Here is a 102,764-nt window from a genome sequence, read left to right as displayed (position 1 = left end):
TTAGGGTTTCCTAGGCTGCAATCTTTGCACGGAAACCCTGGTGGTGTAGTGTTAAGTGCTACCGTTGCTAACCAAGAGATTGGCAGTTCGAATCCCCCAGGTGTTCCTTGGAAACTGGTGCAGTTCTACTCTGTCCTATAGGGTGGCTACGAGTTGGAGTTGAGTCGACGGCAGTGGGTTGGGTGGGTTTTTTAATCTTTGCACACAGATCACAGGGTCTTTCTCCCACAGAGTCGCTGGGCGGCTTGAGCTGCCAACCTCTGCTTAACCATTGCCCCACCAGGCCTCTTAACATTTGTGTAACTAAGACTGAAAAGGGGAAAAGAGATGAGTTGATACTTCGAATAGCACCAGAAGGAGGTACAAGAATAGGGCGGGGAGACTTAGCCCGTTCACCCTTTTTGTATCGCAAAAGCTATTCTTGACAACGACCTAGAAGGGGAGAGGAAGCCTGGGGGTTACTAGAAGTCGTGGGGGGGGAGGGGGGAGAGGCACAGTTTGGGGAAAGTTGTCTGAGGGAGGGCTCAGCAGGTGGCTAGACCTCGAGGGGGGTTTCTGGGGGACAGTGGTCGTTCATGCACCAGTAGAGGGGCCAGGAGAGTGTTCAGAAGGTGCAGGATGGGCCCCCTCCCGGGAGTGAGGCCAAGAATGGGGGCGAGGCCCTGACTTCATTCTCTGGAATTCAGTCCCCTCCTGGTCCCTGTGCACTTCCTGGGCAGCTATTGTGATCCAAATCAGGAAACCTAACCGCTCTCACACCTCTGCCCACCCCCCCCCACAACTGCCAGAAGTCTCCTGTCTCCCTGTCTTCTGTCTCCCTCACTTTCTTTTGCCTTCCTTCACGTTCATATACATCAGGTCACACAGTATTGTTGTTTTGGGTCATTCAACAGTTCTTCCTTTTTTTCTCCTTGCTCTTTATTTGTTAAAGTGACCTGGTCATGTGTCCTGTACAATATCCACTAGGTTGGTGGGCTGCATCCCTGTGGTGTTAACTTGGTCCTTGGTTCCCCCACATTTCTTGAAGACTGAACAGTGGATCCAGAGTCTAGAGCAGCTTTAATTCTCTGCTCTAAAACCTTCTGTACCTCCCCACGGCCCTGGGCTAAAAACCGACCTGTCACCCCTTCACCTCCCTTTCCCCATTACCATGCTCGGTCCACTCTGGATGACATGGGGCTTTGGGCAGGCTGTTGCCTCTGCACTTGGAACCCCGTGACCACCCGGGTAGCCCCCCACTCTCTCCCCACCCTGCTTGTGGTCACTGCTGGGTTTCCAGCCCTAGCACTGGTGGAGGAAACAGTGGCCATTTGTTGTATAAATAAACCCTAAGGGGCATAGGGGGTGGGGTGGGCCTTGTCCTTTTTTAGAGATGAGTAAACTGAGGCTAAGAAGGGCTGTGCTCTGGGGGCTGCGCTGTAATGGAGGTCTGGGAGGGGGCTCCCCTCGTTGGTGATGGGTGGGGTATGTGTCATTCTATTCATTCCTCTGCCTCCGAAAAGGACGCGCTCCCCACCCCCAGCCTCAGTTTCCCCGTCTGCCCCCCGGGGGCTGGTTTCTTCCCTGCCCCCTGCCTCAGTTTCCCCGCGGGCCCAGCCGCGGGCTGGTCTCTGGGCCCGCCCGCAGCCCAAGTCCCGGCAGCACCGTCAGCGGTCCCGCCCCGCGCGTCCAGCCGCCAGGCTCCGCCCGGACCCGCCTCCGGGCGTCCGTCACTTCCTGCCCGGCCCGGCGAAGGCCCTGCCGGGCGGCCGCGGCCCCTGAACTATGGTGGCGCTGGAAAACCCGGAGGGCGGCTCGGAAGAGGCGGCGACGGTGGCGGGGGGCGCCCCCGGCAGGAGGCGGATGCTGTGAGCGCGGGCGGGCCGGGGGCGGGCGGGCGACACCGGGCTCCGAGCCCCTTCCCTGTGTCCCCTCCTGTCCGGATTTCTGGCTTCAGCCCCGGACCCCGCCCCGCCCCTCTTCCTCAGTTTACCACCCGCGAGGCCAGGGCGGGGATGGGGGGGAGACATTATTGTTAACCGAGTATTCACCGGGCGGGCGAGGACACCATCCCACACGTACCCGGGTATTTAATGGGGGGGGCACACCCTGGCTGCCTGGTCCTGGGTATTTACCCACCTGGAAGTCATTTACCTGCCTGGCGGCTGGGGTCCCTCGTCACCTGATCAGGTGTGATGGGGCCGCGGGCCAGGGTACCGGAGTCGAGCAGATGTGGGAATTTCTGCACGCGGTGGGGTACTGCTGGCGCCCCAGTCGGGTATTTCCGCGGCCACCGGCCTCTAGCTACCCATCTAGGGTCATCAGCCCGCCTTTCTGCGTAGACAGGGCTCTTTGTTTTTCCTGAGTAAACACCCAGATTAAAGGGGCGAGGGTCACACCGGGGCAAACAGGAGTCTGTCCTCCACCCGGAAGCAAGAGGAAGCAAGAGGCGACCGTCTGGGTATTTACTCCGAGAGCCACCAGGCCCTTTAACCTGGGTGCTGACGCGGAAACTCGGCTGTCCTCCGGGGGACTTACTCCTGCTTTGAGGGAGAAGGGAGGGGCCCTCATATCTGAGATTCCTGGGCCCCTTTCTGCCAGCATCCCCCCCGCCCCCACCAGCGGTGCGGCCTCAGCTTCCCCACCTGTTAAAGGAAATCATAGTGGTGTTTTCTTCTCCAAGTTGTTAGGGGTGAAAGACCCAGTGCTGGGAGGTGTTGGGTGAAAGGGAGCTTCCAATCTTTTATCTTTAATGATTATTTTAAACATCTTAGTATTTTGGTGGGAACCCTGGGGGCGTGGTGGTTAAGAGCTATGGCTGCTAACTAAAGGTCGGCAGTTCAAATCCACCAGGTGCTTCTTGGAAACCCTATGGGGCAGGTCTCCTCGGCCCTATGAGGTCACCGTGAGTTGGAATCAACTCCACCACGAAGAGACAAGGAGAGAGTATTTTAATTATTTTTAAAAGGATTTTATTTGATCGTTTAATGTTGTTAGGAGTTGTGGAGTTGATTCTGACTTAGCGACCCAGAGCAGAGCTGCCTCACAGGGTTTCTCGGCTGTAATCTTTACGGGAGCAGATTGCCAGGCCTTTCTTCTGTGGCACCACGGGGTGGGTGGGTTTGAGCCACCAACATTTAGGTTAGCAGCTGAGTGCTTAACTGTTGTGTCACCAGGGCTCCTCTGTTGTTATTAGTTTATTATTAATATCTCCACCTGGGCTTTTACCCAGAGGCGGTGGGGGTTTCCACAGACATGGGTGGTTGTGTGGAGGAAGGACAGATGTCTCTTTTAAAGGGAACGTTACCCACTCCATGGGGGTTTGTACACTGTGTGGATACTGCCCTCTCTCTTCTCCGTGACCTTTTAAAAACCCAGGCATAGGTAGGTGGCATGCAAACCAACCAAAACCAAACCCATCACTGTTGAGTCGGCTCCAACTCATAGTGACCCTGTAGGACAGAATAGAACCAACCCATAGGGTTTCCAATGAGCAGCTGGTGGATTCAAACTACTGACCTTTTGGTTAGTAGCCAAGTTCTTAACCACTGCGCCACCAGGGCTCCAGGTGGTGTGCAAACATGTAAATACATATGTGTTTATGGTGCTGCCTGGCCCTTTCTCACCTGGCATTTATCTACCTACCCCCACCCTTATTCCTCAGGCACCTTCATTGCAGCCCCTACTTGCTGGGTATTTACCTGCCAGGCAGGTGTACCTCTGATGGCCCCTTGGGCACCTCCCCTTGTACTGGGTGGGGTTGGTGACTCAGGGAGTCCCCCAGCCTGCCAAGCTGGGCTGAGTCACTTCCGCCCTGAGACTTCAGTTTCCTGCTCCAGGAAGTGGGTTCCCTCTTGCCCGCCCCCTGAGGGTGTGTGCCAGGGAAGGTATGTCCCTGCCCAGTGGGTTGGATGTCAAATGGCCCCAGGGCAAACCTACGGGAAACAGAGCTAAGGACCTCAAAGGACCTTTCTCCCAAAACCACCCCGCTGCGTGTGCTGGGTGCTGAAAAGACTCATCAACTGCACCCCACACTGGGTCTCTGGCCACAAACGGTCCCTGAGCTACCAGCTGTCCCTGGCCGGGCCTGCACCAGCTCTTAGCGCATCTCTGACTTAGCAGCAGCTGCTTCTACAGCCCAGCCCGTCTGCCCTCAGTGAACACTGGCAGTTTCCACCATGCAACTGTCTCCTGAGGCCTGCCTGGTCCGGGAAGCCTCAGACGCCCCCTCTGGGTCCTCAGTCTCTCCTTCCATAAAGTGTCTTGGTTTCTGGGGGGTGCGTGGGAAGCAGGTGAACAGGCACTTGGGTGGGTGTGTAAGCAGAAGGTTAGTTGTTTGTTCAGCAAGCACGTAAGGAACGCACACTGTCAGGTGCCTGACCCACCTGTTTTGTTCGAGTGGGGCTCAGCGTCTAGTGGAGAAGACGATGATGGAGTGAAGAAGTAAATGGACCAGCCACTTTCAGACACCAACTGGTGCTGGGGCGAGTCAGTGCTGGTGGGTTTTCTGGGGAGGCAGAATTTGGGCAGAGACCAGAATGAGCCAGGGAAAGGGTGCTCTGGACAGAGAGCTCAGCCTGTGCAAAGGCCCTAGGGTAGGACTGTTGCTGGTGAGTTTGAGGCGCAGTGAGGAGGCCTGTGTGGCTGGAGTGGAGAGAGGTGGGCGGTGGGGTCTGGCATAGATATTTTAACGTGTAAATGTATGTGTTTACACTGATGTCCAGTCACCTCATTACAAGCCTGACTTGCTGAAGGTTTATGAGTAGCTCTTCCGCCCTGCCCCTTCTGCCCATCCCCTCCAGGCCCCATGCTCTGCCCTGAGGCCTTATTTCCTGTTGGAATCCAGTTGAAATCACCAAGCTTGAATTGGTGGTGGCACTCCCTTTCCATTGCTCAGCTCAGCGTTGAAGACCCAGGAGGCGATGATGACCCCCCGAATACCTGTTGGGGTTCTGGGCACAGGAACAGGCAAAGCCACCAGCACCAGGCCGAGGAGGAGTTCAACCTTGCCCCAAGGGTGCTGGGGAGCCCTGGGTGGTGTTTGAGCAGGGGAGGGGCCAGTCCTGAGTTTGGTGGTCTGAGGGAGAAGCCAGGCTGGCCAAGGTTAAGAGTGGACCTCTGCTCTGGGCCCATGAGGGAAGCAGGCTGGCTCCGTAGCTCAGGGTGAGTGGTCCTGCTCAGACCTGGGTTCAAATCCTGGCTCTGCCCCTTGCATGCATAATGACAGAAAGAGCCCCAGTTCCCGGAGCCTCAGATCCCCGTCTGTAAAATGGGGCGGCCCCAGTTCCACATTGTGAGAGTTCCAGCTGTCCCTGTCATCAAGTCCCGCCCTACACTGATGTCAACAACTCCCTTTGACTCGACCTCTGTTATCGGCCCAGCCAGGCGGCCCTTTGGGCTGCATCCAGCTGTCAGGTGGAGAGTCAGGTGCTGGTGCTTCATGAAGGCCGCAGGCGAGTCTGAGCTGGAGTGGGACTCGGGCCTATGGAAGCCACCCTTATGCTGAGTCTGACTGTTGCCCTGTGTAACCGCTGGAGTTCAATGAGTGCTCATCAGATGCCATGCTGTGGGCTGAAGGGTTGATTCACCCTGTCCTGCCCCAACTGCCCTGTTCCTGCCACTCAGCAGCCATGTGATCTTGGGACAGTGACTTCTCTTTGTGCCTCGGTTTTCAAATCTGTAAAATGGGTTTCAAAATAATAGTCCCTGCCTCCTGGGGTGATGGTAAAGGAGATGTTGCTAAGATCAAGATTAAGAATGGTATTGCCAGGGGGTAAGCTCCCCGTCACAGGGCGAGACCAAGCAGGTGGCATTTGAGACAGAACGGGGATGTCTGTCCTGGCTCCTCTTGGCTCTTGGTACCCCTTTCAGGCCCACAGACACGTACAGGGACCATTCTTATCCCCACTTTGCAGAAAGTGAACGTGAGGCTCCAGGTGGCACAGTGAAGAAGTATTCTAGCTGGGATTTGAACCCAGGGCTGAGAATCCAGGGCTCATTGCAGCTGAGTGAGGAGTCGGTCTTGGCTGGCGAGTTCCCAGTGCCTGGTTCAGGGTCAAAGCCTGGCCTGGGCTTCTGCCTGCGTGTCCCCTATTAGTGCATACTTGTATATGCCTGACCTTATCTATCGGGTACTTTGCCAGAAGCTCAATTTTCATAGATTTGTGCCCAAAGTGCCACCCTTGGAGCCTGTAGCGTTTCTGTACCCGGCTCGACCTCCTGACAGCGCTGCGTCTCAGTATCCCTTGAGATATAACAGCCATTCTGTAAAGTGCACAGACCTGAGGCTCGCGGACTCTTTACATATGTGCAGACCCTGTGAGCACTGGCCTGACACCTAACCTCTGGCGTCTCGTCTCGACGGTCCTGGAGGGATATTCTGTTGTATGGATGAACCACATTTTATTTGGGTTGGCCATTTGGGTTGTTTACACCTTTTGGTGATTGTGAACGTTAGTGTACAGGCTTGTGTGGGCGTGTTTTCATTTCTCTTGGGTACATATCCAGGAGTAGAGTTGTGGGTTATATGGTAACTCTATGCTTAACTTTTTGAGGAAACCCACACTACTGAGGAGACTCCCTTGGCTAGAGCCAAGTGGGCAAGGGGGAGGGAGTTAGGAAGTGTGGTGGGGGGAACACTGGTCCCCCAGACCCTTTGGGGGTCAGACTCCACCACAGCCCTTGCTGTGTGAGGATCCTCGAGCCAGGTGGGAACTGTCCTCTGCAGCCCCTGGTCTAGGGGTTGGGGGGTGCTGACCAGGCAGGTGGGCGGCTTCTGTCCTTGCTGGGAAGTTGCTATCCAAGAGCCCCCCTCTCTGGCTCCCCATCCTGCCTGCCTGCCTGCTGAGTGGCCTGGCTCCTGGGTCCCTTGCAGGAGGTCTAGCCATGCCCTCTAATCCATCTCCACAATTAATGCCATTTACTCGGAGGAGGGCAGATTAGCTACAAGGGGGGCTGCTCTGGCCCTCTCCTGGCCCCAACCCCCTCCCCAGACTTCGAGGGGACTTGGGGGTGAGAGGCAAGTGGGTCCCAGCATCACCTTGAGCTTCTGAAGGCTCTTTCCTGGTGTTGCTGCCAGGGGCTGCGGCAGCTCAATAAAATTGAGTCTGCTAAGAAACTCCAAGAAGAGGCTGGGGTTTGAGCCCCCAAGGTTCTGAGCCTTACCGCATTGCAGCCAAAATCCAGAAGGCTGGGGAACAGCTCGTCTCAGCTGCCCCACAGCTGTGTGACTTTAGGCAAGTGTCTTCCCCTCTCTGTGCCTCAGTTTACTAATCTGCCATCACAATTATACCTGCCTGCCAGGTCATGTCAGGATGACACAAAATGAGGATTTTAAGTGTCTAGAACTTGGCACATGGGAGGAGGTGACTTTCCTGTTACTGGGGAAAACCAAGCAGGCAATAGCCATGATGCAGTTCTGGCCGGGGGTCCTGACTTGTCTTGGCCCTGAGGACCACACCCTCCCACCCCCGGCCCACAGGCCCCTGCCAGGCTGCCTGCCCTCTCTGGCTGGCTCCCAGGTGAAGAGGTTCTCAGCCTCCAAGCGGAAGCAACATTTCATCAACCAGGCAGTGCGGAACTCAGACCTTGTGCCCAAGGCCAAGGGGCGGAAGAGCCTCCAGCGCCTGGAGAACAGTGAGCAGGGGTTGGAGGCGCCTCCTGGGGGCTCCTAGGCCTCAGATAAGAATGGCGTGCTCGTTGGCATTATCTCTCATCCTTACCACGAACTCAGCCCTGAGCTGGGCAATGATGGGGACCCAGAGAGGCTTCAGCTCTGGGTCTGGGTGGGGTGGCAGGCAACAGAGTCAGATTTAGACACTCCGTGGAGCTAGCCCTGGGCCAGAGGGAGCTCTGGGCATTGAAGCTGGGGCTTTGAAGGATGTGTAGGAATTCAATAAGTCAGGGTGAGATAGAAGGAGTTCTAGAGGCTGAATGGTTTCTGTGCATTCTGGGAGGGGCAGCCAGTGCATGGGGCTGGAGAGGTAGGCATGAACCAGAGTGTGGAGGATCCCGATGCAGAAGCCTAGGGAGGCTGGGCGGCTAGAGGGGTTTGGGAGGGGAGAAGGATGATTGGTGGGTCCCTGTGCAGCCCAGGGGTCCTCGAATGACATACCCTGGCCCAGAGCTTATCTATTTCCACACAGCCCAGTACCTCCTGACCTTGTTGGAGTCCGACGGGGGCACACCTGGCCTGGAGGATGGGGACCTGGCTCCCCCTGCGGCACCCGGCATCTTCGCAGAGGCCTGCAATAATGCGACCTACGTCGAGGTACGATCCTGTACCCCTTGTTTGCACCGTTCGGGCCACACTGGCCTCCTCCCAGGTTCTTGAGCCCCCATCCTTACTCCCACCACCAGGAACACCCGGCCCCCTCTAATCCCTGACAAACACACCTGCAGTCACCCTCAGGGTCCCCAGGCCAGGCTAGACTCCCCCCTACCGAAACTTCCATGGTCATGGTTCATCTGCTCACCGCGATTTCGAATGAATGACTGGATGAAGAGATTACTGACCCCGCCCCAGAGGCGGGTCCGCCGAGGTCTCCCCCTCCAGTTTCCCGCGCACCGGCACACACATGTCCACAAGGAGGTTCTCCTGTACTTTGTGTCCTCTGTGTCCCTCTGCCAAAAGGGGAAACTGAGGCCCAGAGACTGGAGGCCATTAGCCCTGGGCCTCACAGCAGACCCCACCTGCCTGTCTTCAAGGTCTGGAACGACTTCATGAACCGCTCCGGGGAGGAGCAGGAGCGGGTGCTCCGCTACCTGGAGGATGAGGGCAAGAGCAAGGCGCGGAGGCGGGGGCCGGGCCGCTGTGAGGACCGCAGGCCAGGTGCGGGCGGGCGGGGCCAGGTGTCAATGGGGTGGGGCCTGGTGTGGGCAGAGCCCAGGGGTGGGTCCCATGGGGCCAGGGGGTGGAGCCTTGGGACCTGTGTGGGTTGGGCCTGGTGTGGGGAGAGCCCAGGGGTGGGTGCCATGGGGCCAGGGGGTGGAGCCTGGGGCCTAGTGTGGGTGGAGCCTTGGGGACCTCTGTGGGTGGGGCCTGGTATGGGCAGAGCCCAGGGGTGGGTGCCGAGGGGCCAGGGGATGGAGTCTGGGGCCTGGGGTCCTACCTAGTATGGGTGGAGCCTTGAGGACCTGCGTGGGTGGGGCCTAGCATGGGCGAGGCCTAGCGTGGGCAGGGCCTGGCCGCTGCCCCCAGCAGCCTGCCCGGTGCCCTCTTGCAGACGACCTGGCCTACACCCCACGCGACTGTTTCCAGCGCATCAGCCGGCGCATACGAGCCATCCTCAAGCGGAGCCGGATTCCCATGGTAAGTGCCGGGCGGAACCTGTTACTGAGCACCCAAGGGGCTCATCTGTAGCCACCTGCCTTATTCTTTTTGGTGTCTCTTTTCGCTCCTCAGGCTCTCATTTGGGGTTGGGGTGAATAGAGATCATGTTACCCACCTTGTGACATGAGAGACAGACCCGTGTGATCAGAGGGTGGGACCGGGTGCTTCACCCTGAGGATGGGAGGGCTGGGGACAATGAAGGTGGGTATTGTGAGATGTGTAGGAGTTCACCAGCAGCAGCACAGGCCACTCAAAGGTGCAGAGATGTCAAAGTGCCTGGCACTCTTGGAGACGGTTAAGTAGCTTCATGTAGTGGGTCAGAGCTTCAGGGGGTGCCCTGAGCATGGGGGGAGGGTCCCACCCACTGTCCAACCTGACTTCTAGGTGAATCTCTCTCACAGGAGACACTGGAGACCTGGGAGGAGCGGCTGCTGAGGTTCTTCTCTGTGTCCCCCCAGGCCGTCTACACGGCCATGCTGGACAACAGGTGACTGGGCAGGGCGGGCCCGTGAGTCCCCTGGGTGGCTGGCTGCAGCCTGCGCTCGCTCACCGCTCCGCTCCTCCGCAGCTTCGAGAGGCTCCTGCTTCATGCTGTCTGCCAGTACATGGATCTCATCTCAGCCAGTGAGTCCCCGCTGGCCCCGGGACCCCAGGGTCGCCTAGGATCTGGGTGCCCAGCTGGAGGTGTCTGGGGGAGGTGGGGGAAGCATCTCCCAGTGAGCAGAGATGAGGTAGCAGGACTCTGATTGCATTTAATTGGCCAAAGCTCCCTGTGAGCCTGACCCTGTGCTGGGTGACACTGGGGACAGACACCCCTTAGTCCATATCTTCAGGGCTGGGTGCTCAGGAGGACCTGGTGGGGGTGATGACGCCAGGCCTTGAGGTGCCTCACTGGACCCCGAGATGAGATGCAGGACCCCAGTGTCCAGAGAGTTCTTGTGTAGCCATAGCCCTGCCTGTTCTGTTCAGACTGGCTACATGCAAGCCCTCCCTTCTGGGCTTGAGCCCTGGTTTTTACATTTAGCTGCATGTTATGGTGGTCTCCACAGCTCCCCAGTGAGGTCCTCACAGGCCCTTGCTGCCCTGCCCCATCCGGTCCTCACTCCCCATGCCCTTCTCCTCTGCCTCCTGCCTGGAGTTGCCAAGGAGATGGTTTCCATGGCAACCCCAGGATAGCTCCTCCTGCGTTCCCCCTACAGGCAGTCGGCCCCCCACACTGGCCTTTGTTCCCTCAGACTCAGATTGAAGGGGCTTGGCTTGGGAGGCTTCTCTGTGGGGGCCAATCTGTAGTCTGAGCACAGAGCTGGAGTGGCCGGCGAGGGGGCGGGGGAGAGTCAGAGGTAGAGGGGAACAGTTGGGGTGGAGGCTCTGGGTGGGACTGAGCTTGGGTTAGCCCAGGCAGTTCAGTTTTTACAGGGGGAGGTGGGGAAGATGAGGCCGGCGGGGGCTGGGCCATCCAGGGTCTTGATGCTTCAGGGTCAACTCAGGCTGCCATGTGCAGGTAGGGGTGGAGGCTGGGAAACCAGGGCACTGGTTAAGGCCTGTATTTGAGTGTGGGCTTGACCTTGGACCTTGTGTGTCTTAGTGTTCCTATCTGCGTAATGGGATTAGTAACAGCAAAGTTGAAACCAGCCAACAGGGAAATGAACAGCACGAGGGAGCATTAATTGCTCTCCAGAGCTAGGCCCTGGGGCCTGACAGTGTCTGAAGTGGAACCAGACCCTGCCCAGAGGAGGGTTATAGTCGGCCGAACCCCCTAAAGCAGCAGCAGCAAAGACACGGGGAGGGTAGCCCTCCTGGCCCTTCTGGGCCCACAGCAACTGTTTGTGCCACGACTCTCACACTCCTGTAATTCTTGCCCCCTCACTCCCTCCCACAGGTGCTGACCTGGAGGGCAAGCGACAGATGAAAGTTAGCAATCGACACCTGGACTTCCTGCCGCCGGGGCTGCTTCTGTCTGCCTACCTGGAGCAGCGCAGCTGATGGCGGCCCCACGGTCCCCTGCCTGGCGCTGAGATCTCCAATACCATGCAAGGGAATAATATCTCTGATATTTTTAGAATTTGTCATGGAAATCTGCTCTTCCCCTTGGGGTGGCTCTCTCTCACCCTTGCCCCATCTCCGCCCAGCTCTCTCAGGCAAGGGCTGGTGGCTAGGGCCACCCCAGACCCTCCCTGCTCTGGAGCTCTCCACTCTGGGACTTGTATTTGGGCAGGGAGACCTGGTCTGGGTACTTCCATGTTCCTTCTTTGGCCCAGCCTGAAGCTCAAGCAGGGAGGGAGAGGCCGAGTTTTTATCACTTTTAATGAATTTGGCATGATTTGTTGTAGATTTTAAATTTCCCTCTCAGGGGAGAAAAACCAAAACTCACCCCTGCTGAGACACGGTGGGGCTTCATCCAGCCCCTGCCCCACCCAATCCCTGTTTCTTGCTTGGGTTGGGGGGGGTCTCTGGGGCCCCACCGTTGCCCCAGGAGCTTCGTGTCTTGTGTGTGTTTGTGCGTGTGCGTGCCCCACTACCCAGGCCAGGAACAGCGTTTTAAAGGCTGGATTAATCCTCTTTTTGGAACGTGTGTCCTGCCCTGGTGCCTTTTGGCTGATGTGTTTTTGCTTGTGTGACATGGGCAGCTCTACTGTCCCCTCATACCCCCACTTCCCTCTCCCTTCCTTGGTACTCTGGGGGCTCAGGACTTCCAGCCAGAAGCTCCTGTCCTCAGAAAGCCCTGTTCCCCCACCTCATGTCCCCTGTGTCCCCCAGCCTGGCTCTGGCCCATTGAGTCAGGGAGTCTCCGGCCTCTCTGCTGGTCACCCTACCCCAGGCTGTGAGAGCAGGGCTGGGGACCCCCCTTCCGAGTGTGTGGTTAGTTGTGTTTTTGGGAGAATGGAGGGTTCAATAAATTTCTGGTGCTCTGCCCTCGGGCTGGGCGGCTTTTTCTTTGGGTGTTGTGTGTGCTGGTCACTGAGGGCTGCAGGCCTGGCGGGATGAGATTCCCTGATAAGAATGCTATCCCTGTAGAAGGTACTCATGGGAACCCTGTTGGGTGCTGCCAGGCCGTTAATCTCTTGAGTACCCCCGGTTCGAATCCCACCTCTGCCTCTTTTCAGCTGTGTGACCTCGGATGCATCACTAACCGCTCTGTGCCTCAGTTTCCCCATGTGATAAACAGGGTCGGCAGGAGGATTATGTGAGATAATTGATGCAGGTAAAACCCTGGCTCAGGGCAAGTAATACCATGCTCAGAAATCTATTTAGCTGCACTTCCTGGCCTGGGGTATTTGTTTCCCACCAATGGTAATTTTGTATCCCCCTGCTCACAGTGTTTTTGTTTTGGAAACTCAGACGCCAGGGAGGTGGCAGGAGGGGCCTGTGAATGCCATTCCTCTGGTCACTGGATCCATTTCCCAATGACTATTTTCTGAGCCTTTTTTTTTTTTTTTATTGTGCTTTAAGTCAAAGCTTACAAATCAAGTCAGTCTCTCATACAAAAATTTGTGAACACCTTGCTATATACTCCTAGTTGCTCTCGCCCTAATAAGACAGCACACTCCTTCCCCCCACTCTGTATTTTCATGTCCAGTCAGTTTCTGACCCCCTCCGGCCTCTCATCTCCCCTCCACACAGGAGCTGCCCACATAGTCTCATGCGTCTACTCGATCCAAGAAGCTCACTCTTCACCAGTATCATTTTCTACCCCGTAGTCCAGTCCAATCCCTGTATGAAGAGTTGGCTTTGGGAATGCTTCCTGTCTTGGGCTAACAGAAGGTCTGGGGACCATAACCTCTGGGGTCCTTCTAGTCTCAGTCAGACCATTAAGTCTGGTCTTTTACGAGAATTTGGGGTCTGCATCTCCTGTTCTGAGCCATTTTGAGAGGGAGGTTCGGGCCTGGAGTCTGTCACCCTCAGTTCTTCGGCTCCGGGAATGGGGACTTTCTGCACAGTCATGGCACCACCCTCCCTTGAGGACTTTAATATTGATCCAGTGTGGCCTTCGGATATTCAGACCCTTAAAGAAAGATAGCCTTTTTACTTCAGAACAGCAACAGCGTCAGATTTACAGTCACCGGGAAGACAGTTCAGAGAGCCCCATCCACCACATGCCTGCTTTCCCCTTTTTGAACGTCTCACATCAGTGTGGCCATTTGTCACAATAATGAACAATATCAATACTGGGGAGTCTTTGGGTGACGGCTTGATGCCTAACTGACAGGTTGGCGGTTCAAACCCACTGTCTTAGCTATCTAGTGCTGCTGTAACAGAAATACAAGTGGATGGCTTCAACAAACAGGAAGTTTTGTTGTCTCACAGTCTAGGAGGGTAGAAGTCCAAATTCAGGGTATCAGCTCCAGGGGAAGCCTTCTCTGTCAGCTCTGGAGGAAGGTCCTGTCATCAATCTTCCCGCAGTCTTGGAGCTTCTCAGGCTCAGGGACCCTGGGTCCAAACGACGCTCTCTGCTCCCAGTGTTGCTCTCTTGGTGGTATGCAGTCCCCCTGTCTCTGTTCACTTCTCTTTTATATTTCAAAAGAGATTGGTTCAAGACACAACCCAATTCTGCAGATTGAGTCCTGCCTCATTAACGTAACCGTGCTAATCCCATTTCATCAACATCATAAAACCAAACCCATTACCGTGGAGTCTATTCTGACTCATAGTGACCCTATAGGACAGGGTAGAACTGCCCTGTGGAGTTTCCAAAGAGCGCCTAGTGGATTTGAACTGCCAACCTTTTGGTAAACATCCATAGCACTTAACCGCTATGCCACCAGGGTTTCCGTTATAGAGACAGGATTCACAACACATGGAAAATCACGTCAGACGACAAAATGGACAATCACACAATACTGGGAATCACGGCCCAGCCAAGTTGACAGACATTTTGGGGGCACGCAATTCAATCCATGGCACCCACCTAGAGGCCCCTAGGAAGAAAGGCCTGGTTATCTGCTTCTGAAAGGTCACACCCTTGAAAACCCTATTGACTCAGTTCTGCTCTGCACACATGGGAACTCCATGCTTTGAAATCGACTGGCTGGCAAACGACAACACTGATACATTATCATGAACTAAGGTCCACACTTTATTCAAATTTCTTTCGTTTTTCCCTGATTTCCTGTTTCTGGGACCCATGGGACCTTTAGTTCTCGCATCTCTTCAGGCTCCTCTAGGCAGCGACAGTTTCTCAGACTTTCCCTGTTTTTGAGACTTTGATAGTTTTAAAGGGTGTTACTGAGGAGTTTTGTGGGAGGCCCCTTGATTGGGGTTTGGCGCTTTTCTCATGAGAAGACTGAGGCTGTGGGTTTTGGGGAGGAAACCCCAGGGGTGAGGTGCCCTCCCCATCTCACCATATCAGGGTGCATACAGTCCACATGAACCGTCACTGTGACATTGACCTTGCTCACCTGGCTCAGGTGAGTTGTCAGGTGTCTGCACTGTGAAGTGAGCCCTTTCCCCCCTTTCCAAGCTGTGCCCTTTGGAAGGACATCACTATGCACCCACACTTAGGGGTGGGCGTGAGGCTGGAGAATCTACACAGAGTATTTTGAATTCTGCAGGGAGATCTCTGTTCTCCCTCTATTAATTTATCTGTCTTAGTCATCTAATGCTGCTGTAACAGAAATACCACAAGTGGATAGCTTTTAACAGAGAATTTTATTTTCTCACAGTCTAGTAGGTTACAAGTCCAAATTCAGGGCGTCGGCTCCAGAGGAAGGCCTTCTGTCTCTGTCAGCCCTGGAGGAAGGTCCTTTGTCCTCAATCTTCCCTGGTCCAGGAGCTTCTCAGGCACAGGGACCCCGTGTCCAAAGGACACGCTCTGCTCCTGGTGCAGCTTTCTTGGTGGTTTGAGGTCCCCAACTCTCTGCTTGCTTCCCTTTCTTTTTATCTCTTGAGAGATGAAAGGTGGTTCAGACCAGGGAAACTCCCTTTACATTGGATCTAGGTGGTGACCTGAGAGAGGGTGGTGTTGCAATTCCACCCTAATCCTCTTAACGTAAAATTACAATCACAAAAATGGAGGACAACCACACACGGCCTAACCAAGTTTATACACAGATTCTGGGGGGGACATAATTCTGTCGGTGACATTATCCAATCATCTATTTATAACACTATGAACTCAAGGGGGTTCACTTTAAATTTTGGATTATAATCCCATACTACTTTATTTTGTTGCTTAAGCGATTCCACTTCAGCCCTGGGGAGCTCTTCGGTTGTCTCCTGCGTCCTTTCGACCTACCCCATCATGTGGGGGGGTTATTTACCGAGTTATTTCCTTATTTTCTGGCACATTTTGTATACTTCTGCACCCTCCTAGAATCGGCCATTTCTCCAAGGAGCCCGGTGCTAACTACCGGAGCGTGATTTGGGGAACCAAGATCTGGGCGCTGGGCGTGCGCGATTCCATTTTAACACACGTTTAAAACGTTTTCAAGACAGATGTTGAAAATGGAAATCCAAACGTTGGGTAGAGGTGGTGCGTGCCCAGTGCGGGGTTCAAAAGACCCGGCTGGACTGACCGGCGCGAGGGTCACTATCCGGGAAGTGGTTCCCAGAGGGCAAGCCTTGGGGATTAAGGTACGGGCTGCGGAGTTGGGGTGCTCCCCAGAGTTGGGGTGCGCTAGAAGCGTTGCCTGCAACTTTAGAACGTTTTATTCGGTAGCCCAAGAGGGGCAGTGCTGGCGGGGGGAAGAGAATGAGATTTTGGAAAAGAAATCAGGTTTGGAACCGGCAGTTCCCCCCACGGGACAAGCCTTGGAGCTTCAGTTTACCCTCCAATGAAGATTGGAAATAAGAACCAAAATATGGAACGCTTCACGAATTTGCGTGTCATCCTTGCGCAGGGGCCATGCTAATCTTCTCTGTATCGTTCCAATTTTAGTATATGTGCTGCCGAAGCGAGCACAACCAGCAGGCTAGTCCGTCCCGTATTTATAGTATCTAAAGTTCATCTCTTTACAGTAAAGGTCACTCTTTTTTTAAGGTTAGGAATCTATAAATCCTTTATATGACATTAGTACAACACATGTAGTAATAACAAAAAATTTTAAGAATAACTGCAGTGGAGAAAGTCCCCTAGTTGTTCTACCAACTAGAACTGCGATGGCTGCTGGGAAGATTTCCATGTAAATAAGCCACCGCATGCAAATTATGGCGCTGGGGCGGGGCCGTCCCAGAAGTCTCTGCGAAGCTGCGACGCCGCGCAGGCGACTCTTTGGTCCCGGGGAATATGGCGGCGCCGGAGCCCGCGGGTTAACGCGAGCGCGGGCCGTGGCCGCCCGATCGGCTTGGCGCACGGGCTGGCCAGGTGAGCGCGGCGCTGCGCGGGCCCGGCGGGGGCGTCCGGCGTCCGGACGTTGCTCGCGGCCCCGGGGAGCGCGGCCCAGAGTAGGTGGAGCCGGCGGGGGCGGGGCCTCGAGGGCCACCGTTCCGGGGCCGGGGCCTGCAGGGCCGGGGGGCGGGGTCTGGGAGCAAAGGGTGCTGGGTACGCGGCCAGCGCGCCGGGGGCGGGCCCAGGGGCTGTTACGGGAATTTGGGGTGGAGCCTGAGGTCCTCGGGGGTCAGGGCCTGGGGGCTGTGGGGGAATCGGGACGAGGACTGCAGAGCAAATGCTGATGAGGGCGGGGCCTGCGGGTCAGAGGCGGGGCCCGCGGGTCAGGGGCGGGGCCCGCGGGTCAGGGGGCGGGGCCGGGGAGGACGGGGCTGGTGGGCGGCCTGGTCGGGGACACGTTGGGGTGGGGTCCCCGGGAGGAGCCTGGGGAGACTTTGGGGTGAGCCCGACTCCGCGGTGTCACCAATCAGGGTCCTCCGTGTGCTGCCCTCGCCTCCCGCGGGCTCCTGCGGACAGCCGTCGGGCTCCTGTTTTTTGATTTTTTCCAGCCACGGCCCTCCGGGGCCCCGGGGCGAGTCCTCCTCGTCCACAGCCTGCCTGTGGGCCCCCTGCCCTTCCCTCCTCCTCCCTCTTGCTCACTCCCTGCTCACTCGCTGTAGCCACAGCCATGCTGCTGGCTTTCTCCAACTCGCCAGGCTTGGTCCTGCCTCAGGGCCTTTGCACGTGCTGTTCCCTTCCCTGGAGGCTCTTCCTCCAGATGTCTCCTGCCTCCCTCCTTCACCCCTGTGCTCACATATCGCTTCCCCACTTAAAGTTGCAGATCCTCCCACCACACACAAACAGTGCCCATGGCAAGGATTTGATCTGCTTTGTTTACTCCTGCGGTATGTCTAGGGTCCAGAGTGCCACTTGGCACACTGCAGGCGCCAACATCAATGACAAGCCCTCCTCCCTGCTTCAGGAGCTAGCGACATCCGTGCTGTGTGGCAGGTGGCATAATGGACCTGGCTTACGTCTGCGAGTGGGAAAAATGGCCCAGGAGTACCCTCTGCCCTTCCGTGCCCCTGGCTTGCGCCTGGTCTTGCCGCAACCTCATTGCCTTCACCACGGACCTGCGGAACGATGATCAAGGTGCGCTGGCCGCACCACAGTAGTGCCCCTGGAGTCCTGGGGAGCCAGCACCGTGGGGCTCAGTCTCAGGCCTGTCTAGGACCCTGGTTCCACCCCTCACCCAGTGGGCAGCCTGGCCATTCACCCTGCCCCCTTGTCTATAACCTGGGGGCAGTGGGATCTCCAACCTCACAGGGATTCAGGGGGTGAACATGGAGACCTCTCATGCCTGGAACCTGCAAGGTGCTTGGGTTCACTCCCACGGGATTGAGTGGGGACGGGGGGTGGTGGGTCACTGAGGCGTATCTGGAGACTCACTCGCCCCATTTTCCATTCGGTCTTTGAGCATATGGGTCGCTGTTTGGCTTTTGAAAGTCTCTGAAGTACACAGTGCCCAGGTCTCTCTCTGCCATCGTCTGCATAATATGTGCTCGTTAGAGAGAATTAGAAAAGCACAGAAAACTAGAACTAGGAAAAAGAACCACCTGTTACCTTCCACGGACAAGTGCTTACTGTTAGCGTTTTGGGTTCATTTTCTCCCATTTTTGTTTTCTGTGCCTTTTGTGAGAACGTGGTTGTAATCACATTGGCAGTGGTGTGTTCCCTGCCTGCCTCTCTCCTCTGGCGGGGTCACACATGCGCCTCACTGTGTCACCGTTGTCCTCAACGTGATTGATGGCAGCTCCACAGCTTCCCTGTGAATGGGGTCTTTGGTGGGCTGCTCAGTTGAGCCTGCCTGGGGTCCTCAGGGTGCTCCTTCAGGGCCATGCTGACGGTGCTCCGTACCACTTCCGGGCCATGCTGACCGTGCTCCGTCCCACAGACCTGACCCGTATGATCCATATCCTGGACACGGAACACCCCTGGGAGGTGCACTCCATTGACTCGGAGCACCGTGAGGCCATCACCTGCCTCGAGTGGGACCAGTCAGGTGAGGGACGGGCCCCGGGTTGGGCTGCGACATGCTCACGTCTCCGACTGTAGAGTTGGGACTTGGACCTCCTGCCATCAGTCTCTCCTGCTCACTGTGTCCAGAGACGTTTCCTGAGCGCACCTCAGGCCTCCCGACTGCTGGGCCTTTGCCCAGGCCACGCCTTCCACTGGGCACTCTTCTTGTACCATCTGTACCCTCGAAACCTGTCCCCCCTTCCCAGGCCCCTTGGGAGTTTGCCCCTGCCTTCTGGGGAAGGTTTGTGATGCAGCTTTGTCCCCACAGGCTCCCGGCTCCTCTCGGCTGATGCTGACGGCCAGATCAAGTGCTGGGGCATGGCAGACCACCTGGCCAATAGCTGGGAGAGCCCAGTGGGCAGCCTGGTAGAGGGGGACCCCATCGTGGCCCTGTCCTGGCTACACAATGGAGTGAAGCTGGCCCTCCATGTGGAAAAGGTGAGTGGCCCACCTGAGTGAGTAGGTTGGTGGGTGAGATCTTGCCATCCTACCCATTCACCTGGCCACCCGTCTCCCCCTCTCCCACCACCACCATCGTCCCCTGATTTCTTGAGCCCTGGGCCTGGTTCACACCTGGGATGAGCACCTGGTTGTCAGTGGGGCTTGAAACGGGTTCTGCCTGGTTCAGTCATGGCCAAGGAAGCGTCACTGAAACAGTCCCAGATTTTTAAAGTTATGGCGTACCAGAAAGATAGCTGGAGCAGGAGCAGTTATTGGCCGAAGTCCTGTGTTTTGGTCATCTAGTGCTGATATAACAGAAATACCACAAGTGCATGGCTTTAACAAAGAGAAGTTTGTTTTCTTACAGTCCAGTAGACTGGAAGTCCGAACTCAGGGCACCGGCCCCGGGGGAAGGCTTTCTTTCTCTGTTGGCTTTGGAGGAAGAACCTTGCCATCAGTCTTCTCTTGGTCTGGGAGCGTGGCAGTGCGGGAATCTCAGGCCCAGAGGACATACTCTGCTCCCTGTGCTGCTTCCCTGGGGGTCCCCATGTCCCTCTGCTCGCTTCTCTCTTTTATATGTCAAAAAAGATTGGTGTAAGACACCATCTAATCTTGTGTTGTTGTCATCAGGTGCTGTTGAGTCAGTTCTAGCTCTTAGTGACGACAGAATGAAGTACTGCCTGGTCCTGCACCGTGCCCACTGTCGTTATGCTTGAGCCCATTGTTGCAGCCACTGTGTTCATCCATCTCGTTGAGGGTCTTCCTCTTTTTTGTTGACCCTGTGCTTTACCAAGCATGATGTTCTTCTCCAGGGATTGATCTCTCCTGACATCTAATCTTGTACATCTTATCAATATAATTGCTGCTAATCTATCTTATTATATCGTAGTGATTGGAGTTACAACACATGGCGACATGACATCAGATGATAAATCGTAGACAGTTATACAGTATTGGGAATCGTGACCTCGCTAAGTTGACAGATATTTTTGGGGGACACAATTCAATCCATGACACACTGCTAGAAACTTCATCTCCTTCTTAGAGAACAAGGGCAGAATACGTGTTGCATAGCAACCGGATCTCTTGCCCTGGATTTTGAGCACAGTCCGAAGCAGTGCTGCCCCACTTAAAGATGGCCACCAACTCTGCCACTTTGAATGTGTGTCACTGTTCTACGGTCCTGCCGGTAACCCAGTCTCATCCATCAGTCTCCTGAAGGGGCTCACTACGCCTCTTCTGAGTCTCCCGTTCCAGGGTTTCCGCCTATAATTTTTCCCGTTCTAGGTACCTTGCCCGATTTACCAAATCGTAAAACTTTGAGTCTGTCCCTGTTTTGCGTTGTCAGCCATGACTAAACCAGTTTTAACTGATTCGAAGCGCTGGTTTTCAGTGAGCTACTCATTTAACTGGTGGCTGCTGTTTTCAGAATCCAGCGCACCTTTTGATTCAGTAACATCCCATAATTCCTCTCTGTGTACCTCATGATTCGACCCAACATCACAGTTAAGAGTAGGAGCCACCAAGGTCAAGGGGCTCCTGAATTTGCATCCTGCCTTGACGCCCCTGTTTGGCCCTTCCCTCATTGTAACGTGAGGCTCGTACAGGTCGTGGAGAGGATTCGACGCGTGAAGGCTCGAGCACACTTGACTTGGGGCTGCAGTTGTCATTGCTCAGGAGACTTTACTACCTATGCGCGTTTGCTTAGCTGTGCCCCTCTCTGGTGTGTTCTTTGTGTCCCTCCCTGCCTGAGCCCCACTTGGCTGTCAAATGCCCCCTCCTGCAGGAAGTCCCCCTAGATTGATGCAGCAGAAGATGATCTTTTGTCCCTCCCCGTGTGTGTCTCTCTTGGTTCCCAGCAGAGGGCCTAGGGACAGCTGTTGTCACCAAGTGAATTGCGGGTGGCTGCAGTTCACTTAGCATCAGATTCAGGCCAGAGGGTGAGCTCTGGGAATGGGCCTCCCCCCATGCTGCGATCCCCTTTGGTCCCTTTTTTATCTTTTTTGTAAAAGCTTTGTTGAGAGATATTTTACATTTCACAAAACTCACCCATTTAAAGTAAACACCTTGGGTACTTACGTGTTCACTGAGCGTATAACCGTTACTGCTCTCTAATTCCAGAACATTCTCAGCACCCCAAAAAGACACCCCATACCCATTACCAGTCGTTTCCCAGTCCCCCTCCCCCAGCCCCTGGCAACCGCTAAGCCACTTTCTGTCTCTGGGTTTGCCTATTCTACATTTCATATGAATGGAATCTAACAACATGTGGGGTTTTGTGGCCGGTTTCTCTCACCAAGCATAACGTTTTCGAGGTTCATCTGCATTGTGGCATATATCAAAGCATCATTGTTTTTCTGTCCGAGTATGTTTGCTTTTGTGTCATGAAGGCACTTGTGCTCACTTAAAGCGCCGTTGAACCCGACGGAAGTGTGCAGTGTTGCCGTCAGGTGCGCATCTCCGTGGTAACCACTCTCACTGCCTGCCTTGCTGTGTCACTCTCTGAACCTTTTTCTCTCTGTAAAAAGTTTCTTTTTAAAAGCCTTTTAGTCTAAAACAAAGTCATACGATACACGCGTTTTCGTTACAATACAGCAAGGACACTTCTCTGCATCACAACCTGCAGGCTCACATCGTTGTTGTATGTCTTTTATTGACTCCAGAAATAAACAAACATGTTTGTCCTTGAGCACATCTCCAGCAGTTCAGGAAACCCGTGGGGTGTACGTATCGTTTACACACCGTCTGGTAGCTGGCTGCTGTCCTCAAAAAGCCACCCATTTAACTGGCGGCTGCTGTCCTCAGTGCGGCAGTGTCAGTACAGAGATGGTCAGGCCTGCAAAGCAGAAAATATTCACTCTCTGGCCCTTTACAGAAAGATTGCTGAGCCCCGTTGTACCTGTGTTCACTCTTTTCACCCTTACCATGGCCTCCGAAATAAAGACTGTCATTAGCTCAGTCTTACACGTGAGGAGACCGAGGGTCAGAGAGGTCTAGATCACACAGTGACTTCCGGAAGGGGGGTTGTTGGGTCACAAGGCAGACCCCTAAAGGCCGAGTAGGCTGCCTGTTTCTGACGCTCCCTAGTTTTCTAGCTGGGACCAGGTGGGCGGTGGGGAGGGTGACCCTCACCCTTGCCCTCTTCCTCCCTCCCTTCCTCCTCAGTCAGGCGCCTCCAGCTTCGGGGAGAAGTTCTCCCGTGTCAAGTTCTCGCCGTCGCTCACACTGTTCGGTGGCAAACCCATGGAGGGCTGGATTGCAGTGACAGTTAGCGGCCTGGTCACCGTGTCCCTGCTCAAACCCAGCGGGCAGGTGCTGACGTCGACTGAGAGTCTGTGCCGGCTGCGCGGCCGTGTGGCCCTCGCTGACATCGCCTTCACGGGTGGCGGCAACATCGTGGTGGCCACAGCAGACGGCAGCAGTGCCTCGCCCGTGCAGTTCTACAAGGTGTGTGTGAGCGTGGTCAGCGAGAAGTGCCGCATTGACACCGAGATCCTGCCCTCACTCTTCATGCGCTGCACCACCGACCTCAACCGCAAGGACAGGTTCCCTGCCATCACCCACCTCAAGTTCCTGGCCCGTGACATGTCGGAGCAGGTGAGTGTGGCGGCGGGGGCCCCTGGCCTTGGGGTGCCTGGGGACCAGACATGTGTCTCCTGGGGCTGCCGGAGCAAACGACCACACGCTGGGTGTTAAAACAGCATGGGTTTATCATCTCAGTCCTGGGGTCAGGGCTCCAAAATGGGTCTCACAGGCCTGAAATCTGGGTGTCAGCTGATTCCTTCCAGAGGCCTCGGGAGAATCGTCTCTGGCCTTTTGCAGCTTCTAGAGGCCCCGCGCTCCTTGGCCCGTGGCCCCTTCCTGCGTCTTCAGAGCCAGCAGCAGGCATCTTCCAGTCTCTCTCTCTCTGCTTCCGTCCTCACATCTCCTCCTCTGACTCTGACCCTCCTGCCTCCCTCTGGTGAGGACCCTGTGAGCATATGGACCCCCCGGGTGTCCAGGATTGTCTCCTGTCTCAAAGATCCTTGATGTCATCCACCTGCACGGTGGTGTTTCCCAGGCGCAGGCATGTTCTGGGGCTGCCATGACAGAGTACCACAAGCTGGGGAGGGGCGTAGAAGTAGCGGAGAATTTACTCTCTCACTTCTGGAGGCCAGGAATCTGAAATTGAGCTGTCGGCAGGGCCACGCTCCCTCCCAAGGCTCTAGGGGAGGATCGTTCCTTGTCTCCTCCGGCTTCTGGTGGCCCCAGGGGTCACTCTAGTCTCTGCTTCATCTTTGTGTGGCGTCCCCTCTGTGTCCTTTCTCTTCTTGTAAAGATGCTTCCCATAAGATCAGGGCCCACCCTTGTCCATGTGATCTCGCATTAATTAATTACACGTACAGAGATCCTAGTTACAAACAGCATCATACTCACAGGTGCTGGGTGAGGACTCCAGCGTGTCTTTTTGGGGGACACACACAGTTCACCCGTAGTGCCACGTCAGGCCCTACACTCACAGTCCCAGCAGTGAGATCGCGGACGTCCATGGGGGCCACTGTACCAGGTCGCCGATTCCGGCCATCACCAGACCCCAGTGCGTCTCCCCAGCCCCGATCCCCTTACCCCCGAAGGAGGGCGACTTCTGGGGAGACAGGCTCAGGTCTGGGAGGAAGGTGCTGGTGAGCCACGGCTGTTATGGGGATACAGAGGCCCTGTAGCTCGAAGGAGGGGTGCTGCAGACTGGGGTTGGGATGAGCACCTGAGGTTGGGGAGAACACCCATGCCTACCCCTCATGACCCCCACTACACCCCTCACAGTGACCCTCACCTGCCGTTCGCCGTGCCCTGTCTCTTGCCATGCCTGCCCTCACCTCTACGCCCTCACTACCATGCTCTAGTCACCAGGCCCTCACTCCCACGCCCTCACCCCCACACCCTCACCACGCCCTCACCCCCACACCCTCACCATGCCCTCACCCCCATGCCCTCACCACACCCTCACCACCACTCCCTCATCACGCCCTCACCACACCCTTACGCTCACACCCTCACCATGCCCATACCACGCCCTCACCCTGATGCCCTCACCACGCCCTCACCCCTGCACCCTCACCCCCACACCCTCACCACGCCCTCACCCCTGCACCCTCACCCCCACACCCTCACCACACCCTCACCCCCACACCCTCATCACGCCCTCACCGTGCCTATACCACGCCTTCACCCCGATGCTCTCACCACACCCTCACCCCCATGTCCTCACCGTGTCCTGCCACCTGCAGGTGCTGCTGTGTGCCTCCAGCCAGACCAATAGCCTCGTGGAGTGCTGGTCCCTGCGGAAGGAGGGCCTCCCTGTGAACAACATCTTCCAGCAGATCTCACCCATGGGTGAGTCCTGGGCTAGAGCCTGCCTGCCCAGCACACCTGGTTTTAATTCAGCATACCTAGCCTTTCTGAGTGCTTCAGGCATAGGGACTCACTTGTTCCACCCTCATCTCTCCCGCCACGGTGGGGCTGCCATCCTCCTGCCCTGCACATGGGGAAACTGAGGCTCAGAGCTGCTGCACCACTCGCCCAGACACCCAGCGGGTGGGCAGCCAGGCCACCTCTGTCTGATGCCCCTGCAGGTCTTGTGTCCAGGATACCACATGCAGACACCCCAGGCAGCAGGCAGAGCAGGGCAGGCAGACAGCAGGCCAGGGCCCTGGACTGCACTGGAAACCCTGGTTGGAGTGGAGAAACTGAGGCCCAGGGAGCTCAGATGACTGCCCGGGACACATACCACCCGGCTCACGTTCCCAGGACCTTCTCTGCTGGGCCCTCTGCCGCCTTCCTGCCTTTGTCCTGGTAGCCCCTTGCCCAGTGTGGCTTCAGGAGCCCAAGGTGGCTGCAGCATGGCCCCAAAACCCCACCAAGACCACCGCTTCCCCCCTCAGAGAAGATAGGCACTGCCAGAAAAAGCCACTCGGTTTTCACTCCCCCTGAAGTACGGGAGGAGACGACCCTGCCGGGACTGCCCGCTGCCCGCCTGGTTTGCAGGCCTGCATTTGCCCTGCACATGGCAATGTTTTCCTAGCAGAGGAGAGTGGGGTTTTTGCTAATGGACCCTGGAGTGGTTGGAACGTTCTGGAGAGCGCTAATCTGAAGCCGCTAATGAAACCGTTTGGAGACTGGGAGCAGCTCCTGCATGACCACAGAGGTGGTTACATAAATGGCCTATTGTGGCCACTGAAGTAATTAAACACGGAGAGGGGCCCAGCCCCCCTGCCTGCAGGCAACATGCGTTACCCAGCAATTTGGGCTCCGTTAGCAGGCGGCTGGCTAAGGTTTGCAGTGGGGCACCTGCCCATGTCAGCTCCAGGGCTAGCCAGGGTCCTTCCCACGTCCCTCAGCCTTGGAGTGGCCTTGTGGGGCCCAAGCAGCCTGGATTCCACCTCCCACTTCCTGCCTAGCTCCGCTGGGACTCCTAGCCCTGCCCCGTACCCCAGCCCCGAGCCTTCTGCTCCCCTTTTCTGGCTGGCCTCCCCTCACTTTCTTCCACCAGCTCTGGGCTAGGTTTTGGCCAGGTGTCCTCTCCCTGATGCCCCAGCCCCCAGGTCAGGCCCGCCCACAGCTGGTGGCGGGATGGGGGCTGGGGCGGGGCCAGGCTGCCTCTTCTGTCGTGTCCTCGTTTCTGTCGTGCCCTCGTTTCTGTCGTGCCCTCGTTTCTGTCGTGCCCTCGTTTCTGTCGTGCCCTCGTTTCTGTCGTGTCCTTATTTGCTCCTGTCCTGGTTTCAGTTGGTGACAAGCAGCCCATGATCCTCAAGTGGCGGATCCTGTCGGCCACCAACGACCTGGACCGCGTGTCAGCCGTGGCACTGCCCAAGCTGCCCATCTCGCTCACCAACACCGACCTCAAGGTGGCCAGCGACACCCAATTCTACCCTGGCCTCGGTATGGCATGAGCTTGGGAGCTGCCACGCTGCCAGGGCCCGTGGGAGTAGGTGGATTCTGTGTACAGGGCCAAAGCCGTGGGAGCCTCCTGGCCTCGAGTCAGTTCCAACGAGGTGGTGGGTCCCCGCTTTCAGGATCTGCTAAGTTCGCAAGGATACGAGGCTGGCCGACAAAAAGCTGCATCCCTTCGTATGTAAAGAGCTGTTACAGACCAATTAGGGAGAGAAGGCATGGGAACGGGGAAGCAGAGTCCTGCCCCAGATCAGAAGCATCCCCTGTTGTAGGGACCGAGATGTCAGTCCCTGTGCCGTATCCAAGAGCGAGCCATTGTTGCTGTCCAATGCCGAGCCTCTGTTTACTCAGCTGTAAAGGGGACGGTTGATTCCCAACTCTCGGGGTTGGAAAGTAGGACCTAACGGATGTGATGGCCCTGACTCAGGCCCTCCTCCTCCAGTTTGTTGGAGAAAACATTTAGGTACCTAGTATCAACAACAGTCTCGGGGCTCCTTGTTCAGAACCTGGGGGGGAGAGAGAAGCAAACACACAGTCCTTGGCTTGAAAAGTCCCTTTGTTTTCCACCCTTTTCACCTCCAAGCACCCCCTTTGTTAGCTTGTTTTGTCCACGAGCCTTCACATCGTGCAGACCACCTGCCGTCATTACAGAACAGCCCCCTGTGTGACTGTCGGCTGAATATTAGGTTTCCAGGAGGCACTTTGAGGGGTGGGCAGCAGCTGGCAGTTGGCCCCCGGCCCCAGTGCCCATGGATGACTGTCTCTGAAGCTCTTGACCCTTGGGTCCTCAGCCTCTGCCAACCTCACACACCTGCTCCACTCCCACGAGGCCTTTTATGGTCAGGGTCCTGGATGTTTGAGGACCTCTGTGCCCCTAGGGTCGTGGTAGGGTCCTAGGCTCTTGAGCACACCTGTGCCCCTGGTGCCATGGTCAGGGTCCTGGATGCTTAAGGACCCCTGTGCCCCTGGGGTCGTGGTCAGGGTCCTGGACACTTGAGGACCCCTGTGCCCCTGGGGTCCTGCTGTCCCCTTTCCCGGGAGCGTGGGAGGTGTCACCCGAAGCCAGGGTCACCTGCCGCCTGACCTCGGGGGAGTCTCTTAATAAACAGAAGAAGAGAGCGGCTGTTGGGTGCTGGTAATCTCTCCCAAGGGACTGGGCCCCCGGGTGGTGGGCTTTGGGATGGCTCAGAGTACACACATCCCCCACTGGCAGGCAGCCTGCTCCATCACAGCAGCCACCCCCATCGTCCAGGGCTGGGCGACAGGGCGGGTCCCTTCCGCACCCTGACCCTCACATGTCCCCTGCCCAGGGCTGGCCCTGGCCTTCCATGATGGCAGCGTCCACATCGTGCACCGCCTCTCCCTGCAGACCATGGCCGTCTTCTACAGCTCTGCTGCCCCGCGGTCCGTGGACGAGCCAGCCATCAAGCGCCCTCGGACCACGGGCCCCGCTGTCCACTTCAAGGCCATGCAGCTCTCCTGGACCTCGCTGGCCCTCGTGGGGATTGACAACCATGGGAAGGTAAGTGCTGTTCTGGGCACTTCCAAAGCCATCCACCTGCTGGGGACCGGTGGTGACCACCATGCACAGTGGTCAGTGGCCTCACCAGCGAGGGAGGGGGCCCTCTGGGGACTCCCTCACCCCTCGCACACATTAGCAAGGTACTTAACCTCTGAGCCCAAGTTTCCTCATCTGTAAGACAGGATTAATGACAGTAAGATAACGTAACAAAAAAGTGTCAGTGTGGTCTGTGGTGCGTGGTAGGTGCTTCGGAAGGCACCGCTCTCGGGGTAGTTGCTGTGTGCTTTCAGATGTGGGTAGGTGGCTTCACAGGTACCACAGTAGCCGTCAGGGTAGTTGCTTCTCATGGCACGAACCTTACAGAAGTTTGAGAATTGAACATGATGGCGTATACAAGCTTAGCAAGGCCATTGGCGTGTGGTAGGTGTGCGATAGGTCTTTTCCTTCCTGTTGCCAGAAACACATGCTGGCAGCAGAGGGAAACACATGCGCCTGTGCACACGCACCCTCTCATTTGCCTGTGTGTGGGCTGTGGGCCGCCCCGCCGCGCACCCCTGCCCCCCGCCCCTCCCCTCACCGCACCCTGCCCCTCCGCCCCGTGCTGGCAGCGCAGAGTTGTCCATGAGAGAAGCAGCCCCAGCAAACTTCCATCTGTCACACAGAGCCGCCGTGTAGTCTCGGACCTGGGCTCACACCTCTCCTTTTCTCCATCCTGGGCGCCTCCGTGTGGTGGCTGCTGCCGTGGGTGGGGCACACTGTGCTCGGCATGGGAAGGCCTGGAACCAGTTTCAGCCTCTGCCTGTGTGGTGACCCTGGTGCCCCTGAGGCGCACCCAGATGGATCTGCCACGCAGCCTAGGTGACAAGCCCACCCCCAGACGCACCTCAGGGCCAGTGAGAGCCCGTGTGGGCCCTGCCCCACAAGAGGCCTGGCTCCTGCCCCTGGCCCCAGCAAGTCTATAATGCCGGCCACGGCCGGACTCTGCAGAGCCACTGATAGCACCAACATTCCATGTCCTCCAACCACCCACTCACCAGGCACCACACAGCCACAGTGTGCTCGTGGGGGTGTGACCTACACCCTCCCTGCTGTCCCTGCCACACCCAGCTCTCTGCAGCTTACCCAGGTCTGCCATGCCCCCACGGAGCCCCACTCTGCCCAGCTCATCTGGGCCCCTTTCCTCCCAGCTGAACATGCTGCGCATCTCGCCCTCCCTGGGGCACACGCTGGAAGTGAGCCTGGCCCTGCGACACCTGCTCTTCCTGCTCGAGTACTGCATGGTGACGGGCTATGACTGGTGGGACATCCTGCTGCACGTGCAGCCCGGCATGGTGCAGAGCCTGGTGGAGAAACTGCATGAGGAGTACACGCGCCAGAGCGCCGCGCTTCAGCAGGTGAGGGGGTGGGGCTGGGCTGCCGGGGCCGGGCTGCAGCAGGTAAGGGGTGGGCCAGGGTGGGACCAGCTGTCAGGGGCTGGGAAGGAGGCAGGACGGGGCTGCAGCAGGTGAGGGGGTGGGGCCAGGCTGCTGGGGCGGGGCAGGAGGGGGCTGGGCTGCAGCAGGTAAGGGGTGGGGCCGGGGTGCAGGGGCGGGGTTGGCCTTGGCCCTCCCACAGGCGCTGCGCCTCTGTGCACAGGCTGCGGGGCGGCTTCCCCCTTTACTTTTGCCTAGTTCTCCTTGAGAAACCCTGGCGAACTAGTAGTAGTCGTTAAGTGCTACAGCTGTTAACCAAAAAGCTGGCAGTTCACATTCGGCAGGCACTCCTTGGAAACTATGGGGTAGTTCTGCTCTGTCCTGCAGGGCTGTTATGAGTCGGAATCGACTCGACGGCAGTGGGTTTGGTTTTTGGTTTTAGTTCTCCCTTGCAAGCATGCAGTGTGTACGTGTGTTCAGGGGTGTCAGGGCCGGAATTCCCTTCCTCACCATCTCCGTGGTCCCTGGGGTGGTTGTGCCTGCCCGCCCGCTCATCCCGGCTGCCCCCAGGTCCTGTCCACGCGGATCCTGGCCATGAAGGCCTCTCTATGCAAGCTCTCACCCAACACGGTGACGCGCGTGTGCGACTACCATGCCAAGCTCTTCCTCATTGCCATCAGCTCCACGCTCAGGTCACTGCTGCGTCCCCACTTCCTCAACACACCTGACAAGAGTCCTGGTGATCGTCTGACCGAGATCTGCTCCAAGATCACCGACGTCGGTGGGCACCACCCTCCCTGTCCTGTCCCGCTCTCTGCCCAGACTTTCCTCGGGGTCCCCTCACTCAGCAGGCCCAGTCATGCTGCGTCCAGGATGGACGGCGTGACGCTTGGGCTGGTGAGTGTGTACGTGTGTGCCTGACGTCCTGGCCGGTCTGCTGACCGCTGGTCTCTCCCAGACATTGACAAGGTGATGATCAACTTAAAGACTGAGGAGTTTGTCCTGGACACGAACACGCTGCAGGCCCTGCAGCAGCTCCTGCAGTGGGTGGGCGACTTTGTCCTCTACCTGCTGGCCAGCCTGCCCAACCAGGTGCGTGCCCGCCCCCTCTACCCTGGCCCTTGTAGCCTTGCCCTCTCCTGGCCACGCCCACTTTCCCTCCTGGCCACGCCCACCCTGCCACTCCATCCTGGATGCCTGCTTTCTCTCCTGGCCATTCCCACTCCTCCCTCCTGGCCATGCCCACTCCCACCTCACCCCATCTTGCCAACCTTCCATCCTGACTTCACCTTAGTCTGCCATCCACTTCCCTTCCTGGTCTCTAGGCACACCTGCCCTCCCTCCCTCCAGTCACACCCCCTCATCCCAGCCCCTGCCCATCTCATCTTGGGATGGTGGAGCTTAGCCCCGAGCCTGAGGCGCAGCAACGATCAGATGCTTCGGTTGCTGGTTAGTCTGCAGGAATTGGGCAGCCCAGTTTTCCCGGCTCTGCCTGCCTGGAGGCAGGAGGCTGGCCTGTTGCCTGTGTCTCTACCTGGAGACCACTGATACTGGCCAGCTCCTTCTCTGGGGTGGGACGTCCTGTGCTCTGTAGGATGTTGACCAGCATCCCTGGCTTTCACCCACTCTAAGCCAGTAGCAGCCCCCTAGGTGTGACAACCCACAAATGTTCCCAGACACCTCCCAGTGTTCCCTGGGGGCAGAATCGGCCTGGGTGAGAACCTCTGGATTAGGGGATTCCACTGACCAACACACTCTGGGTCCCACAGTCGCATGACTTGAAGGTCTAGGACACTGCTCACATCTAAAAACGACTGTCCCCCCTCGAAGGGCTCCCCGCTGCGGCCTGGGCACAGCTTTCTGCGGGATGGCACCTCACTGGGCATTCTACGTGAGCTGATGGTCGTCATCCGCATCTGGGGCCTGCTGAAGCCCAGCTGCCTGCCCGTGTACACGGCCACCTCGGACACCCAGGACAGCATGTCCTTGCTTTTCCGCCTGCTCACTAAGCTCTGGATCTGTTGTAAGACGCTCCCTTCCCCCCACCAAAACACAAACCCTGCTGGTTCCCACCCGCCATCAGAACATAAGCTCCCTCAGGTCAAACTGGCTGCCTTGGTCCCGCTGTTTCCCTAGTGCCCACCTCAGGCTCAGCACGTAATGGGTCTCATCACACGTCAGACCTGATTGGGCACCTGCATGCCTTACTTGTGTCACAAGGCTGTGTCTTGGTATACTGGCATCCCCCGAGCTCACTCAGGGATTTTTAAATCAGAGGAAAGCAACATCCCAGAGGGGAGGGAACTTCTCGAGGTCCCATCAGCAGAGCTGGGACTGGACTTGGTGCTGTGCGAGTGGGTGGTGCAGTGGACAGGGCACTGAGCACAGGGTCCCCACTGCCCCTTCCCCCACAGGCCGTGACGAGGGTCCGACCAGCGAGCCAGATGAGGCCCTGGTGGATGAGTGCTGCCTGTTGCCTAGCCAGCTGCTTATCCCCAGCCTGGACTGGCTGCCCGTCAGCGATGGCCTCATCAGCCGCCTGCAGCCCAAGCAGCCCCTGCGGCTGCACTTCGGCCGGGCACCCACTCTGCCAGGCAGCGCCGCCGCCTCGCAGCTCGACGCCCTCGCCAGGTGGGTGCCAGCCTGCCTTGGGGCCTTCGGGCAGCTGTTTCATTCTGGAAGGTTCTTCCATATACCTCCCTGCCTTTAAATCTCTTTTGCCTTTTAGAGGACACCCGGCATTGTATCAGGGCCTATCCGGCTCTAGTGTGCCATTATTTAACTGACCTAACTACGTTTGATCGTTTGTTGATGGATTAATCGGTGTCAGCGTGGGGCTTTGGGGACACACTGGGTGCCTCCAGGACAGACGTGTGCCCAGGAGAACTCACCCATCGTGGACAGAAATCCTGCCCAGGCCTGGCCTGTGGCAGCCACGGCCTCCCTCACGCTCTCCTCTCTGTCCACCCAGGGCGCCTGGCCAGCCCAAGATTGACCACCTCCGCAGGCTGCACCTGGGGGCCTACCCCACCGAGGAGTGCAAGGCCTGCACCAGGTGAGCCCCCACCTGTCTGGTCTCTCCCCGCCGGTGCTCCCACCTCCATGCCTACAGTCTTCCGTTACTGGCTCTTAGCAGACTAGCCCTGCTTGCTACAGAATGACCCCAGGAAGCTGAGGCCCAGAGAGGCCACATGACTGCCAGGGTCACACTGCTACCACGTGGCTGAGCCAGGGTTTAGACCCCCCAGCCATGCACCCATACAATCAGGGAGGCCAGGAATGGACACCTTCTGGGGGGATGACCGTGGGGTGGGACCAGGTGGAGAAAGTCAGTTTGGGGTGGCAGATGGCGCAGGGAGCAGTATTCTTGGTGGGGGAACAGCATGTGCAAAGGCCCCACGGTGGGAGGGCTGTCGAGCAGGAGCATGGTGCTGTGGGCTTTAGAGATGGGGGGTGAGAGTGTGCTGAGTGCGGGGACAATGGGGGGCTTCCTTTGCGACCCACCCATCCCCTGCCCGCCGGCCCTGCCTGAAGGTGCGGCTGTGTGACCATGCTCAAGTCTCCTAACAAGACGACAGCGGTGAAGCAGTGGGAGCAGCGCTGGATCAAGAACTGCTTGTGTGGGGGGCTCTGGAGGCGCATGCGGCTCGCCTACCCCTGATGGTACCTCCAGGGGCTCAGGCACCCAGGTCTGTGGATTCCTAGTGGACATTAACAAAGGTGGCCTCCTCGCTCCACCCCATGCCTGTGATGGATCACTTCACATGCTCTGGGCACCCACTGGTCCGTGACAAGATAACCTGGCCTCAAAGGTGGCCGTTGGGCTACATGGGGCTGGTGCTTCTGTAACTGGACGAGCAGGTGAGGACACGCAGGCTGTGATTGGTATCCGGTCACTGTGAGCCTTGAGTTCTCTCCATGACCCTCGGCCCCTGATCCGGGAGGCAGCCACCCCGCCCAGCTCAAGGTTCAGCTCAGAGGGTCAGGACTGCCTGGGTGTCTCATTTCAAAGAGCCCAGATGACACTGGCCAGGATGCCTGCCACCTGTACCTGGCAGTGCTGGGGCCGCCCCACCGTGTGGTTCTGAAATTTGGCTGGCTGGGCCGGGAAGGGCGGCCCAATAAACCAACTGCACAGTCCTTGGGAGCCTGTATTGCTATCGCTGGCACCGCCCCCTCTGTGGAGCACCCATGGTGCACCCTGAACCTCCCTAGCCCTGCGATCACGGCGGGTGGGACTTTGACATCTCTGCACCTGTCTCTCTGTCTCTCTACCCCCGCCATTTCTGGCATCCCAGCCCCTTCCCCAGGAGTTCTGCCTTCAGGGCCAGCAAACACTCTGACCCATTATGGCCCAGGTGGAGGCACAGTGTCCTGCCTGCTGGGTGGTAATTGGTTCTCTTGTTTTCCTTCTTAAAGGCACCACAGGAGGGCGGGTAGGCCAGGCACCCTGCTGGGTGAGCACTGAGCACAGGACGCCTGTCCTCACGCCGCCCCTGTCCTCACGCCGCCCAAAGCAGAAGCAGCACCGTTGGGTAGCAGATGGCCCAGGAGCCCGGTGCGACATGTGATTTCACCTCTCAGACCCTCAGGGTTTTTTTTTGAGAAAAAGGGGGCTCTGAGCCTTCCTCATGGGCCAGGCTTCATGTCAGGCGCCTGGTAGGTGCTGGGCCTCAATGTCCAGGGGGCATTTCCAGCCTGGGCCGTACCCTCTGTCACCTTCTGGTCACTGTCCAGAAGAGTAAAGTGAGGCCAGCACCCCCCTTCATTGTTTTATTTGAACCTGGGAGCACTAGGGACGGCATGCTCTGGGTTTGAGTCCCAGCTATGCCACAACCTGTGTGAGCTCAGGGGTGTCACACAGCCTCCCTGAGTCTCAGTTTACCCTTCTGGGAGATGGGCCGTAAAGCAGACATCAGAGGGTCTCCGTGCACCTCTGTTGCGGCCCAGAGCAGCGTCTTACGCACAGTAGGCCTTCAGGTGCCACTTTGGACATTAACCAGACCAAGAGGGAATGGCCGTGGGGACACTCCCCACACAGGCCTCTTCCTGGGCCTCGGGTTCCTTCCCCACCTTCCAGGGAATAAGGGCACCGCCTTGTGGCCACAGCGCGGAATGGCATCTGGCAGCCTCCCATTTGGAGGGGCGGTCAGAGGCGTCTGGTCCCTGGGCTGTTGTCCCTGCAGGCCCCTCTGCCCGGAGCTCCGTTTTTCCACTATTCTCAGTGGAAGCGCTTTGCTTTTATCTCTGGGTGCCTGCCTCCCCCCTCTTTCTTCCGGGTTCCTGCATGCAGTGAGCGCTCAGTAATGGCAGACTGGATGCAGGACTGAATAACTTTATTGCTGGGTCCCCCACAACCCTGGTGACCGCTGACCCTGCCCCGGGTCCTCTTCAGGCGACCTCGCCCTCGGCCATGACGCGGTCGATCCAGGCCACGTAGCTGGCCGTGCGGGTGTAGATCCCGGGCTTCTTGGGGTTCCCGCAGACGCGCGAGCCCGACGTGACCACGGCCTCGGCCACGCCCCCGCAGACCAGCGGACCCCCGGAGTCACCCTGGGCGGGGTGGGGCCGTGAGCGGGGGCTGCCACGCCTGCCACGTTCCCGGCCGGGTTCCCAAAGCCGGAGCCCCTCCTTCTGCTCCAGGCCCCCCCGCCCGTCTCCCCCCGCCGCCGCCGGCCAGAGACCTCCAGCCCCTTGCAGTTCGGCTGGTTCCTCTGGGCCCCGCGTGTTCCTGGCCTGCCAGTCTCTCGGGCCTCGGCCCTTTCTTTCAAGCCCGCACCCACCGAGCAGGCTGCAGCCTGTCTCAGTCCCCACACCTGGGGCTCCCAGCCCGCCTCTTCTTTCTCAGACCCCCCCTCGGTTTCCGTCCCAGGCCCTGTCCCTTAGTCACTCTGCAGACCCCGCCCCATCCTCGTCTCCATCCCTCCCGGCCCGCCTCCCCGCAGACCCTGCCCATTTCTGCCCTTCCCGCCCCCCCGTTAGACCTGCCCTGCCTGTACCTCGCCCTCTAGGCCCCGCCCACTTCCTGACCTGCCCTCCTGGCCCCGCCCAGTTCGTGCCCTGCCCTCCTGGCCCTGCCCTCAGGCCCCGCCCACGTGCCCCACCCACTTCCTATCCCTCCTGGCCCTGCCCTCTAGGCCCCTCCCACTTCCTGACCTTCCTAGCCCTGCCCCTTAGGCCCCGCCCACTTTCCTCATGTCCTCTTGGCCCCGCCCTTTAGGCCCCGCCCACTTCCTGTCCTTCCCTCCCGGCCTTGCCCCTTTAAGCCCCGCCCACGTACCGCCCCTCACCAGGCCCCGCCCATCCTGCCCCTCCAGGCCCCGCCCCTCACCGTGCAGCTGTCCCGGCGTTTGCTCTCCGCACACATCATGCGCTCGGTGACGGCGCCGTCGTGGTAGATGCGCAGGTTACAGGTGGCGCGGTCCAGCACCGGCAGGAGCACGTGCTGCAGGCGGTCGGGCCGGCGGCCGGTGTGACTGACCACGCCCCAGCCGGCCAAGTCGCAGAGTGTGCCGGGCGCCACGTCGCGGTCCTCGCGCTGCCAGGTCAAGGGGCGCACGGCGGGGCCCAGCGCGGCCTTCTCAGACAGCTTGGGGGGCAGAGGCGGGAGTCAGGGCGGGGAGGGGGTGGTGGGGTGGTGTGCCGCAAGAGGGACCGAGGCTAGACTCGGGGACTGGGGGTGGAACAGGCAGGAGAGGGAGGGGGGGTCAGCTCTCGGCGCAGCAGGAGGGACTGCGGCTAGACTCGGTGGGACGGGGCAGGGAATGGGGGCACAGGGGCCATGGGTCCCGGGCCCAGCAGGAGGGACTGCGGCTAGACTCGGTGGGACGGGGCAGGGAATGGGGGCACAGGGGCCATGGGTCCCGGGCGCATCAGGAGGGACTGCGGCTAGACTCGGTGGGACGGGGCAGGGAATGGGGGCACAGGGGCCATGGGTACCGGGCGCAGCAGGAGGGACTGCGGCTAGACTCGGTGGGACGGGTCAGGGGGTGGGGGCACAGGGGCCATGGGTCCCCGGCGCAGCAGGAGCGACGGCGGCTACACAACGCTGACCTGCAGCAGGAGGAGGTCGTGCTCGATGGTCTCCGGCCGGCTGTCCGGGTGGGGCACCGCGCGGCGCACGTCATACAGGCGCTTGGAGGCCTCGGGCTGTGACAGGGAGTGCGCGCCCAGGAGCACCTGCACCTTCCCGCCGGCCCTGGGGCAGGCGGGGTCTGCGGTCAGAGCTGGAACCCCCTGCCCACCCCCAGCACCGCTCCCCCGTCCAGCGCCCGCGGCACTCACGCATCCTCTAGGCAGTGCGCTGCGCTCAGCACCCACTGCTCGGCCACGAGGAAGCCGCCGCACACGTGCATTCCGTTCACCTGCACCGAGGCCATGTAGGGCCGCGCGTGGGACTCGGCCTCCCTGCCCCCTAGGATCCGACCCCGGGGCTGTGCCGCTGCAGGTGGACGACAGGGCATTGAGGACTGCGGGGAGGACTGCACACCTTGGGGACGTGGATCCAGCTTGAAGCCCTCAGACACCCAGGCTGTGCCATCATTTCCATCCTCCCACCCAGGGTTGCAAACTCAGATTCCTGGGGACCAGGCAGGAATGCATGAGAAGTCAGATAGGATAGGGAGTGCTGGGGCCTGGGGCAAAGGCCAGACTTGCACTCAGTGCCTCACTGCTTCAAAGTAAACCTAAGAAAAATGGGGCTAGCCAAGCCGAGTGGTCCGTCCTGCCAGCCTGGTTAGGCCAGCAGGCCACCAGTTTTCAACTGTAAAATTTCAGATTCTTGAATCTGCTGCGGGGAGCGCTGGGACTCTGGTTTCAGAAGAGAAATTCTGAGAATTCCTCAGCTTTTAAAGCCTTCTAAGGAAATTTTTTTTTTTTTAAGGAGGAAACCCTGGTGGTGCAGCGGTTAAGGGCTATGGCTGCTAACCAAAAAGGTCAGCAGTTCAGATCCACCAGGCGCTCCTTGGAAATTCAATGAGGGCAATTCTACTCTGTCCTATAGGGTCGCTATGAGTCTGAATCGACTCGACGGCAACAAGTTTGGTTTTTTTGGGAAGGAGCCATGATGATGCAATGGTTAAGTGCTCAGCTGCTAACCAAAAGCTTCCCGGTTCAAAACCCACCCAGTGGCTCTTCGGAGAGAGCCCTGGTGATCTGCTCCCATAAAGACACAGCTTATGTGGGCACCACGGTTTTGGGGAACATCTAGCTCAACTGGCATAGTATAGTTTATAAAGAAAATGTTCTACATTCTTCTTCGGTGAGTAGCATCTGGGGTCTTAAAAGCCTGTGAGCGGCTGTCTAGGATACTGCACTGGTCTCACCCCATTGGGAGCAAGGAAAAGTGAAGAAAACTAAAGACACAAGGGAAGGATTATTCCAAAGGACTAATGGACGACATCTACCACGGCCTCCATCAGGCTGGGTCCAGTACACTCAGATGGTGCCTGGCTACCTCCACCAACTGCTCTGACAGGGATCACAGTAGAGGGTGCCGGACAGAGCTGGAGAAAAATGTAGAACAAAATTCTAACTCCAAAAGAAAGACCAGACTTACTGGCCTGACGGACTGGAGAAACCCTGAGAGTTTGGCTCCCAGACACCCTTTCAGCTCAGTAATGAGGTCACTCCTGAGGTTCACCCTTCAGCCAAAGATCGAACAGGCCCATGGAACAAAACAAGACTAAAGGGGCGCACCAGCCCTGGGGCAGGGACTGGAAGGCAAGACGACGGAACAGGAGAACTGGTAATAGGGAACCCAAGGTTGAGAGGGGAGAGTGTTGACATGCCATGGGGTTGTTAACCAATGTCAAAGAACAACGTGTGTACTGTTTGATGAGAAACCAGTTTGTTCTGTAAACCTTCATCTAAAGTACAATTGAAAAAAAAAAAGGAAAAAAAAAAAAGATCACAGCCTAGGAAACCCTATGGAGCAGTTCTGGGGGTCGCTATGCGTTAGAATCGACTCAACACAGCACAGAGCAGCAGCAACAAGCATCCACTGTGGGGGGCTGAGACTCTGGAAGGCTGGGGTTCCAGACTCAAAGTTCTGAGAATTCCCTGGCTTTTAAAGCCTTCTAAGGAGCCCTGACAAAACTCAGTCGACTTGACGGCAGTGGGTTTTTTTAGTGGGTTAAGGAGCCGTGGCTGCTAACCAGAAGGTCAGCAGTTTGACTCCACCAGCCACTCCTTGGAAACCCCATGGGGTAGTTGTACTCTGTCCTGTGGGGTTGCTATGAGTCGGAATTGATTTGGCAGCAACAGGTTTGGTTTTTTTGTTTTGTTTTGTTTTGGTAAGGAGACCTGGTGGTGCAATGGTTAGGTGCTCGGCTGCTCAGTGAAAGTTCAACGGTGCCAATTTACCAGTGGCTCCACGGGAGAAAAAACTCGGCAATTTGTTCAGGTAAAGATTACAGCCTAGGAAATCCTATGGGGGAGTTCTACTCTGTCATTTGGGGCCGCTAAGAGTCAGAATTGACTCAGTGACACACAACAACATTCAAACGGACTCTGCCCCTCCCTACTTCTGCATGCCTGCTGGGGCTGGGGGTGGTCCTGTTTGTCCCACCCTCCTAAGGCTGGGGACCCCAGGCCCAGATCCACTCACCACACACTGCGGCTCCTAGAAGGGCCAGAGCCATCAGGCGCACAGAGATGTCCACCATCTTGCTGATGTGTCCACGACACTGACCAGGCAGGGCCCCGGGGGGGGCTTTTATGAGGGTGGAGTAGGGCAGGCAGCTCCCACAGGCCCCATCTGCTGGGTGGGCAGCAGCCCAGCTGGAGAAAGGGGAACATGACCTCTTCCTTCCTCAGCAGGGGAAGGGACAGAGGGCTATCTCCTTCAACACTTGGCACCTAGAGTAGAATGGGGGTCCCTTCCCCTCTGTGAGCCTGGCCCAGGCTGTCCCTGAGAGAGGGCAGCCCCTCAGGATGGGGAGCGGGCAGAGAGGAGGGCTGAGCCCTCGCTCCAGCCTCCCCACCCGGCCCTAGAGTGTCCTTCCAGCCCCAGGGTTACACAACAACGCTGGAACCCACAGTTTGTAAACAACCACTTCCTCACCCTTCTGCCCCTCCCTTCTTTTTCTTCCTTCTCCAACTTGAAGATGCTGTAGGGGTAGGGGGAGGTCACCCAACACCCTTGTCTCCGCAGCCTCTGAGGCCTGACGCACCAACAAGTAAAATATTGGAAGATGGTGTGTAGGGGCAGCTAAATGCCAGTAAGAAAATCAAAGTCAAACTGGGTGGAGCCTTCAACAACTGGAATTTAAATGCCAAGTTTAGGGGTATCTGCCTTTAGCTATGGCTCGATCTAGGTCCCTGAACAATGTTGGACCTCTGCCTCTGGCTTCTCCTTTCCTCCTTGATGGTTTCTCTCCTCACCAGGCTCCCCTCTTGTGACTCCAGGAGCCCCAGCCTCACCCTGGAGGCACAGCAGTTCCCTCCCAAAGTGAAGGCCTCATTCTCCATCACTTTAGCCAAAGTCTCAGGGCTGCCTCTGACTGGCTGAATTTGGATCACATGTCCCGTCCCAAACCAATCACTGTGGGCAGGAGATGGGCATGTTCTGATTGGCCGAGCCTGGGTCACGTGGCCCTCCGTAGGTGATGGTGGGTCAAGCTTTCTTGGACCCAGAGGGCGGAGGCGCTGGGACAGAAGTGGGTGGGTGTCACGTCTGTCCATGTGAGCGCAGCCACGTAATACTTTTCCCTCTGCTTCGTTTCTCTGCCCAGTGAACTATTTCATACAGAGAAGAGTAGAAAACAATGCAAGAAATGTGATTTGTTAGATTCTAACAGTGTTCTGGAGCCCTGGTGGTGCAGTGGTTAAGAGCTCAGGCTGCTAACCAAAAGGTCAGCAGTTCTAATCTATGAGCTGCTCCTTGGAAACCTTATGGGGCAGTTCTACCTTGTACTATAGGGTCGCTATGAGTCGGAGTTGACTCAACGGCAACGGGTTTTGTTTTGTTTTAAAACACATTTCCTTATTAAAATCAGAAACGGTGAGCAAAAGCCTGTTAGGGTGCTGAGTTAGAGAGCACAACAAAACTTGGAAATGCAGCAAGGATGACAGTGAGGATCCCCAACCTTCCCTCAGATGCTGGTCTGTGTGGGAAGATTGCCAGGGTGTGCAGTTGCTGGGCAGTGGGTCATTCCCTGTCCCCTGAGCAGCTGACACTTGGGTGGAAGTGTGACAAGGGGAACTGCCTCGGGGACAGCTGTGGGAAGGGCCGGCCAGGGGGATGAACCAGCCCGGGCAAAGGTGCTCAGGTGGGGGCCAGCCCTGCTGGTGCGTTCCAGTGGGAAAGGATTTGGGGCCAGGAACAAGAGGGAGGGGCGTTTTACTCAGAGTTCATGAGGAGGACCTGATCGCTGTCCTTTATCTGCTGGTTTGGGTTGGTATCCTCCCCCGTCAGACTGTGAGCCACACAATGGCACAGAGGCCATGTGTGTCACGGCCCCCACTGTGGCCTGAGAGGGGTCCTCATCAGGCTCAGGAAGGCAGACAGAGGGGCCTGGGCCAGCCCCTTCCCCAGGGCTGCTGCCTTGGACCTGTCCTCCATTTGGGCTGGGGGCTGCCTTGGGAAATGCTCTGCCCCAGTTGTCAGAGGGGAAACTGAGCCTGGGGAGGTGGGGGGGTGCTTGTCTGCATCACCCAGTGAGGACAAAGGAGGCCTGGGACCCAAAGCCCTGGCTTAGTACTTCCCAGACAGCATCTCACTCCCTCCCTCAAGGAAACTGAGGCTCAGAGAAGCAGCAAGCCACCTGCCCAGAGTCCCAAAACAAGTCTGGGAAATCCTAAACCCAGGCTCCTGACCAGGACTTTGCACCACAATGGTTGGTTATCTGGCATCCTTTGGTGGAGGGTGGAGGAGAAAGTGGGCTCACTTCTTGCTCCAATGCCCTGACTTTGTCGCCACCTGGTGGTAGCGTACTGGAGCTGTCCCAAGACAGCTTCTTGACCAGTCAACAGCCAGTTTCGCAGGCAACAAATTCCCAGACACATTCTACAAAACAGAGAGGGTTTTTATTGTGCCAGTGGTTAATGCAGCCATGAGCAGGTGAGGTGGAATGACGGGGGCAGTCCCTCCTAGGGGGTCCTGCTCACAGGGTCCCTGGAGTGGGGAGAGGAGCCATCATCATGACCGCGGATGATGTCGTTGATCCAATTTGCGAACTGTGCCACAGGAGCAAAGGCGTCTGGGTAGAACCCAGAGCCGCAGCCTCCCCGGATGAAGGAGTCGATGCCCTGGACCACTCCACTGCAGACCAGGGGGCCGCCAGAGTCTCCCTGTGGAGGCAGACAAGGTCAGGAGGCTGCACTACAAGGCCCACTGCCCACCTGCCACCCTCGAGAGCGTGGGAAGTCCTTCCTGGAGTCTGACCACAGTCCCTGCTGTTGCAGCCTGGACCTGGAGGAAGGTGGGGAGCATGGGGTGGGGAGTGCAGTGTACATACGAAGCAGATGCCAGCCCGCCGACGATGCACGATGGTGCACACATTGGAGCGGCGGCAGAGAGAGGTCACCACGGTCACGTTAAGCTCCTGCAGGACACTGGGTTGTCGCTGGTTCATGCCCAGCCGGCCCCAGCCCATGGCCAGGCACCGCTCCCCGTCACCCACGCCACGGTCTTGGGCGGGCAGCTGGGCCACCTGCACCTTGGCATTGAGGGTGGCCGTCCCATTGAGCTGTCGGGGGCAGGACAGACCAACAGCAGGTCACGAAGAAGGGCAGGCAGTGACCGTCCCCGCTCTGTGCCTCAGTTTCCCCACTGAGGCCCCATCAAAAGGTGAGTTCTGAGGTCTCACGCAGCACGTCACCCACGCCGCAGGCTGCTCCCCATCCTAAGCCTCGGTTTCCCCACCTATAAAAGGGGAGCAACCACAGTGGCTTGGGACATTGTTGGGAGAGGGAGTTCCCTTGGACGTACCCTCGGACGTGACCTGGGCGCAGTAAACGGTAGATGTTTCACAAAGTAAACTGTGGACAAGGTGACTAACAACAAAAGCCTTGTTATAGAACATAGTCAGCTTGCTAGCCTGGGGTAGGGGCTTCTCCCTCGAGCCTCCTACCTGCCCGAGAGTGGGGAGTTTTACCCCACTTTACAGAGGTAGGGACCCGTCTCTGCCTGTGGCCACAGGGTCAGTGAGTGAAGGGGCCCAGGCAGTAACAAGAGCAACGGCCTCATTTATTGACAACCTGCTGTATTATCATCTCCTTTAATCCTCTCGGCAGACTATGGGGCAGATTTTTTTTTCCCCTGTTTTACAGAGGAGGGGTCTAAGGCACCAGGAGGGGGTGACATGCCTGGTTAGAACCTGGATTCGACCTCAGGTCTGCTGCTGAGGGCCCCGCAACCTGGTCCAAAGTGTCCCCCACACTCTTGTCCCTTCTCTGCCCGCCTCTGCCGGCTCCAGCCTGAGCGCCACCACCCGCCCATCCTGGCACCTGGAGAATCACGATGTCATTCTGTAAGCTCGTGGGGTCAAAGCCGTTTTCAAAGACCCTCTGGACGGTAAACGTCTGCCGTGTGCGCTCACGCCGACGCAGGTTGTGGGCCCCCAGGACTGCCTGTACAGACCGGAAGTTTCTACGGCAAGGGGGGATGGGCAGTGATTCGGGGTGGTCCAGGAGTTCAGAGTAGGGGGGGACCCCAGGACTCAGCCCTGCGCCTGAAGGAACCTCACCTCTGCGTCCTCCCACACCCCTCTGATGAATGCCTCTACTTGGGCCTAGGAGGGGGTGCACTGTTGGGGGCCCTGTCCACACAGACCCGGGGCCCTGGCCTCACCCCCTCCCGTTCTACGGATGTGGGAGTTGAGTCTCCCAGAAGGGAAACAGCCCTCCAGGGTGACTCACATGCCGTTCACGCAGTGAGCCGCGGACATGACGAAGCTTGGGGTGATGAGGGTAGCTCCGCAGAAGTGGCCCCCACGCAGCTGCAGGGACACCATGAAAGGCCAGGCGTGGGGCCGGGCTGGCCGGCCGCCCACGATCTCCGAGGCCAGCGCAGGGCCTGAGGAGACAGAGGGAGCCATGAGCCCTAGCCAAGGACACCCCGCCCAGCTACTTGAACCTCTACCAGGAATCCATGAGGTCAGGCTCCTCCCACCCGTTTCCCAGATGAGCAAACTGAGGCACAGACAGGAGAAGGAATCTGCCCATGGTCACTCCATCCAAGGCACAACCGGATCCAGACTTGGACCCCACTTCTGAGCCCCAGAGGGTAACCTCTGACCCCAGGGTTCAAACCCTGACTCTGGGCCCCTGCTGTGGCCTTGCCACTCAGAACCTCAAGCTCTTCTCCTGTACTAAGAGGCTCCTCAGCCCAGCCGTCACCTCCCACAAGGATGAGGAGTCACGTAGATCGAGCTCACAGTGGGGATGTGAGGAACAGGCACCCACAGATGTATGGACCCACACGCTACTCACCGCCCAGGAGCACAGCCAGTAGGAGGGGGGTGAGGGCAGGGCCAGAGGGTTGGTGGCTGTGGGTCATGGTCAGGCAGGGAGTCCAAGTCTCTGCCCTCGCAGCCCCACCAACCCCTCTTATAGCCAGCCCCGACACGGGAGGCCGTTGTGGTTGCCCCACCGCAGGGCCAGGCGTCCCCACTTCCTCTCCCCACTCCTGGGGGCTGTGGGGGACAACGGGGTGCTAGAATAGCATGGGGGTGCAGGAGGCTAGGTCAGCATGAGTAGGACTGCCAGATAAAATTCCGGATGCCCAGTTAAGATTACATTTTAGATAAACAATTGATTATTTTTTGTATAAGTATGTCCCAAAAACGGCACAGGACATACTTATACTTACAAAATTGTTGTTGTTAGGTGCCGTCAAGTCAGTTCCAACTCATAACGACCCTACGCACAACTGAACGAAACATTGCCCTGTCCTGTGCCACCCTCACAATCATTGCTATGTTTGAGCCCATTGTTGCAGCCACTGTGTCAATCCATCTTGTTGAGGGTCTTCCTCTTTTTCGATGACCCTCTATTTTACCAAGCATGATGTCCCTCTCCTGGGACTGATCTGTCTTACAAAATGAGTCATTATTTTTCTGACATTCAAAATTAACTGAGCATCCTGTATTTTTGCTAAATCTGGTCACCCTCGGCCTGAGGGAGCCCAGCCAGGTGCATCCCTGTGCCTCAGTTTACCTGGGGTGCTATGATGATGACAGTGATAGGGTAACCATAACCTGGAGCTGCCCTGACATTTCACAGGGTTATGAGGGAACTGCTGAGTCCCCATTTGAGATGGGGACACTGAGGCATAGACAGTCCCCCATGAATTGCCACACAGAGATGTAGTGGGGGGAGCCAGGATTTGAACCTTGCCCCCGGGGATCACAGCTGGACAGTGATTTGAGGCAGACTCTGGGTCCTGGCTTTGCTGTCCTCCACCCGAGCCTCAAGGGTCGCTCTCAGGGCCTAGCCTTCCAGCATTTATTTGATTATTGCTTATGACAGGGAACTCACTTCACTTGTGGGGAGGGTGTGGTGTCAGTCTCTGGAGGCCAGCAGAGGTTCCGGGAAGGACTCCACCCCACCCATCCCCGCCTTGCTGATTTTCTGTGAGCCCTCCCCCGGCCTGAGGCTGTCTGTGGTCTAGCTGCTGTGCCTGGTGCAGGGGCTGGAGAAAGGACTCCTTCCCAGGCTGGAGGGGGCTGTGGGTCTCCATCAGGCTTGAGAGCTTAGGCCTGGCCCTGTGGAGGAAGCCCAGTCCAAACAACGAGAGGGGGTCCCCCAGGGCCCAGCCCAGCCCCCAGACCCTGGTTCCTCTTCCCACCTCCCCCAGGATACTCCCTCTGCAACGGCTACAGCCAAGGATGTCGCAAGACACAACGTCCCCCGGCTCCCTGGCTCCAGGACAAGTTCAGGCAAGGGAGCCAACAGACCCGTCTCTGGGGCAGACGGGGTGGGAAGCCCAGAGACACCCAGAGCCTGGGCCCAGCCTAGGTCCTGTTTGTCCCGGGGACCCCCTCACTGTGTGACTGCAGGCAGGTGAATCCCCAGGACTCTTCAGTGAGGACCTAGCATGCAGCAGGTGCTCAATTAATGTCCGTTCTTCGTCCCCAGCTTGGTCAGACACGCAGTAACCAGTCCTGCCTCCCCCCGCTCCTGTCCTTGGTGGGATCCCCACTCTGCTGCCTTCAAGTTACCATAGAGCACTTAGTATGCACCTGCTGCATACACAGTCTTGTTTCAAGTCTAGGGATGGTGGATGGGGGAAGAGTGGAGGATGTCATGTCTTTTGGGGGAGTTTGGCCCAGGGAGGGAGACCAGACTTAACCAAGGCTGCATTTATTGAGCATCACCTGTATACCACATTCACACACCCTATGGTCATTAGGGGTGTCAGTTCTGGGTTCGTATCTCGGTTTGTTTCCGCTTGCCTGCTGTGTAACTTTAGGTCACTCACTTAATCCCTCTGTGCCTCAGTTTCCTCGTCTGCATATTCCAAGTTATAACAGGCTCCATCTCATGGGATTAAACGAAATAATGTTTGTAAAGTGCTTAGACAACAAAGCACTGTCTTTGAGGGTTTGTTAACCATTAATTATCTCATGAAAGGGGGGACGTGGAGGGTATAGACTGAGAGGGGCACACGGGGGCTTTTTTTTATCAAACATGTAATAAATCACTTATTTATTTGTTAATCAGTAAATAATGCATGTGTACTAAGCCTAAAAATTTAGACAGTCAAGACCAGGTTAGTAATCTACACAAATGCAGAAAGGAGCCATTGGCACACGGGGCTGAACGTGCCGTCAACAGAGAAAGATACCTGTTACAATAAGTCTGTTATCTCACGGATGCTCTTTAAAAGGGATGAATTCTGCCTTGTTCTAGCTGAAGTATTGTAATCCCAAATTAACACAGCTTTTTTTTATATTGTATTTGGAAACCTTGGTGGCATAGTGGTTAAGTGCTATGGCTGCTAACCAAAGGGTCGGCTGTTCAAATCCACCGGGCGCTCCTTGGAAACTACAGGGCAGTTCTACTCTGTCTTGTAGGGTCGCTATGAGTCGGAACCAACTCGACAGCACTGGGTTTGGTTGGTTTTTTATATTGTAGTTGAGTCCCTGAATGGAGCAAATAGCTAAAGCGCTCGGCTGCTAACTGAAAGGTTGGAGGTTCAAGTCCACCCAGAGGCACCTCAGGGGAACGGCCTGGCAATCTGCTTTGAACAGTCAGCCATTGACAATACCATGGAGCACAGTTCTGCTTCAGCACACACGGGGGCGCCGTGAGTCAGCGTCAGCTCCACGGTGCTGGTGGTGATGTATTCGAGAGCCTCTCTTTGGCTAAAGTGTTGATATCTTCAGTCATTTTTTCCCACTTGCCTGCGTACACACGGGTGAGTAGCGTGTGTGTGTGAGAGGCTGTTTTTGTGAAGTTTATCTATAATAACTGGTACACAAGTCGCTGGATACCATCCTCCTCGGCTCTAAACCCGAAGTTCGGTTGGTCTCCTTGTCCTTATCAGAGTGTGTAAAACTGTTATCCTTATAACAAAAGACAAGCTCTAAGACTTTAAATCGAAACCCGATTCCACTAAAAAATAAAAACCCATCACCATCAAGTTGGTTCCCACTCATAGCGACCCTGTAGGACAGAGTAGAACTGCAGCCTAGGATTTCCAAGGAGTGGCTGGTGGATTCCAACTGCTGACCTTTTGGCGAGCAGCCATAGCTCTTAACCACTGCGCCTTCCACCAGAGACTTGGTTATTAACACTATTTTGCTCGAAGACTCATTTCGAGCACCTTCCAACCTGGGGGGCTCATCTTCCAGCACTGTATCAGACAATGTTCCGCTGCTATTCATAAAGTTTTCGAAACTGGCTAATTCTTTTCAGAAGCAGACTGCCAGGTCTTTCTTCCTAGTCTGTCTCATTCTCGAAGCTCAGCTGAAATCTGTCTGCCATAGGCGACCCTGCTGGCATTTGAAAACCGGTGGCATAGCTACCAGACCAGCATCACAGCAACGTGCAAGACGCCACAGGACGACAAACAGACAGACGCGTGGGAGAAGACTCGTATTTAAATATAAACCAAGAATTCAATCTACACAGATGTGGGGGCTTTTGGAGACCTGGAAAGTTCTATTTCGATAACCAAATAGTGGTAATAGGGGCTATAACCAAGTAAAGAGCTATGGAGCTTACAATTACGAAATGTGCACGGTGCTTGATCCAAGTTACGCTGCAATAGGAAAATAATAGTTTGACCGTCTTTCCCCACCCACTGGAGGCTGGGAGGCCCCTAAGCTGTCAGGAGTGGTCCACCAGGCTGTGTGGCCCCTGGCTGCCGAGACCCCTCCCTGGGCCCCCACGGGGGACCTGTCACTGCCTCTCATCTGCTGACCATTCTGCCTGTTCTTCCTGTGGGTTTGTTGCCTAAATTTCAACAACCCCTGCCAACCTCTAGCCAATCAACGCAGCACCCCCAGCCCCTGGGGTCTTCTCTTTGCTACGCTTCCTTCCAAAACTTTCCTCTGCATCAATTTTCACACATATGAGCCCATCGAAAATGCCCAGGACTGACGTTTTCTGGGTTTTTCTGTCCCCATAAAGGGCTAATACTACCCTGGGTGTTTCCTCCAGCAAACCGGGTTTCCTTCCAATGCTGGGCATAGACTGGGGGGCCTGGTTCCCTCTGGACCTTTTGCAGAAAACTCCCCCGCCCTGGGCTGCAGGAAAAGGCTGAGAATTCCCAGCCCCCTCCTGAAACTTCAAAACCAAACCACACCCACTGCCATCAAGTCAATTCTTACTTACAGTGACACTATAGGGTACAGTAGAACTGCCCCACAGGGTTTCCAAGGCTGTAAATCTTTACGGAAGCAGACTGCCACATCTTTCTCCTGCAAGAAGACTGGTGGGTAGAAACCGCCCACCTTTGGGTTAGCTGCCAAGACCTTAACCACTGCACCACCAGTGCTCCTGTTCCCAGAAACTCATCCATATACATTTCCCATCTCAGGCTTTTTGAATTGGTATGCCGCCACCAGGTGGCGGCAGAGTAAAGTAATAAGAAAGGAGCTGCTTCCAACTCTAGGTGTGTCCTACCAGCATGGGTGCCTCATTCCTGTGGACTCTTGCACTCTCCACAGCTGGCTGATGACCCCTGACTCTTCTCAGCTTCGGGCATCTCCTTTGGGCTCACCCCTGCTCTCCAGTTCATTTCCCATGTTGCAGCCAGGGGGCATCCTGCCCCTGCTTACCCCTTCAGAGGCTCCCTATTCTGTCAAGTCGATTACGGACTACCCTACAGGACAGAGTAGAACTGCCCCATAGAGTTTCCAAGGAGCGCCTGGTGGATTTGAACTGCTGACCTTTGGGTTATTAGCTGTAGCACTTAACTACTACACCACCAAGGTTTCCAATACCAGGAGTAATAAAATCCACCTTGTCACCATGTCCCAAGTAGCCTTGTATAGTCCAACCCTCTCACCTCCCCACGTGCCTCACTGTTCCTCACATCCCCAAGCTTGTTCCTGGTATTGTGCCATGCCTCTGCCTGGTGGGCCCTTCTCTTGACATTCAGCTCAGGCATTGCTGCCTCCCCCAGGAAGTCCCCCTAACGGCCCTTCCTCCCACCTGCAGCTGGGTCAGGAACCCCACAGGCTCTGGTGTGCCCCATCACAGCCCTAATCACCCACATGTTATAACAGCCTGGTAAGGAGCCCCCGAGCTGCAGGACAGGGCTAGCCACGACACCCTCAGCCCCATGGGCCAGTTCTGGAGATATCAGGGCACTCCACTTTCCAGATGAGAAAACTGAGGCCCAGAGGAGGCCAGCAATTTGCCCAGAGTCACACTAGTGAGCTGGGTTAGAACTACATCTGTGGTAGGTTAGAGCCTACTGCTGTGACTGGGCACCCAGGCCCCTGCCCTGGCCCTCATCTTGAGTTTGGGGTTTAGTACTCAGACCCTGGGACTCTGGGCAGCCTCCTATTTCCACACATGGGAAGGACAGACAAGGAGCCAGAAGAAGGGGTTCGTGTTTTATTGATGTCACCTGGAGGGGTGAAGTGTCTGGAACAGGTCGGGGTGATAGAAGGATGGTCCATAGACACTGCGTAGAGAAAGCAGATTTCCGGAAAGATCTGCCCTGCCTCTGCCCAAAGTCCCCCCATTATGGATTGGGGTCCAGCCTCAGGGCCTGCAGGGAGGGTTCTACAGGTGGGGTTGAATCAGGAGCCACCCTCGCTCCCACTCTGTTCAGCCAGCACGGGGCAGATCCAGTCCACGTAGAGGGAGACCCGGGCGAAAAAGTCAGGGTACTGCTGGGTAGCACATTCCCGAATCAGATCACGGGGCCTCCGGAGTCCCCCTGGAGGTGGAGGGGACAGCCAGTCACTCACCCGGGCTACACTGGGGAAAGGGAGCTGGGAGCCAACACCATTTCAAGGTGAAACATCTCAAGGCCAGAATTTTTAAAACACCAGCTCCGGAGAGGGGCCAAGGCTGCTCCAGAGGAAAGCCGGTGTTTATAAGCTTTCTGCTGTACACTGGACCATCAGGTTCTGGTTGGGTTCCCCAGAATTGTGCCTGGGTAGGTCAACCACAACTCCCTGTGGTGTGAGAGAGGAGCCCCAGGGCCCCCCAGACCCACCAGGGCCGCCAAGCCTGCCCATGGTTCTGCCCACCTTCCAGATGGGAAAACTGAGGCACCACCTGTGTAGCTGCTTAGTGAGAAGAAGGCATTCGAACCCCAGCTGGTCACCCACCCTCCCCAGACAGTTCCTGGGGTCTCTCTGCATCAGGGCAGCCCCCACCCTTTGTGGAAGTCCCTCCTGCCACCCAACTGTGGTGCCCGGTGTGGGGGCTGAGCCGGCCACTTTCGAAGCAGATGCTGGCACTGCGGCAGGGTACGATTGTGCAGATGTTGTGTGGCCGGCACAGGAAGGTGACCACAGTGACGTTCAGCTCCTGCAGGACCCGGGGCACTGGCATGTGGGTGCTCCAGTGGCCCCAGCCCGTGGCCAGGCACTGTATACCATGGGGCAGAGGCTGGTCCTGTCGTGGCAGTGGGGCCACCGCCACCTGGGCGTTGAGAACGGCCAGGAGGTCCAGCTGGGGCAGGAGGGCGGGCAGTGAGAGCTCACCCCCAGGTTCCTGCGCCTGCCTGCCTCTTGACATGCCAGTGCTTCAAACCCACAAGTCATTCTGTCCCTCAGGCCCACTCCCTCTCAGGCTCCTCTTCGGGCTGAGAGGTCACCTCCTCCTGGGAGTCTCCCAGGACTGACCCTCCTACCCTGGCCACTCTCTGAGCGCCACAGGTCTCCTCATTGCAACGTTTCTAACTATTTCATTCGTTCATTCACAAAGCACTTATGGAGCACCAACTGTGTGCCCTATTCTGTGCCACAGGATCCAAAAGTGAATAAATGGACAGAAACCTCTGCCCTGTGGAGCTGAGCTTTCAGGGCTGGGAAGAGCTCCGAGGGCTAGACAGGGGATGGGGCTGGTTTCCATTCCACATGGGGTCAGGGAAGGCCACCGAGACAGGGGAGGTTGGAGTAAGGACCAGGGAGAGGTGAGGGAGGCGCTGAGTGGACATTGGGGGCAGTGCACCCGGTGGGAGGAGGCACAGGTGGGGCAAAGCCTGGTGCAAGGGATGGTCCATTTGTGAGACTGTTGTTTTAATGCCCTCCCCCACCCAGAGCTCCATGAAGACCCTGCACAGAGTCTGATATACGGTAGGTGCTCAGTAAACGCTGAATGAATAAACTGATCAATGAACGAGGGTCCTGTGGGCCCTTTTGGTTCCACCTCCAACATCCCAGTCCCCAGACTCCTGGCCCCCTGAGTCCCCCATCTCCTGGGCCCCTGCACTCCGGCCCCTGCCCCCACCTGCAGAAGGAGTACCTCGTTGAGCTTCTCCTCTGGGTTGTAGTTGTTCTCAAACAGACGCAAGACCATGAACCGCTGTTGGGTAGGCTCGAGGGTCTGCAGGTCATGGGCCTCCAGCACCATGCTCACCTGGGTGGGGTCCCTGAGGGAGCAAGGTGCTTGCCTCCCAGTCTTCCCTACACCCCACTCGTCCTCCCTACCACGCTGCTCCTCCCCTGCACCTGACTCAGGGGACATGATGACCTTGTCTTGCTCTTCCCCACAGGGGTCCCTCCCCCTCAGACCCCACAGTGGTGCCTCCTCCCTTAGACCCCACAGTGATGCCTCCACCCTCAGGCCCCAGGGCTGGGCTGCCTCCTCCCTCAGACCCCTGCACTCATGTGTTCTGCAGCCAGTGGGCTGCCGTCAGCACGAATCTCGGGTGGATTAAAGTGCCTCCACAGAAGTGGGCACGGGGGACCCCCCCCAGCTGCAGTGACACCATGTAGGGCCTGGAGTGGGGCTCCGAAGCCCGCCCACCCACGACCTCAGCTGCCTGGGATGCACCTGGGAGGACTGGGTGTTAACACGTCCCTATCTGGTGCCTGGCCGCCAAAGTGCCCCCACTTGGGTGGGGAGGACAGAGCCACTCTGTGACCTCGACCCGGTCCCTGGACCTCTCATGCCTCTGTCTCCCCATCTGCAAAATGGGCTTCCTGTGGGAGGGCGAGCCTGAGGCCAGGGATAGTTAGTGTCTGATGGTCAGTATTGCTCCTGTTACATCTGAGGGCTTCCTGGAGGTGGTGGCGCTGGGTCCTGGACCCCGGGGGACATGTAAGAGGCACTTTCCAAATGGACAAACTAAAGCATGGATACTGTGGGGGTCCTGTCTTTCTCTGACATAGAGTCATTCACTCATTCACTCACTCAATCACTTATTCACTCATGTGCATTTATCGAGTACTTGCTGTATGCCAGGAATATGTCCATTTAAATCCCACAACCTCCCTGCGAGGGAGGAACTAGGCTGTGCCCATTTTACAGATGGAGAAACTGAGTCTAGTAGCTCAGGGTCTCCCCTCTTTCTCTCATTCATGCCCCCTTGGGACATTGGAGCCCTGGTGGTGCAGTGGTTAAGGGCTCAGCTGCTAAACAGAAGGTCGGCAGTTCAAATCCACCAGCTGCTCTTCGGGGACTCTATGGGGCAGTTCTACTCTGACCTGTAGGGTTAATATGTGTTGAAATCAACTTGACTGCAACAGGTTTGGCTTTTTGTTTCGGGACATTAGTCCCGATCAACAAATCAAGTACCGTCCTGGTCCCACCTCAGTCTCCCTGTTATGGATTGAATTGTGTCTTCCCAAAACATACGTTCTAATCCTAAATCCTAACCTCTTTTTTTTTTAACCTCTATGTCTGTGGTTATAATCCCATTTGGGAAGGGGCTGTCTTTGTTACGTTAATAAAGCAGGATTAGTGTAGTGTGTGTCTTGAATCAATCTCTTTTGAGATATAAAGGAGATTAAACAAACTAGCAGAGCAGGGATGGGGGAAGAGCGATGCCAAGCCTGGAAGATCGCCTGGGAGCAGAAGCTCAAAGAGACAAGGACCTTCCTCCAGAGCTGACTGAGAGAGAAAGCCTTACCCTGGAGCTGGCACCCTAAATTCAGACTTCTAGCCTCCTGAACTGTCAGAAAATAAATTTCTATTTGTTAAAGCCACATATTTGTTGTATTTCTTTTATAGCAGCACCAAGTTAACTAAGAGAAAGCTTGGTGGCATGGTGGTTAAGAGCTATAGCTGCTAACCAAAAGATTGGGAGTTCAAATCCACCGGGCGTTCCTTGGAAACCCTATGGGGCAGCTCCACCCTGTCCTTAAGGTTCACTGTGAGTCGCAATCAACTCAGTGGCAAAAGGTTTGTTTTTTTTGGTTTTTAGGTAACGAAGACACTCTCCATCTGTTCCATGAGAGCACTGGATTGGGCTGTGTGGGTGACAGCCCCCCGAGGACCCAGACGGATGGGTGCCCCACTCACTGCCCAGCAGCATGGCCAGTAGGAGAAGGGCGAGGGCGGAGCTGGAGGGTCAGTGGCCACAAGTCATGGTCAGGAGAGGGCTCGGTGGTCTCTGCCCCCTGCCTGCCCGGCCCCTCTTATAGCCCACTGCTGGGAGGCTATTACAGTTACTCCACGGCAGGGCCAGGCATCACCACTTCCTCCTTGGGGATCACAGGGATTGGGGGGTAGCCAGAACCGCACTGCAGAGGGGGAGGAGGGTGGCTGAGTAGGGGTTTCGGGGTCAGGGCCCTGACTGTCCTGTGAAGCGTGGAGAGCTGGAGCCCACCCACCCCATGCTGGACGTCTCTGGACAAGGGGAACATGGTCACAGCCTCAGAGTAACACATGCCCCCATGGAGGCCCCCACCCACACACACACCGGTCCCGGTAGCTGTAGCTACGCTGGACGTGCCTAAGTGTCCAGTGGCTGGGGTGAGCCCGGACTGCAGCTCAGCACAACCAAGCTGGGAGCAGGGAGAGGGGACAGGGAACTGGGTACAGAGCCAGCATGTCCCCCTCAGTGCCCCACCGGAGACCGACTCCTTCCCCAAGCTTTATTTCGGGGTTGCTTTTTTCCTCTATGGCAGCAGCTCTCACTGGGGGCAATTCTGCCCCCAGGGGACACTGGGTGATGTCTGGAGACATTTGTGGTTGTCACGACTGGGAAGGGGGGTGCTACTGGCATCGAGTGGGTGGAGGCCAGGGGTCCTGCTCAACGCCTACAGCCACAGGGTGCTTCACCACAAAAAATGACCAAGTTCCACATGTCAGCCGAGGGGAGAGACCCTGGGGTGAAGGATATTTGCTCGTTTTAATTGCTGTTGTCGTTAGCTGCTGTTGAGTAGATTCCGATTCATGGCAACCTGACTCTACTACAAAAATTTTAAAGAAGCAGAAACAGAGACAGAGGAGCTCATTGAACTGGGAGACAACATTTTTTCAAAAAACTTTTCAGTTTGAAACTATTTCCCACTTACGATAGCCTGAAGAACCCTGGACTCCCTCCCCCATCACTGCTGTTCAATGTCCAGTCGATCCGGTGCCACAGAGCAGACCTGTCCCGTAGGGTTTCCTAGGCTGTCTTCTTTACAGGAGCAGATCACCAGGTCTTTGTCCGTTGGAGCCGCTGTTGGGTTGGAACCACTGACCTTCCAGCCCAGCAATTAATCTTCCGGCTGCCAGGGAACCTTTCCCTTCCCCCAGCTTCCCGAAACCAGAAACCCAGGGCAGCGATCAAAACCAGGGAATGAACGTTGATAAGAAAAGTTTACCTCATCCCCAGACCGTCGGGATTTCCCCAGTTCCCGGCTAATGTCCTTTTTCTGCTCCAGGACCCCTTCCAAGTCCCCATGGTGCATTTAACTGTCACATCTCTTTAGTCCGTTCCTATCAGGGACCATCTTTTCTTTGCCCTTTCAGCACCAACCTGGACACCTTTGAAGGGAACCAGGTGGGTGTTTTGTAGACTGTCCCTCAGTGTGGGAGTGCTGATGGATCCTTGTGTGTGGATCAAGGTGGTGTATTTCTGGCAGTGTCATGGATTAAATTGTGTTCCCAGAATTATGTGTGGGAGTCCTGACCCCCATACCTGTGTATGTGGCCCGGTTTGGGAGTAGGGTTTTCTCTGTTGTCTAAAGAGGCCATATCAGTGTAGGGTGTGTCCTAAATCCAAAACGGAAAAACCACACGCACTACCGTCAAGTCTATCCTAAGAACTCTTTAAAAAAATTAGTATTTTATTTTTGATGAAACCATGCACAGCAAACCTGCTCCCATTCCACGTTTCTAGACATAATGACCAGTGACATTGGTTACATTCTTCACATTGTGTTCCTTCTGGTGATTTCACGCCCATTGACTTCAGCTCCCTGCCCCCAGCCTTCTCAACTCTGCTTTAAAATAGCTATTGACCATTTAAAAATTTTTTTAATACTCAAGAGTGACAGTCTTTACCTTTGGCTAAACTGTTATATGTGAGCATCACTGAGGAACGGGGGAAACCAGGACTAGAGAAGCTGGGACCAGCACCTTCCCCAGGAGCTGACAGAGCCTCCCCCAGAGGTGATGCATTCAGACTGTCAGCCTCCTGAACTGTGAGAAAATGAATGTCTGTTCCTTAAACCCACCCCCTTGTGGTATTTCTGTTACAGCAGCTATAGAGAACTCAGGCAGGAGTAACACCCAGACCCAGTGTTAAGAAAAAAAGAAACACCCCTCAACTTGGCCAAGCTCTGAGGATGTTGGCTCCTAATTTTATGTATTTTTAGACCAGGGTTGGGCTATTTCTGACTTAAGGAACCAGCTGAGTTCTTGCTCACTGCCTCCCAGGCCTGGCTCCTGGGGGTCACAGAGGCAGCCACAGGCAAGGGGGCTAGCCTGGTGGCCCCTCCAAGCCCTGTGCTACAGGCCTGTATTACACCGACTGTGAGCGTGGTGTGGGGGAGTTGCCTGGAGGAGCGGGCTGAACACAGGGCGTGCAAAGCAGGGGAAGCTAGGAGGAAACGGCCAAGGGCTGGGGTGGGCCCGGGGAAGAGAGAGCCTGGGAGGGCTGTGACAAGGACGGGTACGACCCCCATCTGTGGGGTCCAGATGGCGTTGGAGGGGAAGTAGGGGCTGGGAGCTGCGGCTGCAGCCCCTTCCTGCTCCAACTGTGGGTGTCACAACCAGCAACTGTCTCGGGAACACAGCCCAGGTGTGGGTCCAGCCAGGTCCGCGGTGGAACTGCCCCTAACAGAGGAGGAACCCAGGGCTCACTCCTGCCTGAACTCCCTGTCTCTGTCTCTTCTGCTCTCTGTTTCTCTGTCTCTCCCTGTTTCTATCTCTCATCATCTCTCCCTGTCTCTGTCTCTTCTGTCTCTACTTCTCTGTCTCCCTCTACCTCTCTCTGTCTCTGTTTCTCCATCTCTCTCTACGGCTGTCTCCTCCTCTCTCTGTCTCTCCATCTCTCTCTCTGTCTCTCTGCATCTCTCTCTGTCTCCTCCTTTCTCTGTCTCTGTCTCTGTCTCTGTCCTCTCTGTCTCTGCATCTCTCTCTGTCTCTCTCCTCTTATCTCTGTCTCTCTATCTCTCTCTGTCTCCTCCTCTCTGTCTCCATCTCTCTCTGTCACTCTCCTCCTCTCTCTGTCTCTGTGTCTGTCCTTCCATCTCTCTGTCTCTCCATCTGTGTCTCTCCCTCCATCTCTCTCTCTCCTCCTCTCTCTGTCTCTCCTCCTCTCTCTGTCTCTGCCGTTCCATCTCTCTGTTTCTGTCTCTCCATCTGTCTCTCTCCCTCCATCTCTCTCTGTCTCTCTCCTCCGCTCTCTGTCTCTGTCTCCTCCTCTCTCTGTTTCTCTCTCCATCTGTCTCTCTCCCTCCGTCTCTCTTTCTCCTCCTCTCTCTGTCTCTGTCTCTCCACCTCTCTCTGTCTCTCTCCTCCTCTCTGTCTCTCCACCTCTCTCTCTCCTCCTCTCTCCATCTCTCTTTCTCCTCCTCTCTCTGTCTCTCCATCTGTCTTTCTTGCTCCATCTCTCTCTCTGTCTCTCTCCTCCTCTCTCTCTCTCTTTCCTCCCTACTCCTTAAAGAAGAAAACCATCCTCTTGGGTGACGTGCTGATGCTCACTTCATGCAGGATGGATGGGCCCTCACTGCAGGACTCTCTCGTCACCACTTGTGGGATCTCACTGAATGGTGCATCATGAAGACCTTCACACGGGCACAGAGGCTTGCTCCCGCCCCACACCCCACCCGCAGCCCTTGCTCGTGATTTGCAAGCCCACCCAGACAGCTCATGTGCAAGGCTTCACAGTGTGTTTTGGGAACCCTTGCAATCGTAAAAGTTTTACAGAACGACAATGAGTGGGGCAGCAGTGGGGTGGGGAGAACATGATTATAATAGTTCTGGGAGGGGACCAGGGGCAGGGATGAACAGGGGGACCACAGGGCATTTTTTAGGGCAGTACATGACATTACACATTTGTCAAAACCCACAGGACTGGACAACACAGAGTGACCCCTCATGTCAACCGTGAGCTTTAGTAACAACAGTGTATCAGTTCATGAGCTGTAACAAATGGGCCACAAGATGCAAGGTGTTAGTGACAGAAGACATTGAGCAGCAGGGAGGGGGCATAAGGGAACCTCTGTGCTTTCTGAGCAGTTATTCCGTAAACCTAAAAGTGCTCTAAATAATAAAGTCTATTAAAAAAAGAAAAAAAACTCCTCCCTCTGATGGGGGACTGGAACAGGGCTAGCGGGGGGAGGGGAGCAACAGGTTTGGGGTGGGTGCAGGTGGGTGGGACTGGGGTTACCTATATCTGTGGAATCCAGAGTTCTGGGGACATGAGGGCGCCCGTGGTCACTCAGTGGCCAGTGTCACGATGAGAGGTGGTTACGAGTTGGGGGCCTGGAGACAAGCTCATGAAAAATGCTCTGTCTGGAACAACAGCAGAGAAAGGAGGGTCGGGAATAGGAGGAGGAGATGGAATGTGTGGCTAGCTGCCTCCACGAACAGCTGCCTCCTTTGCCGTGAGCCCAGAACAGGGTGGTGCCTGGCTACCTTTACTGAACATTTTGGTGAAAGATTCTATAGAGGAATCCTGATCAAAAGAGGGGAACTGCAGACCAGAATTTGAAATTCTCATGGACTTCAGACTTTCTGGAGCCATGGGTGCTGGACGAGCCCCTGAAATATTGCCCTGAGATCATCTTTAAACCTTAAACCAAAAATATCCCCTGAAGTCTTCTTTAAAAAAAAAAACAAACCCTTTGCCGCAAAGCAATTCCGACTCATAGTGACCCTATAGGATGGAGTAGAACTACGCTATAGGGTTTCCAAGGAGCACCTGGCAGTTTCAAACTGCTGACCTCTTGATCAGCGGCTGTAGCTCTTAACCAGGGTTTCTGAAGTCTTAAAACTAAAAAACAGTTTAGCTTAACTAGTAAATAACGTCTGCCTTGAGCAGTGTGCTCTTTTCAGATCCATCTATATAGGATCAAACTGACACCAGCAACTTCGAAGATGAGACAGGAACCTGAGGGCAATGAGTTTATATTAATGGGGGAAGAACAACTTGGAAAAGGAGGGTGAGAATAGTTGCAACTCAAAGAATGTAATCAAAAAGATGAAGTTTCCAGAATAAACTGAATGCTTCAAAGGCCAGTGTAGTGGGGCAGGGGCTTAGAGACCATGGTTTCAATTGGCATAATAAAATCTATTAAGAAAACATTCTGCATCCCACTTTGAAGATTGGGGCCTGGGGTCTTAAATGCTAGCAAGCAGCCATCTAAGATGCATCAGTTGGTCTCAGCCCACCTGGATCAAAGGAGAATGAAGAACACCAAGGACACAAGGTAATTACGAGCCCAAGAGACAGAAAGGGCCACATAAACCAGAGATTGCATCAGCCTGAGACCAGAAGAACTAGACGGTGCCCGGCTACAACCGATGACTGCCCTGACAGGGAACACAACAGAGAACCCCTGAGGGAGCAGGAGAGCAGCGGGATGCAGACCCCAGATTCTCATAAGACCAGACTTAATGGTCTGAGACTAGAAGGACCCAGGAGGTCATGGGCCCCAGACCTTCTGTTGGTCCAGGACAGGAACCATTCCCAAAGCCAACTCTTCAGACAGGGATTGGACTGGACTATGGGATACAAAAAGATGCTGGTGAAGAGTGAGCTTCTTAGATCAAGTAGACACTTGAGACTATGTTGGCATCTCCTATCTGGAGGGGGGATGAGAGGGTAGAGGGGGTTAGAAGTGGCAGAATGGACACAAAAAGAGAGAGTGGAGGGAAGGAGCGGGCTGTCTCATTAGGGGGAGAGCAATTAGGAGTATATAGCAAAAAAGAGAGGTGTATATAAATTTTTGTATGAGAGACTGACTTGATTTGTAAACTTTCACTTAAATCACAATAAATTAAAAAAAAATAATAATGTAATCAATGTCACTAAATTGTACATGTTGAAATTGTTGAATTGGCGTATGTTCCGCTGTGTATATTCTCAGCAAAAAAATTAAAAAATTATTTTTCAAAAAAAGATGCTCTATGTCAATAGTCATTAACAAAAAAAACCCAAACCCATTGTCATTCAGTCAATTCCAACTCAGAGCCACCCTATAGGACAGAGTAGAACTGCCCCAAAAGGTTTCCAAAGAGCACCTGGCAGATTGGAACTGCCAATCTTTTGGTTAGCAGTTGTCATGGATTGAATTGTGTTCCCTAAAATATCCGTCAACTTGGCTAGGTCATGATTCCCAGTATTGTATGATTGCCTACCATTTTGCCATCTGATGTGATTTTCCTATGTGTTGTAAATCCTATCACTATGATGTAATGAGATGGATTAGTGGCAGTTGTTATATTAATGAGATCTACAAGACTAGATAGTGTCTTAAGAGATCCATATTTATGCAGACGACACAACCTTGCTTGCTGAAAGTGAAGAGGACTTGAAGCACTTACTAATGAAGATCAAAGCCCACAGCCTTCAGTATGGATTACACTTCAACATAAAGAAAACAAAAATCCTCACAACTGGACCAATGAGCAACATCATGATAAACAGAGAAAAGATTGAAGTTGTCAAGGATTTTGTTTTACTTGGATCCACAATCAACAGCCATGGAAGCAGCAGTCAAGAAATCAAAAGACGCATTGCATTGGGCAAATCTGCTGCAAAGGACCTCTTCAAAGCATTGAAGAGCAAAGATGTCACCCTGAAGACTAAGGTGTGCCTGACCCAAGCCATGGTATTTTCAATCACATCATATGCACGTGAAAGCTGGACAATGAATAAGGAAGACTGAGGAAGAGTTGATGCCTTTGAATTCTGGTGTTGGAGAAGAGTATTGAATATACCATGGACTGCCAAAAGAATGAACAAATCTGTCTTAGAAGAAGTACAACCGGAATGCTCCTTAGAAGCAAGGATGGCGAGACTGCGTCTCACATACTTTGGACGTGTTGTCAGGAGGGATCAGTCCCTGGAGAAGGACATCATGCTTGGCAGAGTACAGGGTCAGCGGAAAAGAGGAAGACCCTCAACGAGGTGGGCTGACACAGTGGCTGCAACAATGAGCTCAAGCTTAACAATGATTGTGAGGATGGCACAGGACCGGGCAGTGTTTCATTCTGTTGTACATAGGGTCGCTGTGAGTCGGAACCGACTCGACGGCACCTAACAACAACAACAACAACAGATAGTGTCTTAAGCCAATCTCTTTTGAGATATAAAAGACAGAAGCGAGCAGAGAGACAAGGAGACCTCATACCACTAAGAAAGCAGCGCCAGGAACAGAGTGCGTTCTTTGAACCTGAAGTTCCTGCAATGAGATGCTTTGGAAATCCTGGTGGCGTAGCCTCGATGGCAAAGGGTTTTTTTTTTTTTTTAAGAAGACTTCAAGGGATATTTTTGGTTTAAGGTTTAAAGATGGTCTCAGGGCAATATTTTCAGGGGCTCGTCCAGCACCCATGGCTCCAGAAAGTCTGAAGTCCATAAGAATTTCAAATTCTTGTCTGCAGTTCCCCTCTTTTGATCAGGATTCCTCTATAGAATCTTTCACCAAAATGTTCAGTAAAGGTAGCCAGGCACCACCCTGTTCTGGGCTCACGGCAAAGGAGGCAGCTGTTCGTGGAGGCAGCTAGCCACACATTCCATCTCCTCCTCCTACTCCTGACCCTCCTTTCTCTGCTGTTGTTCCAGACAGAGCATTTTTCATGAGCTTGTCTCCAGGCCCCCAACTCGTAACCACCTCTCATCATGACACTGGCCACTGAGTGACCACGGGCGCCCTCATGTCCCCAGAACTCTGGATTCCACAGATGTAGGTAACCCCAGTCCCACCCACCTGCACCCACCCCAAACCTGGTGCTCCCCTCCCCACTGCTAGCCTTGTTCCAGGCCCCCACTTCACACCCACTAGGATGGCTACGATCAGAAAAACAGAGAATAAGGAGTACTGGTCAGTGTGGTGAAATGAGTTCCTTTCTGTGGCCTTTTACCTTGGTTCTCTGGAAGCACAGCTTGAGAGATTTTCCCCCTATGCCCTAAGGAGTTACTTTTGCCCCAGCTTTCTACCCCAGAGGGTGTGTTACTTTTGTCCAGGTTGATTGACATTTCCTGGGTAAGCTGTAAACAACTTGCTGGTTTGATACTTTTTGTCTGGCCCTGGGCTACAGCCTGCCCTATGATTGGTCTATTTCATACACCTTGCGGGGATTGGTCAATATAGTATGCAAATGAAGTGACTATAGCCTACCATACAAATGAAGTGTCTGTGGACTACAGAGAGGGAATTGGTCAGTTTGTGGCTCTGGTGGGAGGGCCATGCCTTGAAATTGACCAGGCTTCTGCTCATATATACAACTAACCCCATAAAAAAAAAAAACCCCATAGAGGTGGGCAAACGGAAGTAAAAGGAAAAAAGGAGAGAAGGAGAGACCGAGGAGGCAAGGGATCTTCTAAAAAAGCTGTAAGACGGTCGAGGGCTGTAATGATGAAGATGAGAGTCCGGGAAGGGGCCCCAGGGCAGAGCCCGTGGTGATGGCAGAGATGCTGAAGGCAGAGATGCCTCCCCTCAGGGAGCTAAGAGGGGGTGGGCACACGGAGAGAAGGGCCTGCTCGGTTGCATGGTCTAGAGGAGCCGAGGGAGCTGACCTGCACCGAAGAAGGGAGGGATGAGCTCTCCACTTCGGGGAGCCTTCCAGACTTTGCCTATGTGCTCCCTGATCCTGAGAAGTTAGAATCCTCACGTATTGCTGGTGGGGATACAAATCGGTGCAGCTTCTGTGAAAAACTGTTTGGCAGTTCCTCAAAAAGTTAAACATAGAATCACCATACAACCTAGTACTTCCACTCCTAGGTATCTGCCCCCAAAAATTGAAAACAAGGGCTCAAACAGACGCTTGTACGGCCACATTCATTACAGCTTTATTCACAGAAACTGAGAGGCGGAGACAGCCCAAATACCCATCAGCAGATGAGCGGACAAATGCAGCGTCATCCATCCACACGACGGGATACTACTCGGCCTTAAAAAGGAATGAAGTTCTGATTCACGCTACGTCGCGGGTGAACCTTGAAAACGCTATGGTCCGCGAGAAAGGCTAGACACAAAAGGCCACACAGTGTACGATTCCATTTCTGTGAAATGGCTAAAAAAGAATTACAAATGCATACAGGCAGAGACTTGTTAGTGGTTACCAGGGCCAGGGGAGGAGAGAATAGGGAGTTATTACTGAAGAGGTACTGAATTTCTGTTTGCTGTTGGGTGCCATTGAGTTAATTTTCGACTCACTGCAACCCCATGTGACAGAGTGGAGCTGCCCCATAGGGTTTCCTAGGCTGTAATCTTCACTTTGGACACGTCATCAGGACGGACCAGTCCCTGGAGAAGGACATCACGCTTCGTAAAGTAGAGGGTCAGCAAAAAAGAGGAAGACCCTCGATGAGTTGGAGATGGACTGACACAGTGGCTGCAGCGATGGGCTCAGACATAACGAGGATTGCGAGGATGGCGCAGGACTGGGCGGTGTTTCATTCTGTTGTGCACATAGTTGCTATGAGTCGGACTGACTCGACAGCACCTGACAACAATAACAACAATCTTTACGGAAGCAGATCGCCAAGCCTTTCTCCCATGGAGACACTGGGTGGGTTTGAACCGTCGACTTTTCAGTTAGCAGCTGAGTGCTTAACCATTGCCCTACCTGGGCTCCTGGAGTTTCTGTTTAGGGGGACGAAAAACATTTGGAAATAGTGATGCTGGCTGCACGACACAGTGAAGGTCATTAATGTCACTGGATTGTACTCTTAAAAATGATTAAAACAGCAACTTCATATATATATAATCAGAATAACTGGCAACAGGTTTGGTTTTGGGAGCCCTGGTGGCGCAGTGGTTAAGAAGTCAGGCTGCTAACCAAAAGGTTGGCAGTTACAATCCACCAGCTGCTCCTTGGAAACCCTCTGGGGCAGTTCTACTCTGTCCTATAGGGTCATGATGAGTCAGAATCCACTCGACGGCAACAGGTTTTTTTTTTTTTTTTAATCAGAATAATTATAATAATAAAACCTGAGTTGGGCCTTAAAATCACACCGACTTGGGTTGGAAGCCCACACTGGCTGTGTGACCTCAGGTGAAATACTCAGCCTCTCTGAGCCTCGGGGTCCCCCCCATCAGGTACATATATCAGCTGCCCCTAGTCTCAGAGCTGTTGTGGGATTCAGTGGGTGCAGACAGACAATTGCATGACCGTGAACCCCTCCCCAAAACCCAGGGGACTGCCTCCCACTCCGGTGATGAGAAATCAGACACAAAGGACCGAATGGCTTCTTTATTATAGCCACAACCACAGGGACCTGGGGGGGCTCCAGGCCCAGGGGTGCAATGCAGGGGACACATGAGGGACCACAGACATAGTTATGGAGGATGAGTGGCATGAAGGGCTGGGCTGGACTCCGGGGGAAATCACAGGACCCCCACAGGCTCGTCCGACCGGGTGTTTAGAACTGAGTCGATCCAGTTTCGGAAGAGTGCCACGCGGGCGAAGAAGTCGGGGCCACTCCCGCAGGGCTCCCGAGAGAAGGAGGCCACGCCATGTGCCAGGCCATTGCAGATGAGGGGGGTGCCTCCGTCACCCTGGTGTAAGCAACGGGTTAGGGCGCCCCCCTGGGCCCAGCCCCCCACCCCCATGTGCCCTCCGCACGTGCTGTTCCATCTCTCTGGATGCTTTTCCCACCACTCTTTGCCTGGTTAACTCCTAACTGAATTTTAGGGGTCAGATGCCTCCAGGGATACTCCCTGACACTCCCAGCTTGGGTCAGGTACACCCTTGAGCAATCACACTGGCCTGTGCCCCCTCCAGTGTGGCTCCTCAACTTGCTACATGTCTGACTCCCCCCACCCACAGGACTGGGAGCCCCAAAAGGGTAGGCCCCTCTGTTTCATTCCCCTCTGTGTCCCCAGACCCTGTCAAAATACTGGAATATTCGAGGATCAGAATGTTTGCAGCTTGGGATCCGGAGAGTCCCTCAAAACTGCCAAGCCCAACTCCACCCTCAACCCCGGCTCTCACTACCGCATCTCCCTCAGCCTGGTCTTGCTTCCTTCCACCACGGGGAGCTCACCACCTCTCAGGACCCCTCCTCGCTCCACAAGGAGCTCCGCCAGTCCTTGTTTGGCCCATACCTGGCAGGTGCCGCCCCGGCGGGTGAGCACACCTGTGCACACGTTGTTGGGGCGACACTGGCTCTCAGGGGTCACGGTGACGTTGATGACCCTTGGGTAGCGGGAGAGGTGCCCTCCAGGCCGTGTGATCCCCCAGCCCGCCACCTGGCAGTTGGTGCCGGGTTCCACCGTGGCGTTCTGAAGGGGCAGTGGCACCAGTGCCACTCTGCTGGTCAGGTTGGCCTCACGGTCCAGCTGGGGGGAGAAACTGAGTCAGGGGAGCGCAGGACTGAGGTCCGGACCCCCGTGGAGCCCCAGCTGGGAGCAGGAACTGCAGCAATGTGACTTTTGGTCTGTGAGTGGATTGAGTTCAAGTCCCAGCTCTGCTGTGGAACCCTGGCTGAGTCACTTTTTCTCTCTGGGTCTCTAGTTCCTGCACATAGAAAGGGAATAATAAATAATTTCTACCATTAATGTGGATGTGAGGATAAACTGAGACCCTGAAGGTAAAGGGCCTGCCCAAGGAATGCAGATAAAACAACCAGGTACCATTTCCCCCCCATCACACTGGCAAAAAAGAAAAAAAATGTAAAAATCGTAATACCCAGTGTCAGCGAGGATGTGGACAAATGGGCAGTTCTTCTGCCGGCGGAGGGTAAACTGATGAACTGTTTTACCCAAGTGGCTGCCCTAGAACAACGGTGGTGGGGAAACATGCACTAAGCAGCTCACTGTGATTCTGTCATTGCAGAAGTACTGGGACCCAGCTGAGGCATCCATCAAGAGGAGGCCAGATAGATGGATTGTGGTGCACTGCCTAATGTTTTGCTGCAATTTTTAAACAGCCAAAGGAAACAAAAGAAGCCCATATGCGTTCTTCTCTTGAGCCCCACAAGTCTTGTTCATACTCAGGCCCTCCGTACTGGCTGTTCTTTCTGCATGCTTTGCCCTTCGCCCTTTGCCTGGTAAACTTCTAACTGAATTTTGGATCCTGGATGCCCTCCCCCCTGCTACCCGCCCCAATCAGGGCTTCTTGTTCCTCCTCCCCACCTGCAGCACCAGCAGGTCGTTCAGGTTCTCCTGAGGGTCGTAGCCGTTCTCGCTGATGCTCCTGATGGAGAAGGTCTGTCTGGAACGCTCCCGCCGCCTCAAGTCATAGGCCCCCAGCACCACCGTGGCAATTGCGGGGTTCCTGGCATGGGGGAAGGGGACAGAGGGGTAAGCATTAGGTTGGGGCCTTATGGGGAAGCTCCGGATCCTCAGACCCACCCTGGGGCCAGGGATACTGAGGGTCAGCTTGCAAATAAGAGGGGGGCGTCACCAGCCGCCTGCCTGGGCAGCCAGGGAGCCAAAGGGACTGACCTCCCCCACTTTCACCGATGAGGACATTGAGACCCTCTCTGGTCCCTCCACCTCTCGCAGCCCCTCTGCTTTGCCAAGACCTCTTCCCTCCAGCCCTGGGAACCGTCCGCCTCTGCGCCACCTTTCCCCCAGGTCTCCTCCCTGTCTCTGACTCCAGGGCCCCTCCCTGATCCCCTCCCCTCTCCGAGCCCCCCTCTGAGCACCCCCTCACCCGACGCGGAAGCAGCTGGCGGCGGTCAGCACAAAGCGGCTGTGGATCAGGGCGCCCCCGCAGAAGTGATCCCCCTGATACTGAATGGAGGCCAGGAAGGGGAAGCGCCCCGGCCTAGCCTTCCTGCCGCCCACGATGCCCGCGCAGGGGGCTGAGCCTGCGGAGCGGGGGCGGTTTGAGGTCCGAGAAGCCCCGCGTCGGGAAAGCCCCCTCCAGTCTCACCCTCACCCGCCACGCAGCCGCGGGGGAGACCCTGTCCTTCCCCTTTCCCTAAGAGGACAGGCAAGCCTCAGGACCCCCTTCGCCCACCACCCCGGGCCGCCCAGGGTGGGGCTGAGTGGCCTAGGCTAGGTACCATCTCCCTCTGAGCCCTGGGCCTCGGCCCCCTACGACCAAGCCCCTAGCACAGATGGGGACACCTGACGGGAGGCAGGGACTCACCAGCCCCCACGGACGCCAGCAGGCCGCCCAGCAGGGCCAGGAGTCGGAAACCAGTCATGGTGGGGGCCGGGGAGGCTGGGGGTGGCTGCGGCCCTTATACCCGGGCCCTGGCCGTTGGCACGCCCGCCGCCCAGACACGGGCCAGCCCCACCCGGCAGGAAAACGGAAGTTGCCCAAGGCTCCCGGGACCACCCTGGACTCCTCCAACGCCCCCCTCTGTAAAATGGGGTCCCGCCTCCAGGCACTGTGAGGGTGAGGCAACTTAATTGTCGCCAAGACCCTGGATGGCTGGCCTGCACAGGCACTGAAATATTAACAAGAATTGCGATCCTTGTCCTTAATGCCTGTCCTCCAGGCCTCTGTTTCCCCATCCTGAGCCTTGGGGGCCCACTGGGCATGGTGACCATGGAGGCTGTGGGTGTGAGCCAGCAGGTTCAAGCTCTGTTTTTTTTTGTTTTTTTTTTTAATTGTGCTTTAAGTGAAAGTTTACAATCAAGTGAGTCTCTCATACAAAAATTTATACACACCTTGCCATGTACTCCTAGTTGCTCTCCCCCAATGAGACAGCACACTCCTTCCCTCCACTCTCTATTTTTGTGTCCATTCGGCCAGCTTCTGACCCCCTCTGCCCTCTCATCTCCCCTCCAGACAGGACCTGCCAACATAATCTCATGTGTCTACTTGATCCAAGAAGCCCACTCTTCACCGGTATCATTTTCTATCCCCTAACCCAAAACCAGTGCCATCGTCCAGTCCAATCCCTGTCTGGAGAGTTGGCTTTGGGAATGGTTCCTGTCTTGGGCCAACAGAAGGTCTGGGGCCATGACCACCGGGGTCCTTCTAGTCTCAGTCAGACAGTTAAGTCTGGTCTTTTTACAAGAATTTGGGGTCTGCATCCCACTGCTCTCCTGCTCCCTCAGGGGTTCTCTGTTGTGTTCCCTGTCAGGGCAGTCATCGATTGTAGCCAGATACCATCTAGTTCTTCTGGTCTCAGGCCGATGTAGTCTCTGGTTTATGTGGTCCTTTCTGTCTCTTGGGCTCAAAATTACCTTGTGTCTTTGGTGTTCTTCATTCGCCTTTGCTCCAGGTGGATTGAGGCCAATTGATGCATCTTAGATGGCTGCTTGCTAGCTTTTAAGACCCCAGACGCCACTCTTCAAGGTGGGATGCAGAATGTTTTCTTAATAAATATTATTATGCCAATTGACTTAGATGTCCCCTGAAACCATGGTCCACAAACCCCCGCCCCTGCTACAGTGGCCTTGGAAGGGTTCAGTTTATTAAGGAAACTTCTTTGCTTTTGGTTTAGTCCAGTTGTGCTGACCTCCCCTGTATTGTGTGCTGTCTTTCCCTTCACCTAAAATAGTTCTTATCTACTGAAAACCCCTCTCCCTCCCTCCCTGCCCACTCTTATAACCATCGAAGAATATTTTCTTCTGTGTTTAAACTATTTTTCAAGTTCTTATAATATTGGTCTCATACAATATTTGTCCTTTTGCAACTGACCAATTTCACTCAGCACAATGCCTTCCAGGTTCCTCCATGTTATGAAAGGTTTCACGGATTCCTCACTGTTCTTTATCGATGCGTAGTATTCCATTGTGTGAATATACCATAATTTATTTATCCATTCATCCATTGATGGGCACCTCAGTTGCTTCCATCTTTTTGCTATTGTAAACAGTGCTGCAATAAACGTGGGTGTGCATATATCTGTTCGTGTAAAGGCTCTTATTTCTCTAGGATATATTCCAAGGAGTAGGATTGCTGGATCGTAAGGTAGTTCTGTTTCTACCTTTTTAAGGAAGCGCCAAATCGATTTCCAAAGTGGTTGTACCATTTTACATTTCCACCAGCAGTGTATAAGTGTTCCAGTCTCTCCACAACCTCTCCAACATTTATTATTTTGTGTTTTTTGGATTAATGCCAGCCTTGTTGGAGTGAGGTGGTATCTCATTGTAGTTTTGATTTGCATTTCTCTAATGGCTAATGATCGTGAGCATTTCCTCATGTTTCTGTTAGCTACCTGAATGTCTTCTTTAGTGAAGTGTCTGTTCATATCCTTTGGCCATTTTTTAATTGAGTTATTTGTCTTTTGTAGTTGAGTTCTGCCAGTTTTTCAATCTGTAAGACCCTGGGCTGGCCACTCACCTCAGTTTCTGCATCTGTAAAATGGGGGTAACAGGAGAACTGATGAGACATCCCAGAGCCAAACAGCCACGTAGTGCTGGATAAGTTGCTCCCTCTTCTCCTCATCTTGAAGTGGGATCTGCAGAGGTTTGTGGCATCTGGGACCTGGGCAAGAGATGGGGGCCGAGAGGGCAGGCACAGGGAGAGAAAAACAAGATGGGGACTGCAGAACATCGAAAGAATTCCTACAACTCAACATCAGAAAGACAAGACAACCCCATTAAACAATGGCAAGGGACTTGAGTTGGCATTTCTCCAAAGATACACAAAGGGCTAACAAGCTCGTGAAGAGACAGGCAATATCTTTACCCATTAAAACCAAAACCGAACCCATTGCAGTCAAGTTGACTCTGACTCATAGTGACCCAACGGGACACAAGATAACTGCCCCACTGGGCTTCCTCGGAATGGCTGGTGGATGCAAACTGCCGAACTTTTGGTTAGCAGCCTGAGGTCTTAACCACCGTGACACCAGGGCCCCTCGTTAGCCATTAGGGAGGTGCATTTCAAAACCACAGTTATATACTACCTCACGCCCACTAGGATGGGTATTATCACAAAAGCAGAAGATAACAAGTGTAGAGAAATTGGGACCCGTGTGTATTGCTGGCGGGAATGTAAAATGGTGCAGCTGCTGTGGAAAACTGGTTGGTTCCTCAGAAATTTGAACATGGAGTTACCACATGACCCAGCAATTCCAGTTGTAGGCATGTACCCAAGAGAAAAGAAGACACAGATCCACAGAAAAACTTGTACACAAATGTTCATAGCAGCAGTATTCACAATAGCCAAAATGTGGAAGCAACCCAGGTGTCCATCAAGAGAGGACTGGATAAACTCCACGTGGTCTGTCCATGCAATGGAATATTACTCAGCCATAAAAAGGAAAGAAACACTAATACATGTTTCAACGTTTAGCTCAGTGAAAAGAGCCAGACCCAAAAGGCCATAATTTGTGTGATTCCATTTATGTGTGTGAGATGTCCAGAACAGAAATTCATAAACACAGAAAGGGGATGAGTGGCTACCAAGGGCTGGGGGAGGAAGGTGGGGAGTCACTGCTAATGAGTGCGGGGTTCCCTTTTGGGGTGACGAGAATGTTCTGGAACCAGATGGTGGCAATGGTTGCACAATGTGATAAATGCCACTGAACTGTTCGCTTTAAAACGGTTAATTTCATGCTATGCGAATTTCACCTCAGTCAAAAAAACAAGATTGGGGCTCATTTCCAAGGTGAAACTGCAAAGATCTGGGGCTGTTAGTGCCACCCACCACCCTTGGGACACCAGCTTGAGCCTGGGGGCTGTGGGGGGCTCTTTGGGGTGGTTTGCCTCCCCAAGGGCAGGTCTGGAGAGGGTTCTAGGTGGTAGGGGTCAGGGTGAACTTTGGCTGCTCTGCCCACTAGCCTAAAGGTTGGCAGTTCAATCCATCCCCTGGCCCATGGAAGAAGGGCCTGACAATCTGTTTCCGTAAAGGTTGCTATCGTCAGGTGGTGTTGGTCAACTCTGGCTCATGGCGACCCCATGTGACAGAGCAGAACTGCCCCCATAGGGTTTTTTTTTTTTTTTTTTTGGCTGTCATCTTTACAGAAGCAGGTCACCAAGCCTTTCTCCTGTACAGCCCCTGGGTGGGTTCGAACCTCCAGCCTTTCAGTTAGCAGCCAAGTGCTTAACTGTTGTGCCACTAAAGCCAAGAAGACCCTATGGAGCTTAGATCTACCCTGTAACAAACACGCAGAGTTGCCATGAGTCACAACCAACTCAACGGTAACAGGGTTTTTTTGGGCCCACCCTGAGCAAACGTGGGGTCCTGGGGGCTCAGGCCTGCTACCTTGCAGTATTCCCCCTACGACCCCAGGTGTCTGCCACAGCTCAGTGCCCCTGGCCGGCTCCCCCCACGTCCTCCCCCCATCCATCCTCCCCTCCATCCTCCCTCCTGAGGCCCAGCTCCCCACTGCCTCCAAGCTGGGGCCTCACAGGGCTCTGGAGCCTGCACCAAACTGTTCCCCAGTGTGTGTCCTCAGGGTCCTCTCTCCTGCCTCAGTTTCCCCAACTGTAGAACAAGGACATACACAGACCCTGCTTGGTAGAGAGATGTGGGGTGTAGGGTGCCTTTAAAACCTTTAATACTTCTCAGCAGCACCCCCACCCCAGACTCAGCAAGGCCCTGCCTCATCTCCATCCCTGACCACCAGGGATCCCATGGGCAGAAGGACCCCCCTACCCATTCCTGGTTCTGAAATGCCCAAGGCTCTTCCAGGACCCCCAACTGTCAGGAAGGGCCCCACCATACCCCCTCTTGCTCCTGCCCCCAGGAGGCACCAGTAATCGGTTAACCCCATTTCCCTTCTGTCTCCTGCCTCCCGGGGGGCTGTTTGTGGTCACCTTTCAAAACCCGCATTCCCAACGGCCACCAGGCTCTGCTCTGTGATGGCTGGGGAAACGGAGACCCAGTTCGTGGCCAGTTAGCACTGCATGACCTCGGGCAGGTGTCCGCCCCCTTGGACCCTTGGTGCCCCCTGGGATGAGGTTCCCCACGGGATGTGGGGGGCATGAACTGTGATCAGCGTCAATGGGCTTGGTCTGTGCTGGGCACAGCAAGGACTGCGGGAGCAAAGACCCATCTCCAGAAAACCTGGCCTTCTTAGTCAGCACCTGTGGGCAGGCATGCAGGCACCTGGCACTCAGTCCTGCACCAGGTGCCCGGGGGAGCACGTGGCAACATGGCCAGGAAGGTGCTGGGGACCCTGCACCTCTCCCAGGCAGCCCACAAAAAGTTGCCACGGAATTGACTCCTGGCGCCCCCACCTGTGTCAGAGTGGAACTGTGTGTGCTCCACAGGTTTTTCGGTGGATTTTTCTCAAGTAGATCACCGTTTTTTTTTTTAAATCACCACAACTGTCTTCCAAGGTGCCTCTGGGTGGACTCGAACCTCCAACCTTTTGATTAGCAACACTGTTTAGATTCCTTATTATTTTTTACTGTCGTCTTTATTGCAGGTGGGGTGGGGCTTGCTTTCCTCAGACATCAGGACTTGTTATACCCATTTACAGGTGCGGAAAGTGAGGCCCAAGAGCAGACGCAGCAGGAGCCGAACCTTCCAGGACCCTCTTCACCACACAGAAATCTCCTTTGAAAATTCATGGAGTTCAGTCTTTTTTAAAATATGAGTAGATTTAAATAAAAAATATTAATTGATATTAAATTACTGTATTATTATATAATACCTTTATATAATATGTTATAAATAATTTGCCTCGCAGAGTTTCCAAGAACCTCCTGGCGGATTTGAACTGCCGACCCTCGGGCTAGCAGCTGTAGCACTTAACCACTAAACCACCATGGTTTCCAATTATAGGTTATTATTTAATAATTAATATTAAATATTAAGAGAGGTGGGGGGACAGAGATGTGAACGACTGAACAGAAAGAAAGGCCAGCGACTGCAACCAATAGGCGCTCAATTACTGCAGTCCTTACCCATACACTAATTAGGCGGCTAATGGAGAGGCTGGCTGTCTGGTCTGACCCTGCTGGGTCCCCACCCCAGTGCCCGCTTGGGGCAGGTATACAATAGGTGCTCAGGAGATGCTGAATAAATGAACCGAATAAAATTCTGTCACTCGGTCGGGCGACCTTGGCCGAATGACTTAAGCTCCCTGGGCCTCAGTTTCCTCATCCGTAAAATGGGGTCAGCCGGTCCCTCGGCCAGAGCTGTTCCGGCGCTGGGTTTTAGCACTTAGCGCTGCCCAAGTGCGCGTCGCGGAGATTCGCCCCGAGTGTTCCAACCGCTGCCGTCCAGGCGGCTGCCAAGAGGCGCCCAGATGTTGGCATCCCCTGCCGTGCGCCCCGGACAGCCGGAGCCTGGCAACGAGCCCGGAGGGGGCAGCGGGGGAGGGAGCCGGGCAGGGGCGGGGCGAGGAGGGAGGGGCGGGGGCGAGGCGATGTGGGTGGGCGGGGCGAGGGGGAGGGTGGGCGCGGGGGCGGGGCGAGAAGGCAGGGGCGGGGATGAGGTGGGTGGGCGGGGCTAGGACGTGGGGGCGGGTAGGGGCGAGGAGGGCGGGGCGGGGAGGCAGGGGCGGGAGAGGGCGGCTCCCCCTTCTTTTGTCTCTGGGTCGCTCTGGGGCCCCGGGAGCGCGCGCGCTATGGAAACGCGCGCCCGGGAGCTGCAGGCACCGGAGCGGGGGGCGCAGAGGCGGGGGACGGGGGGAGGCAGAGACAGGCAGAGACCTTGAGACACAGAGACAGTGAGAGACCCAGGACCCAAACCGCCCGGTCCCCGGCACCGATGGGGGCTCCCAAGGCCGCGCCGAGAGACCCCAGAGGGAACGAGGGGGCCGGAGCCGAGAGAGGCCCGAAGCGGGGAGACCCCAGACCCGGGTCCCCGGCAGCCGCTGCTGGAGCCCGAGACCCCGGGAGGCAGAGACTGTGAGAGCGCGGGAGGCGGGGCAGCCCCGGGCGCGCGACGCGCCGAGACAAAGAGCCCCGCCCCCGGTTCCGCCGCCTCCGGGGTCTGGGGGCGCCCCCTCCCCGCCCCGCCCCAGTGGGAGGGGCCGCGCTTTGTGCTCGCGGCGCCGCAGCCCCCGCCCGCAGCTGCCGCCAGCGCCGCCCTTCAAGCTCCGGCCGTACCCGCTGAGAGGGGCTGGGGGCCGCACCCCTAGCCCTGCCGCCGTGCTCGGGACCCCCGTTCTCCTGGAGGCTCCCGTCCTGCCGCGGGGCCGGGCCCCGGCTGAGATCCCCCCCAAGCCAGGCCGGCCCCGCCCTCTTTGCTGAGTCCCCGCTCGCCCGAACCCCGTCCCAGGTGGGGGGGATCCCCGGAAGCCGGATGGTTGGGTAGGGCTGCGGTGCGCGGCAGGAGGTCCCGGGGGACGCCCCCGCCCCCAGCCTCAGTTTCCCGGGGCGGTTCCTGCGCATCCTCGTCCTCCCCTCCCCCACCGGCGCTGGCCACCGGGTCCTCCCGAGACTCGGTCTGATTCCCCCGCTCCTGCGCGCAGCTTTGCCCCCTGCAGCCGCGGCCTTCGGCGCCTGCAGCACCATGATCTCGGCCAAGGAGAAAAATAAGACCCCCAAGGACAGCATGACGCTTCTGCCCTGCTTCTACTTCGTGGAGGTGAGTGGGGGTCGCGCTACCGGAAGTGGGGAAGGCCTCAGTTCTGCCGACCCTCGGGGGCCACCCACGCTGAGGGGCAGGGGTGCGCACAGCACCCCTGGAGTCCGGCACAGCCAGGCTGGAGGGCTGGGGGGTCGGAGGAATTGGGCTCTGTAGAACCCAGAGGAGTTCCAGCGCTTCAGAAGGGGAGGGGGTTCCAGTGGTGGGAACAGCTGGGAAAATGCCGGGAGATGGGACCTCGGTCCAGGTTATAGGCCAGTAACCTCCCTGGAGGGGCTGAAGCCGGGCTGTGAAGGGGGCAGGGAGGTGGAACCGGGGTGAGTTCAAATCCCTCCTCTGCAATCGCGGCGCCGGAGCACACCCCTTAACCTCTCCGAGCCGCAGTTTTCCCGTTTACAGAGTAGAAACCAGTTGCCGTGAGTCAGTTCTGACTCATGGGGACCCCGTGGGTGTCAGAGGAGAACTGCACTCCATAGAGTTTCAATGGCTGATTTTTTGGGAAGCAGATTGCCAGGAGTTTCTTCCGCGGCATCTCTGGGTGGACTCAAACCTCCAACCTTTCAGTTAGCAGCCAGGAGTGCTCACTGTTTGCACCACCTAGGGACTCCATTTACAGAGTAGAAGAATTAATCTTTACAAAATAGAACTGGCTAGGTACATAGTAAGGGCTTTATGGGTGTTAAAAAAATAAAAGACAATGAATGCAGCCATCTGGCATACGCCGACACTGAGGGTGACAATGGGGGACATACTTCCAGCAGGCCCTGCGTGCCCAGACTTTGGTGTTTGGGGCCTTCTTTAGTCTCCCCAGAGCCATGGTCTCCCCTCTTGACTGCAGGAAAACCCAGCCACAGTGAGGGGCCCGGCCAGGGCCTGAATGGAGAGATGAGGGGCCTCCTTACCGGGAGGAAACTGCCCCTTTGTAGATCCACCATTGGCAGCTTGGACCAGCACCCAGCACCTCATCCCCAGGCAAGTGGGCCCTGAACCTCAGCGTGGTTCTCATGGGGTTTCCTCCAATGGGCATCATCTCCAGGTGGCCAACACTGCTTTGCAGAAAATCTGCTTATTCCTCAAAATTGCGTGTGAATTTCTGTTATAGGCGGTTCCAACATAAACATAGACGGCAAGATCCCCAACAAAATATAAGCAAATCGAAGGCAGTAATGTGTAAAAGGAATTTTACACCGTGACCAAGCATGCTGGACTGAAGTCCCTGGGTGGCACAAACTGCGCTGAACTTCTAACAAAAAGGTTGGTGGTTTGAACCCACCCAGCAGTGCCAACCCCCACGTGTCTGTCAGTTTGTCGTACTGTGGGGGCTTGCGTGTTGCTGTGATGCTGGAAGCTGTGCCACCGGTAATCAGATACCAGCAGGGTCGCCCATGGTGGACAGGTTTCAGCTGAGCTTTCAGACTCAGACAGACTAGGAAGAAGGACCTGGCAGTCTACTTCTGAAAAGCATTAGCCAGTGAACACCTTACAAATAGCAGCGGAACACTGATGTAGTGTCGGATCCACAATCAACAGCCACGGAAGCAGCAGTCGAGGCATCAGAAGACGCATTGCATTGGGTAAATCTGCTGCAAAGGACCTCTATAAAGTGTTGAAGAGCAAAGATGTCACCTTGAAGACTAAGGTGTGCCTGACCCAAGCCATGGTGTTTTCAATCTCATCACATGCACGTGAAAGCTAGATAATGAATAAGGAAGACCGAAGAATTGCCGCCTTTGAATTGTGGAGTTGGCAAAGAATATCCACTATACCATGGGCTGCCAAAAGAACGAACAGATCTGTCTTGGAAGAAGTACAACCAGAATGCTCATTAGAGGCAAGGATGGCAAGACTGCGTCTTACATACTTTGGACATGTTGTCAGGAGGGATCAGTCCCTGGAGAACATCATGCTTGGCAGAGTACAGGGTCAGCGGAAAAGAGGAAGACCCTCAACGAGGTGGGTTGACACAGTGGCTGCAACGATGGGCTCAAACATAACAGCGATTGTGAGGATGGTGCAGGACCAGGCAGTGTTTTGTTCTGTTGTGCGTAGGGCCGCTAGGAGTCAGAACCGACTCAACGGCACCTAACAACAGCAGCACCAAGGAAGAAAGGCCTGGCAGTCAGCTTCCATAAAGATTACAGTCAAGAAAAACCCAAGGAGCTCGGCTCTACTTTGTAATGCATGGGGTTGCCATGAGTCAGAATCAACTCAAGGGGAACATGTTTGTGTTTTGATGTGAGGCTGGCTCAACATTTCCCATTGTAATTCATCGCATCGATAGGCTGAACACGAAAAATCCTATGATCCTATCTGTAGAGGCAGCAGAAGCACCTGAGAAAGTCCAACACATTTCAGGATAAAAACTCTCAGCAAACTAGGAAGAGAGGGGCACTTCCTCAACTCGATAAAGAGCAGCAAGTTTCAGTGTCAAGGCCACGGCAGCCCTCTCCCTCCAAAGCCCCCTTCCCAGTCCTCAGCACTCTCAGTTCTTCCCAGAAGTGTCTGCTGCCTATTCACGCTCGTCAGATACAAGTCCTCCGCGCTGCCCCCCCTTTCAAAAGGCACGTTTCTGCACGGAGCTTTTTTCCGGTGGGGACCTTTGCCTAGCATCACACAAAAGGGTGTCTTCATTTATTTTCCTTGCTACATACTATTCCAGTGTGGACGCACCGTGCCCCACCCATGGACGCTGAGTTGTTTCTCCTTTTTTTTTTTTCCTGTTTACGTCTCATATTTTATAAGTGAAGAAAACAAAAATATTTGATGCACACATACAAAGCAGAAATACTCATAACAATTACAGTCTTCGTTTCTGCAACTGGTCACGTGTCTTAACTGGTACTTAGAATTACCTTCTTCCACCACCCATTTCGTATTCCCTTCCCCCTCAGCAAGCACCTCAGCTGGTCGTGGTTCTTTGCCTGGTGGGGTGACCCAGTCCTTCATTCCTGAAGGGCCTGGGCCATTACTAGTCATGTCGGAATTGAGTAGCTGCAGCTTTGGACACTGGGTTGTTTCGTAACCTTTTCCCATCACAGATGTTCCTATAAGAAAATCCCTTTGGCCTGTGTCATTTGGCATGAGAGGGAGTTTATTTATTAGATAAATTCATGGGAGAGAGAGTCCAGCGTGCAGGCTGTGGTCACTTTTGTGGTCCCCAAATCACGGAGGGTGCACCATCTTAGACACTCGTGTGTGTATTGTGAAGGTCTGTTTCCCCACAGCTGTACCAGCACTGGGTGTTAACAGCATTTTGGATTTTGACCAATCTGATGCGTGAAAAACTGTACCTTAGTTTTAATTTGCATTTCCTTTATTATGAGGCTTACTGTTTGTTTTTTTTTTTTTAAACACACAGAAAATTAAGCACATTGGCAGGGGCCCTGTTTACATTTGTGGAGTGAATAATTTTTCTCTGGGCCTGGTATTTTCTCGGTGTTGGTGGTCTTCTGCTTAGGGTCTCCAGAAGCAATGAGAAGTGGGTGGAGGGGGTTCAGGAGGTACTTACAGACTCTCCTGAGGCAATGAGATTGATGTGGGGTGCTGCCCAGACTCCCCTCCCCGGGGTACGGACCATATTTCACCACCTCCACCCTTGCCCCAAAGTGCTTCTGGTTCTACCGCCAAGGTACTCCAGGGTCGCCTGCCTTCTCCCCCTGCCCTCTCTCCCCACCTCCTCCCTTCTCTACTATACCCATCCCCCTCCCCAGAGCAACCAAAATCAGATTCTTTCCCCCTCTGTTCTAATCTGTGGCTCCCTAGTGCCCAGAGGACCCTTCCTCATGGCCCATAAGACAGGGTCTGGTCCTGCCCACCCCACTTGCACCTCTAGAGTCTCCCTTGCATCTGAGGCCAGCTCACCTGTGTTAAGACGCTTAATTAACAGGTGCTCACCAGGTGCCAGGCTTTAAGGGAACAATGACACCTCCCTGAGACTTGAAAAGCCACTGGGGGCTTGTCTGAGATTTAAAAAACAAACTTCTTCTAAAGGATTTTATATTTTTAAGGATAAGCTTTACCCATTCACCCACCCATCCACCTGCCCATCCACCCACCCACTCATTCATCCATCCACCCATCCATCCACCCATCTGGCTGGCTGGGTGAGTGGATGATGGATGGACAGATGGATGGGTGAGTAGATGGATAGATAAATGGTGGGTGGATGTGTGGATGGACGGATGGATGAGTGTGTAGATGGCTAGATATAAGGTGGGTGGGCGGATGGATAGTTCTATGGTTGGATTACATAGATAGGTGGGAGAATCACGATCGACAGTCTGGACAGGTGAACTGAATAGATGGATGGGTGAATCGGGACCAGTGACTGGATTCATGGAGGGACAGACAGCTTAGGGACCAGATGAAGGTGACCTGGATGCCATCTTCCCACAGCTGCCCATTGTGGCCTCATCCATCGTATCCCTCTACTTCCTGGAGCTGACCGACCTCTTCAAGCCAGCCAAGGTGGGCTTCCAGTGCTACGACCGCAGGCTGTCCATGCCCTACGTGGAGACCAACGAGGAGCTCATCCCACTACTTATGCTCCTGAGCTTGGCATTTGCTGCACCCGCTGCCTCGGTGAGTACCTGCGAGCACAGGACGGCCAGCCCGTGGGTGCCCGGAGCCCACTGAGCGTGTCCCTGTCGGCAGATCATGGTCGGCGAGGGCGCGCTGTACTGCCTGCAGTCACGACTGTGGGGCCGCAGCGGGGGCCCGGGTGGGGCAGAGGGCAGCATCAACGCCGGCGGCTGCAACTTCAACTCCTTCCTGCGGCGGACGGTGCGCTTTGTGGGTGAGTCCCGGAGTCCCAGAGTGTGCGCACTGGGTGGGTCCGCCGGACCAGCCCTGACCCTCCCCTACCTGCAGGTGTCCACGTGTTTGGCCTGTGCGCCACGGCCCTGGTGACTGATGTCATCCAGCTGGCCACGGGCTACCACGCACCCTTCTTCCTGACCGTCTGCAAACCCAACTACACGCTGCTGGGCACGTCGTGTGAGGCTAACCCCTACATCACACAGGACATTTGCTCTGGCGCTGACGCGCACGCCATCCTCTCTGCGCGGTGAGTGCACACCCCGCCCACAGTCCCCATGCACGCCTAAGAGGGCCCTGTCCAAGTCACCAAGCGCATGGGAGGGGCGGACCCGGGTCCCATCCCTGTGGCAAGCCAGCTCACACGTGGTGCCTCTTGCAGGAAGACCTTCCCGTCGCAGCACGCCACCCTGTCTGCCTTCGCTGCTGTCTACGTGTCGGTGAGTCCACCCCGCCCTGCCCTTGACTCCACACAGCCCCCGGCCTTGGCCCCACGCTGACCGCCCTCGTGCCGGCAGATGTACTTCAACTCGGTCATCTCGGACACTACGAAGCTGCTCAAGCCCGTCCTGGTGTTCGCCTTTGCCATTGCGGCAGGTGTCTGCGGCCTCACCCAGATCACGCAGTACCGCAGCCACCCCGTGGATGTGTACTCTGGCTTCCTCATTGGTGCTGGCATCGCTGCCTACCTGGTGAGCAGAGGGGCAGGAAGGTGCGGTGCTATGGGGATCTGAGGGGGGTGGCAAGGCAGCCAAGGTGGGAGGAGGGTCCAACAAAGGGGTCTGAGGCAGGAGGCAGGGCCCGCCAAGAGGAGCTGAGGAGGGATATGGCCCTGGCCTGGGGCCCAAGGGGGTGCATTGTCCTGTTGGAGGGGGGCAGCTGTGCAGTGTCTGTCCCTTGGAATTCTGGAGTCTTGGAATCTAATGGACTCAGGTTTAGCACATGTGCAGAGTTCAAGCAAGCTAGAGACCAGAATATGCCACTATCGAGAAAAAGTGCCACTCACTCCTCAGATGTCAAGGCAGGCTGTGCCTCCCCCCGAGGCCTCCTGACTACAGGCCATGCCTCGCCCCTCCAAGGCCCCCTGACTGCAGGCCATGCCTCCCCCTCCAAGGCCCCCTGACTGCAGGCGGTGCTTCCCCTCCAGGCCTCATGACTGCAGGCCGTGCCTCCCCCCAAGGGCCCCTGACTGCAGGCTGTGCACCCCCAGGCCCCCTGACTGCAGGCTGTGCACCCCCAGGCCCCCTGACTGCAGGCTGTACCCCTCCCAAGGCCCCCTGACTGCAGGCCATGCCCCCCTCCCCGCCAAGGCCTCTTCACTGCAGGCCGTGCCTCCCTCCCCACCAAGTTCCCCTCATTGCAGGCTGTGTCCCTCATCCCAAGGCCCCTCCTCATTGCAGGCTGGGCCTCCCCTTTGGTACTCCGATTCAGAACCTGGCATCCCCCCTCACAGTCCCCCCTTTGTGGCCATATTTTGTCACTCAGACGGTTCAGGCCTGACCTCCCCCCTCACACCCTCCCACTCCTAGTTATACCTTCTTCCTCAGACACCACCCCCCCACTTGGGTCCCCATTCCTGGCCATACCTTCCTCCACAGACTTCCCATCTGGGCCCTGCTTACTCTCTCAGACGTTCCCATCCCAGTCTGGGCCTACCTACCCCCTCAGACCCTCCCATTCCTGGCCAGGCCTTCCCCTTCAGACACCAGTGTAGGCCTGGCCTCCCCGCCTTAATCCTTGTGGCGTTCCACCACTGGCCTGTCTCCCCCAGGCTTGCCACGCTGTGGGCAACTTCCAGGCCCCGCCCTCGGAGAGACCGTCAGTGGCAGCACCAGCGCCTGCCAAGGATGCGCTGCGCGCACTGACCCAGCGGGGCCACGACTCGGTGTACCAGCAGAACAAGTCGGTGAGCACAGATGAACTGGGCCCGCCAGGGCGGCTGGAGGGCGCGCCACGGCCTGTGGCGCGCGACAAGAGCTCGCTGGGCAGCCTGAAGCGGGCCAGCGTGGACGTGGACTTGCTGGCGCCGCGCAGCCCCATGGGCAAGGAGAACATGGTGACTTTCAGCAATACGCTGCCCCGCGTTAACACGCCCTCGCTCGACGACCCCGCCCGCCGCCACATGACCATCCACGTGCCGCTGGACGCCTCGCGCTCCAAGCAGCTCATCAGCGAGTGGAAGCACAAGTCGCTGGAGGGTCGCGTCCTGGGGCTACCCGACGAGGCCAGCCCCGCGCACCTGAGGGCGCCGGCGGAGCCGATGGCGGAGGAGGAGGAGGAGGAAGACGAAGAGGAGGAGGAAGACGAGGAGGAAGGGGGCCCGGTGCCGCCCTCGCTCTACCCCACGGTCCAGGCACGCCCCGGGCTCGGGCCTCGGGTCATCCTGCCGCCGCGCGCGGCGCCACAGCCGCTGGTGCACATCCCCGAGGAGGGGGCCCAGGCGGGGGCTGGCCTGTCCCCCAAGAGCGGCGCCGCTGTGCGCGCCAAGTGGCTTATGATGGCAGAGAAGACCGGGGCGGCCGCGGTCGCCACGCAGCCCCGCGTTGCCAACCCACCGCGGCTGCTGCAGGTCATCGCCATGTCCAAGGCGCCGGGCGGCGCGGGCGCCAAGGCGGTCGACACGGGCTCGTCGTCCAGCGCCAGCTCCGACTCGTCGCAGTACCGGTCGCCGTCGGACCGCGACTCGGCCAGCATCGTCACCATCGATGCGCACGCGCCGCACCACCCGGTAGTCCACCTGTCGGCGGGGAACGGGCCCTGGGAGTGGAAGGCGGCGGGCGGCGGGGCCAAGGGGCCGGAAGGCGATGGCGCCTACGAGCTGGGCGACCTGGCGCGCGGCTTCCGCGGCGGGCCCCGGCCGCCCGGCATGTCGCCCGGCTCGTCGATCAGCGACGTGGACCAGGAGGAGCCGCGGTTCGGGGCCGTGGCCACGGTCAACCTGGCCACGGGCGAAGGGCTGCCTCCGATGGGCGCGGCCGACGGGGCGCTGGGGCCGGCCAGCCGCGAGTCCACGCTGCGGCGCAAGGCGGGCGGCCTGATGCTGGGCGAGCGTGACGCGGCCGGCGAGGCGGAGGCGGAGAGTTACTACCGCAAGATGCCGGGGACGCGCAGGTTGAAGGAGTGACCGCGGGCGTGGCCGGGTGGGCGAGGCGGGGCGCCTGCGGACGAGTCCCGGCACCCGTGGGCGTGGCCGGGTGGGTGGGAGTGGGGAGGGGGATGGCAGCATGGGGCGGAGAACCTCCAGGGCTGGGGAGCGGGTGGGCGGGGAGTCAATAAAAGGTGGACAAGCGAGTTCTGATTCCTGAGTCGTATTGGCCGTGGCCGAACACCCCCGCCCTCCGGAAATAGCCCGGGAGCCGGGTTGGCCGCGGGGCGTCGGGGAGATGGGCTGCCAGGGGGGTGGGCGGGCCGCCGGCGGGTCCTGGCTGCGCGGAAACCGGGGTGCGGCAGTTGGCGGACACGCAGCGTGGGGCAGGTATCCGAGCCCGCGCTGCGCTGGCTGAGTGGGCGTGCAGCTTGCCAAGCCCAGTACGGGCGCAGAGGGCGCAGAGAACCGTCCCTGTCCCCTTGGGGAGGGGCCCCGACCCGGGACGCCGAGCCCGCCCACAGCCCCAAGCAGTCAGGGGGGCGGAGGACCGAAGATAGGGGCCATAGGAAAAGCAGTTGAGGACAAACATGCCCAAAGAAGTGGGGAGTCCGAGCACAGAATACAGAAGAAATTTATTCAAAGTCCGAGTACAGACGGCCAGCTGCCTTCTACAATGTGAACAGCAAGAAATAGGTCTACAGAAAAGGTACAAAGTTTGTTATAAAATCGTTTAATCGGGTTCTCGCGCATTACAGCCGTCGGGCGGTCCTGGAATGTGCAGTGGTCGCGGTCACTCCGCGGTTACAATACTGCGCCTGTAATTGCTATCAAAATATACATCTGTGTCGCCATAAAAAACCGCGCTGGTTGCCCCTCATGTCTTACAGGTATAAAAAGTCAAAAATATTTACACCCTTGTCACACTCCGTACATGCGAACACTGGGGTCCAGGGAGACCCCCATGGCAGAGGTGGGGTCGCTGCTGCTGCCGGAGCACAAGGACAGGTGGAGCCAGCGCAGCAGTTAAGACGAAGGCCTCCGCCCCACCCTCCGGGTCCCAGCACTAGAGGCCAACAGAAAACACGAACAACTTTGGTCCACGATTTACAGGAAAAAAAAAAAAAAAAAAAACCCTGAAGAAGTGTAAGCGCGCTTGTACCTCTAGGCAAATTACGAGTCAGGTGTGGAATAAGGCCGCAAAGACCCTGGCCGGGTGGACAGTCCCCGCCCAGTCTGCTCCTGGGGAACGGGCTACCTGCCTGTGACGCCCCTCAGTTACAAAGAAAGGACAGGATACAAGATAATACCACGAAGAGGAAGCTTAGATACACTTTATCTTGCTATAAAAAGTTACTTAAAACTATTTCTTTTGCATATAAATGAAGAGTAGAATATTTGGTCAACCGGAAGTATTGCTAGGCACAGCTGTCTGCAAGTATCATACAAGAGGGGCGCAGGCGCCGGCCGCGCGGCCTCCGGGTCTCAGCCGCGGAGGGGCACCTTGCTGATGGGGGTCTGCGGCAGGGGAAATCACTTCATTTGATTAATTGGGTGGGTGGGCTGGCGGGGCGCTTGCAGACTCCCAGGCGTCAGCACATGATTGACGTGGAGCCTGCGTCCCCCCTGCACCCCCCCAACACCAGCCAGGAAGCCCCCCCCCGCAGGGTTTTAAGGCACGAGGAGGCCAACTCGTGGCTGGAACCCGCCCTGGCCGGGCCCCAAGGCCGCAGTGGCAGCAGGTCAGGCTCAAGAAGGCATCGCTGTGAGACCTGAGGGCGGGTGCCGCGGCCGTGGGACCCTCCACTCGCGACAGGCACCGCAAGGTTAGAAGGTGGATTAGATTTAATTTTTTTAAAAACAGGTAAACTGATTCTCTTTAAAAAAATAAAATCTCTGGTCGTAAGGTCACTTCAGCTGCGTTTTAAAGTGGCTTTTTCTCTGGAATGATGGAGGCTGCCGCGGGTGCGGGCCCTAGATGGTGGACTTGGAGAAGGAGACCCGCAGGTGGTGGTTCTCCCCGAGGTCGTGGTTGTGCAGCTCAATGAGGGCCTGGATGGCCTCCTCCACCGAGCCCATCTGTATCAGTGCCATCTTGCGGTCCTTCCTGGAAGACACAGCTGTCAGGACCTCTGGCCGGGCGGGGGGGGGGAGGCGGGGGGGGGTGGGCACTGCCAACTTACTGGAAGAACTTGAATCCTTTGACCATCCCTCCATTACTCGAGAAGAGAATCTTGAGGTCATCTTCGGATATCGAAGGCCTGCAGCACAGAGGGGGGTGCTGTGAGCCCAAGCCTGAGCCCACCCTTCCTGCCATGTCACCCTCAAGTCTGGAGGTGGCCAGGACCGTGGCTCCCAGAGACCCTGGGGCCAGAAGGTCAAGACTACACAACAGGGTCTCAGAGAACCCGTGATGGTCTGAAGTGACCACTAAAAACTAAAGGCCACCCCGCCCCCCACCCCCACGAGCAAGATTCCTGTCGACAGTGACCAGGAGCTGGGGAGGCTCCTGGCTGCTCTGGAGGTGCCGCCAAGAGCTGCCACTCCATGGCGACACTGTCCTCACCTGAGTCCTTCCCCTGACAGCTAGGTCACTACACAGCAGTTAAAGGACAGGTGAGGGGTGTGAGGCAGGGCTGGGACACCTTACGGGATGTTGGAGAGATGCAGGGTGGCCGAAGGTGGGAAGATGTTCTGGAAATTCTTGGAGCCAGGTTTCTTGAAGCGATGCAGGGGCGAGTTGCTGTAGTCCTTGGTGAGGCCCTGGTCCTCCTGGCCCTCACGGGGCAGCTGCACGTTCTGGTGCTTGGACAGCGTGATGCGCACGGGCTTCCCGTGCAGCTTGTGCCCATTGAGGTGGCTCATAGCTGTGGGTGGGACACGACGTGACTGGGGGCCGTGCCCCATCACCCCAGGCTCCTGAAGGACACCCAACCATCTGTGCCCAGGAACCACCAGCCCCTTACCCAGCTGGGCCTGGCTTCCGTCAGCCATCTGCACCAGAGCGTTCTCCTTCTTGTTGAACAGGACCTTCACACGCTGCACGTCCCCGTACACACCTTCAAAAACCCAGTAAAGGCCTGAGCACCGCTGCCCGCGGCCCATCTCCCCACAGCCCCCCAGCCCCACACGCCCCGCAAGGCTCCGCTCCTTCTGCCCCTGGGGAACCTGCGTCTAGCGGCCACAGGGCACGTTACAGAAACTAAGTTCAGCCAAAAAGTAATAAAATACAGGAGAGATAAACTGCCAAGGAGCGGCCGCTTTAGCATGCTACCAACACAGTAACCCTAGGACGAGCATGCGGGGCCATCCACCACGCGCACCCAGGAGCCGCACGCACGCCATACGCAAACCGAGCAGCCGGTGCGAGGCCGAAGGCCAACAACTGCGAACTCATAGTACACGTAGGGTGTAAAATGACCGCAATTAAATGAAAACAAGGTAATAAAGTGTGAATGATAACATACCGAAAAGAATAAAGAGGCTTTGGGGTGTGACTCTCTAGAGGACAGCAGAGCAAGGCAGCGGAGGGACAGGGAGAGGGAGAGTCAGGGGGAGCGAGGTTGGCAGTCGTCCACCACGAGGAAGGCAGTCCCCGCAGGCGTGCGACATGGTTGATGGATGATGGAGTTGTCAAGGTGGTTAATATTCAAGGGCAGGTTGGTTTCCGGAGAGCAGGGTTTTGGAGGGGGAATTTGGTTTTTTTTTTTTTTTTTTTTAATGTTTTGTTTGTTTCAAGCAACAACAGGAAGCAGAAGTACCGTGCAGTCAGTTGGCAAAGAAATTCCGGATCAGGGCAAGAAAAAAAAATCGGGAAAGGGGAAGGGGAGAAAAGAAAAAAGTAGCAAAAAACACAGGTCAGTAAATACATAAGAAAATAATGTAGTGTTCCATCAGTCAAGATCTATACACACATTACAAGTTACAGGTTCACCTCGCGGAACAGAGGTAGTAAGAAAAGCACCTTTTCTCAACCCAGAGAGCAGGAGACAGCACTGGCCAGAGCCCCCAGAAGGCCGGTCCCACCACAACCCAGACGGAGCCCATGCTTCACACAGAAGCCCCCCCCCCACCAGATCCCCCCCAATTTACTCTCAGCTCTGTTCCCAGAAGTCCTGTCTCCTGCTGACTGTGGCACAGTAAGTCTCTGACACAATTACACAGCCGTGAGGTGAGGGCTGAGTCTGTTAGTTCACACTACGCTATGAGCCTTCTCATCCAGAACCGAGCTCGCGGGGACCGCGGCTTCAGTCTGCCCTGGGCACCCTGTCCATGGGCCCAAGACAGGGAGCTGCCCCTGGGGAGGACCAGTCCTGCTCTAGCCCACGCCTCAGAAAAAGCACTAGGAGTTGTCAGACAGATAAAGAAAGTCTAAAGGGCCGATTAAATGATAATCCCATCAATCAAGAGTTAAATATTTTTGAATAGTTATTATCTCATTCAAGTTTTCTGAGGCAATCCTGACAAAAATTCACAGCAAGGTTACATTAAGCACCTCTCTGGGTGCAGCCTGTGCGCCATCAAATGTGGGGACCCTGGCCCCAGCACCCCACCTGGCAACACGGGGCAGAGACCCCCAGAGGCCTTTCAACTGCATCCAGGTTTTGCTCCCCATGGATTTTTAGACTGCCTTCACGTAACAAAAAATATTTCAACTCTGAACGTTATGGAATTGGAAAACATAAATCAAGATGTAAAGAAACAGGAGACTAGCAGTCTGGAAGCAGAGTGGACGTGCAGCCTGAGTAGAGGGTGGAGGCCAAGCGGCCCTGCACTGAGGACAGAACTGGGGGCGGGGGGGGGGGCCGTGCTTGTTGTCCCAGGATGGCGCTAAGGCCGGAGACAGCACAACGTCCCTTCACATTGAGGGAAAAGCTGGGAAAGAAGCCCACGTACCTCTGGGTTGAGGTTGCTGACCAGGAGGACAGAGTTCCCTGCCCCAGCCAGGCCGGGGATGGTGATCCGGCCTGCTGCAGCCGCCGCTGCCGCTGCCGAGGGAATGGCCAGAGGGGCCAGGGCGCCGTGGACATTGGGAACAGAGAGACCTGGAAACGAAAGAGCAGTGAGGCAGTGATGCATGGTGCCCAGCGTTCTGCTGAGAGCAGACCTGGTTCTCATGCAAAGGTGGGCGCAGGCATCACTGGGCAAGTGCAAGCCCTGCCACCACTCTCACGTCAGGACTCGGACGTGACCGCAAGGCCCCATCACAGCACGGAAAGCTGCTGCTCTGTAAACGCAGCAACAAAAAGCCCTGCGAGCCCAGCGGCCACCAAGCAGCCGCCGCCTGTCTGCCCACACGCTGTGGCAATCGTCCTCCACGCCCATCACGCGGGACGGCTCCGCTGGCCACGTGCGTGGAGGTGCCCGTCGTGGTGGGCTAACCGCTGGGTCCGTCACCAGGCCAATGAACTAATCGCCTAGGATACGCTTGCTCCGCCCACTGCCGGCCTCTCTCCCTGGAGAGCTTCAAAGGACCAGAGCCCAAGACTGTGATGCCCACTGCTCTCAACGTAGGACCGAGCCTCCATGGCCCGTCCTGACTGCCTGACCTACACTGGCCCCGCTCCCGGGAGGCCCCGTTACCTGTGCGCTCACAACTATGCCGGCCAGCCCACAGCGGCCGCCGAGAGAAAGCAGGTGTGGGAAGGTGGTGTGGGCATGCAGACCGGACGTGGGGTTATGAGTACCTGCAGCTTGAGGAATGGCAAAGGTGGGAGGAAAACCAGCTCCTGCATACGGAGAGGCTGAGATTATACCAGGTGCACCTAGAAATAAACAAGACACTAATCATTGCACCCAGGCCTCCACCGTGAAACAGTCGTCATGCCTGTGGCCCCCACCTAGCCGAGCTTGCCCCCAGAGGCTGGGCAGCGTGCTGGGGGGTTGTCTGTGGGCTGGGCGGCTGCCGGGCTGAGCGCTTCCCTGGGGGCCTCTCGGGGCACTGAACCTGAGCTACGTGGCCATCTCCTCCCCGTGGGCGCCGCTCTCCTGCGGACAGGGTCCAAGTGTTCACGCACTGCCGCCTGTGGGGGCGTCTTACCAAAGGCCGCGGCCATGGTCTGGTCCAGGGACGGCTGGCTATCCCCTGAGGGCAGATCTGGGCGTGTGTAGTCACGGCTCTTATCGTTGTTGTACTTGACATTGAGGCTGGTGAGCTTGGAGAAGTCGATGCGCAGCGTGCAGCAGGCGTTGTAGATGTTCTGTCCGTCCAGAGACTGCAGAGAGAGAGGTGAAGTGAGTGCTGGGAGTGGCAGGCAGGTCCCAGGGCCCCAGGGTTGAGCGGTGGGCGGGCAGGGTGGGGCTCACTCACTAGCTTGGCATGCTGGGCGCTCACAGGCTCTGCATACTGCAGGAGCGCCTGGAACTGGTTATTCTTGGTGAAGGTGATGATCTTCAGGACTGTGCCGAACTTGGAGAAAATCTGGAGACAAAAGAGGAAACAGAGTCAGGACCCCGCCATGCGAGCCATGCTACCAGCCTGCAGGTGCCAGGCAACTGCGCACGCGGTCCCCAGGGCAGCTGGCCCGCTCAGGATAGGGGAGCTGCCCACCTGGTGGAGCACGTCCAGCGTCACGGGGTAGAAGAGGTTCTCCACAATGATCCGCAACACAGGGCTCTGGCCAGCCATCGCCATCCCAGCGTCCACGGCAGCAGCAGAGGCGGCCAGGGCCAGGCTTCCCGACTGAACCGAGTTCACAGCCTGCAGGGCTGCCTGGGCACGCTGTGGGAGAAAGCCACAAAAGTGAGCCCTGCAGGCGTCCCACAGCGCCGTTCCCGGCCCAGCCACGAGCCGAGGACTCACCGCCTGGTTGGGCGAGCTGTCGGTCTTGAGCTCCTTGTGGTTGGAGAACTGGATGTAGATGGGCTGGCCTCGCAGCACGGCCGCCACTGAGGTGTAGTAGTTGACCATGGTGTTGGCCGCCTCCTCTGTGTTCATCTCGATGAAGGCCTGGGGACAGACAGGGTCACAGGGCAGCCCCTCACCACCTCCCGCACAGAGACCAACCCTCCCTGGGGGCGGCAGTACCTGGTTCTTCCCTTTCAGCATCAGCAGGTTGGTGACCTTCCCAAAGGGCAACCCCAAGGAAATGACCTCCCCCTCGGTGACGTCACTGGGCAGCTTGCGGATGTGGACCACACGGGACGGCGCACCGGCACTCCTGCTGTCTACTTTGAACTTCTTGCTGTCGTTCCCGTTGGCTGGAGAGAGTTAGACTTTTGTAGGGCTGACTTCCCTCCCGCCCTCCTACTAGACCCGGAGAGCCTCCGTCACCCTCTCCGAGGACTCGCCCAGACCAGAACATGGGGATGCTGAGGCATTGAGTTACCTGCAGAGGCCGAGCTGCTGCTCATGATAAAGGGCCCGTTGGTGACGCAGGTAGAGAAGAGCTCGTCAGATCCCCGCTAGAAGACAACGGACATGCTCAGCCTACCTGCCCTCTGCCACACGGCCCTGCCCAAGGCTGTCCCCAGACACTGAGACCCCACACTGACAGTGGCCCCAAGGCCCCACAAGATCCTAGACACGGCTCTTGGGGTTCCCTGTAAGGAGGACCTGAAAGTCAGAACCCATGCTTTGGGGCACCCATCACTCCCATGTCTGTGCCTGGGTCACGTCCCCAGTGGCCACTCTGTCCCCCCAAAAGGCTCCCCCCCACCTGCCCCTAAGAAAACACAACCATGTCCGAAATTGGGGATGCGTCCCATTACACGGGCCACTGGCAGACAAAGCCCCCCTTGTCACCCTGCACGGGTGTCCTATTTTCCAGCTGCTCCAGGAAACCTGAGCTGCCCTGCTTTGTCACTCCAGAGAACAGGGAGTGTGGTGTGGGCCATGCTGTGACTGAGAACGGGATGCACCTGCCACAACCACCCTGTCTCCAAGCCACAAGCACCGTGCACTCCTCCACCTGGCTGCCTGAGCCACTTCAGGAGCCTGGTCCTGGGCCACGGAGAACCCCCTGCCCACAAGGTGCCTGTCCAGACATGGAACCACCTCATCCAAAGCTGTAAAGCCAGCGAGTGGTTCCAAGGCCACACTGAGGGCCTCAGCTACCTGCGGAGGACCAGCATGTGCAGCCCACACCCCTCAGGCTGGCTGCCACAGCTCCCCAATCTCGGAGCAGCCTGGAGCCCCCTCAGGAGACAGCAAAGCCCTCCAAGTGCCCCACCCCGCCACCGACAAGCCCTCAGGTCCTCCCTCCTGGTGCCCACTCATCTACTTGTCACCTACGGGGGGGGGGGGTGGACAGGGAGATAAGTGAAAGCTCTGAGCTTCCACCCCCCCCGCCAGGTCCCCGGACCACTCCTGCCTCTCACCACAGCCCCGGCTTAAAGTGCCACCCCTCCCTCCCGAGCTTCACCCCCCACTGCCTTTCCCTCAGACCGTCTTTCCTCAAGAACACCTTACGTCCACCCTTCTTCCACTCTGCCAACTACCAGCCAATCAGAGGCATGATACATCCCACACAAAAGTGGGTGGGCATCCAGCCCCTAACCATCCTGGTCAAGGTGAAAACCTGGCTGCTCTGCCCCTCATCTCGTGGAGACTGGGGTCATGAGGGCCTGGGGTGAGCAAGCCTGAGGGGGATTTACAGAGTCCTTAAAGACCTGAAGCAGGCCAGGAGGGAGTGACCATTGCACCAGGCAGACCCCTAAACCTAAACATGGGGGAGTGGAGGACAAAGCCATGAGCGGGGCTGACAGCCCCAAGGGCAGCCACTTCCGTTACCGGCGACACCCAGGGGCCACTCAGCATTTCCTCTCAGGCTGAGGGACCATCATGCCAACTCCTGCGTGTGCTGACCCAGCTCAGGGCCAAACTGTGAAGGCTCAGAACTGGGGGTCACTCAATCTGACTCCACCCACAAACAAATATCTCCCAGCTGAGTTCTGAGACTGCCCAAGATGTGAAGTATCTGAAGTGAATACAAGTTCACACCTGCATATCCTCCCCCCGACACCAGGCGCCTCGAGGAAAGGGCCCAGCTCCCCTCCAAGGGCACACTTCTCGGTCTCAACCCCACAACATTCCCTCACTAGGTAACTGAGAGAGCCCCTTCCCCCTCAGACCTGGGTACCAGCCTGCCCAGCCCCGTGCTGTCCCACGGGCTCAGAAAGGCCCAGGGAGCCCCCAGGCTGTGGCCCCCTCTCACCGAGCTGGTCCACTCAGGGTCGGGGCGGAGGCCCCAGGTGCAGCAACAGCAAACCTTAAAAAAAGCATCCTGGCTTCCGCTTCTGACTGGAGTGCCGGGCAGGGCCGGAATTTCCTCAGAGCAGCATTCCTGGCCACTGGCCCAAAACCCTAATCGCTGTTCCCATGGCAAACCGCCTGGCGAGGCCACAACTGTCTGCAGCCCAGCGAACACCGTGCCCACACGAGGCTGTCCTCCCCCCACCGCACGGCTCAGAAAGAGGTACCACCAACTCCTCACTCTGAAACTACTGCCAGACAGCACACGTGTGGATACAGGCTGCCAGCCCACGCCCTGCTGTCAGGAGGGCCCCCTGCCCCCAGACCTGCCCTGCAACTCATCCTCTGGTCACTCAAACGTGACAGGACAAGCCCACCTGGCAGCTACTAACCCCCTTACCAGGCCTGGGCCCACCCTGCCAAGTGTGACCAGGAACCCCATACACAGCCCCGTCCCATCCCAAGAGTACTCCCCAAGAATGGGGTCAGAGCCAACCCAGCTGGAGAACTGTCTGCCTTTGTCCTGAGATACCACAAGCCCTTGAGACACAGCCTCTTCCCCACCCCCAACAAACAGGTTTATCTGCAGAAGATGGGGACGCGGCGGCCACCTGGGAAACGCCAAAGCCAGCAGGTGGCCACTGGCCAAAACTCACCACCATCTGCTCTAGATGCAGCCAGTGGCTCGTCTCTCAGGACAAGCCCCCAGCGGATGGGGAGTGAGCTCCCCAACCCCCAGATCGCAGTGAGCTCACAGCCACAGTCCAAATCAGGAGATGGCAGATGCACCCCCAGCACCTGCCCTCACACCCCCCCAAAGCATGGTCCCCCGCCCCCTGACCCTCCCTGCAGACGTGTGCCACCCCGTCCACCTTGCCAGTTATCTGCTGGTTCTTGTAACTTCAACACTAGGGGTGTTGTGACCCCACACAACGAGCTTGAAGCTCATCCACTTTCCTTTACCGCAAAATGCGCTGGGATTTCCAAACAAAACAACCTGGAGAACAGACAGCTCCGTCCTGCTTAAAGCTGTATCAGCACGACCCAGCCACCGTCAGGCCACATCCACGTTCATCGTCAAGAACAATCGCCAAACACCAGAGTGCCCCCCCTCCCCACATCCGGCCCCTGAAATCCCACCTGCCTGGTTGTAGCCAGACTTGGCAGGCACCCCCAGCTGACTGAGGCACCCCCATCCCCAGGCCCGGCATCCCCTGGATGGCAGGAGTCACAGCATTGGATCCTGACAAGGCACGGATCTAGATTTTGCTCAGGGTTTCTGCTGAAAGCCCTGCAGCCCCACCAGGTTGTAACCGAGCAGGAGTGCGGCCTTAGGAGTGAGACCCCGTGCAGTCACCAGTACAGCCAAAGCCAGAACGCGCACCCCAGAGAGCGAATGGGTATGCCTACCTTTGTACCAACTGCTATATCTGGGACGATGCTGCAAAAAAGAAAAAAGTAGACATGTTAGCCAGGTGAGCAGCCCCCCCCCCACCCCGTTCTAGGCGCTCCTCCAGCAAGCAGGCGTGGCCTGGGAGTGAGCCATTCTCCATTCACTCTCAACTCTACAGGGGCCAACCTGCCGCCCCCCAAACACCAGGGAAGGAGAGCCGCTGTAGCTGAAGTCCAAGTGCTATCATTTGCTTTCTACAAAAACCGAAATGTTTTGAAAAAATTCTCAACGCAGGACAAACATGGTTTGGAAATGACTCCCTCCACAAAGTGACTGTCAACGTTTAACCAGGTCTGCTCAGAGGCCCCAACGAGGAAGAAGGTGAAAATTAACGAAACCAGCGGCATGCCCAACTGCAACCCAAGTTACTCATCAACCTTCTACCCTGGGACTGGACTTTCTCCTCAGCCTCAGCAGAGATGGGAAGAAAGCATGGCTGCCCTTCTGCCTCACCCAGCCACCACTTCCTGATCTACAAGTGCACAAGCCTCCACAGCTCCACTAGGCAGAAGTGACTACAGTCCTGGATACATGACAATGACTCCAAAAAAAGACACCTGCGTCCCGAAACCAGGAACCCAGTGGTCTGGCTGTGGAGCCCGGCAGACTCCTAGCCCAGTCCCTCTCCGGGCTGGGTACACGCTTCTTCTTCTCCCTCCCAAGCCATGAGAAGCCGTCTCCGCACCTAGAGTCAACCCAAACCCATCTCCTGCACCACTTCTTTTTCTCGTAGGGGCCCCAGTACCTTTACCCGAGTCCTCAAGCGGTCCAGTTCCCACCACCAAAATCCCACAGGTATCCCAGCCAAAAAGCAGAACCCCTTCCCCTCCCAAAGCTCACCTGCTCAGCTCCATGTTAGGCATTCTAACAGACCGGGGCGCACTGCAAAGGCTTCACCTCTTTGTTATTAGAACAAAGGCTCGCAAGCCGGTTTCTAACTGGATTTTTTTAAAAAAAAGCTTACTGCCGGAGAAAAATTTCCAGACCAGCTGAAGACTGAGATGCATACCACCATCCCATCTACCCATGGCTCCTGCCCCCTGGAAAGGCCTCAAGTACAGGAAATGCTTGACAAAAATGACCTTTCCTGAAAAGACTTGTAAAGGACCCAAAACCAAAAGAAAGGCTCTCCAGCCTGGGCTTCTGCACCAGGCGGGGGCTCCTCTACGTGAGCAGGGCACCAGCTCATCCTAACGTTCTCCCCTCAGGGCAGCCCCTTAGATGTCAGATAAGCTGCAAGACTAGAAAGTCGAGTGACTGCCCTGTCAAGAGTGACTGCTCTGTCAAGTTCCTCGCAGGACCCGAGCACCCAGAGCTGGCTGGGCTTGGGAGGGGACGCTCTAGGGAGGGAGAGCCCAACAGAAGGTGGACCACCTCATGCGGCAATTTTTCTAGACAGCTGAGCTTAATTCAGCCGTTTTAATACCCAGGCAGGGCACACATGGAACCCAGGCATTTTAACCACACCTTTCAGGATCAGCCCCACTGGAACAACGGCTACTTAACAACCACGACTACCTTTGAACCTTGTTACCTTCTTAGAAGCCAACGTTTCACGAAAAGATGAAATAACTAGTCTTAAACCTAAGATTCCTTTTAAACTTAGCTTCATTTATTAAGGGGTTCTGGAACGTTTCGGCAAACGGAAGCACAGCTCTCCGAACTCTGCACACAACGCTGACTTCTCTCCAACACAAAACCCTGCCCGCGTCCTGACCCTCCATCGGGCTCAGAACAGCTCCCCTCCGCACACCTGCTAAAACTACGGACACTAAGGGCACAAAAGCGCACGGAGTTCCCGCGACCGGCCCGGGGCCCGCCTGTCCGCCGCCGCCGCCGCGCACGCCGCCCCTCGCCCCTCGCCCCTCGCCCCCACGGTCCCCGGCCGGGGCCCTGCCCGCGCCCCGCAGGCCGACGGCGACCCCCCGCCCGGCCACCGGGACCCCGAGCCCCGCCCGCGGCCGCACTTCCGCCCGGCCCGTGACCTTGGGCCGCCCGCCCCCGGAGGGGAACAAAGGCGCCGGCGAGGCGGGGCGCCGGGCCGCAGGCAGGAGCGCGGTCCGACCGGCACGCGCGGGCGGCGGCTGCGGCTCCCGGGGGAGCAGGGCGCGCCCCACAAAGGCCTCGGGGCCGCGAGCGGCGCCCCACGCGGGCTCGACGGAAGCCGAGCGGGGCCCGGCCGGGCGGGCGGGGCGCGAGGACGGAGTCCACGCGGCGGGAAAGGCGCGCGGGCCAGGCGGCCGGATGGGGCGCGGGAAGGGCCGGCGGGCGGGCGGAGGGCCGCGCACGCGCACCAGGACCGCCGGGAGCGCCCGGGGCCGCGCACGCGCGCGGGCGCCCGGACAGGAAGCGGGAAGGGCCAGACGAGCAGCGCGAAGGGACGCGCACGAGGACGGGGCCGGCCGGGAGCGCGGAAGGCCGCGCGCTCGGGCCCGACGGGGAGCGGGAAGGGCGCCCGGGCGGGGGAGGGGCGCCGGGCCGCCGCGTGCGCTCGGGACGCGGCTCGTGGGGGCCGGAAACGGCCGGGCGCCGCGGGGAAGGGCGGGGGCGGCGGCCGGGCGGCGACGCCGCCGCCGCCAGCCCGAAGCCTGCGCCCCCCGCGCCCCCTCCGCCGCCCCGGCCGCCCCGCAGGCCCGCTCCCGCGCGCCCGGGCGGAGAGAGCGGGCAGCCCGAGACCCCGGCCCCCATTGGCCCGGCTGCGGCGGGCGCGGCGCGCGGATCGTCGGCCGGAGGCGGGCCCGGCGGCGGCGGGAGGGAGGCCGGGGCGTGAGGAGGGCGACAGGCAGCGGGAGAAGCACGACTCACCCGTCCATTGCACACACAGGAGACCCGCAGGGGACGGAGTGGAGGCGCCGGAATAGCAGGAACCGACCCAACGGCTCCGAGATATAGACTCACAAAATGGCGGAGACGCCCGAACACGTCCCCCGCGCGGGCTGCCCATTGGCTCCCGCCGCAGCCAGGAGGCGGGGCGAGGCCTGCGGCCCCCTGCCCACGCCTCCGAATGGCCAGAAGGCCGCCCGTGGGGGTGGGGCCAAGAGGAATGGTAGGCGCCTATTGGCGGAGGTAGCCGTCCGTCAGCGCCAAGAAGGAAACGGCCCCTGGTGTAGGGGGAAGGAGGGCGGGGGAAGAGAAGGAGGTGGACCCACGTGACGGCTCCCGGGCCAGTGACCTACCCTGTGGCGTGTGGCTCTGCGGGAGAAGCCATCTTGAGAGTGGGTACGTGGCGAGTCAGGCGGCGGGAAGCGTGCTTCCCTCAGGCTGCCGCCATGTTGCATGCGGGCAGGAGCCGCCCACCTCGGGCTTGAGGGCAAAGGGAGGTGCGTTGCCATCTTGGAGTCGGGCAGGAATCCTTCTTGACTCCATCTTGCTTGTGGGCGTATGGCCAAGAAGTCTGATTCAGTCTGACTCCTAGATCAGCGCGCGGGGAGGTGGAGGCCGCTTAGCGCGACCTCTGCGGGCCGGGGCTTTGCCTCCATACCTGGCCTCGGGGGCCCGCGGGCACGATGCATCTAGGATCACCCCCGACCGGCCTTTGTTCATCCTACAGCAGTGAAGCCTGTGCGCAGTCCTGCCCTTGGCCGCGAAGACAGGGAAACTGAGGGCCAGGACCCCGCACACAGGACAGGCGCCCACCGTACAGATGGGGAAACCGAGGCCCGGTGCGCACAGTCAACAAGAGACGCAGAATCTTGTCCTTGTGAGCCTCCATCCCAGCAGCAGGAAGACACCCTAAACTGTCTGGGAGCCACTAGGGCCTGCTGCTCATCTTCGTTCTGGCGGTGATTCTTCCCAGGGGTGGGCCAGCTGCCCTAGACAGGTGCTGATCCCAAGAAGAGTTAAACAGGGTTGTGGGCGACAGGGGCGACAAGCCAAGGACAGCCATGTGAGGAGCATGCCCAGGCCGGGCAGAAGAGGGCTCAAGGTGGCCAAAGCCAGGTCATACCGCCCCAGCACTTCCTAAACCTGGAGCCTCTCACAGGGCTGCCATGGGAAGCCTCCAGGAGATGATGCCCCCCAGGGGCTTGGCACAGCTCCTGGTACAGTAGACGCTCAGTAAATAGAGAAAATTATTACGATTATTGCTCGCAGTGTGCCCATGCTCAAGGGCCAAAGAGGGTTTTAATTGGCATCAGCCTAGAGAGGGAGAAGAAATGACATTTTTAGGTTCCGCAAATCCAGGTGAGGCTGATGCGCCCCGCCTCTCTGGAGGCCTGGCAGCGGCCTGGGCTTGGGCAGTGGCGGCGCCTGGACGCGGCCCAGGAGCCTGGGAGTCCTGATGCACGCCGGGTGCCAGAGGATTCCAGCCGGGATTAGGAGCGGCTGCCGATTTCCACGCGATGCCTCCTGCGGAGCCCTCCTTTGGCCTGAACAAGCTGCAGGGCCACGGTGTCTTCAGGCCAAAGGCCATCAGAAGCCCATACAGACTAATCAGGAATGCGGCGGTGGATTTACTAGAAGCTGGCCCACATTCCCTGGATTTACTCCCTCCAGGATGCACACCCGCACTCCTGTCTGGGGGCCACCAAGGCCAGCTGCTGGTCTTGGTTTTCTCCTGACTCTTCCCAGGGTTGGGCCAGCTGCCCTGGAGAGCTGCCAGGTGGGGGTGAGGGAGGCAGAGGTGGGCCTAAGCCATGGGACAAAGGGAGACCAGGCAGCAGCTAACGTTGTTGGAAACGCCAGCAGGCTCCAAGCACGGCCCAATCACAGCCCTCCCTGGGCTCACTCAAATAAAAGGCCAAGTCCACCCCACAGCCCGGCAGGTCCCACCTGAGGCTTGCTTCACACCCCTGCCTCAAGGCCTGTTACGGATTGAATTGTGTCCCCCCAAAATGTGTTGTTAATCCTAGCCCCTGTACCTGTGGCTATAATCTCATTTGGGAGTGGGTTTTCTTTGTTATGTTAATGAGATGGTATTAGTGTAGGGCGCGTCTTAAATCTATCTCTTTTGAGACATAAAAGAGATTTTAAACAAGCCAGCCAGCCAGAAGCAGTGATGGGAGAAAAGAAATGCCAAACCCCATGAAGATCACCAGGGAGTTGAGGAGTAGAAGCTGAACAGACAAGGACCACAAGTGGTCATAGAAAGGGCCGAATTCTGCGGATTGAGCCACAGGTACTGTTCTGGCTCAGACAAGGCCCTGAATCTGTCTGGATACCGGGTGCCGGCGGCAAGACCTGCCCGCCCCTGCCCGGGTCAGAATCCACACTAATTGCCACTGTTACTACTGCCAGAAGGAAGACCAAAGAACAATTGATGCCTTTGAATTGTGGCGTTAGCCAGAAATGTTGACTATACCATAGACTGCCAGAAGAATGAGCAAATCTGTTTTAGAAGTACGGCCAGAATGCTCCTTAGAAGGAAGGATGGTGAGACTTCGTCTCATATACTTTGGACATGTAATCAGGAGGGACCAGTGCCTGGAGAAGGACGATATGCTTGGTAAAGTAGAGAGTCAGGGAAGAAGAGGAAAACCCTCAATGGCTACAACAATGGGCTCAAGCATGACGACAGCTATGAGGATGGCACAGGGCCAGGCAGTGTTTCGTTCTGTTGTACATGGGGTCGCCGTAAGTCGGAACCGACTCGACAGCACTGAACAACACTACTGCCAGGAGCAGAGGTGTGGATGGCTCTGCCCGGGTCAGGGAAGGCTAGACTGAGGTGACCAAGGAGGACGGTTACTGAGGCCAAAGGAAGGTGGCCAGGGGCATGGCATGGGGAGTGGTGTGGGCACTGGTGAGGCCGGGATGTCCACCGACCAGCAGGGTGTCCAGCCCAAAACAGATCAGACAGACCATACATTAGAGTCCTCTGTGGCGGCAGTAACAAAGCACCATGAGCCAAGTGGCTCCAAACAACGGAGATTCATTCTTTCACAGTTCTCGAGGCCAGAAGTCTGAAGCCAAGGTGTCGGCAGGGTTGCGCTCCCTCTGAAGGCTTTAGGGGAGGGTCCTTCCTTGTCTCTTCCAGCTTCTAGTGGCCTCAGGTGTTTCTTGGCTTGTGGCCGCATCACTCCTCTTTCCGCCTCTGTCTTCATGTGGTCTGCCTCTTCTGTCCCTCGTAAGGACTCTTATGATTGTAATATGCCCACCTGGACAGTCCAGGAAGCTCTCCTCATCTCAAGACCCTTAATCTGTTCTGCAAAGACCCTTGTTTCCAGTCAAGTTTGCTCTTACAGGTTCTGGGGCTTAGGACATAGGCGTATCTTTGGGGAGGCTGCCTGCAGGACCTCCGTTACTGCACTCTGACCTTGTCCAGGGAGCACCCCAAGGTCATGGGCTGGCCTTACAGTTACCAAGGATTAGAGCCCTGGTGTTTACAAGTCAGATGTCCCAGTGCGCCCGGACGCTACCTCCTGTGCGGGCTTTATTCTGAGAGCAGGCCCAGCCTCTCTCTGTGTTTCTGTTTTTCCTCCCACCGCCCCCTTCCTCCAGCCATCCCGGCCTCACCAGCCAGCTGGTTCCTTCATAAATGATTCAGGCCGTGTGTGGACTCTTGCTGGTTGAGCGCTTGTTTGTGGATTGTTCCTCACCATGTTGAAAATGATACCTTGAACTCCTCCCAGAGTGCGTGAAGCTGGAGGGAACCAGGTTGGGGAGAGCCAGCTGGCCTCCCAGGCCCTCAAAGCTCCTAAAACAGGCAGCAGGGCCTCAAGCATCTTCTCAGATAAGGTGGGTGGGGAAGGGCGGTGCCTCAGTTTACTCCTTTATCAAAACAAAGGGGCTGGACTAGGCCAGTTCCCACCCTGCCCTGTGAGTTTTCCCAAAATGACTAAATAGTTCCAGGTTTATTTATTTTTTGCCCTGAATGTAAAAGTAATAGAATAGGGATCCAGGACACAGCCAGGGCCGGACAAAAACCAAGCTGTGTGGCCTTGGGAGAGTCACCCAACTTCTCTGGGCCTCCTGTGCTTCTGTGGAAGATTCAAAATTGATCCAAGCCAGCAAGCAGTCCCACTCCTAGGTATATACCAGAAAGACTTGAAAGCTACCAGTGTTCGCTGCAGCCCTATTCACAGTAGCGAAAAGGTTGGAAACAACCCACACGTCCGTCAGCAGATGAATGGATAAACAAGTGTGGTTCAGCCATAAAAAGAAATGAAGCTCTGATACACTCTAGAACATGGATGAATTTTTGTGGTTCCTTTATGTGGCCTATTGCCCTGGTTCTTGGGAAAAACAGCTTGAGAGAGTTTTCCCGAAATCCCCAAGGAGTTACCTTTGCCCTAGTTTCCTACCCCAGAGGATTTGTAACTTTTGTCCAGGTTGATTGACATTTCCTGGGAAAGCTGTAAACAACTTGGTTTGATACTTTTTGTCTGGCCATAGACTGCAGCTTGCCCTGTGACTGGTATGCACCTTGCAGGGATTGGTCGATAGACTATGCAAATGAGGTGAGTTGTAGCCCAGCTGTATCTACTATGCAAATGAAGTGTGTATGACCTCCCGAGAAGGAATTGGTCAGTTCGTGGCCCTGGCGGGAGGGCCATACCTTGACATGGACCAGAAGTTTACTTATATGTGCAGCCAACCCCACAGAGGTTGGCAGACAGAAGAAGAAAGAAGCAGGAAGGAAAAAGGCAAAAGAGGCAAGAAGAGAAAAGAAAGAGGCAGAGAGAGAAGAGGCAAGGAGCCTCCTAAAATACCTGTGACACAGGTCAAGGGCTATAACGCTGAAGACAACAAGAGGCCCAGAAGGGGCCCCGCATCAGAGTTGGTGGTGTCAGAATTGTTAAGGAGGTTGGAGAGTGAAGGTATGTCTATCCTGTAGTTCATGGGAGTTAGCTTTGGCTGATCTTAGTTTTCATTATCCCCCCTGAAATTAGGTGAGGTCTGATCCTACTACTACTACCATTTTACAACCTTGAGAACATGACCGCTCTCCTTTTTAGGGTCTCGTACACTTTGTATATGTTGTCCCCCCCACACACACAGGGCTTCCATGCATCTTATTTGCATTATTATCAAGTTGTCCAATCCCCTTGGTGGGCCACAAGCACCTTATTTACATGGTCCCACTTTGAAATTTGCTCTAGAACGTAGAGTAGCTAAACCAAAAGGAAGAAATGGTGAAATAAAAGAGCTGAACAGAAGGCTTCAAGGAGCAACTCAAGAAGACAAAGTAAAGTATTATAATGACAATGTGTGAAAACATGAACTTATAAAACCTAAAGGGAAGAACACACTTGGCATTTCTCAAGCTGAAAGAGCTGAAGAAAAAATTCAAGCCTCAAGTTTCAGTGTTGAAGGGTTCTAAGGGGAAAATATTGAACAACGCTGGAAACATCAGAAGAAGACAAAAGGAATACACGGAGTCACTGTACCGAAAGAGTTGGTTGACGTTCAGCCATTTCAGGAGGTATCATATGATCAACAGCTGATGGTACTGAAGGGATTGGCAAAAAACAAAGCTCCGGCAATTGATGGAATACCAACTGAGATGTTTCCAAAAAATGAATGCCGCACTGGAGGTGCTCACTTGTCTATCAAAGCTACCTGGCCAACCAGTTGGAAGAGATCTGTATTCCTGCCCGTTCCAAAGAAAGGCGATCCAACAGAATGTGGAAGTTATCTAACAATGTCGTTAGTACTTCACATGAGTAAAATTTTGCTACAGATCATTCAGAAGTGGCAGGACCTTGACGGGACCGTCAGAGATCCAGGCTGGATGCAGAAGAGGACATAGAACAAGGGGCATCGTCGTTGATGTCAGATCTTGGCTGAAAGCAGAGAATTCCAGAAAGAGATTTATCTGTGTTTTATTGCCTGTGCAAAGGCATTTGACGGTGTGAATCACAACAAATTAAGGATAACACTTCGAAGACTAGGAATTCTTCATTTGTTTGAACAGAACAAGGGGATACTGCACGGTTTAAAGTCAGGAAAGTGTGCATCAGGGTTCTTTCCTTTCACTATACTTATTCAATCTGTATGCTAACAAATAATCCGAGAAGCTGGACTATATGAAGAAGAACGGGGCATCAGGATTGGAGGAAGACTCATTGACAACCTGTGTTATGCAGATGACTCAACCTTGCTTGCTGAAAGTGAAGAGGACTTGAAGCACTTACTAATGAAGAGCAAAGACCACAGCCTTCAGTACGGATTACACCTCAACATAAAGAAAACAAAAATCCTCACAAAACTGGAGGATGAGCCAATGAGCAACATCATGGTAAACAGTGAAAAGATTGAAGTTGTCAGGAGTTTCATTTTACTTGGATCCACAATCAACAGCCATGGAAGCAGCAGTCCAGAAATCAAACGATGCTTTGCATTGGGCAAATTTGCTGCAAAAGACCTTTTTAAAGTGTTCAAAAGCAAAGATGTCACTTTAAGGACTAAGGTGTGCCTGAGCCAAGCCATGGTGTCTTCAGTCGCTTCATATGCGTGTGAAAGCTGAGCAAAGAATGAATAAGGAAGATGGAAGAATTGATGCCCGTGAGTTACGGTGTTGGCAAATGATGTTGAATGTAACATGGACCTCCAAAAGAATGAACAAATCTGCTTCGAAAGTAGTACAGCCAGAATGCTCCTTAGAAGCAAAGATGGTTAGACTACGTCTCACACACTTTGGCCATGTTATCAGGAGGGATCAGTCGCTGGAGAAGGACATCATGCTTGGTAAGTTAGAGGGTCAGTGAAAAACAGGAAGCACCTCAATGAGAGGAAACCCTGTGGGCACTGTGGTTAGGAGCTGAGGCTGCTAACCAAAAGGCCGGCAGTTTGAGTCCACCCGGCGCTCCTTGGAAACCCTGTGGGGCGGTTCTACTCCGTCTGACAGGGTCGCTATGGGTTGGAGTGGACTCGAGGGCAATGACTTTGGTTTTCTTTTTGGTCTCAGTGAGATGGTTTGACACAGTGACTGCAACACTGGTCTCAAGCGTTAACAATGATCATGTGGATGGCGGAGGACTGGGCAGTGTTTCAACACCTTGCACAGAGGGTCGCTATGAGTCAGAGCTAACTGCACAGCACCCAACAGCAACAACAGCCATGAAAGCATGTAAGCCAGCCGCTTCACGCCTTTATCTGCCCCCCCCCCCGTTTTTGATGGCCAACGTTTAAATCGCCCGTCGCTGTCAGACCAGTACTGAGGAGACAAGCCTGTTCCCTGATCTGAAGAATACTCGCTTCCACCCGGAGCTCTGAGCGTCCGCATCCGTAAGCAACGTTCCTTCCGGAGTCAAGCCGTCAAGCTGCTGCAGTCTACGCCAGCTTACGGCGGCCAGCATCCTTCTGTTCGTTCCGTCGGGTTCTGGTCAGCTCGTCCCTAGCTCCCAGGTCAATGGGTATCATCTGTAGGCTCGGGGGTCCACACACCTCCTGGCACTCCAGGACAGCCGGCCCCTTCTCCCTCTCTCTCATCCCCAGTCCCCCACGGGCTAGGTCACCGGGTGCCCACGGAACAAGTCCAAACTCAGCCCATCTCTTCACTGCTGCACCCCCCCCCCACTTCCACTCCTGACGAGCGGACCCAGATGTTCACCACAGGTGAGTATACCAGGCTGACTACTTGCCGGCTCCCTTTAACTTCCAGTCGTGGGAGGGGAATGCTAATAGCACTGACTTTTCCTGCCTAAATGCACGCACAGCTGAACCACTTGCTTGCCTGACATTGAAAAAGGCACACGGTCATTCCCCCCAGCCCCCCACCCCCCGTGCAGGCTCTTCCTTCAAACGCAAATATTCTGTTCCCTGGGCAGTTCTGGGTAAGTCCCCACATCTTTTCAAATGCAAATTTCCTGACTCTGCAGGGTTTGGGTGGAGCTCAGGTATACACCAGGCTACTGCCCTGAAATGGACAACCTGTGTTTCCTTTGGGCAAATCCTGTTGTGGTTGTTGTTAGGTGTGGT

General features: G+C 56.3%; 9 protein-coding genes and 1 non-coding gene across 16 annotated transcripts; 3 read left to right on the top strand and 7 right to left on the bottom strand.

Moving 5' to 3' along the window:
* The first annotated feature begins 1,727 nt into the window (after positions 1–1,727).
* Positions 1,728–12,244, top strand: R3HDM4 (R3H domain containing 4). The gene is made up of 8 exons (XM_003422547.4): positions 1,728–1,847; positions 7,460–7,614; positions 8,124–8,248; positions 8,686–8,809; positions 9,204–9,289; positions 9,712–9,797; positions 9,879–9,934; positions 11,190–12,244. Exons 1-8 carry the CDS (start codon positions 1,765–1,767, stop codon positions 11,291–11,293), a joined length of 819 nt encoding a protein of 272 aa, XP_003422595.1. The 5' UTR covers positions 1,728–1,764; the 3' UTR covers positions 11,294–12,244.
* A 3,857-nt stretch (positions 12,245–16,101) lies between these two features.
* Positions 16,102–16,208, bottom strand: LOC111748871 (U6 spliceosomal RNA). The gene has a single exon (XR_002784358.1). It is a non-coding gene; the product is annotated as a U6 spliceosomal RNA (small nuclear RNA).
* Positions 16,209–16,476: 268 nt separating this feature from the next.
* Positions 16,477–33,134, top strand: MED16 (mediator complex subunit 16). 4 transcript variants are annotated; one of them, XM_064280043.1, is made up of 15 exons: positions 16,477–16,610; positions 17,596–17,765; positions 18,568–18,675; positions 18,961–19,130; positions 22,299–22,730; positions 24,398–24,503; positions 25,893–26,048; positions 27,371–27,582; positions 28,770–28,976; positions 29,565–29,775; positions 29,953–30,086; positions 30,825–31,017; positions 31,409–31,625; positions 31,966–32,049; positions 32,529–33,134. In XM_064280043.1, the coding sequence occupies exons 2-15, from the start codon at positions 17,633–17,635 to the stop codon at positions 32,653–32,655; spliced, it is 2,490 nt and encodes an 829-aa protein (XP_064136113.1). In that variant the 5' UTR covers positions 16,477–16,610; positions 17,596–17,632; the 3' UTR covers positions 32,656–33,134. The 4 variants fall into 4 exon arrangements, with proteins under 4 accessions (XP_064136113.1, XP_064136114.1, XP_064136115.1 ...); XM_064280044.1 differs by having other exon boundaries at positions 16,485–16,610; positions 17,529–17,765; XM_064280045.1 differs by lacking the exon at positions 16,477–16,610 and adding an exon at positions 16,672–16,690.
* Positions 33,135–34,313: 1,179 nt separating this feature from the next.
* Positions 34,314–38,785, bottom strand: CFD (complement factor D). 2 transcript variants are annotated; one of them, XM_064280046.1, is made up of 5 exons: positions 38,602–38,785; positions 36,279–36,483; positions 36,048–36,192; positions 35,326–35,583; positions 34,314–34,547 (listed from the first exon to the last, which is right to left on the bottom strand). In XM_064280046.1, exons 1-5 carry the CDS (start codon positions 38,657–38,659, stop codon positions 34,386–34,388), a joined length of 828 nt encoding a protein of 275 aa, XP_064136116.1. In that variant the 5' UTR covers positions 38,660–38,785; the 3' UTR covers positions 34,314–34,385. The 2 variants fall into 2 exon arrangements, with proteins under 2 accessions (XP_064136116.1, XP_003422594.3); XM_003422546.4 differs by having other exon boundaries at positions 36,279–36,435.
* A 75-nt stretch (positions 38,786–38,860) lies between these two features.
* Positions 38,861–43,570, bottom strand: ELANE (elastase, neutrophil expressed). The gene is made up of 5 exons (XM_003422545.4): positions 43,428–43,570; positions 42,855–43,011; positions 42,444–42,585; positions 41,453–41,683; positions 38,861–41,285 (listed from the first exon to the last, which is right to left on the bottom strand). Exons 1-5 carry the CDS (start codon positions 43,492–43,494, stop codon positions 41,085–41,087), a joined length of 798 nt encoding a protein of 265 aa, XP_003422593.1. The 5' UTR covers positions 43,495–43,570; the 3' UTR covers positions 38,861–41,084.
* A 5,625-nt stretch (positions 43,571–49,195) lies between these two features.
* Positions 49,196–54,253, bottom strand: LOC100671715 (myeloblastin). Its single transcript, XM_023541782.2, is given in 8 exon segments — positions 49,196–49,362; positions 49,847–50,078; positions 50,859–50,987; positions 51,235–51,404; positions 52,875–52,915; positions 53,025–53,095; positions 53,186–53,359; positions 54,167–54,253. Coding segments are annotated over 8 exon segments (1,071 nt in total).
* An 8,699-nt stretch (positions 54,254–62,952) lies between these two features.
* On the bottom strand, positions 62,953–66,163 carry AZU1 (azurocidin 1). Its single transcript, XM_064280047.1, has 5 exons — positions 66,060–66,163; positions 65,619–65,775; positions 65,096–65,237; positions 64,067–64,300; positions 62,953–63,517 (listed from the first exon to the last, which is right to left on the bottom strand). The coding sequence occupies exons 1-5, from the start codon at positions 66,115–66,117 to the stop codon at positions 63,347–63,349; spliced, it is 762 nt and encodes a 253-aa protein (XP_064136117.1). The 5' UTR covers positions 66,118–66,163; the 3' UTR covers positions 62,953–63,346.
* A 5,824-nt stretch (positions 66,164–71,987) lies between these two features.
* On the bottom strand, positions 71,988–73,285 carry LOC135230857 (proline-rich protein 36-like). The gene is made up of 2 exons (XM_064283088.1): positions 72,425–73,285; positions 71,988–72,275 (listed from the first exon to the last, which is right to left on the bottom strand). Exons 1-2 carry the CDS (start codon positions 73,283–73,285, stop codon positions 71,988–71,990), a joined length of 1,149 nt encoding a protein of 382 aa, XP_064139158.1.
* On the top strand, positions 72,376–81,382 carry PLPPR3 (phospholipid phosphatase related 3). 2 transcript variants are annotated; one of them, XM_064280041.1, is made up of 9 exons: positions 72,376–73,049; positions 73,243–73,358; positions 74,461–74,612; positions 77,754–77,939; positions 78,012–78,153; positions 78,228–78,423; positions 78,556–78,613; positions 78,692–78,865; positions 79,945–81,382. In XM_064280041.1, exons 4-9 carry the CDS (start codon positions 77,859–77,861, stop codon positions 81,295–81,297), a joined length of 2,004 nt encoding a protein of 667 aa, XP_064136111.1. In that variant the 5' UTR covers positions 72,376–73,049; positions 73,243–73,358; positions 74,461–74,612; positions 77,754–77,858; the 3' UTR covers positions 81,298–81,382. The 2 variants fall into 2 exon arrangements, with proteins under 2 accessions (XP_064136111.1, XP_064136110.1); XM_064280040.1 differs by lacking the exon at positions 74,461–74,612 and having other exon boundaries at positions 72,377–73,358.
* A 593-nt stretch (positions 81,383–81,975) lies between these two features.
* PTBP1 (polypyrimidine tract binding protein 1) lies at positions 81,976–94,829 on the bottom strand. Of its 2 annotated transcripts, XM_064280038.1 has the most exons (15): positions 94,710–94,829; positions 91,862–91,892; positions 88,587–88,662; positions 88,286–88,458; positions 88,061–88,207; positions 87,809–87,979; positions 87,569–87,679; positions 87,299–87,473; positions 86,946–87,023; positions 86,155–86,303; positions 84,726–84,759; positions 84,225–84,317; positions 83,909–84,125; positions 83,442–83,519; positions 81,976–83,365 (listed from the first exon to the last, which is right to left on the bottom strand). In XM_064280038.1, exons 1-15 carry the CDS (start codon positions 94,715–94,717, stop codon positions 83,233–83,235), a joined length of 1,674 nt encoding a protein of 557 aa, XP_064136108.1. In that variant the 5' UTR covers positions 94,718–94,829; the 3' UTR covers positions 81,976–83,232. The 2 variants fall into 2 exon arrangements, with proteins under 2 accessions (XP_064136108.1, XP_064136109.1); XM_064280039.1 differs by lacking the exon at positions 86,946–87,023.
* Between the last annotated feature and the right edge of the window lie 7,935 nt (positions 94,830–102,764).

Source organism: Loxodonta africana, chromosome 3 (assembly GCF_030014295.1).
Source record: "Loxodonta africana isolate mLoxAfr1 chromosome 3, mLoxAfr1.hap2, whole genome shotgun sequence".
NCBI classification, from domain to species: Eukaryota; Metazoa; Chordata; class Mammalia; order Proboscidea; family Elephantidae; genus Loxodonta; species Loxodonta africana.
This window is presented reverse-complemented; position numbering and strand designations above follow the sequence as displayed.

Excerpts from the sequence above, each read along its gene's own strand:
- R3HDM4 (XM_003422547.4), top strand. The coding sequence starts at position 1,765 with ATGGTGGCGCTGGAAAACCCGGAGGGCGGCTCGGAAGAGGCGGCGACG. Across the intron at positions 8,249-8,685 it reads ATAATGCGACCTACGTCGAG|GTCTGGAACGACTTCATGAA; the intron begins GTACGATCCTGT and ends CCTGTCTTCAAG. Across the intron at positions 9,935-11,189 it reads CATGGATCTCATCTCAGCCA|GTGCTGACCTGGAGGGCAAG; the intron begins GTGAGTCCCCGC and ends TCCCTCCCACAG.
- MED16 (XM_064280043.1), top strand. The coding sequence starts at position 17,633 with ATGGACCTGGCTTACGTCTGCGAGTGGGAAAAATGGCCCAGGAGTACC. Across the intron at positions 28,977-29,564 it reads AGAGCGCCGCGCTTCAGCAG|GTCCTGTCCACGCGGATCCT; the intron begins GTGAGGGGGTGG and ends GGCTGCCCCCAG. Across the intron at positions 30,087-30,824 it reads TGGCCAGCCTGCCCAACCAG|GGCTCCCCGCTGCGGCCTGG; the intron begins GTGCGTGCCCGC and ends CCCCCCTCGAAG.
- CFD (XM_064280046.1), bottom strand. The coding sequence starts at position 38,659 with ATGGTGGACATCTCTGTGCGCCTGATGGCTCTGGCCCTTCTAGGAGCC. Across the intron at positions 36,193-36,278 it reads GCGCACTGCCTAGAGGATGC|GGCCGGCGGGAAGGTGCAGG; the intron begins GTGAGTGCCGCG and ends CGCCTGCCCCAG. Across the intron at positions 34,548-35,325 it reads AACGCCGGGACAGCTGCACG|GGTGACTCCGGGGGTCCGCT; the intron begins GTGAGGGGCGGG and ends CACCCCGCCCAG.
- ELANE (XM_003422545.4), bottom strand. The coding sequence starts at position 43,494 with ATGACCCACAGCCACCAACCCTCTGGCCCTGCCCTCACCCCCCTCCTA. Across the intron at positions 41,684-42,443 it reads ATGACATCGTGATTCTCCAG|CTCAATGGGACGGCCACCCT; the intron begins GTGCCAGGATGG and ends TGCCCCCGACAG. Across the intron at positions 41,286-41,452 it reads GGCGGGCTGGCATCTGCTTC|GGAGACTCTGGCGGCCCCCT; the intron begins GTATGTACACTG and ends CTGCCTCCACAG.
- AZU1 (XM_064280047.1), bottom strand. The coding sequence starts at position 66,117 with ATGACTGGTTTCCGACTCCTGGCCCTGCTGGGCGGCCTGCTGGCGTCC. Across the intron at positions 65,776-66,059 it reads GCTGGCGTCCGTGGGGGCTG|GCTCAGCCCCCTGCGCGGGC; the intron begins GTGAGTCCCTGC and ends CCCGCTCCGCAG. Across the intron at positions 65,238-65,618 it reads GCCAGCTGCTTCCGCGTCGG|GAACCCCGCAATTGCCACGG; the intron begins GTGAGGGGGTGC and ends CCCCCATGCCAG.
- PLPPR3 (XM_064280040.1), top strand. The coding sequence starts at position 73,284 with ATGATCTCGGCCAAGGAGAAAAATAAGACCCCCAAGGACAGCATGACG. Across the intron at positions 78,154-78,227 it reads GCGGACGGTGCGCTTTGTGG|GTGTCCACGTGTTTGGCCTG; the intron begins GTGAGTCCCGGA and ends CCCTACCTGCAG. Across the intron at positions 78,424-78,555 it reads CACGCCATCCTCTCTGCGCG|GAAGACCTTCCCGTCGCAGC; the intron begins GTGAGTGCACAC and ends TGCCTCTTGCAG.
- LOC135230857 (XM_064283088.1), bottom strand. The coding sequence starts at position 73,285 with ATGGTGCTGCAGGCGCCGAAGGCCGCGGCTGCAGGGGGCAAAGCTGCG. Across the intron at positions 72,276-72,424 it reads CCTCTGCGCCCCCCGCTCCG|CCCCGCCCACCCACCTCATC; the intron begins GTGCCTGCAGCT and ends CCCACGTCCTAG.
- PTBP1 (XM_064280038.1), bottom strand. Across the intron at positions 88,208-88,285 it reads TGCTGAAAGGGAAGAACCAG|GCCTTCATCGAGATGAACAC; the intron begins GTACTGCCGCCC and ends GTCTGTCCCCAG. Across the intron at positions 87,680-87,808 it reads CGCTGGACGTGCTCCACCAG|ATTTTCTCCAAGTTCGGCAC; the intron begins GTGGGCAGCTCC and ends TTTTGTCTCCAG.